Source organism: Mytilus edulis, chromosome 4 (assembly GCF_963676685.1).
Source record: "Mytilus edulis chromosome 4, xbMytEdul2.2, whole genome shotgun sequence".
Classification (NCBI taxonomy): domain Eukaryota; kingdom Metazoa; phylum Mollusca; class Bivalvia; order Mytilida; family Mytilidae; genus Mytilus; species Mytilus edulis.
In genome coordinates this window covers 25,740,988-25,861,949 of record NC_092347.1, presented here as the reverse complement: position 1 = coordinate 25,861,949, position 120,962 = coordinate 25,740,988, and the positions used below count along the sequence as shown (strand labels likewise).

Genomic DNA, 120,962 nt, shown 5'->3' with positions numbered 1-120,962 from the left:
GTAGAGCCAAATTGACAAAGTCATACAATTTATGATAGTTGTATCTATGTTGGATTTTTTATGAAACTCAGCAGGACCAACTCCTTCAATTTGCCTTTTAGTTGGGAATATGTAATACTTGTGTAAGTGTAAAAATGTCAACTTTTAATCCTGTCTTTGATGGCTAATGATGTAAATAAGACCCTGTTCACACTAGGACATTTTTATCGATTTAAACTAGACCGGTTCACTATAGATCTGTTTAAGGGCTAATGTGAACGCATTGAATCGATCTTCAATCGGTCTAAACTAAAACACCAAAAGAGGTATTCTAATGCAACAACGTTTATAACGTTCATTTTGATTGGATAACGTCACTTTCTTACATGGCATCAATTGACAATTGATGCTATGGGACGTACGCGCAAGCGCAGACGACATATGACAGATTTTAAATACATGTTTTAACGTTGTTTTCTGTTAGTTTCATTAGAATGGAGATAACAATATTGTATTTTAAGCTCCGACGGCATCAATTTGGGATTTGATGGTCGCAAATACCCGTTTACTGTCTCCGCTAACGCGTCGCCAGTAAACTTAATTTGCGACCATCAAATCCCCAATTGATGCCGTCGGAGCTTAAAATACAATACAGTTATCTCCTAAGTTTAGTTTTAATCGATCTAAAGTAAACCGATCTTACTTTAGATGTGAACGCAGAGATCGGTTTAAACTAGTACGATTGAATCGAAAATAACGTATGCGCATGTATAGCGGCAAAACTATCTCAGAGGTTCGTTGTTTAATCCATATTTCTCTGTTAAAAGACCTTTAAAACAAACTGTAAACATGTTGTCTTCGCCATAGCATAGATTTGCGAAATCTGTGTCTTCTTTTCTTATGTTGATTTTTTTCTTTGCAGGAACCGCAGTATTTCCGGCGTCGTGTTGTAACTTCGTTGCTACAGTTATTTTTTTAAAAATTAAAGAAAACTGCAATAACACCAGTATCAAAATTTTAAATTGTGATTCAAGAGAAACAATAACTTATCCATTTTTTTTTCCAAGTGTGTGTATCAGTGTATCAGCAAATCAATTTGATAAATCAGTTCTATTTATACACAGTGTTTACAGTTTTACGGGCAAAAAGGTTAGATCGATTTCGTTTTTAATTGTAGTGTGAACGCAGTGGTTCATATTAGACTGATTGAGATCGATATGATTAAAGATGATGTGAACGCTAACTGGTTTTATTTAGATCGATTCAAATTAGATCGATAAAAAAAAAAATGCTAGTGTGAACAGGGTCTAATTTTGAAATCGGTTTCCTGACAAACTTGGAAGATCAAGCAATATAACCCGTTTGTATTAAGTACAACCTATGTATTTTAGATATCCATTATAGTGACTGAAGAACCATACAATTTACTGTAAACATATATATAAAAGAAATCGTTATATATATAGCTACGAGGGTAAAGACATAAATACGAAACATACAAAAGATTCAATAATTGGGGTTCGGCAACAAGAGCTGTGCTCTTATATAAATCCGTCTACCTTAAATTTAATTCTTCATCTTTGTTCGAAATTCCAAAGGAACATGGAACAGAGTTTCCAAGTAAATTGTCAATACCTAATTCCATTAGCAAGCAGTTTATGTAATGCGATTTAAACACATAACGATGTTGTTTGTGGCTTTATCTACTGGAACATTAACATAATTGTCATGGAGATAGCACATTTGTTTTGCAACATTTGGGACTTATAAAGATCGATGTACATGTAGCATGTTTATGCATAAACCAATTAAGTTTTTCATTCCAATTTTTATCAAAAACAACGACCTCACAGCCTTGTCACATATGGAAAGATTATGATCTACGTCTTCTTTTTTAGTGAACAAATTTAAGAATAAACCATAGTAAGTAAGTAAGTAAGTAAATTTTATTTAGAGTCGGCATATATACACAATAACAGAGAAAACATGAGCTCTGGTGAGCTCTTTAACCCACTATCACATAAAAAACATGCAGCATCATGCGAATACTACCAAATAAAACAAAAAAACATGCAATATAATGAAAGCAACTCTATTTGATTTGTGAGCCTCCAGAGTCAAAGTTCATGTGGCAAGTGCCTCTATGTGCATTGAAACGGGGAGAATCAGCAAATCACTTGGGATCATAAAATATAACAGACTAAAAGCATAAAAACAATAAATAAATAAATATAAGCACTAGCATTTAATGGCAGATATACTAAAAAAAAATGCATAAAAAATGCATAAAAATCAGAGCAAAAGGCCATTATAAAAACATTCAACATCTGCCATCAACGTAGTTTCCAAGAAAAAAATTTAAGATATGACATAAAACAACTATACTGACGAAGTTCTGGGACTTATCAAACTAACATTAGTATACTAACTTAGTATAATAGTCCCAGCGAAATTCCCGATTAGGAACAGAACACGAATATGTATGTATACAACGGCATAAAACTATGACAGCTTATTATAGTTGTTCCAGACTGTATGAGTATTCGGACCGTATGCGTACTTTTTCAAAATACTCATACGGTCTGGGCTAATATTAAAAAGTTGGTCAAGTTTATTAGATACAAATGCATATAGCAGATCAACATAACTTAACTCTTAAATGAATATATAAAAGTTCAATGGTAATTAAAATTAACACTTTATATTTTAACTATTTAAAAAACTCACGCTTATTAAATATGTTAATCTCTTAGTATTTAGCATGTCGATCAATAATACATTTATTGAATAATGATCACTGAATTTGAAGTTATCGGAAGTAAATATAATGTGGGAGGCCAATTTAGCAACTTTACAAAGAAAATCCAAATGCAAAGGAACAAGCATGAACTGCAAACATGTAAATGTAAAAAATATTACGCTACTTGTGGTAGCAAGTGTCACCATTGGCGAGAGTACCAAAATAGGATTCAGATATACAATTAAACAGAGACATATAATACAATTATTTCAAGTGTTCGTTTGTTCATTTTATCCATCTAATTGTAATAATAACAATTTGTAAAACTAAAAATAAATATATAATGGTTTTTTTTTTAAATTTAACCCATATGATCTAATAACATGTATGGTCAGATCGTACTGGACCATACGCGTATACTCATACGGTCCGACCGTACGCGTATGGTCGGACCGTACGAGTATACGTATACGGTCCGGACCGTACGCGTACGGTCCAAATACTCAGCAGTGCATATGGTCTGGAACATAGTCACAATGATCGAGTTGATCAGTTCTCAATTCAACTTGTTGACAAAAAAAAGTGATACTAAAGTTGCATTATGACAAACCATTTGAACTTAATTTTGTGTACTTGTTCATTTATTTTCTAAACTTTCCGACTTCTGAAAGTGCACTTGTTAACTTCTCCTGAACGAGTTTACTTTGACAGAGTGATCAAAAGTATATAGACTCGCCTTGTGTACATGGTCTTTGTTCACTTTTAACATACAAGTCAACTTATTTAGCTAATTAATACCAGAGACATATATACACGTATATATGTCTCTGTTAATACGACTTACCTATAATTGATAAGTAGAGGCAGATATATATGCCACCATAGAATACCATCTGTCATCCTAATATTAAAACTTATAACAAGCATACTATAATGAGAATCCAATTGAGCAGATTCAGACTATTAATAAAACAACTTGAGATACCACGAGTGAAAATAGAGAATTTAGAATGAAAATGGAGAAAATGTCAAGAGACGTCACAACAACCCGACAAAAGGCAGAAAAACAGACGAAGGACACAAATGGGTCTTCAACATAACGAGAAAATTCCGCACCCGGAGGCAAGCTCAAGCTGGTCCCGTTACAAAACGTGTACTCCGCTAGTTTAGTGAAAATGGACGTTATACTAAAATTATAATAAACATACAAGACTAACAAAAGACATGCAGAGGCGAGGTCTCACTGTCTCACAATATTTAAATATTACTTCCATGGTCTCACTGAACCCTCCCCCTATACCTCTATATAGAATATAGCCAACGTAGAATAAACAAACACATAGCCAACACGCACAGTAAAACTCTGTTCAAACGTAGTCCCCATTCATGATATTCTATTTTTTTTTAATTATCAAAATGCAGTATCCAAAGCAAAATTTTTTAAAATACTTTTCCGTATTTTACTGATAATTATTTACAATTATAGTATTTTACAGTAAACATTTATATTACAGCCAGTCTGATATTACGTTTTTGTGACATGATAATTTTGTTAACCTTCGTGGATTGTTATAAAACTTGAAGAGAAGCTTCCAAGACCAAGAAATATAGCATCTAAAGAACAAGTTTGAGGTTGTTTTTTTTTTAATTCTCAAGGTATTGTAATGATGTATGGGCTCACTAAACAGCTTTTAAAAGTTTTTGAGACCGCATTACAATTTTGTTCACGGACAGATCGTAGGCGAGACACCTGCCTTACGATAATAAGTCGGCACGATGTTGATTAAAGGACACTAGCTACGAGATACGCAAAATAATAAATTATAGATGATTTTTTTTTTGGTTCATCATTAATGAAAGTGAATTGTGAAATATACAATGTAAATTCGATTTTAGCAGCCAGTATAGTTCAATTTGTCAAAATAAGCTAAGAAACATCGATGATACTAGTAATTTAATCACTTGCAAGTGAATAAATCGGCCTCATTGAATCCGTATTCATGAGAATTTCCATGTAACCCCTTAACTGGAAATGGATTATGCATGATTGATGCCTGTTATGTTATTAAAAGAAAAAAATGTTAACATTGAAAGTGAAACAGAGGTAAATCATTTGATTGACTAATTCCATCCACAAAAAAAATCTTTCTTAGACAGGTAAAAATCTCTCGAAAATTATCTTATTTTTATACGAGCTATAATGAAATTAATTAGGAATTAAGGGGTAAAAACAAGCATTTTTCTAGTTTCAAGACAATAACTTATGTGTAATTGTATGGATCTCTCTGAAATTGTACCATAATGTACCATATAACAAAGGGGAGACTGGGATTAAGTTTTGGGTTAATTGCCCAAAATATGTAGGAATTAGGAGCCAAAAGAAGCATGTTTCTAGTTTCCAAACAATCATGACAATAACTTGTGTTTAAGTGTATGGATCTCTCTGAAATTGTACTACAAGGTTTAATACTGCAATGGAAAGCAAAGGCGGATCCCGGGGGTGGGGGGCCTGGGTTTCGTGGGAAAAATTTGGTTGATTATATAGGGAATCACTGAAGCATGACTGGAGCCCCCCCCCCCTTTTGAGGAAAAGTTCTGGATCCGCCACTGATAGCCGGATTGAGTTTAAGGGTTATTGCTCCAAGGGGGTTTCAAAAAGTTAGGGTTGTTAACCATTTTTTGAAGGGCTTCCTTTTTTTCAAATTTCGAATTTTGAAAGTTTCATGAAGAAATATTCAATTGCACAGTATTGTGCAATAGCTTTGTTAGATCTTTGACCACATTAATTTTGTGACAAAAACCTATATTATGTATAAAAAAAAATTGATAACAATCCAAATTTAGACAGAATCGAGCTTGAATATTGTGACCAAATTTGCCCTAACTGTTCAGACTGGGTCGTATAAAGCTGCGCCCTGCGGAGCACCTGGTTTTAACCTGCAACTTGAAATTAATCGGATTAACAACAAATCCATTTACACGAGGTCCATATCTATTTATATTTATGTTTATATCGTGTTAAGTGGTCGTCGGTTGTTTTCGGGGCCACCTGATATATGGAAGTTTTTAACGACCTTGACTGGCTATACAGCCCTTACACTGAGTGTCCTTGATAGTTCATTTATAGATGGCGTCTAGAATAAAATACACAAAGCTACATTGAACATTATCAGAGACATTGTTTTATTATTATAAATTTATATGTCTCTGATCGAGGCAGTGTCCTGTAACGTTATAGATTGTTTATTTTATATTTTTATTATTTGGACACATGTCAGATGAAATTGTTATACTCGAACATGAGAATTCGAGTCAAATCGGTGAAAGATGAATTTGACAGCTAGTGCCCCTTTGAATTTGAATATTAACGATATGTTTGTAAATATTGTCATGTGACATGTGTAGTCGTCTTGATAACAATCCAATATTTTGATTTCACACCAATAACATGATTTAATAAAACAATTTGTCTCTGTTCTTACGGAAATATATTTCTTTTCGTTTCTAATATTAGCAGCATGATCATATATCTGCATTGCATATAGTTTTTTTCAATAATTAGTTGTTTTTGTTGTTTAACCCTTAACTGAACCCCTAACAGTTTTCGTCTTGGGAACGTACGACTGGTGAAATCCGGTACAAACCAGATGAAACTTTCATCCCTAAACTTGATTGAAAGCACCATTTTCATTGGATTGTCATTTTAAGTAGACCAATTGAAACACCCGTTACTTCTGACATCGTTAAATCGAGAAAAATTCCATACCGAAAATTGCGCAGAATCGTGAAAACATTGTAACAAGACGGACGTAATTGATAAAGTCGGTAAAACTTTTTGCCTTCACCAACCCAAAAATTCTATTAGGATGAGGGATTTAGTGAATAGTGGACTAAACAATGAGAGTAATCAAAGATTTATTTGTGGTGCTGTGGAAGGTGCGTTTTCTTCACTAATTTAGGTTATGTAGAGAAACTGACATTCCGCCATCTTGAATTTGAGAAATATTTGGTCTGGAAATATATCTATGAAAATTTGGAGCTTACTCCTGAGTATCTACGAAATAATTTATGATTCTCAGAAAATGTGTATACAATTTGATGTATTCTTTATAAGATGAAAGCTATGATTAACGATGCATTACTCATTGCGGAGTTTCCGGGGCTCCCCAAAGGGAAATTTCTAAACCGACGGTTTTAATCAGGGTAATAGGATAAAAACCTCAAATAGAATTTGGTGTAACCAGGCTTATCTCATTTCTGTCCCCTCTATTGATTCTTGTTAAATAAAAAAAAATGAGATTATATATTGGCATTTTGCCATAGATGTCACTTGAGCGTCACGATTTATGTTGGGTACCTGCCAATTAATCTGATCGTTATACAATACCAGATCTGATTTATCCTTTAAATATACCATCATTGAAGGATTATTTTATCAACTAGTCCTAGATTACTCTGACGTCCATCGCCTGTTTTGCCAGACAAGCTGGGGCTGTGGGAGGTCAGAACTCGTACGGTCTCGTATCAAAAAGTTGATATTTCCCCACCCAACATAGATGCGCTGCTTTGTCGCTTCTGGTGTCGATTGAGGGCCTCGGAATTATATAAATCGGGCATCTATCTGTTCATTTTTCATTTATCTTTTCATTTATGCAAGTTTCACCTACCTGCCAACCTTTACTTTTACATATTTTAACAGTTTTCACCGAGCTCTCACGGCCCAAGCTTGTCTGGCAAAACAGCCGATGGACGTCAGAGTAATCTCAGACTATTTATCAACCTGACAATCTTGATACATGTATATATATAAAAAAAAATTAATTCAATAAAATGTGTTATAGTCAACTTAGATTGGAAGCAAGACTTGCCCCACTTTTCCACCAACTGAACTTTTCCCTCTTTGAAATAAGTGTTAATTCCTTTTGTATTTACATTTTTTAGTACTTTGCCAACTCTCCCCATTTATGAAATAAGTAATACTTATAACCTTATAAATATCTACCAACTTGCCCCACTTATGAAATTTATTCAGTACAATTAATTCTTTTTTATTCATAAGTTGGTTGGGTTGGAAGGCATTTTTTCGTATAAAGTGGGTGAAATTGCAGAATTATAGTTATCCCGTACCATTGTTAACTGGTACCAACGTCACCTCGTACCAACTTATTTGAATGGTGTTGAATGATGAATATACACATGATATACGTTACTTTTACTCAATACTTAGGTCTGTAAAATGTATATAATTTGAAAGTACAATGACCAACTTGTACATGTAGCTAATGTTCCTTGTCTATTGGATAGAAAATACTGTGGCAGGTGTAGATTATTAGAGTATTATCAGTTTCACCCCAAGAAAATATTAATTTTTCATGAATAAATCTTGGCAGTTAATCAAAATGATTTCCAAAATTGAATTCTTACTGTCTATAGATAACAATGACATGTAACTGTTTCCTCTTAAGGGGTTCCCGAATTTTCCCGTCGAAAAGCACATGGCCTTCAAAAATTGTAAACATACATTTGTAGCATTTAATTTGTGATCATGGATAACAGCTTTAATTAATTTAATTTGGATGTATATATTCAACTTAAGTTAAAGCAATGTTTTAAAGTTCTAGTTTGAAAGATCAGTTTAAATAATAAAGCTTAAAAAACATTCTCTATTTTTGTCTAAGTTTTCATTAAAATCCAGTACATGTATAAAATTTAAGTAATTCAGCTTTATTTTTTTTTAGTTTGCAAGCAAAAACCCACAAAACATCGTATTTTTTAACATATTTTTAACGGTACAAGTTGACAGTGGTACAAGTTCTGATGGTACGGCTTCCCAGTTGTACAAGTTGACTTTTTTGGTACGAGTTAACGTGGTACATGTTTTCAGTGTTAACTTGCATTAAAATTGCCGACCTTTTTAGCGGGATTTTAACCCATTTCATTAGGAGAGCGATTAATGCTACAACTTCTTACCAGATCCTGAAGCCGAATGTTTTTTTTAACCATGCATGTTGAAACTTATAGTCCTAATTCTGTTATCAAACAGCAGTTAGATTGTTTTGCATATATACATGATATACAATGTATTCATTTCTTAACCTATTTTTATGGTTGTAAATTTTTCTTTAGTAAGGTTATGACTTGAAACTTATTATTTTTCCACTATAGGTTTTTATGGTAGACCATGGAGTTCAGATCAGAGGAAGCTTTTATTCAAGTGGTAAGTTCTATTTGATCTAACAATATATTTAAAAAATTGTAAAAGAATATTGAGGTCAACAGTAATTAAGAAAAGTTTAACAAAGGAATACATGTACTTGTCAGCTTTTTAGTCACTGCATAACACATTCCAGCGAACATGGAAATACCAGGTGTCCGTTCAGTTATGTTAGCATTCTCCCAAGTACAATTCTTGCAAGATTTTTATAAAACTTGCACAACATACAGGTATTAATAACATCAGCAATATCCAGGACAAGTTTTATGAAAGTGACCAGGGTTTCCGCTGGCGGTCGCCATTTTCGCAATTTGCGAAAAAATAATAACCGTGGTGATAAAAATTCGTCATTTGCGAAAGAATTTGGCGAAAGAAATATATATAACAATTTATTTTCCTCCATCTTGTTTATTTACTTTTTTCAAGTTTCTCGGACTTTACCTGATCAGACAATACTCGGAATTCACCTTGACCTCATTAAGATTTGGGCAGAAAATCAATAATCAGCTGATTGCATTTTATGACTATCGACAACAAAGGACTAATTAATAAAGGTGTTGATTGAATTGTTTGACAAAATGATAAAGTCAAATGGCTTCCGCTAAATGTCGCATACAGAATTTATTTACCACTTTGCGACGCACGTGTTTGAAGCAAACTTTTGACGTCTCCTCTCCTTTTAAAGATAGTTTAGAAAAAAAAGCTGTTGTTGTGACGAAAAATGTTCAAAAGCAAGAAAAATCTCCGATTTAAAACTTTAATTATCCTATGACTTAAATATAGGTAATTGATTAGGAAGACTACTTTAAAGTTGTTGAGTGACACACGTGTTTCAAGCATAGTTGTACGTCTCAACTTTTTCATTTACCGATGATCAAGAGAAGAAAACTGTTGTTATGAAGAAATATATAATACAAAAGGTTGGGAACAACCCCTCGAAGGAGAGTAACACTTCAATGTAATGACTACACATGAAATGAGGAATCAATTTCATGTGTTAAAAGCTTTTGTTTTGTTGTAAAAAACACTTCTTAGTACAAAAGGGCACATCAGTATTTTTCTTTTAAGGAAACTTTCCCCACGAACTATACTGGTTGTTTATAATAAAGAAGATATAAGTCCTGGAATATAACAAAATTAATGGACATGTTTTGATCATATACTAATACTGGTAGTATATGATCAAAACATGTCCATTAATTTTGTTATATTCCAGGACTTATATCTTCTTTATTATAAAAAGTATAGTGGCACCCTCATTTAGAAAAGTTGTTTAAAATACAATGAATATTTTTCCCTTTTAAATTAAAAAAAAATCTGTTGTTTTAATGTAAACGTTTTGTGTTTATTCATTAAAATGTAGACTCTAAAATAAGTTTGAGAGAATAATCATCGACACAATGGGGCGAAATCATCTCATTTAAGGGAGGGGGGGGGGGGGAGAAAAAAAGGTAAATTTTAAACGAAAAATATATGTTGCTTGGCGAAGAAAAAAAACAAAGTGGCGAAAAATTTATTGTTTTGGCGAAAGAGGTGGCGAAAAAAATAATTGACCCAGGGGAAACCCTGAAAGTGACTGATTGCATAAGAGGTAGTAAGCCTCTTAACCCTTTCTTCGATGAGTCCCGGTTTACTGGGATCAGAATACCTCTTTTATGTTTCCTGCTCAAAACAGTGCAAACACAAGTTATCTTTCTTTGTTGAATACCCTGATGAAAGGGTAAACATGGCGCATCTGTTTCTTGAAACCCGTGTAAAAATCAGAGGAAATTTATGAGAATTTGAAATTAGGGAACATTTTTTGGATAGAATATGGAAGAATTGAAGCCAAACTAGTATACTTTTTTGACATAAAATGTTGTTTTATGTACAAAACACTTGAAATGGACATCGTTCAGTGTAAGGAATTTGTACAGCCTCATTAAATTTTTCAATATTTTGCCGTTTTGGGTTAAAAAATTTAGATTTTGGGTCAAAGAGCAGAATTTTGAGAATTTCACCTACATGTGAAAATTTGAATATTTTATGAAGAAAAAGTTATCAAAACATGAACAAAACTGTGAACATGGTGTAAGTGAAAGAAATAAAGACACAAATAACTACAGATAAGTTTTCGTTGACATTTATTATGAAGATCTCCCATTTGAGTAATGAAAGCTATGGAACTATTATCTCGGAGTAGCTTCTTTCTGGGCAGCTATCGGTGAAAGGGTAAAAAATATTGAAATTATGGAAAATGGCCTCATCACTTGTCGTTATCCGAGGGCTACAATTTTTGTCTTATTTCATATTATATGTTAATATTAGCAATAACTAGAAAAATTCTACAACATGGGAAATAAAAAATCTTATTTTTTTGTTTTCACAAGCTCATGCTTAAAACATGTATAAGGTGAACCACTTATTTGAACTATACAAGTTTTTGTTGCAGACTGCTGAAAGTTTAGACATTTAATCAATGTAGAAATTCGCTTTCAATATTAAAATATTCAGCATTATGATAGGAGGGTATATATTTGCCCTATTGCTCAAAGCAGAAGTACATGTACATGTACCTGTTTTTTACTACAAGTTCCATGGACCACCAAGCTCGTGATATACATATATATGCAACTGATGGTTGGTGAAATGACTGACTTTATTTGGACTAATGAAGAAATAACAATAAATGATTGAAATTGTATAATTTAACAGAGCTTTAAGGCAACACAATTGAGGGTTTAATCTGTTTGGAAACAATCCCCTGAAAGTAACAACTTTCCCTTTATGAGGGTTTAAATTTCTAGTGATTCCTTTCAACATGTTCTTATTTTCAAATGATATATATATTTTTGATTTGTCAGGTTGAAGAAGATGGGTTTAAACACCTACATGTATGCTCCTAAAGATGATTGTAAGCACAGAGCTTTCTGGAGAGAACTTTATTCAGTAGAAGAAGCTGGTAAGTCAGATGTTGCTTAATAAGAACAAACTCTAATTTAGATACTACCTAGGGTCATTTTAGCAGCGTTACAAAGCGAAAAATTAACTGAACCTATGTCAACAACTAAGTAAGAGATTCCCTATGATATAATCTTCCTTATTTTTATGCCAAATTAGAGTTGTTCTTTTGGACACATTCGTGTTATATTAAGTATAATTTTGAATACTTTAGTTAGACTTTACTATTAAAACTTCTAGACAAAAATGAGTATATTTTCAATATTGTAATGTCAATTGTGACCTGTATCAGTGCAGTGACTTGCATGCACTATGGACTGATTAAATCCTTGACAAGTGTTGAATTATAGATTTCATGACTGGCGTTAGATAACTGAAAGGAATAAAAAAACTGTTTATATAAAAATATGATTTGTATATATTTTAGATAATCTAACCAGCTTGATTCAGTCTGCCACAGAAAACAATATAGAATTTGTGTATGCAGTGTCCCCTGGACTTGACATTTCTTTTTCTAGTGCTAAAGATTTGCAGTGCTTAAAAAGAAAATTGGAACAGGTAAAAGCAGTGTAATTCTATTTCAAATACGTTATTTAGTCATGTTGTGTAATAATCAACAAAAATTTTAGTTTTAACCTGGCTTCCACATAAATATTCCAGTCTTTTTTTTTTTTAACTTTTGATTTTTTTATTTCCAACAATTTCAACATATACATTACATACATACAATATAATACATATAAGGCTTAAATTAAAATATTGTTTGTTTGCAGTTTACCGACCGACCCTCGAAAATCCTCCCGACTGTGGAAATTTTATTGCTTTAAATTTGAAGAAATTTTTTTTAATACTTCTATTGACGCGATCCGGAACTTTGGGTCCTTTCCGGAAATGATTTAAAGTCTGGGTCAATTACGCATTTCAAGTTTGGTTTGTCTTAGCTTCCCGTCAAGCGTTCATGTGACCATTTAATGATAAAGCACATGGAAATTGTTTACAGGTATCCATGAAGTCACGGAGGAGTACTTTACGCTGTCGTCTCGTGTCAATTTTAAGACAAATAACAAACAAAAAAGTTTATTAGTAAACTGTTTATACAGATTCAGGCACATGCAATGATGTGTGATGATATCATTGACGATGATGCAGCGGATATTCATAACTGACACGATAACCATTCTGTCTCAAACAAATCTGGTGCAGAATTTGTGGAGCCTGACTTTATGGAACCAATTTCAGTGGTTAAATAATTTGACAGCAGCTTGAAGTATGGCATATTTTCTCCAAATCGTTGTGAAGACGACAAAGATGAAACCACTCCTCCGTGACTTACATCTTCATGGATATCTGTAAACACGCCTGTACGGAGGAAGGGCTCATTTGAAATGTTAATGGATATAGATCATGCCAAATCTATAAGAAGCAACCCTAACTACACAAAGATGTAGAGAAAATGAATGGTTAGCTTGAAAAATAAATATACTCTCTCTATATTAAATCTATCTTCGATTGCAATGAGTATGCTCCTTTAGAATAAGGGGGGGCTGCCCCACTCATTGCAATTATTCTCTTTCTTACAATATTAAATATACCCAAACTGTGTGGCCTGTGTGAATTCAATTAAAACATGTCCTTAGGAGCTATGCTCCCAATTTTTTTTATGCATTAAAAACATTTCAGTACAGACCATTTACTTTTAATGGGGTGCTATGGATTTCACCCCAAACTTTAGATTTCTTTGGTTTTCATTAAAGCCTGGCAAAAATATAACCTTATCACATATAATTAAATATTGTTAGAAATATGAAAACAGTCGAATGTCTTAATACTTTTTTTTCAAGTTGGCAATTTTTCAATTGAGGAAGATTCAATGGTTATTTTTTTTATTAAAAATACACTCTTTAATACATTGTCTTATAAATCTTTAATATCTACATTTTTCTGATGAAAATACCCTTCTTATGAAAACATTCTAGTCAAGAAGCATACATGTCTGAATATATTTCTTTAAAACAGTTCTAGTCATAATGACATTCCTTGTTTATAAGTGTTCCAGTATTTAATAATTATACCATATTTTATGTCATAAATTGGATAATGACACTATGTTAAAGTTTCAGTTTTGGTTAAAAAGTTTTTTATCTGAAAATGCCTGTTCATTTGATGTTGGTATTCAGCATGTCCAGTGTTTGTTGTTTTAAAATGTTTTTTTTTTCTTCACAAGAAACTTGGTTTAGTGTAACTGCTTGTTTAAACTGTATTTTGGCTGATAAAATAAAATATTTTTCCTACCTACCGACCCTTCAGTCTGAAGGTACAGTCGGAAAACTGCAAACAAACATATTTTTAAGGTTGGCCTAAGATAAATACAATGTCATTTTTATAAATAAGTCTTAATTGGAAATATTTTACATTTTCTATTGAAAAGATAAAAAAAATAAAAAAAAGAAAGAAGGAAAACAAAAAACAAAAATAAAATACATAAGGATTATCCAGTTACATCCCTATTTATATTTTCAAAATTAACGAGACATATTTATTTTATAACAGCCATCAACACAGATCAAGTACATAACATGACAATAATATTTTCTTTAAAATAGATTATAGTTAAGTAGTCATAAGTAATTGTAACAACAACAAAAAAGACATTAGCTGGTATTCAATAAAAGTTTTTCAAAAACATTCCATACATTGTCAAATTAAGTTGTCTTTTGATTTTTTACAGCTATCATACTCTCTAATTTATACATTTCTTTCAGCTTTATTATAATTGCTTGCAATGAGAGATTTTTTTTAAAGCATCTAGAATTATACACACATTGTTTAATATAAAGAAAAATCATGTTATATGGGTTGTTGGGATATATCTTGGATAAGTCTACAAAAATAAAGTTTAATTTATTTATTGGGAGACTTATTCCACCGGAAAGGAACCAGTTATTAATATCCTTTAGAAAATTTTGTACAGTATTGCAATTCCAAAATAGGTGTTCTATAGACTCATCTGATTTACAAAATGTACAAAAAGGATCATCGCTCTATTTTATTTGAACTAAATACTGATTTGTGGCAATAATGCAATGGTTAATCCTATATTGCAACCACTGTAATTTACTATTTTTAGTAACAGCAAAAGGCAGTCTAAAAATCTTTTTCCAGTTCAGATTCTGTTCACCTAAAATTTTAACCCACTTAAGCTTTCCAGTAGGAATAATATTATTATTATTCCAGTCTTTCAATTGTTGAACATGGTGTGATGCTTTGGTGGTCAAGAAATTGAAGTGATCATATAGGAAGACAACTTCTTTGCTCACATTAACACAAGGCAAATGATATGTCCTGAAAAATTACTTTTATCTCCAATATAACATATTTTATAAAGTCTGGTAGCAATCTATTGTATAATTTTCAAAAGAGAACAAAAAGTATAAGAAGGAATCAATCTAATTAAAAACCGATCTCTCATCGCTCCTGTGTCTGATATGTCGCATGGGAGATCTAACGAAACCGGCTTTGAGTTCACATGTGAGTGAACTAAAAGTCATGAATTTATAAAGATATGCAAATGAGTTGACGACCTATTAATAAGCCAATCAAAAAAGTTTATGAATTATTTTGACTGACGATTTCGTCGTAAATAAAATGAGTTACATCCCTTTGCCTTACGTTAAACTTCCAAGATCGTGGAAGACTCAATTTCATTGGTCGAAAAAGACACACCTACGAGGTCACTCACATGTGACCTCAAAGCGGGTTTCGTTAGATCTCCCATGCGACATATCAGAAACAGGAGCGATGAGAGATCGGTTTTTAATTAGATTGAAGAAGGAATATTACATTTTCCTGACATTCAATAACTAATAAATCATTGTTTACAGGTTTCCACTTTTGGCTGTAATGCATTTGCTCTATTGTTTGACGACATTGACCCAGAACTGAGTGAATCCGACAAAAGTATGTTTACTTCATCAGCTGCAGCCCAAGTGTCAATCACAAATGAAGTTTTTCAGCATTTAGAACAACCTCACTTCTATTTTTGTCCAACAGGTAAATATAAAATCACAATTATGTAATAAATACAAAGGAATAAGAAATATCTTCTTGAACTCAACTTCTGGAAATTTTTCAATTGATGATCGATATTTAAGAAAAACTCTTTGATGTTTTTACGGGCATGTGCTGTTAATTTGGATTGTACATAGTAAAAAATTGCCTCAGATTTTACTGAAATTAACAATTTTTTGCTGAAATTCTGTTGATTGCATGTTTTTTTTTGAGGAAGATGTTATTGTATTTACAATGCTACTTGACAGTGGCAGGGTAAATGTCCTAGTTTTAACAAACCTGTATCTCAGCCTTTTAAAATAATTTATATTTTATTTCCAGAGTATTGTTCATCAAGAGCTTTGCCAACCCTATCATCCTCAGAGTACCTGAATACTGTTGGATCAAAGTTGTTGTCAGCCATAGAGATCCTCTGGACAGGTAAATATTTAACGTTCTAGTGCAGGTTCATTATTTTTTCCTTTTTCCTATTTCACCTGCTGAGTGACCCTATGATTTCATATCATAGTTGAATGTCTTAATGGTTGTAAATCTTTTCATGAAATACATTTCAACTGTAAAGAAAGTTGCAGTTTTAATTAAATAATAAATGTATAACACTTCAATGAAAAAGGATTTTAATATTTGAATGGCTTTGTTTGTTTTAGGCGTAAAAGTTGTCAGTAAGAAAATGACCATCAAACATCTAGAAGAAGTGACTGCAGTATTTCGCAGACCACCATTGATCTGGGACAATATTCATGCTAATGATTATGATCCTAGAAGAATTTATCTTGGTGCTTATGATGGCAGATCACCAGAGATTATTCCATACCTTAGAGGAGTACTGACAAATCCAAACACCGAGTTTGAATCTAATTATGTTGCTTTACATTCTCTTGGTCAGTGGTGTAAATCAAATCCCTCTGGTCTCAAGAAAGATGTTATTTTTGGTATGTTTATGACTCATATTTAATAATAGTTCATACTCTTTATTAACATAAAATAGAATTTTGTAGTTTAAATTTCTCATCTCAAAAGCACCAATCATACTGATGGTCAATTACTTCAAATAGCATATCCAACATCATTGTATACAGGTATTTTTATTTCTATCAATAGTTTTCCTCTGTGATATTAACTCAATTGACAAGATATCCTGTTTAAGAATAAACTTCGGAGTTTAGTATGACGTCCATTATCACTGTACTATTATGCATATTTTAGGGGCCAGCTGAAGGACACCTACGGGTGCGGGAATTCTCGCTACATTGAAGACCCATTGGTTGCCTTCGTCTGTTGTTTGCTCTATGGTCGGGTGGTTGTCGCTTTGACATATTCACCATTTCCTTTCTCAATTTTAGTATTGTTGTGAATAATCAATATGTGATAAATATAATCATCTCGTTGGGTTTCATGCTATTAAAAATGCTTTGTGACATCTCAATATCAAGAAGCATGCATAGTACAAAAACATGAACTGAACAAATATTTGATGAGTTGTTTTTTTTTTACAGAGGGAGATCTGTTAAGTCCTGTAATATCAGATATCAAACTTGAAACTGACAGTGATTTTGGTTCAGTTGAGGACATTCCATCATTGTTAGATACAAGGTACCAACCAAGGGTTGCATTGAGGTTGGCATTGTCAGATTGGATGATAGAATTAAAGACTCCTCGTACACAACAGCCTATGCCAGCTCCTTTAACGGCAGTGTTACCAACAAATGTTGCAGTTATCTCTGAATTGCAGAATGGAAGTATGGTGAATGTAGGTGGTGGAGACTCTTTCATGCAGCCAGTAATGCTGCCTATCAATAATAGTTTGTTATCTACAGGTCCAGAACTTGTATCAGACTCGGAGTCCGACACATCAGTTGAACTCGAACCAATGGACTGTGTACCCTCTGCCAATGTGTCAACCACCTCAGAAGAATGGTCGAATGATGGTAAAATGACTGTAGAACCAGAGGTCAGAATGGAGGATTTCACATGTGATGATATTCAGATGATTGTTGACTTCTTTTTCTTGCCTTTTGAACATGGAATTAAGAGTTCACAGTTGCTGGATGATCTGCATTGGTTGAAGTCTAATTCTCATTTGGTAATGGAAAAGAAGGAACAAACACCAGAGGTAATTGTATTTGTTTTTTATTTGACAATTTTCTTTCATTTATGGGTGTATTACTGTTAGATAAGTTGCAAAATGTCTGGCAGAACCATTATGCAAAGTTCTTTCCCTTAAAATTGAAATTAATGCACAGCTTTTGTCTGATTAGTCTGATGCTGGTATCTTGAGATAACTTTCACAGGATTTGACCAGACTGAAATTGTTTCATTAAATACTAAATGATATTTTTGTTATTCTTGAAGATGGGAGAATGGATGACTAAAGCTAACAGTTTTACAGACTCTGTGAAGATGTTGCGTGCAGTATCTAAAAGACTTGTAGAGTTGCCAAACATATCTGCCGTTCAAGAGCTATTTCCATATGCTTGGGATTTGCTTGGAATATTGGAGACTTGTAGTGGATATGTTTCTTGGTTAGGTAGGTTCAATTTATATATGTAGATGTTATGGTACTAGCTTTATTGTTAATAAATTAATGGAGTTGTATATATAAAATAAGTTGAATATTTCTATTTGTCATTGAACATGTTGTATGATTTAAACTAAAAGTTAACTTTTTGATTTTACACCAATATTTTTTAACACATCAATATTTTTTAACTATCAGTCAATTTGAGTACCCAGGCAAAAATTAAAAAAAAAGTGGATTTTTAACAGTAAGGGCTTGTGTCCACACACATTTCTTTTTAATTTCTATACTGTATTTAAAAGCCTATAAATACAATCAGAAACACAACCTTAAAAATTTGAGCAAAATTCAGTTGACTGATGAACAATGAATCTTTCTTTTTTGCAGGCAAAGGCTGTGCTAATGCAAATGGGCTTCAGCAACAGGCATTATTGGCGGGTCAGACATGTAAGAATTGAATTACATTTGATATTAATTAACAGCTGTGCCATGGCTTCATATGTTGTGCAACTTTATGTTTCTGAACTTATGTTTTCAGGGTTCATACCATTTCTTAAAATCTTATTATCTCTTTTTATCACTAGACTTAATATTTAAGCAAAATCTCAAAATAAAAGCTTTAAATTTATGCCTATTAAGCCCTGGTAGAGTATTGTACATCATGACCAGCATACTTTGGAGCTTTACTGTATCCTGCTTTATCTGAAGTGGATGGAAAATTTGTTGCTTATTTATCACTAGGACCCCTGGTATCTAGTGGTGAAATAATGTGTATGAATCCTGTTATTTGTAGTATTATTTTCAGAACATGTATAGTCACAAAGAGCAGTATTCAATTGTCCAAGAGCATCTAATCAAGGGAAAATGTTTATATATATGTGAATATTGACCAATCAAGTTGTATCAGGATTCCCCTGCTTTATGAAGCTTTGTCTACTCTTTGAAAACATCAAAATATATGAATGAATCAACACCATATAAAAGGTGTAAAACTACTTGATTAAATGCTCTTGATTATTTGGATATTTCTTTTTGAATAAAATTGTCATATATATAATCATAATCTATAAGTTCAGAAAATTGTTGTGCAAACATTTTGAGATAGGATTCAAACTTTCCAATTGCATATTTGGGATCATAAAGTATATGTTTCATTAAATTTTTTTTAATAATTATAAAAGATTTACATATTAATGGCATAGCTGTTTTTTTTAGTTGTTTTGTTTTACTTGTAACACCTTTGTTCTTTTAGGCTTAAATGAAGTAAAGATAAGTTTGATTTAAATGAAAGATATTTTTCCTTTGGAAAAGTGATAATTGAAGTATTTCTTTTTAAACACAACTATCTAAACATTATAACAACTACATTATCTTCAGAGCTTGCAGCAGCATGGTCTGCTTAGTCTACCAAAGTACTAATCTATCTCCCTTATTATCTTTTTTTGCGAATAATAGGGAGCTCACATGGTTATAAAGAGGCCTTTATGAGTGGTGACCAAGAACCATGGGTTTTTCGAGGTGGTGTTCAAGGAGAACTTCAAGTATGTATAACAGGCAATCCACAATCCACTTATGCAAGCCTGTGGTTCATTTGTTTGTAAATGGGTATAGAAATGATATATAATCATTGAAAATATGTAGCCAGCCAATTTGACAGCGCATGCTTAGCCATCTCAAGTCTTTTTTCCAGGTTGCGCAGCGTTGGTGCAGATAGAACTGATTTTTAAGTACTCCATCTGTGCTTTAAGTTGATGGGTAGATCTACATTTACAGAAATGTAGGTTTGCTCAGAAAGAGCAGGACCTTCAACTTAAATCACATTGAGAAAATTCTCCTCAAAATTTTATCAATGGGTTATCAAAATCAGGTGTAGGCATATTTAACCTTGTTAGAAAACTGAAATTTTAGTGTCAAGTTTTTCAGCAATTTGAAATTAAAGCAATATGTTTTAATAACTTCCAAATTAGTAAATGTTTCCAGCAAACTGGGATAAATGTTTTGCTTATAGTTAATGAACAATACTCTCAAGTGGTTGTACACAGTAAAGTCAGTTCTGTCTGCCATTAATAATATTCTTTATTTCAGGTGAGCGCCAAATAATGTGCCTTTGATTTGAAGGCCAAGAATGTGCATGTGTTTCGTCTGTCTTGTTTGTTATACTTTCAAAAACTTAAAATATATACATTGGTCCAAGGAACAAAGATTGGTTCAACAAAAAATTAAGTTTATTCATTTCATATGAGAAAACTCCTCATAGAACCAATCTTTGTTAGAATGATCATTTATTTTAAACAAGGTCTTAGAAGCATATGCACATTCTGTCGATTAAAACTAGAAACTTGAGATGGCAACATGTGCAGTCATTTTGACAGCTTTAGCAATTTGTTGTATTGAGAAAAAAAATTCATACATATAATTTTAAAAATCTTGAAAGAGCAAATATCTTGAAAGAAAAAAAAAGTAAAGTATCTTTGGACAATAAGAATTTGTAAAAAAAATATTATTGCTGTCAGCTTGTCTGCGCCTGCGTCTAAAAGGATTGACTTAGCAAGGTTTTTGTTCAGTCTGAAATTAGAAAGAAATTTTTTTCTTAAACAAGAAAAAAAATTCTGGCATTCTTGTGGCAATTTTCTACTGAACAAATGTACAGAGAAATCTAGGGGGGAAATTGGATGTTTAGTATGAAAACCTTGCTTCTGCTTGTCTTTCCTTGCGCTTTTGGTTTAATATTTTGAAGCTTACTTAACAAAAATTGTGTGCTTTTTTCAGAAATTAATGCCAATTGACTTTGCACATGATCTGTTCCTTATTCGTGCTCCAGAAGTGGTGTTAAACAAATTCTATCACTACAGACCTTACTCAGCAGCAGATGAGGTAGGTTCATCTATAAGAAATGTAGTGTTAGTATTGACTCTGAATGATCAACTCTTTGGTCATGTGTCTCCTAGATTAAAATATTAGACATATTAAGACCAATATAAGTCTTTGTCAACTTGAAAGGTTCTCTATTAAGATATGGTAAAAATATTGTTGCCATTCAAAGTAATGAATTGTGATTTGTCTAGTAGTTCCCAATAACTTTATATTCCCTTGCCAGAACTTAAAATAATTTTAAGGTGGGATTTCTTAACCCTTTCGCCGACGAGTCCCGGTTTACCGGGATTCACGCTTCAGACAGCTGACGATGAGTCCCGTTTTACCGGGATCGGAATACCTCTTTTATGTTTCCCGCTCAAACAGTGCAAACGTGGGTTATCTTTCTTTGATGGATAACCCGGATGAAAGTGTAAACATTGCGGTTCCGTTTGTTGAAAACCGTGTCAAAATCAGAGGAAATTTACGGAATTTACGAGAATTTGAAATGAGGGAACATTTTTTTTGAAAGAATATGGAAGAATTGAAGCCAAACTAGTATACTTTTTTGACATAAAATGTTGTTTTATGTACAAAACAGTTGGAATGGACATCGATCAGTGTGAGGAATTTGTACAGCCTCATAAAATTTTTCAAAATTTTGCCGTTTTGGGTTAAAAAATTACGATTTGGGGTGAAAGAGTCGAATTTTGAGAATTTCACCTTGATAATGACGAAAATTTGAAAATTTTGATATTTTATGAAGAAAAAATTGTGAAAACATGAACAAAACTGTGAACATGGTCTTAGTGAATAAAATAAATACACAAATAACTACAAACAAGTTTTTATTGACATTTATTATGAATATTTCCAACTTGAGTAATAGTAGCCAGGGACGCCATCGTCTCAGAGTAGCTTCTGTCCTGGCAGCAATCGGTGAAAGGGTTAAAGACCTGCTCAGTTTAAATTGCAAAGTAATGTACATCTGCTTTGTGCTTGGTTAAAATATCTGCAATCCGATTATAATAAAATGGGATCAACAGAATCTCCAGGAATACTAGACATTTCAACCAGCCACTCTGGCCACCAACAAGTTGTCCAGTCTTAATTTGGATGTAATGCAAGTTTTTATTTGGTTTCTTGTGATGTTTTATAATGGGAAATAATTACATTAGATGTATGTTTCTTTATAATACGATATTCTGATTTGCTAACTGCACATCACGTGTCGTTCCTTTAGCAATTGCATTACACAATAAAAATTATCATTTGTGACAGCGTGAGTTTTCATGATCCTAGCTAAAAATGTAATTATAAGTATTGAATGCTTCTTTTTGTAACTTCATAGGGTTGTAAAAGTGTTGACCGTGTGTACATTTCCGCACTTCATACAAAATGTACTTTGGTCAACACTTTTACACCCCAATGAAGTTACAAAAAGAAGCATTTAATACTTAATAGATTTTATTTCAATTGACAAGAGCATGGGTTATAAGTGAGTCCATATTTTTACATCATTTTCCCTTTGAGACTTTTTTTACATTATATCATTCTATGTTGCAGGCAGCAGTATACAATATTTGTTTAAAGACGTGTGATGATGGGTTGGATGGGACTGAAGTTTTCCCAGGATATCCAGATCTTATAGGAGACAGGTACATTGTCAACAATTACACCATTTTATAATTGAATAAATTACATTTCTGCATTAATGGACTTTTCTATATTTACCTTCATCAGGAACCTTGTATTGCTAAACCTTTATAGTATAATAATCCACATGACCACTCATTACTCTTAAACCTGTGTTTACACCTTAATTGGAAATATATTGTTCCGACAAAATTTAACATTTGATAATGTAGCAGTAAACACTTTACAACTACCTAGGAACAAGCTCAAGTCTAAACATACTATAAGTTATGCATGGACATATGCGGTTGTGCTTTGAAAATGGTTAATGGTTAACCACATGTCTTTGAACAATAAAGTAAGTCAAATAATAAGACCAGGCCAAACACTTGTATATATACTTCCTTATTGATGTATGGTGCTTATAAAGTGTTATTTGTCTTTATAGGATTGTAGGAAGCACAGTTTCACAGAGTTCAGAATATTGCTTTGTTGTGGAGGATGACGAGGGAATTTGTGGTTATGCTTGTGCTGCCCTTGACACAAAAGTGCTCCAACAAAAAAGTGCTCTCTCTTGGATGCCAGCAATGCGTGAAAAATATCCCAGAACCATCAAAGGGGAACAGTCTCCTGCAGATGTAAGTAGTATCATTTAAAAAAAATTTAGTATATAATGTTTTATTTTATATATTAAAGTAATTGTAATAAGGTGGTTATTTTTCTTAAGCACAATTTATCATAGGTTTATTATACAGGTGAGTTATATAAAGGTATATTTACAAAATGAATATTTGCAACAATTTTCAATTATTAAAAATAAAGACTTTCTAATGCAAAATTTTTTTTTTAAATGTTTTTAAATTATAAATTAAACTTGTGGGGTGATTCTATATTTTTAAGTGAATTTTGAAATTAACAAAAAAAAATGTAAAAATAAATTTTATTATATTACAGGAAGTCATATCCAGTTTTCATGGAGAACAGCATTTCGTTCCAGAATCAGTCCATAATTTGTATCCAGCATGTATACGCATTGACTTTATTCCCCCACGTGTTGTTGACCATTCTGTTCCCAAAAGGCTGTTGGCATGTGCTATGGCTGCCTTGAAAACAAATGGTGCTACTGGTATACATGTGGAAATGAACATTGGTGACAAATCTATGATTGATCATTACCAACGATTAGGATTTACGCAACTCACTGTGCCAGATATCAAATCTGAAGATGTTGTTTATTTAGGGCGTATGATTTCTTTCAATAGAATTTTATAGTATCAAGCAATAAAGGTTGGCTGGCAACTGTGATAATTTAACTTATTGACAAACGTGCAATGATGAACTTCAGATTTAGAAGAGTTTGAACCATAATAAGACTCTGAAGAACTGAAAAATAAAAAGGAAAACAAAAGAAAAAGATCAGGTTGAATATTTGATTGTAATTTTTTGTATGTCAGTGTAATTTTATTAATGTCCATTAAATGTCATTGTTCAATGTTCATTAAATATGATATGTATTATCATGACAGTCTTGTATTGACCATTCAGGGTTTTGTAAGAAACAAAATATTTCATTGTAATGTCTTTCATTTCATGTGATCACTAAATCTGTTAATTGTTATTACAATTAAAACTATGAAAATTATATTCTTTTGTGTTATTTTCTTGGATTTCCAAATATTTGTAGCAAAGTCGTGAAAATGCTCAATAGACAATTTTAGAGACTTGTTCTGTAGTCGGAGGAAAAGGTGAATACTTATGGAGAGAAATATAATAATAAAGATGTATGGTGTAATTGCTTGATGATAGTCTTATCTTAAGATTTTGAATCTTAATTAAAATTTCCATCTAATACTTGGTTTATAGCAAATTCCATGTTTCTGTATGTATTGCTCTTTTCCTAAAGACCCAAACAATCCCACAAATATTTAAGATTGGTCTCAGTTGTAGGAGGAATCTCGCATTGCTATATTGGAGAATATTTAGACCTATTTTTAGTTGGGATTTTGAAAATCTATTAAAAAATAACATAATGTCAGTACAGAGGATCTGAGGTAATGACTTAAGATTTCCAACTTGTTTATTGAAAACTTGAACATGTTTCATTCAATTTATTGTTCTCGGAAAAACAGTCACAGTATACATGGTACCAATGTATATAACCAAGAGTGCACACACTGAAACATCTTACTTTCATTACTTACCATTGAATTTTTTGTTGATAGTCTTAAATATAAATCTTGACTACAAGTACAGGGCTTTCCATTGAAGCCGGTAGCCGGCGGAAATCCGCCGCTTACGGTGGCTTCAAGTGCCGGCTACTTCACTGACAAAAATATAAATTCAAAAAGAAAAAAATATCTTTTTTCAAATGTTTATAGGCAGACGAGAGACGTATTGTCGCAAAGTCGCGGATGAAAAGTCAGTGTTTACCTTGGGCTAAATATAGTTCACATGAATTCAGGTCACTGATTGGTTGTCTATTTAAAGTCAGAATGCATCGTTTCTTTTCAAAGATAACAAGAGAGACGTTCCGGTGGTCATTAACTCGTTGGCTTTTTTTGGCTTTTGAAACGTGAAGTCAATCAGATAGAATGACAATCTTATGTTATGGAATATTATTAGTCAAATTAAAGAAAGTGCAGTAGATCATATTGTTCAGAATCTGGAAAACGGTATCTTTTGAAGTTCATTTTTAAAGCAATTGCTTTTATGCCGTCGCGTATGGCCATCTTTGTGACCCAGATCAGAGACTCCGCCCAGATCAAGCCATAGTATTTTGTTAAACAGGCTCCTGGTCAGTCATTCTTTAACACCTATGTATGTTTTCTAATGCAATACATAGCTTGAAACTTTAAAAAAAGGTTAGTGAATTTAAGAAGTTTCAGAATATGTTCTTGAAGATGTATTTTTGTATTTAAAGGGTCAACCGTTTGACTATCAAATAACATAGAAGTACGAGTGAAAAAAAGTACATTTTTATAAATGCGATTCCGTTTTCCGCCGTTCGTACGATGTTTCAACAAAATATGGATTCATTTCAGTTGTTGATTTAGCATTGAAAATTTAACTGAATTATCTCCTAATAAATACGGTTTTTTATGTTTAATTTGTGTTTCTTTAAGAGGTCAGGTGCTCTTGTTCATTCATAAAATTATCGTTCATTCATACATTTATCGTAAAATCAAAATCACTACACAGGTTAATGCGTAGTGTCAAATTATTACCTGTAATCTAAAAATAGACAAACTTTATTTGCGCAAATAATTTAGCGGAACGAAACCCTTGTTGAAAACACATAACAATAAGTTCGTTTTCCTTTTCTGTCAAAACTCCGTAATATTTATCGATCACCTTACTAATGAAATGGACCCGTCCAAACGTAGTAGATGCCAAGTCGGTCCACATAAAGAGATATTTACAATTTGGAATTTTCTAGTTTATTAATACATAGATTGAAAAAAAGTACGTCTTTTTAAATATCATGATCAAAACTGGGTTTGCATAACAAATGTCAGATGAAACCATTATCCTCGTCTTTTCAGTGAACAAGTCTACTACGTTTGTTGACACTCGACGGTCCACCGTGTTAGCAATTTTATTTCACATGTTTTCGAAATATTGAAGATCATTTTTCGCAATGTTTCCTGAAAATTGATAAATATCAAAGCAACGTAGAGCTGTTTGTTCTTGTTCGTATAATAAAATTGAGAATGGAAATGGGGAATTTGTCAAAGAGACAACAACCCGACCATAGAAAAACATACAACAGCAGAATTAAGGTCACCAACAGGTCTTCAATGCAACGAAAAATTCCCGCACCCGGAGGCGTCCTTCAGCTGGCCCCTATACAATATATATACTAGTTCAGTGATAACGATTTAATGTCATGTTTGTCTATGATGACCCCCCTTTTCAGGATTGCATGAGAATTGTAGTTATCTCGTACCCACATGCACTTGTTTCTATCCATAGGAAGGTCGACTATCCATATAAAACTATTTATATGGATAGTCGACCTTCCTATGGATAGAAACAAGTGCCTGTGCTCGTACCGCATCAGAAGGACACATATTAACTGAGCAATAATGTTTGGAACTTAGTTTTAGAAATGATGACAAAGTAACATTATGAAAATATTTTTATTAAGCTGAAATATACATTTATTCTTTACATGTTTATGTCTTGTAAGATATTTTATTTCTTTCCCGTTTTTTAACATTTGCGTCTGGAAAGTTGAAATGTTTTAACTTAATCATTTGTGTTAATGGTTAAATATTAATTAATAATGAAAACTGTTAAAATTAAATCAATAAAGGAAATTATTGCCAAGGAAGTTACAAACACTACCAGGGGATAATCCATGATGATTTCTTTTTGAGTTATATGTTTCAGCACATGTATATTTGACCCCAACTTTAGCCTGGTAAACGTGTTGTCTCCTTGTGAAATATAAAACATATTAAAAATGACTTTCTGCTAAAGTCTTTTATTTATATAAAGTTAAAACCTTCTTACTTTTAACTAGACAACACTCATGTCAGGTTTAATTCTTGTATATATGTGGATGAAAAATAAAAGTCCCCAAACATTAACATGGCAGCAATTGCTTTTACAGCCTTTAAGGCTTTGATTCAAAGCCCACGTGGTGTTCAGAGAATCAAGGTCAAAAACGAAAGTAGAATATTGTCGACTCGACCTCAAATGAATAACATTTCCTAATGAATTATGTATCCTACTTATTGAACAGTTTACAAAAAAAAGAGAAAATCAGAGGATATATCAATTTTCTGTCAATGCTTGAGAAATAATTATGAATTAAATATGCGTAACAGTCTTTAGAGAGAAAAGGGGGGTCATTTGTTTACAAATGCACGTAGTTATGCAAAATAAATCGATCAAGATTTCTAACAAACCGGATGATTATTTAAATAAAACTCCTTTAAAAGTAAATGAATTTTAAGCATAAGGTAATGAAAATTAAAAACTAGCATAAAAAAAAATGAAGTTTCTTTGAGTTTTTTTTTTCTTTCTTTAATTTCATACATAATGGTCATTTGAAAGATGAAATTAGGTGCCAGGAGATTGCGAGAATGCAGGATTTTGTTCTATTTATGCCAGAGCTTCTGGAGGCCTTGAGCGGCCCCCATACCCCCTGCTGTAAGGCACCAAGCTTAATTACAGCTTGGTGGGCGTCTGGCTTCGCCGAACGCATGTTACAGCCGCCTATCATTTTAATTGAGCCTTCTACTTCAATTTCAATGGAAAGCCCTGCAAGTATCACATTGACATGTTGAAAGAAAATAAGATTGACGTCAGAATTATAAGAAAAAAAGGTATACACCAAATATACTTGACCTATTACTTGTAGTTTCTAAGAAACAGACTTAACCAAGAAAACTCAACACTGTCAAATGAACCATGAAATGAGGTCAAGGTCAGATGAAATATGCCAGACAAAAGTTCATGTAACAATCAATCTGCATTCAATATAGTTGACCTATTGCTTATAGTAGTATCTGGAAACAAACTTTACCATGAAAACATAAATTTGACCAATGATGAGAATGAGGTCAAGGTCAAATAAAAGCAGTTAGACTGGCGTGTACATCATAAAATATTTCCATAAAACAAATATATACACATGGAAAAAAGTATTGCAACACCAAATTGAAATTGAAATTAAAAAAACACTTTTCATTTTTTTGGGATATAATTTGGTAAAATAGAACTAGTTAAACATTATTTAAGTATCACCTGAGTTTAATAAAAAAAAATATCGACTCGATAATTTGTTATCTGCACATGCAGCTACTGTACCCGTAAACAGCAAAACAGTTGTTTTTATCCTCATTGTTTTCAACCCTTTAAATAACCAAATTTTTAAAGTTATGTGATTGACATCTTATAATGGGTCCTGGACAACTCTTAACTGCAGCAAGATGGCAGATTATCAGCATAAGGGAAGCAGGGATGTCGCTATAAAAACTGCACGTATTTTTGGTCATCACCATTTCTCTATAAGTCGTTTTGAGAATAAATCAGGCAATAAATGCTGTTAAAGACATTCCGAGATAATGAAGACCCCCTGTACCATTTGCTAAGGAAAATCAAGCATAATGACGGTTGGTCAGAAGGAAACCCATTGCATACAAGACAATCCTAAAAAGAGAGTGGTGGCCATACAGGAGCCTTTTAACAAGAACTGTTCGAGATCGACTCATCGCTACTGGTTATCGTGCGATAAGACCATTTCGGAGACCTTTGCTAACGAACAGACACACAGTTTTCCGTATCCAATGTAGTGCAGAGCTCGCCAAAGTTGGAAATTAGCATCGTGGAGGAAGATCCAATGTTCAAATGGAATTCGGTCATCTTCCTTGGCACGATCGTAGCCCGGATTTCAACCATATCGAGCATATTTTGGACACTATTGGGCGGAAAGTGCGCAAAAGGACACCCCAGTTCAAACACATCATGAAATAAACAATGCCCGTCATCAGAAATGGTTGCTGCTACCTTAGCAACAAATTAGTCGATTTATGGCAGGAATCAGAAGACGTTTAGATGCGGTTATCCGTTTGAATGGTGGCTGCGCACAAAGTACTAATTCTTCGGTGTATAACGATCAACCATGATATGAACAGTCATCTAAGGATTAATTTTGAAATGTCTGACATTGTAAAGTTCGACTACAGTAAAAGTTGTAAAATGCATTTTTTTGCACAAAAAACACTCCATTTTGGTATTAAAATTGTGGTTATATAAATCATTTTTTGTTCGTTTCAATGCCAATGTTATCATAAACTATGTTTCAATAATATTATACACATATTTTATTATATTTCATCCAAAAAAAGAGGCTGATTTTTCAAGTTTTAAAAAATCAAGGTGTTGCAATACTTTTTTCCATGTGTATAGTTAAAAAAAAGAAAAAACAAAAAAAACAAAAAACAAAAAACAAAATTCAAAAACTTAATTTTACCACTAAACCATGAAAATGAGATCATGGTTGGATGACACCTGCCAGTTGGACATGTACACCTTTACATGTATTACATGCATCAAATATAGTAGATCTAATGCTTATAGTATCTAATGTAAAGACTTGACCATGAAACTTAACCTTGTTCACTGATCCATGAAATAAGTTCTAGGTCAAATGAAAACTCTTGACAGGCAAGAGGACCTTGCAAGGTACGCACATACTAAATATAGTTAACCTATTACTCAACCTCATTTCATTGATCAGTGAACAAGGTAAAGTTTAGTGGCCAAGTCCATATATCAGATACTAGAAGCAATAGGTTTACTATATTTGATGTATGTAATGATTGTAGGATGAACATTTCCATAGATACCAGGATTGGAATTCTGTATTTTGTTTATAAATGACTCATCATAATTGACGGTTGACAATAAAAATGTTATAAAGGCCAAATAAAGTAAGAAGTTGAAGAGCATTGAGGACCAAAATTTCCTAACAGTTGTGCCAAAAACTTCAAGGTAATCTATTCCTAAGGTTGAAAAGCCTTAGTATTTCAAAAATACAAAATTTTGTAAACAGTTAATTTATAATTAGGACCATATTATCGCATACTTACCTGACAATATAGGGATATTGGTATTTAGTTCGATCTTAACATGTACTTGTGATTTGTAACAAACCAGTATTTTTTTAAATAAACAAAAAAATGTCGAAATGTTCAGGACTTAATTAAATCTGTATTTGGGTAAGATGATGCAAGCATACGATTTTTATTGCGTCTTACACTTTGAGAAGCAAATAATCTTTTACTACTTTATTAAAATATTGTGTAAAAACGTTAATTATGAGCTATGAAAGTCAAGTGGCTCGAGCATTTTTCTGAGGAAGTTTTAAAAAATATTCTTACATTGGGTTTGCTTTCATTAGTCTTCATAACAACTTTTTGTTATATTTATATTTTAGAATCTTCATTGAAGGTGGAGCACGAATGCACAGTTAATTAATTATATTGATGTGCCACTTGTATGCAAGAGTGACATTCCTTTGTGTTATGTACAGTGGCGATTCGAAAAAAAGTTATGCGAGTATTGTCTCCCTTTACAGGTTCATTATTTTATAATTAAGTATAGGTTTCTGATATAATTTTGAATAATTAGAAAATGTATCAATTCAATATATTTCAGTTTTTGTTATTGGTGTATCAAAAACAATGATGTACGAATATAATTTCATAATAAATTTGAAATGTTTAAAATGATTTCATACCAATATGAAGAACCGTTCATCATTTTTGAAAAAGACTATAATTAAATTTGGTATTTGTCTCCCCTTCATGATAGATTGAAATTAACCAGAGTTATCTAATCTTAATTGCAGAGAGGGACTAGCAAGCAATTTTTAATTGTAGCTTATTTAACTTTAAAACAATTTCCACTATAAACGAATGTTACTTTATGCAAATATAAGGACATTGTTAGCTAAATCTACAAATTTTATTAGATATTATGAATTTTTATACGACCGCAAAAATTGATTTTTTTTTTGTCGTATATTGGTTTCACGTTGGCTTCGTCGTTGTCCGAACACTTTTAGTTTTCGCACTCTAACTTTAGTGAAAGTGAATAGAAATCTATGAAATTTTAAGACAAGGTTTATGACCACAAAAGGAAGATTGGGATTGATTTTGGGAGTTTTGGTCCCAACATTTTAGGAATTAGGGGCCAAAAAGGGCCCAAATAAGCATTTTCTTGGTTTTCGCACTATAACTTTAGTATAAGTAAATAGAAATCAGTGAAATTTAAACACAAGGTTTATGACCACAAAAGGAAGGTTGGGATTGATTTTGGGAGTTGAAGTCCCAACAGTTTAGGAATTAGGGGCCAAAAAGGGGCTCAAATAAGCATTATTCTTGATTTTCGTACCATAACTTAAGTATAAGTAAATAGAAATCTATGAAATTTAAACACAAGGTTTATGACCATAAAAGGAAGGTTGGGTTTGATTTTGGGAGTTTTGGTCCCAACCGTTTATGAATAAAGGGCCCAAAGGGTCCAAAATTGAACTTTGTTTGATTTCATCGAAAATTAAATAATTGGGGTTCTTTGATATGCCGAATCTAACTGTGTATGTAGATTCTTAATTTTTGGTCCCGTTTTCAAATTGGTCTACAAAGGGTCAAAAATTTAACATGGTTTGATTTTTACAAACATTTAATTCTTGGGGTTCTTTGATATGCTGAATCTTAACATGTACTTAGTTTTTTTTATTATGGGCCCAGTTTTCAAGTTGGTCCAAATCGGGGTCCAAAATTAAACTTTGTTTGATTTCAACAAAATTTCAATATATTGGGTTCTTCAATATGCTGAATCTAACCATGTAATTAGATTTTTAATATTTAGGACCAGTTATCAAATTGGTCCACATTGAGGTCTAAAGGGTCCAAAATTAAACTTGGTTTGATTTCATCAAAAATTGAATTCTTGGGGTTCTTTGATATGATGAATCTAACCATGTATTTAGATTTTGGATATTGGAATACCACAAAGGGATGGTAAGAATTGTCTTTGGGAGTTATGGCTTAAAACCGTTAAGGATAAAGGTGCAACCAGATGCTCCGCAGGGCAAAGCTTTATACGACCACAGAGGTTAAACCCTGAACGGTTGGGGCAAGTATGGACACAACATTCAAGCTGGATTCAGCTCTAAATTTGGATTGTGATTAAATAGTTGACACATCATAGGTTTCGGACACAGAATGAATGTGGTCTAATGAACTTAAAATATTTTTTTTGTCTTTGAGCAATTCACTATGCTGTTGAATATTAATCCTCTCAAAAAAATGTTTGAAGAAATTTTCTTTTTATTATGAAATCTGAAATTAAAAAATTTACCCCCCCCCCCCCCCATTTTTTTTCCACATCCCCCTTTCCCTTTCTCCAAAACTGATCGCAATTCAAATTTCTAATGGAGTTTGTAACAATAACTACTCATTTAAATACATCATAAAATATTAAAATGTAACAAAAGGTGCTTGTTATCACTGAATGGTAAAGATTGTTTTAATTTATCAGTTGGTAGTAAAAGTGAATATACATTGTATATTGTATAAAACAATGATTTAAGTTGATTCAACTACTATTCTGGACAAAGAAAGATAACTCCAATCAATTGAAAATGTCTTGCTATTGCACAATATTGTGCAATTAGATATTTCTTGCTATTGCACAATATTGTGCAATTAGATATTTCTTGCTATTGCGCAATACTGTGCAATTGAAAATATTTGCTATTGCACAATACTGTGCAATTGAAGATTTCTTGCTATTGCGCAATACTGTGCAATTGAAAATTTCTTGCTATTGCATAATACTGTGCAATTGAAGATTTCTTGCTATTGCTGAATACTGTGCAATTGAAAATTTCTTGCTATTGAACAATACATGTACTTAATATAATAATTTTTGACCCCGATTTGGGCCAACTTGAAAACTGGGCCAATAATCAAAAATCTAAGTACATTTTTAGATTCAGCATATCAAAGAACCCCAAGGATTCAATTTTTGTTAAAATCAAACTAAGTTTAATTTTGGACCCTTTGGACCTTAATGTAGACCAATTTGAAAACGGGACCAAAAATTAAGAATCTACATACACAGTTAGATTCGGCATATCAAAGAACCCCAATTATTCAATTTTTGATGAAATCAAACAAAAGTTAAATTTTGGACCCTTTGGGCCCCTTATTCCTAAACTGTTGAGACCAAAACTCCCAAAATCAAACCCAACCTTCCTTTAGTGGTCATAAACCTTGTGCTAAAATTTCATAGATTTCTATTAACTTATACTAAAGTTATGGTGCAAAAACCAAGAATAATGCTTACTTGGGCCCCTTTTTGGCCCCTATTTCCTAAACTGTTCTGACCTCAACTCCCAAAATCAATCCCAACCTTCCTTTTGTGGTCAGAAACCTTGTGTTTAAATTTAATTGATTTCTATTTACTTATACTAAAGTTATTGTGCGAAAACCAAGAATAATGGTTATTTGGGCCCTTTTTTGGCCCCTTATTCCTAAACTGTTTGAACTAAAACTCCCAAAATCAATCCCAACCTTCCTTTTGTGGTCATAAACCTTGTGTCAAAATTTCATAGATTTCTATTTACTTATACTAAAGTTATAGTGAGAAAACCAAGAAAATGCTTATTTGGGCCCTTTTTGGCCCCTAATTCCTAAAATGTTGGGACCAAAACTCCAAGAATCAATCCCAATCTTCCTTTTGTGGTCATAAACCTTGTCTTAAAATTTCATAGATTTCTATTCACTTTTACTTAAGTTAGAGTGCGAAAACTAAAAGTATTCGGACGACGACGACGCCAACGTGATACCAATAAACGACCAAAAAAATTTCAATTTTTGTGGTCGTATAAGAGGGGGGGGCAAGGGGTTTAACTGTTATGCTGTTATGGGGCATTTTAATTCTTTGTTATCTGCTATTCTGAAAATATATTTACTGTTAACTGTTATTGTCTTATTCTTTGTTAGCTGTTATAGGACTATTATCTATTTTGTTATCTGTTATTGTGAGAATGTATTTGCTGTTAACTGTTATTGAAAACTGGAATGTTAGCATTTTTACAGCTAATCTTCCGTAGAATTTGAAAATAATTGAAAATTGTGATTTGAATGGATAATAGTCTCATTGCCACGCTTACCACATCTTCTTACAATGTATATCTATTGGGTCTTTCTACTGGTAATATCGGGTGGCCCTGTATTTGCAGAAGAATTTCAGTAACATACATCACATAAACATATTAAAATCAATTGGACCAAGGACCATTCCAGTATATATTATTATTATACTTTGTAATAAATTTCATTGTCTGTGAACATGTAGCATTTTATACAAATTATAATTCATTTTTTACTTGTACAATAACTTATAGTATGGATTTTGTTATAAAAAGCATTGTTTGTTTATTCAATGACCACATAATAATCTTTATGTTGTACTATTACACCACTGTCCCTGATTAGGGGAGGATTGGACACCAACTAGCATGCTAACGTTGACGCAATCACATTCTTATACTACATAGCTACTGTTTTGTTGAGTGTATTTTCTGTGGTATATTATTTTATTTTATTATTTTTATAACACTTGATACATATCTTTTATTGTTTGTGTATTGCATATGTTATTGTTTATAATAATATTGTCTCTATGCTATATGCCCTCCTGGGGCACTAATTTGGTAAATAAAAATATTCTATTCTATTCATTCTGTATGTGCCTACTTCCAAGTCAGGGGCCTGGATTCAGTGGTTGTAGTTTGTTACTGTGTTACTAAGTTTCTCGTTCACTATTTTGTGGATAAAGGCAGTTAGTTTTCTCCTTTGAATTGTTTTACATTACTAAATGGTATGGGTTTGAATTATGGCTTTTGGAATTATACAACATCTTTTTCTTTTAGCATTTATATTATAAGTGCTACTCCCTCTCTTTTCATTTACATGAAAGAGCCACCCTGACCACCATATTTTTAAAAGCTTTTTAACTGCTTCACATGGCGAAAATTGAAGCTCTGAAACCATTGATGAAAATAAAGATGTGTCTTCAGTTTAATTTTTCGAAAAATATCCTTTTTGAAATCCTACAGTTTCTCCAATGCTGTACCCAAATTTTCCATATTCTATAATTTCACACAAGATGCATGATTGGTGTTTCACTTGGTGTCATCCAAATTTTCACTAGGTCCAAATTCTAATATACTATCAGAATTGTCACTTGAGTCAATTTCTATAATCAGAAGAACCATAACTGGCATGCGTGTTTCAGTTACATGTTCTGTCTCCACTGATCTGGGTATTTTTGTATTTTATAAGTAAGTTTTATCATGAGGTCATTAAATAAAAAAGATATATTGTGCATCAATGTTGTAAAGTATATATATTGCTTTTCAGAAGAAAAATATCTAAAAATCAAATTGATAATAAAGTGTCACTGACTGCACTATTTTCAAAAATTAAATAGAAAAACCTAAATCATTAAAAATTGATTCCTCAAATGCCCTAGATTAAAAATATCCCTATATCAAAAACAGAAACTAGTCATTTCGTTCAGAAAAATTCAACAATCATACTATAACTTATTGTAAAGTTAATACGGAAAAAAATCAACCAAGGCAGAAACGTTTTGTTTACACAAATTACAATTTTCTAGGTCCATACCACAAGTTATATACTAAGATCTAGGGGTCATCTACTGGATTGGTCCTGGACAGATTTATTTTCATATTGCATTTACTGTTATCTGTTATAATCCCTTTTCAATTCCTTGTTATCTGTTTTTCACCAAATCAATTCACTGTTTTGCTGTTATGGGGACCCCCCTTGCCCCCCCTCGTATAAAAAACGAGTACAAAACATAATTTAAAGCAGTGTAAGATTGGTAATTGAAACTCATTTTAATAGCTCACCTAAACTGCTCTTAAATTATGTATATTAGAATTTGCCAAAAACTTTAGTTTAATGAACTTCATTGGAAATTTGTCAACATAAAATGTTGCATTGGAGCTATCTTTCTTCGTCCAGAATAGTAGTCAAATCAACTTAAATCATGACTGTATGACATTTTATATTTTATGATGTATTTAAATGAGTAGTTATTGTTGAAAACTCCATTCGAAATTGGAATTGAGATCATTTTTGGAATAAGGGAAAGGGGGAGGTGAAAAAAAAATTGGTGGGGTTCAATTTTTCTTATTTCAGATTTCAGAAATGAAAAAGAAAAGGAAGAGGTCCGGTAAGGACCGATTTTGGCCTCAAATTTCATGTTCATCTGACGAAAGATTTTGACCACTTTTTAAACACTTAAGTGTCTATTTTATTTGAATCAATCAGTTTATGTGAAAGATTTTAACTGATTAAGTCATAAAAAACGCACCGATTCAAGCTGAAATACGAAAAATCTACCAAATATGCCGAAAAATGTAATTTTTCAGATAGTTTTTGTCAAAAAAGAAAGTGGCCGCATCCGTGTTCATCCTCAACCTTTATATATGTTATGTATTATCATAAAATACAACTTACATTTCAATATTAAGGATGAACACGAATGCGGCCACTTTCGTTTTACACGAAAACCGTCTAAAATTTAACAAAAATGCTAGAATTGTGAAGATTTCAGTAATTTAGCATGACTTAATGGTTCAAGTACCCGATATATGTGCACTGTATTGTCAAAATCAGCCCAAATTTATGTAGCAGAAGCATTTTACTGTCCAATGAATAACTTAAGGTTTACATTTTAACAATTTTGTAAAACTACTATATTTTGGGGCCAAAAAGGGGTCTTACTGGACCTACTCCTTTCTTCAAATATCAAAGGATTAATATTCAACAGCATAGTGAATTGCTCAAAAGCAAAAAAAAACCATTTTAAGTTCTTTGACCACATTCATTCTGTGTCAGAAACCTATGCTGTGTCAACTTTTTAATCACAATCCAAATTTAGAGCTGTATCCAGTTTGAATGTTGTGTCTCCATACTAGCCCCAACCGTTCAGGGTTCAACCTCTGCGGTTGTATAAAGCTGCGCCCTGCGGAGCATCTGGTTTACCATGTTTACCTCTGACACGAAGGGCCTAGTGAGCTTTTCTCATTACTTAGACTGTCTTCGTTAAATTTTACAAAAATCTGCTCCTCTAAATACTGGCCAAATATAACTGAACTTAGCCACAATCATCATTAAGGTATGTTCTTTAAAAAATGATCCCACCCACCAACAAAGATGGCTGACATGGCTAAAAATAGAATATAGGTGTAAAATGCAGTTGTTGGTTTATATATCTGATACTAAAACATTTAAAGCAAATCTAAAACGAGGTTAAAATGTTCTTCAGGTTTACCGGTAGATTTATTTGCCCTGAAATTTTCAGACAAATCAGACAACCCATTGTTAGGTTGCTGCTACTAAATTGGTAGTTTTAAGGAAATTTTGCAGTTTTTATACGACAGCCCAATTTTTTTTTACGATCGAATATTGGTATTGCGTCGTTGTCATCGTCCAAAGACAATTGGTTTTCGCATAACAACTTTAGTATAAGTAAAAAGAAATCTATGAAATTTAAACACAAGGTTTATGACCACAAAAGGAAGGTTGGGATTGATTTTGGGAATTTTGGTTCCAACAGTTAAGGAATTAGTGGCCAAAAAGGGCCCAAATAAGCATTTTTCTTGGGTTTTCGCACTAAAACTTTAGTATAAGTAAATAGAAATCTATGAAATTAATACACAAGGTTAATGACCATAAAAGAATGGTTGGGATTGATTTTAAGAGTTTTGGTCCCAACAGTTTAGGAATAAGGGACAAAAGGGTTCAAAATTAAACTTTGTTTGATTTCATCAAAAATTGAATTATTGGTTTTCTTTCATATGCCGAATCTAATCGTGTATTTAGATTCTTAATTTTTGGTGCTGTTTTCAAAGGGTCCAAAATTAAACTTAGTTTGATTTTAACAAAAATTTAATTCTTGGGGTTCTTTGATATGCTGAGTCCAAACATGTACTTAGATTTTTGATTATGGGTCCAGTTTTCAAGTTGATCCAAATCGGTGTCCAAAATTAAACTTTGTTTGATTCAACAAAAGTTGAATTTATGGGGTTCTTTGATATGCTGAATCTAACCATGTAGTTGGATTTTTTATATTTGGGCCCCATTATCAAATTTGTCCACATTGAGGTCTAAAGGGTCCAAAATTGAACTTTATTTGATTTATCAAAAATTGAATTCTTGGGGTTCTTTGGTATGCTGAATCTAACCATGTATTTAGATTTTGGATATTGGACCATAAAAGGTAAATGTCCAATTGAATTTTTTTAAGTTCTGATTTAAGGTAACACGATACCGAATGACGTTACGCCACGAGTTACCGTTCCTGACGTTATCGAATAACGTTCACACATGTATGCAAGCCAATGCAGCAGGTTTTGCAATCACAAATTGATTAAATAATAAAAAAGAAATATTTTTTATTACTATGTGACATTTTTAACGGTAACTTTTTCAAGATGCAGAGTGCCGAGAGTTTTGATACAATATATAACGGTTAACTTATTTGCTTTATCGTTTTCCGGCAATTCTACTACTCATTGTTAATCTTTGAAAATGTATAACTTTACTTTAAAATATTCTGTTTCTTTAATATTTAAGCATCTGCACGATTCATCTATATATGTTCTTATGCATAATTGACTGAGTTTTATCACTTTATTTTATTCTCGGTTTATTTTTGTATTAATAAATACTTATTCATGATGCACGCCGTATCCCCATCAAAATTTTGTTTTGAAAATAGAAATCTAATCTATAGAAACTTAGTATGATGCGTAATAGACACTGGCAATTGTACATCTATTAATTCGTGTAAAATGGTCGTTTAAAACATCGCTCGATCAAAATGGAAAAAGGAAATTTATTCGGATAAGAATACGGATAGAATTAGGCGAAAAAGCACAATACAAGCAGTCAGACTTTGAAACTCATACAGAAAATAGTTTGTTAGTATGGAATGTAAAGAAATGGTTTAACTTGGTAATTTTGCCGAATAACTTTCTCTGTGTTCCAGTATAAACAGTCTCTGAAATTCATTGGTTGTACAGAGTAAATCCGATGTAGTTTCGGAAACATTTTAAAAATGAAGTGCTAGATTTGTAATCCCATAGACAGTTGATAGTCGGGACTGGCTCTAAGGTATCCGGTCGTTCCGGCCCCAAACCGATCCGGCCCCAAGTCAATCCGGCCCAAAGTCGATCCGGCCCAAGTCGATCCGGCCCCATAATAAAATAAGAAATAACTATATTGATCTTGGAAGAATTTGTGACACGGTATAAATGGAATTTGCAAAAAGTGTCCGATGATGGATGACAACAGGTAAGTGAAGTATTAGAGTACCAGTTAAAGAACTATTTTAAATCGATACGAAAATGATTGTTATTGTGTCGTTGGTTTTATATGTTAATTTACGCTTGCATGGGTATTCGGTGGTAGTGCAGTGGCGGATCCAGGGGGGGGGGGGTGTTCCGGGGTATGGAATCCCCCCTTTTTTTGGCCGATCAATGCATTTGAATGGGAGCATATAGTTGGAACCCCCCCTTTTTACTCTGGGTTGGGAACCCCACCTTTATAAAATGGCTGGATCCGCGTCTGTAGTGTGTTTTTCAGTTTGTGTGATTAGAGATGGAAATAATTATATATATATAATGTACATGTACAAGTTCGGAGACAAAACGACTGGAAGAGAATTAACATAGTAGCCAGGGATCTCCATGGATGAAAATTGAACGATGGAGGAACTTTCACCATTACAAACCGTGTCTACGCTGTACAGTGTAGCGCGATCGGAAGTATTTTATCCCTCCATACAAGGAATGGTGAACATGCTAATTCATTGCTTATTTAAATTATATTTATTTGAATTTTCATTATAGAATTAAAAGTAGCAATATTTTTATTTATTGCCGTTTTTAACCATTCAAATGCCAAGTCTTCATGGTCCCCCCTTAGTTGAGAATGACCAAAAGCTGTCATGAAGGTCCCCATGTAGATTTCTTGTATTTTTGGTAATTGTTATGGGGGTTAAAAATCATATGACTGCACTATTTTCAAAAATTAAATAGAAAAACCTAAATCATTAAAAATTGATTCCTCAAATGCCCTAGATTAAAAATATCCCTATATCAAAAACAGAAACTAGTCATTTCGTTCAGAAAAATTCAACAATCATACTATAACTTATTGTAAAGTTAATACGGAAAAAAATCAACCAAGGCAGAAACGTTTTGTTTACACAAATTACAATTTTCTAGGTCCATACCACAAGTTATATACTAAGATCTAGGGGTCATCTACTGGATTGGTCCTGGACAGATTTATTTTCATATTGCATTTACTGTTATCTGTTATAATCCCTTTTCAATTCCTTGTTATCTGTTTTTCACCAAATCAATTCACTGTTTTGCTGTTATGGGGACCCCCCTTGCCCCCCCTCGTATAAAAAACGAGTACAAAACATAATTTAAAGCAAGGTAAGATTGGTAATTGAAACTCATTTTAATAGCTCACCTAAACTGCTCTTAAATTATGTATATTAGAATTTGCCAAAAACTTTAGTTTAATGAACTTCATTGGAAATTTGTCAACATAAAATGTTGCATTGGAGCTATCTTTCTTCGTCCAGAATAGTAGTCAAATCAACTTAAATCATGACTGTATGACATTTTATATTTTATGATGTATTTAAATGAGTAGTTATTGTTGAAAACTCCATTCGAAATTGGAATTGAGATCATTTTGTGGAGCTTATTTTTCATGGCCACTGTCAAATTCAGTACCCATTTAATACCGGTATGGCTGATTTGCAGCAACAACAAAATAATTCGTACGGGTTATGTAAAAGGTTAAAGAGATTTGTAAAGCAAACGTTGACAAATGAAAAGGTTTTTAATGACTTTATCTGGCAGATTGATGCTGTGCAACATGCATCTTTCGAGTCTGAATAGAAACCGGAAACGCGGATGCATCAATTTGCTTGTAACATATGAAATGAATTCGGAATTACGATACGATATTTCTTTACAGGAAATATTAAAGTTTTTACTTTTAAACTTTTAAAGTAATTCTAAATTATCGTTACAGCAGTACTCGGGTTATTTGCGATGAAATAATATTTACTGTTTTGCGTCTTATTTTGTACTTCTTAAAAAAGGGGGATGCTGATTGCGTAAGTCAAAATAAAGCATGTGTTCGACTTGTTAAACTTTGTAACTGGATTATTAATCAATTTATTTAATCTAAATTATCATAATCATTTGCTGAAACTTAGTTGATTAATTCGACAAATGGATTGTCTATCCTCAGATAGTATTCTCCTGTCTGGTTTGTTGATCTACCTGTACAAGCTCAGGTACAGGTGATTAGCGATCTTAATCCGGATATCCCTCAGGCGTTAGAACTGTATTGGATTATAACATAAAAAGCCTAAGGGTCATGCAATTACATGCATTTGATTATAAATGATAAAAAAATGGCGCCGGGCTACAAAAAACGACGAAGTTTTGATTGATAGCGGAATTTAACAATGGCGCAAGACAATTTAACAATGGCGCAAGACAATTTAATGATGGCACAAGTCATTTAACGATGGCGCAAGACATTTGAACGATGGCGGGGCGCCATCGTTAAACAGGCCATGGAGATCCCTGAGTAGCCCTTATATTGCTCACATACTAGGCGTCGGGAAAAGCCCGAGGAGTTTTTAGAACAAGCATGGAGCTTTCATGTAGATCTATATACATGTATAAAAGAACTGCATGTATTTCGTTGTGTGAATAAATATACTATATACATATATATGTACATTGTGATATAAAATGTATTTGTACTAGCTTTAGAAACACGATGAAAAGCAAGACTCGCCGAGTTTTCCACTTGTTTCGTAGTGAGACAGTGAGTACAAACACGTTTTATATTTCTGACAATGTACATAATTTTTATATATTTTGTTTATATCCTACAATTTACACCCCAAGGGTGAATAGAGATAGAAATATGGTCACTTGGTATTATTTCGACCGGCAGTAAAATGCTTTCAAAGTGGGGCGTCCATTTGGCTGTGCGGGTTGTATTATTTATTGTTAACTTGTTCTCGTCCTGAACATGCATAAAATATTTGCCACTGGACGTTAATCAACCAGCAATCAATCCTACAATTTACAACCATCACTTGAAACTAGTTGTTAAAATTTAGATTCAAAGAAATCAACAAAGTTTACGAACATTTACGCACAAAGAATTATCTACGTTACCGCTTGCTCATTATGGAAACGGGGTAACATGAGACTTTATTTGTAACCGTACAAATACAAAGAAAAAATATATGGAATATGTTATATGTACAACAGTTGGCTTTTAGTATGATAAATGGAGATATAGGATATGCAATTATAATTTAATATTTATTGGGAAACAAGTTTTGCAGCTTATATTAATCCCTTTCCACTTTGCGGGTGCGAGTGCTGCCTTGAAATGTCAGCTTGCTCATTTTAGATCTCCAAATTACCTTTTCGTTATATGAACTGCATATTCAAATATATGTTTTATCACCAAAATCCTAATAGAGCACGTATCATCATATAGTTTCACCCATGTCCGTTCGATCGTCAATCCCGCACTTCGTAGTCTTTTTGTTTCAGGTTTAAATTATGTACCTGCTGTTACTACTCATATTAAAGGTGCGCATATCGTCTGGGTTTTCTTTATTTTTTTTTCATGACAGGTTGCTGGATTATGCATTTTAATAAAATATAAAAGGCACGCACAGTACAGACTCCACCTTACATCTCCAACATGTGGAATTTCAAGCTGGAACTTTTATATTTCGCAGTTTTTTTTACTTTAAAGAATGCATATATGATCTCAAGATTTGTTTTGTAAATAATTTTCCACAAATGACAGACTGTTGAACTTTGTGAAATTTTGCATACAGTTTGCAATGTTTGTCCGACTTGCTGAGCAACCAACTCACACATTTACACCACGCAGAGTAGACTATACTAATGTACGTAGCAAGTCCAGAATATAAGTTTTGAATTTTTCTTTGAGTTTGTAGACTTTTTAGAATGTGTATTTTTTCAGGATCATTATTTTCCCTCATAAGTTTCACAACTAACAGAATGTTAAACCTTTTTTGACTGGTGCATCAAATGTGTCTTTTATAAACAGCTGTTTTCAAAATTGTATAAATGTATCGTCCCGAACATGCATGAACTATTTGCCACTGAACGTTAAACGACAATCAAAAACCGAGCAACTGTTAACTGAATCAAATTTTTAAAGTATACTCTATTTCTGCGTGGATGAAGCAATGATACCACCGTTGTCTTAAATGATGGAGTTAAAAACTCAGTAATTCAAACTAATTTAAAAAATTTAGAATAAAGATATTATTTGAATAATCTTATTGTAAAAATTTACCTGAATTTAACGTATACCAAATTCTGGTGATTTATTATCACAGGATTCAAGTGGAACCAACCAGTTCAAGCAAGTTTCAAGTATATGCTCGTTTGGTGTGAAAATCAGACGAGATTAATGGTAATTCATGTGAGTGAAATTTCCATGTGCAGAACGAAATAAATTATATCAGTAGAATTTTATATTGCATTACTCGGAGGAAATTAACAAAACCTGACACGAGAAATGAAAATAAAGTAAACATCATTCAGATCCCGACACATATTTTGTTTTCCCATATCTCTGAGTAGTAGGAATAACGTTACATTCTGTATTCAATAATGTCACACGTTTTCGGTCAAATTCTAAGGGTATCTATCAACTTTGAAGCCATTTATCTCAAAAACTAGGATGGTGACATATGATTTTCTATACGTGTATGGATTCAGCTTGCAATACTGATTATAACGTTAGTTTTTTGTTGTTCTCCGTATATAAGAACATAGGCATTCATTGGAAATCTATAAAGGTAAGCCGAAAAATAGGCATTTCCCCTATATACCTATGTAAATTTGTTGTCAAAATTGACGTTTTCTTATGAAAATACCAAGAAAACAAAAATGGTGACCCCCATTTTTTATTACATATTCCGATGTAACTCGATTCAAAGAACATGTGTGCCAAAAAGTTTGGAAATCGGGAGATATGCCATTCGGTATCGTGTTACCTTAAGACCACATCATTCTGTGTCAGAAACCTATGCTGTTTCAACTATTTAATCACAATCCAAATTCAGAGATGTATCAAGCTTGAATGTTGTGTCCATACTTGCCCCAACTGTTCAGGGTTTGACCTCTGCAGTCGTATCAAGCTGCACCTGCATTTAATGGGTTATGAACTTAAATATTATTATAGGTCCAGATAAACTATAAACAGCAATAATGTTTAGCAAAGATCTACAAATATGTCAATATGACCAAAATTGTCAATTGACCTTCTAAGGAGTTTTTGTCCTGTATAGTAAATTTTTCGTATAAATCTTTACAAAATTCTTTTCCACTTAATCTACTTGGCCAAATAGAAATACTTAGCCACAATTTTCAATAGGTTGTGTTGATTGAAAAATGTTCTATCTAAAGACTTGTAATTTAGATTTTAAATAATAATATGAAAAAGACTTCAAGACTAGAGACCTCTTTCTGTAGATACAAACAAAATGTGTCTATAAGGCCAAAGAAATGTTAGTCAAACATATGGCTAGACATGATAACACAAGTATCATCATAAGACAGAAATATTCTAGGTGTAAGGCATAAAAGTTTGAATATTAAAACAGGACTTGTGTCATAAATCTGGTATAAATTTATAAACAGCATATGTAACAACCTAAATATGGACACTACCTTTAATAAAGACATAAAAATTATATACAAATGAAAACATTTAGACAGCAAGTTTATGTTCCTGACAAAGAATTGAGTATATTTGCGGCACCATTAGCAGAAACTTGTATGTTGGATGAATTCAGCTGAATCGATTGTCCAGCTACATTTGAGAATGCTGCTTGTAACTGATTGTTTATTGCTGTAGCATAGGAAGCCATATTTGTTTCTGAGGATGCTGACATGCCTGTAGATGGAGCAATGGCAATAGGTACTGGCTGTGGAAAAGATGGTGTAGCTGGGCGAGAGCCTCCTCTGGCATTTCCATTCTTTTGTTTAAGTTCATCTTCTTCTGAATTGGCATGTTTACCACCTTTAATAAATACACCACCAGACCCTCGCTGTCTGTTCAGAGCATGTCGATGTCGTGACTCATACAGGTATTTCTGTAAAGTAAGCAAACTCATGTTCAGTTCGTAAAGATAATTTCAACTCAAAATTCAAATTTTGTTCCAGTCAGAACCTGATCTGTAACTTGTTATGATAAGTCAATACACTGTCAATGAGGTTTTATATAAATGCAAATTACTGAACACTGAAAAATTATGGTAAATGAGTTTAAGAATAGACTATGACAGAAAATGGTATATTCATGAATAATCATTTTCTTAAAACATTATCTAAATATAAAATTGAGAATGGAAATGGGAAATGTGTCAATGAGACAAAACAGGACCAAAGAGCAGAACACAGGATAAGGCCACCAATAGGTCTTCAAAACAAATCCTAAACCCTGAGCTTCAGCTGGCCCTTAAACAAAATGTGTACTAGATCAGTGAAAAAGGACATCACACTAAGCTCTTAACAGATATAAATGAACTAAAATAAAAAAAAAACATACAAGACTAACAAAGTCTAGAGGCTCCTGACTTTGGACAGTTGCAAAAATGCGGTGTGATTATGAATGGAGATCATCTTGGTTTTAAATTTGTTTCTGAATGAATGGTTCTGCTGATTGTCAAATAAATGGTTATTGTGACCAACCTTCTGTATAGGTCAGTGTGTGAAATATTTACTGTAGAGACCTTATGGTCAACTTTTTCATTTATTGACAACAACAATTCTTGCAAATATTGTAAGTTCTTAAAAGTTTATAACAAGCAAAAGGTGGAATATAAATTTAGCTATCACATACGAAATATAGAACTTCAATAATTCATTTTAAAAATTAAATGAACTCAAATGGCTGTATATGTAACTGCTGTTTAGAGCAAAACTTGAAAGACTGCTGCCACAGTGGTATAATATACTGAGGTAACTTTGTACGCAGAGAGTTAAACCTCCCTGATCATTGATGATGCTGATAGATATCATGTTTACTCAACATGAAATACAAATATGTGCATGATTACTCTTTCAAGACTTATACACTACAAACTACAGCTATAAAATATCTATTTCATATAGCTTTAATTTTGATATTGTTGATCATTCACTTCTGCTGGAATATTATAGGGACGAAGTCCCCTATTACAGTAGAAAATTCAATAAAAAAAAAAATTAAAAATAAATCGGGAAAATTTCCCTAATTTTTTCATTGTACTAATGAACTCAAAATCATTCAATTTTTTTTTGTCGCGTTTTTGAATTTTCCGGTCTTGTTTACATGAGACTTAGAATAAAATGTATATTTATCAGTCTAAGAAAGGAACTAATACTAATTCATTTTAAAAAAAACGTTTGTTATTAAAAAAACGTTACCTGAAGACAGCGTTTCTTTGTTTACATTGAATATGACGTCATAACTTAAATAACGTCACAACTAAAATCCCTAACAACAGAACCAAAATTGGAAACGTTACGGTAGTTCTGTTTCTCTTTTTAACATTGTTGATTTTTTTTTAAATCATAGACTTTGTCCCCATTCACAGGTAATTCCTGCCTCATATTAATATATAATTTTAATATGATGCTATAGTCTGCTTTGTAAACAGTTTCATATTTAACAAATCCTGAGTACAATTAGGGAATGACTGTAATATTTTTTCTGTCTATGAAGAAATAACATAAAAAATGTGGTGCAGACTGAATAACCCGCATAGTTGGTTATTTTAAAGTGTGCACCAAATTTTTATGTTATTTCGAATAGGCAGAAAAAATATTACAGTTATTTCTTATAATTTAATTCTAAATTCCATGAAAAAACGCTGATGACGTCACGGTCACATGACCAAATTATGTTTAAGAGCTGATAAACAAAACGACGTCAGCCAATCAGAAGACGTGTTGCATCCAAAATTAAATTATATGTGTGATTGAAAAAAAAAAATCTGCAATTTATTATGGGACTTTGGTCAACTGATTAAATAATTTGATTATATGACCTACTTGTCTTTCTTTAGGTATTCGTCCTAATGCTTCTAACTTGGCCCTAGCTTGTCTTCTCTTTAATATTCTGTGATACTGTTTAGCATTAACATACAATGGCTCTTCACCAGAATCATTGGACTACAAAGAATATCACATGTTATACATAATCAAAAATAATTACATGTAGTAGTAATTAAGTTTGAATGGTTGAAAGTTGCAATAGTTTTAAAATATATTTTTTACACAAAAGAGGAAAGATGTTAAAAACAGGATACCAACTCTCCTTATTACAAAATAGTTGATATTTCTGATGTTTGGATCTACAAGGTGTGATAGATAGGAGACAGACAAGTGAACTTATAAAATAAATGAGAACATAAGGTTGTATTTAATGTACAAATATATTGCATTTTTAATTGATTACTGAATCTTCTAATTAATGCTTCTTAAAATAATATAGATTCAGGTTAACACTTCATTTTGCCCTGTTTTACCTATCTGTACCATATAAAACCCATTATCTCACAATGGGCTGTCAAATATTTATAACAGCCAGGTTTTTTGCCAACCCTGATGTAAAGGGGCATTTCTTGGACAACCTCAGTCATAGCAATAAAAATAACTGTATACATGGACTAATTTGTCATAAAATGTATGTCCTTACCACAGGCAGCTGTTGGTTCATTTGATTTGTTGGTAAGTTAATCACTTGTATACCTGAAAACATAAATAGTACATGTAAAAAGTAAAACCACTAAAATACTGAACTCCAAGGAAAATTTAAAACGGAAAGTCCCTAATTAATGGCAAAATCAAAAGCTCAGACACATCAACTGTCATATTCCTGACTTGGTACAGGCATTTTCTTATGTAGAAAATGGTGGATTGAACCTGGTTTTATAGCTAGCTAAACCTCTCATTTGTATGAGTTACATCAAATTCCATTATATTGACAAGAATGAAGATAAACATTAATCATCAATGGTACAATGTAATAAATCATTTAGCTACAAAGTAATAAATTGCCATCATAAAAGAGGGACGAAAGATACCAAAGGGACACTCAAACTCATAAACAGGGTTCATACACCTTTTTAGTTCCATTTTTCCATGACTTTTCCATGACTTTTCAAGGATGTTTTATGAAATTTCCATACCCCAAAACTATAGACCAAAAAGTCATCCCTAATGCTATAAACATGCTTTTGTGTCCTTTCCATGCAACTAAATACACAATCTTTTTAACATCCAATAATGACACAATTGCACTGAAACACAATGAGAAATACCAACATATTTATGAATGACAATACTGAGTTAAGTTTGCTAACAATGATGTAGACCTACTTGTTATCAAAGATTCTATGAAAGAGTATGACCTACACACTCATTTGAATGTCCCCTTTGGTATATGTTCTGCTTCTTTTTACAGTATAAAAGAATATATGGGTCATTTTCAAAAAATGTCGAATTTTGAAATTGAAAAAATTATTAAAAGTTACTTATTCAAACAACCCTCTACATAAGCAAATCATAACAAACAGTACTTTAAGAACAACATATTAAAAGATGCAACCTTAATGATGTCATACAAGAATATGTTGAAACATATTTTGATCGGTGGTACATTATTTTGTCTATCCTGTTACCATTTTCAAAAGAAATTTTGGGTTATTAAGAAAAGGTTTAGATAAAATGTTAAGCTTGTTTTACGTAGACAATTAGATGGTTTTCAAGAGAATAAACTTCTATATATATTCATTCTGTAATATAATAGATTATTTGCCAATTTTCCAGGTTGTACTGAAAAATGCCTCTAAAAATTGGTTTTCAAAGGTTGTAAAAATTACCACCAGTAATGCAAGTCTAAGATAGCAATTTATATTGTTCGGCATTTTTTCACCCTTTCAAATAAACCCAACATCAAGTAAATCCCTCATAAGTTAGTTTACTTTTCTCTATATTTCATTGGTAACAGGAACGTACGTTTCTGATATATTACTATATAAAAGTCTATCCTGTTACCTTTTTGTCTATCCTGTTACCGATATCAGTATTGCACCTGTGAATGCTTAATTGGGAAGATTAAGACGTTATAACCTTAAGATGACTTCAAACAACGAAATATTTCATTCGTTTTGCACCTATATGTTAAGATAAAAAAATTAACGACGTTTTTGTCTACAATTGTCTATGCTGTTACTGTAACCATAGCAACCATAGTAACAGGATAGACATAACAGGATAGACAAATTTCTTCGTTTTTGATTGCTGTTGTGAAATAACTACTCCCTTTGGTGAAGTGATTATGTTTTTCTATTGTGAATTTGGTTTCCAACACGTTATTGCACTTTTTACAAATATACTGTTGGTGTATTTAATCAAAATTGATGGTAACAGCATAGACATAAAAAAAAGTACGCTCTATTTTTTTCACTAAATGTCTTGAAATTTCTTTTCTCTACACTGTCGTTCAAGAAACGAGGCGTTTTAAATGTAAAGATTACTTTGCACTTTTGAAATCAACACTGACTGATTCAATATTCATAGGGAGAATAATTTCACGGCTGATTTAAGTAGCGGTAACAGGAAAGACATGAACCTCCTGTACGCAGATTCAATTTAGTTTGTAGATAATATGTTACATACAATGATATAGAAGCTACGAATTTTCGTTAGAGTAATATTTAACGTTCTTAAAAAGTCCCTTTTGTAGATATCAAGGCGATCAGAAAATCGCAAAAACTCATTTGAAATGTGTTTTTCTGACACTGTACGCAGACAAATACCCCCAAAATGGGTCTTAAATGCAGTTTAATCTTATCAAAATAGATGCAAGGTGTGTTTATTATTAATGTTCTGAATCACAAATCCGACAAGCTTTCATTTAAACCATTACAACTGAAATTTCCATTAGAAATAAAAAAGATAGCATGGGTGTACTGAAAATTCGACATTTTTTGAAAACGACCCATATACAAATTTTGAAATATTTTAATAAACAAAGTATTAGAAAAGGTTATTTGGCATAATCCTCTTGACTGGTTGGACTTTCATCAAACAGATAATACATTGTAGACAAAAAAAACTATCACCTTCCTACTTAGAGGCATCATTGCCATTTCAGAAGTGACATTTGTCTACTATCCAGAAATATATTCTTAAATACCGAGATGAAATCCTCACAACTTTTGTATGAAAAATTACTCTTTACTATATGTAGGACTCTTATCATTTCAGCTCCTCTATCCATACATTATCATTAAAAGTGTTTTTCAATGGCTGTTTGATAGCAATAACTTTCTTTTCGAATATTCCGATAGCTGGTTTCTTTTTTCAATACTGTTAAAGCAAATTGCACTATGAAGGGAACCAGATGCGGTTGCATATTTTTATAAACAATTTTGAAGAAACGAATTTTAAATTCTCATTTTACACTTACCACAACTGGGGCCTTGTTTCTAGCATTCGAAAAAGAAACAGTTTCGACAAAAACTACGGGGATCATTTAATTTTAGATGTTTGAAGACATGCAATAAAGATTACAGTGCAAATAATCATTTTCCATGACTATTCAAGGACTTGTCACTAAAATATAGCTTTCCATGACTTTTAAAGGCCTTTCCCCCCCTAAATAAAAATCATAGACTTTTCCAGGATTCCATGCCCCGTACGAACCCTGATAAATCTAAAACAAACTGACAATGCCATGGCTAAAAATGAAAAAAGACAAACAAACAACAGCACTCATGACACAACATAGAAAACTAAAGAATAAACAACACAAACCCAACCAAAAAACTAGGGGTGATCTCAGGTGCTCTCGAAGGGTCGTGTTGCTTATGTGGTAAATAGTCTAATTCGGTAGGTCACATTCATGAAAGGGAAGGGGATTGTAGTTACGACGTAAGGAACATATCTGATATCATTTGTGAACCGTTTATTCCATAACGGTCAACCAACTCGTGATGGCGTCCGTAAAATTTACGAAGGGATGATTTCAACTTCGCGGTTTAGAACTCTTGGTTTAATAGCTTCCTTGTGAGCAGCAACCCTCTATCAAGAAAATCATGATAGGAAATGCAAGCATGGGAATATCATATCAATTGGGAGATATATACCCTGTATGCAGATGCTGCTGGAATGTTGCTACTTAGAAATGGAAAGTTCATAATTGGAAAGCTGAAATCATCTCTTTTGTTGTAAAGTTTTGTTTTCAACCGACCCTCATTGTCAATTTCTAGATGTAAGTCAAGATATAAGGCCTTAACTGTATCATAAATCATACTATGTAATAAATAGTAATCATATATCTACAATGTAATAAACTGTAATCATTTATCTACAATGTAATAAACTGTAATCATTTATCTACAATGTTATAAGCATATTCCAAGATCTTGCAATCCAAAAGATTGGACAATACTTATTTCATTAATATCAATTTCATTCAACATACTGTAAAATCCACAGTATTAACAAACAGGAAGGAGGAATCTGACAAATCAAAATAAAACATTCACATTATCACTGTCAGCTCTTGACCAAATTTAAAGACATTCTTTTCAATAGTAACTGAGAAAGTTGAGAAGTTGATTGCATATAGCTCCTTCTATGAGTTGGGGTTATAATTTGTCAAAACACTTTCAATATGTGCATTTTACATCATAAATTATTATATTTTTATATTATCCAATATCTTTTTTTCAGGTTTCTTCACCACAGTTTTTAATATATTAAACTTTACTTTCCTTAAGGAGGCAATCTTTAAATAATTATCTTTTACCAGATGTAATGAAATTTGTATTTGAGTATCTAATGGATAACTGCACATGTTTACTTTGGTAAGCAAGCTAAAAAAATGTTTGATTAGGCAATGTGACTCTCATTGGGCTAACTATATACTGATCTTTACTAATATAAATAATGTCTGACCATTCTGTTTGACTAACACAGGGGAATCTATTACTATTGGTGGTGAGTCATAAAAATTTCCAATTATACATGGTAGCTTACATTTTGAGTGAATGTGTATGTGGTATAGAGTAGTAAATAAGATATCTAACATGAATGTGTACATAGCTTTTTTGCTGGTAAAGAGTAGTAAATTAGATATCTAACATGAATGTGTACATAGCTTTTTTGTTGGTATAGAGTAGTAAATTAGATATCTAACATGAATGTGTACATAGCTTTTTTGTTGGTATAGAGTAGTAAATTAGATATCCAACATAACTTACCTTGAGGTAACTGTACTGGTTTGTTATTAGCATCTACCAATACAAACGATGTTTGACCATTCAAGGTGACTTGATTTAAAAATAACATCTGTGGTACTCCAACGGTCTGTACTGAACTTTGACCTTGTGGAGTTTGGACAACCATTGTTTGATTCTGTGTAGTCTGTCCCATGTTTGTCATCACCTGTGAAGCTGGTGTAGTAAAGCCTGCTGTTGACATTGATGAGTATATAACATTCTGATTATCTGTGTTCTATAAAATAAACAAGACAAGTATTATTTTTAATACAGTAACAATATCCCCCATAGTTCTGTATAAGACTGATCTTCAAGAGGCTAATGGTAATTTGTTCTTTCTTAATCGTCTCAAAGATGTTGACAGATTTTCTCTATCAAAAAAGACAAAATTGTAATTTTTACCCAGGGATGATTCCAGGTGTTTTCAAATGGGTCCTTTTAACATCAAATAGGAAATTATTTTTCTCTAACAGAATTCATTTGAAATTAAATGCACCCGATTTCGTATTCTTCAAATTCAATTTGATGCTCCCAAAAATATGTTAATCAAACATACAACCCTCGAGATACAACCACTTTTACAGATTACTGGCCATTCCCGATAGTTTGATGAACGAACACATAGTTAAAATTTAACATAGACTAGTGATATTTATACTTTGTCCTTTACTTTCGGCGAACGAACATTTTACAGCATTCCTGACGCGATTGGAAGCAGTACCTCTGGCCAAGGGAAGCCAGTCGAAATGGTACGGAATTGCTGATAAAATGTCGTCTATTTTGGGGAAGAAAGTTAACAGAACATTCAGACCACACAACCTATACAGTACAACTTATTGTATTATTCTTTCCATGATGCAAGAGGACAAACACATGTTGGCAGAATAATTTTAACAAACATTTTCACAACAAAAACATTTTATTTTTAATTTCTTTTTATAGTTTATTTACATACTTACAATGAACTTTCACTTTCAGTACATTGAATAACGTTACTTACCATTGTAACATTGTGACGTTTAAATTTTAACTTTTATTACTTCAACATGATTTTATGTATTGCTTTTATCCTGATGACGGTGCCCCAGGCACCGAAACATGTCGATCAATAAATTTTCTGCAGCAGTCCCTAAAGTGTTGTTGTTATAAGACTCTCTACATTTTATGTTTTTATCATAACGCCCCTGCATACCCTCGGGTATCCACTTTATGGACTCTACCGTACTACAGACTCACCAGACATTGGTTCACTGCCGTTTGTACTTAATAATGATTGTAACCAAGATTGCTTGAATTTGGACGCTAGTCTCAGACAAAATGTTTTTGCAAAAGTTAACGGACTACAACAGTCAACAGAGGCCAAGTGATTGGATAACTACACATTGTCCCTTTCAGTCAGGCAAGCTATGTCCATTTCAGACAGGCAAGCTAAAAAAGGTGAACTGACACAGGATGCCAAATAATTACATTAAATTTTAACACAATTTTTCTTAATTGGTCTTCAGCATCAAAATATATATATGGGATCACCATAATGTAGCCTAGAGGTGGGCCATTCTTAAATTCTCAGTGTCACCCTCATGTTACCAGTGCCATGTTTATTTTTTTGTCAGGAACACTTTAATTTCTCTGTATCTTTACCTCAGCTTGAGAAAGTTGTGATAATTGAACTCCATCTTGTGTAATGTATTGAATTCCTGCTTGTTGTTGGTCATCAGGCATGGCTACTGTTACCGTCTGTTGGTTATCTGTATTAAATACTGTGTAAGTTTGGTCACCTTCTGTCATCTGAAAGAATGACAAGCAGAATCTGTAACTTCAACATGTTCAAGTTGTATGTAAACAGTATGGCATGAAAAATTCTGAAGTTCAAAAGTCTGAGTAAAATCTTTTAATATTTCATATTTGATAGCTTAACCATTTGGTCAATACACTTCTTACGGTAATCAGAGACCTATAAAGCTACATACATGTTTTAACATATCAGGAATTAGGCATTGCTTACAATGTCAGCTTATATTATCAGTTATGTTTTTTTCCAGAGAAAATAACTCTTATTATCAAAGATATTTTAACCAATCCATTTTGAAGAAAATCAATAATAATCTTAAATAAATAAATTATGCAGAATGTGCCCCTGCTTGCATATAATGTTATAAAGGGACATAACTCAAGAACTGTAAAAGTGATAATACCCAAATTTGTACTTGATTTGAGTTTTGTGATAATAAGCATTGTGTTTACATTTTATAACAATTAATTAAGGTAAACCTAAGTTAGAAAACAAAAACAAAAAATCCTGCAATTTTTCCATTTGCAAAAGAAGCAGAACAGGAGAACGATAAAAGTGACGCCTCCAAATTTCAAACTTGATCTGTGTTTTGTGGTAATTATCATTGTGCAAAGTATTATAATATTTGTTTGAGGCAAACTAAAGTTAGAGAATGGAAACGATAAATTTAGCAATTTTTCCATTTAGTATACATCATAATAAAACAATGAAAATAACAACAAATATAGTGATGCCCATATGTTGTTTATTTTTGGAGGCATAATGTATGCAACATTATTCAAAATAAAATATCTATAGCCCAAAATTCCATCTTTCATATTCAGATGAAATCCTTTCAGAAATACAATGAAATATGAAGCAACAAATTATCATCCTGTCCAGTAACTCAAGATAAATCCCCTTTAATATTTGGTCAAAAACTTTCCCTGGGGTAAGACTGGGGATAACACATCAACAACATTACTAGCAAAGCCAGCAGAAGCCATGATTTCCTCCACAAAACCTACAAATCGGCTATAACCATCAAAGAGCAAGCATTCAAAACTCTAGTAACGCCCCAACTAGAATACACCACAACCATATTGGACCCATATCATCAAAATCATATTGACCAAATTGAAAAAGTTCAAATGAGGGCTGCAAGATACGTCACCAAGCACCACAGAAACAGATCAAGTGTCCCAGACATGATGAACAAATTGGGTTGGAAAAGTCTGAGCCTCCAAGATTGACGCAGAGAGGTCAGGCTCGCAATGATGTACAAGATCGTCAACGACAAAGTAGCCATCAGCAAAGACATGTACCTCCAAAGACAAACTAGAATATCAAAACGTACACAACAGAAACTACATGGATACATGGTGCAACGAACCAACGACTGCAGGAAATGGTCCCTCTGTGTGAACACCACAAAAGACTGGAACAAGCTTCCCCCGGAGATCGACACAGCACAGTCATTTGAGACTTTCAAATCTGAAATGACCTACCTATCTTGTTTTTAACCATGCAGAACCAATTTGCCAGTATATTCTGAAAGTTGAATGCAGGCAGTATGTGGAAGAAGACAATATTGTGTAGGATTAGTGAAATACTGAATGTTTGGTTAAAACTACTGTTTTGAAAAATCGAAAAGTTCAAGTCCTGTTTTGGTCTCAATATGGAAAAGAACGGATATGGGTTTATAAATACCCTTAATGACACGAAGACATCACATATTGATCATTAAATGTTACACAAAATTAAATCTAGAGCTGACGACACCAACTTCAATAGAGCAGGAACTTCCCACTTACAGACAGCCATCTCTGGATGGTCTCAAACAAAACAAGAACAACTGAACCCAAAAGCATGTGGCAAAATGTTCAAATATCTTATTTAAAACTAAAAGGTTTAACCAAGAACATATATGTCCCTGGTTTAATAACACACCAATGACTTGAATGGATCCTTTAAATATAAAAACAACTTGCGTCCTCTATGTTGGAAAAATCGACCTGCGACCTGTACTTTTGTCTTAAAAACGACTGCGCGACCTAACGACGAATTTAAAAGTGACCTTGCGACCTGAGGGGGGTACCCTGTGGGAGCCTCCAGTACAGTCAAATCAGCACCTAGTCAATTTGGCACCTGGTTAAATCAGCACCTGATATAGTCATTTCGGCACCCATGAAAGATATGTTTAACATATGTTTTGTTCAGTATTTTAAGCAAAAAGTTGTATTCACAGTATTGACTCATTGACATTTTTGGAGGGTTTCTGTATGTATTTTTTTTGTTCAACTTAATTAGTATTCAAAGTTTTCAACATTTGAGCATTTTGCATGATATTTGGTAAAATGCATCGACAGTATACTGTTATTTAATAATCAATGTTTAAAAGTCACCAATATTTGCTAATATTAAATTTCAAGTGTTATTCAGTCATTATTAGTGTTATTCAGTCATTCGAGGTACCGGTGCTGATTCGACTTGTAGTGAAGTTGGAATCCGGGTCCGTTCGCGCCCACTCATGTTCACCCCCTTTCACTTTCGCACCCTACATGTTCGCGCCCAATTTTAATTGGTTTTGTGTAGCTTTGTAATCAAGTTTTGGCAAGTGTATTCTTATATTTGTTGTCATTGTCTCAAAATAAAGTGAGACAGCATTTTTTTTTTGTGTTGAATATATCTATCATGTTTTGGATAGTGTATTGTTAAAAATAATAAATAATCCTTTCTAAATAAAGTGGGATTCTGTCAACGTTTTATTTTGTGTTGAATAACTCTTAATCATGTTTTGGTTAGTGTATTGCCATAACTTTATTTCATTGACTTGTTTCAAAATAAAGTGAGATTCTGACTACGATTTTTTTTTGTGTGTTGAAATTTTTTTATCATGTTATGGTTATAAAAGTGTATTGCTATATTTTATTGTTTAAGATCGAAGGGACCAAGCTGTTAAAAACAATTATCTTTTGTGTTTTTCATTTAAAATCTTGAATGTTTTACTTACACCAAAGCAATTAATAACAACAATCATGATTTTCCAATTATTCTACTGGAATTTGAATTATAATTGGGCGCGAACGTGTAAAGTGCGAACGAACCTTGGGTGCGAACATGCGAGGTGCGAACGTGTAGGGTGCGAAAGTGTATTGGGCGCGAACGAACCTGATACCGTGAAGTTGTACCCTTTTTCATGGATTCTACCCACTGATATTTATTTGGCTTTTGGCATAGGATCAAAGGAAGCAGGACAAATCGCCCCCTGGCAAAACGCCCCACTTTTTCACCAACTCGCCCCACCATTAAAAAAATCAAAAAAATCGCCCCAACCTGGTTAACCAACTCGCCCCACTTTAAAAAAAAATCGCCTCACTTGTGAAAAGGGTTAAATCCAGTTAATTTTCCCCTGTCAACTCGCCCCACTTATTGAAAAAAGGGAAAAATCTACTTCTATATATGTAATTTTCAGGTCTACCAACTAGCCGCACTTAAATGAAGACTTATTTTGATTTTTGTAATCTACACAGAATACAAAAAAAAAAAACGAAATTTATTAAACTTTTTTAACATTTTTAAAATATAATTGCAATTACATTTTTGTATCATTATTGGAGAATAACTTTATACTTGTAAGCTTAGTTATTTGTATAACAATTGAAAAGAAACCTGTTAATTGTATCATAATCATACTATTGATGCGTGATTAACATTTATATATAACTTTATTGCAAAAACAGAGTTTTTAACAGCAATTTGATTTTATAGCACTTCACTTTGGTGTTTAAAGGTAATGACGTGGGCAGGGACAAAGATATACAACGGGATTGCATCTTTTTTATATGTGGTTTATCTATTTGTCATGAGTGGGGCTGAAAGTTGACAGACCGTATTTCAGCGGGATTTTAACCCTTTTCATAAGGGGAGCATGTTATCATAACTATTTGCAATGGGAGTTTACCCTTTTCATAAGTGGGGCGAGTTGGTAAACAAGAGTGGGGCGTTTTTTTAGAAAGTGGGGCGAGTTTGTGAAAAAGTGGGGCGATTAGGTGTGGGGCTATTTGCCAGTGGGGCGATTTGTCATGGATTCGGACCAAAAGAGCTAACTATGATCTGCTGGATATTTTTATAATGACGTCTACGACATAAAAAAGGATTTGTGCCCTTATACGACTGGAAACTGTTGATGCAAAAAATAAAAGAAACCACTATAACAAATAAAACAGCATCCAAAAACGTCATAAGTCATTGTAGTTGAAGTTATTGTGTATGGCAACTCATTTTCAAATTAATGTCTATGCAATCCGGTGCATAACACAATAAAGGAAACTTTTGTATTGCTCACTTTTTTTGCTTTGATGTAATTTTCTACGCAAAAATTGTATATTTTGGATTTTTCTTCAAAATTTCCTTGTCCAATGGCGCTGATTTATTGTGCATCAAATTTCATGACGTAGTCAATTAATGTGGATTGTGATAAAACATGTATTTTTTTCCGCAAAAAGACAAGTTTAAAAACAAAATCTAAATGTATTGAAAAGAATATTAGTCACAGAAAAGGGTACGCAATAAGGCATAAAGGTTGTTATATCTCCCTGATTCAGACTACTTTGTAGTAATTTTCAAATGGACTATAAATCCTTAATTTTCAGCATGTGAAAAGAGAGAATCCGGAAATTCTTAAATATAGTATTGCCGGTATCGACTCTGTGTTTTATCGTTCGACTGTCGTTTCCGGAACGCTTTTTCCGCCATTATCTATTTTTGTTGTTTGCCGGCTCTGCCGACAATAATCCTTGTTAATCACAATGAGTAAGGCTCATCCTCCAGAATTGAAAAAGTAAGTCACGACTGAAATTATTTGTATGTGTTTCCAGGACATTTAAAGACCCAAATTACAAGACATTTCGTGATTTGTGCCTCTATAATTTTCAAAAGAAATTATTTGCCTTCTTTCACTTCTTCTTCTTCTTCTTTCAGTACAGAGTCGGACTCTTCTTGAGTGTATAAATGACTCTTGCTCGTGAAATCATGAGGCCTTCCCTCCTCACTTAATAAAAACTATTTACAGGAAAATTATTTACAAATAAAACTATGTACATCTGGGGTCAAAGGAGATCTAGGTGTGTGAAGCTCCTGTCAAGGCCTCTGGCAGGATGGTAAGGCTGGCCTTGAACTCTTCTAGTGTAGCTGCTGTTGTGGCTTTTTCCGGTAGAGTGTTCCATTCCCTGGTTGATCTTGGGAAGAAGGAGTACCTGTATTGGTCTTTTAGAGTGCGCTGTTGGTGTATGCGGTGGCCTCCTCTGGTCCTTGAATCTCCGGGTTTGTAATAATTAGAGGGGTCAATATCCACCAATCTATTGCGGATCTTGTATGCCATGGTGAGTCGGTCTTTGCAGCGGCGATCTTTAAGGATCTTTTAGGATACTATACTCATAGGGTTATATACTAGTGCATTTATTCATGTCACTTACACAGCCTTATTTATAATAAGACCCTTAAACTTTACAGATTGGGTAAAAGTCGTGAAAAGGGAGGTTATATTTTTTTGTTTTTATGGCAGTTTTCTGGTGTTGATAAAAGTTTAAATTTTTAACCTAGTTTTATTATTGTTTCCAGGGACTTCCCTTTTCTATTTCAATTAAGACATTAAATTTACAAAAGAACACGTTTGAAATGCATCAGTAGTATCTAAATAAGTGAAGCCTCGTTTAAACTTTTTTCTAAAACTAAATAACACAAATCCGCACATATATAGTCCAATGTATATAAGTATGAGAGACTACATGTAAATTTTATCTATTACATGCCTACATGGCCAAAGTGGTACAACTACAAGACCGCACTGGCTTCATTGCAGAAACATCTTGTAAAAAAACCCAGACAAATCTTAACTTGAAAACATGACGTAATGATAAACAAGAAAAGATAACTCTAATAATATCCTCGATCTCCTATGTTGGAAGAGAGGACCGCCTACACAAAAAGGAAAACACATGTTGGTTTGGTTATCTTATTTCTAAAAGAGGGATGAAAGATACCAAAGGGACAGTCAAACTCATAAATCTAAAACAAACTGACAACGCCATGGCTAAAAATGGAAAAAAAACCCAGAAAAACAATAGTACACATGACAACATAGAAAACTAAAGAATAAACAATACAAACCCCACCAAAAACTAGGGGTGATCTCAGGTGTTCTGGAAGGGTAAGCAGATCCTGCTCCACATGTGGCACCCGTCGTGTTGCTTATGTGATTACAAATCCAGAAAATAGTCTAATTCGGTAGGTCACATTCATGAAAGGGAAGGGGATTGTAGTTACGACATAAGGAACATATCTGATATCATTTGTGAAATGGTTATTCCATACCGGTCAACCAACTTGTGATGGTGTCCGTAAAATTTATGAAGGGATGATTTCAACTTCACCATTTGGAACTCTTGGTTTAATAGCTTCCTTGTGAGCAGTAACCCTCTCAAGAAAATCATGATAGGAAATGCAAGCTTGGGAATATCGTATCAATTGGGAGGTATATACCCCGTATGCAGGTGCTGCTGGAATGTTGCTACTTAGAAATGGAAAGTTCACAATTGGAAAGCTGAAATCATCTCTTTTGTCGTAAAGTTTTGTTTTCAACCGACCCTCATTGTCAATTTCTAGATGTAAGTCAAGATATGAAGCCGACTTCATTCACTTATTTCTAAGTGAGAATCAAGTGTTACAACAATAATTCTAACAATATGGGAAGGATTATTATTATGTTGTACTAAATTTCAATTAAATGTCTTTCATTCTAAAAGTCATTAAAACAAAATAAAATACAAAAAAACAAACCAACGTGTTTAACTATAAGCAGTCAGAGCTCAGACATAAATAATCATATTAAAATGCATTTTTGACTCACTGTAAGTCGGGGGGGATAAAAATGACTTGTTTATGTCTGAGCTCTGAGTGATGAGAGTTATCTTTTCTTGTTTTGTGTGACATCACAAGAAGATTCAATCTGGGCAATGGCTGAACATTATACATGTAGGTGGAAAATGAATACAAATGGAAATAATCTATGCCAATATGGTATGCACTACCAAAATAGTTTAAAAAAACCATAAGGACCTAAGAGCTACGGTTCCACAGCTAGGGTTAACTGTGAATTAAACTATGCACCAAAATAAATTGGTTTTGAGCATTCTTGGTCTGTTTGTCACCCTCTGAGACTTGCTGATGAATTGGTATCCAAAATACAGATGGTCCAATTTTAAGCTGCTCGGTATGAAACAAGTCTTGAATGAAAACAGTTTATCAGTCATATTTTTGATGATGTTTGCAAATACCTTTGTACACAGAATTTAAACTTGTAAATGTATAATTATATGATGTTCCTTTATTTCAGGTTCATGGAAAAGAGAGTTTGCTGTAAGTAGCCAACAAGATTTATGACTTAAAAATTTGATGCTTGCATACAATTGTTTATAACTACCTCTAGCTATAAATCAAGGTTTATTGGCCATTGTAACATGTCTGTAATCTCCAGGGTTCTCAAAAACTCTGGTTTTATGAGTATTGCTAATCTCTGTATCATGCATTCCGTCAGAGACCAGATTTTTATTTCTGACTCCCAACTTTTACTGTGCATTTATATACCTAACCTACTGAATGTACATTGACATACATCAGTAGTTAACTGATCATGAAGGGATGAAATAGAAGAGCAAAACGGATTTTTCACCAAAAAAAAACATATTATATTAGATAAAATAAAAACTGCTGGCCGTGCCTTAACAATACTCATATGTACAGGTATGGGGAGACCAACAATCGATTTTTCACTAGGCTTAAAAATTTTAAATTGAAAAAAAATATTAAAATAACAATATAGTGTGAAAGTATGTACACAAATTTATTTTTCATGTATTAAGTTTTAATTAAACATTTAGGAAAAGATTCATTCAGGTGAACAAAAGCGGATGTTATTCAACAAATATTGTTTAATATATACATGTATAACTTTATAAAGACTTTAAACAATATTTTTAAGAGTTACATTTGTAATTGTGCTTTCGAAAAGAACAAATATTTTAAAGGATGGAGGTGACCTTTGGGGATTAACCTTTTATATCATTTTACATTCAAATCATGTTGGCATGCAGTGATATTGTTTGCCTCAAATTACAGCAGAAATTCGGCCTTTTCCCCTAGATAAAATTCCCAAATCCCAATTACTAAAAAAGGGCTTAAAATTCTTCCCAAAAAGTTTTACATTTTCACCAAACAGTCATGGCATTGGTAGTACATTTTGTAATGTTTGTAAATATCGTATTCATGTTATTATTTTGATATTAGAAAGCACTTTTGAGATCCGGTTTTCTGATCAGAATCATTATGGTGTTTGTAACACATGTAGTTTTCAATGCATAAAGTACCATCATTACTTCTGTTTCTTTCCCCTCTCCGAAAAGTACCTTTCAGGTTGAAAATGTCTGACAACCAAAATATACATGAAAAAAAACAGTGCAAAAAGACAGCAAAGAACAGCAAAAAATCAGAGATGAGTTTAGAATAAAATATACAAATTTCCCAATTTCAATGAAAAATATGCATTTCTCCCATTAAAAAACGGTAGAGGTAGTTTTGAAAAAAGACAACAATATCACTGGCATGACAAAATTTAATTGATATGGTTAAGGTTTGGGGATCTTGGCCAATAACAATATATTTTAACATTCTGTAGATTAAAATTTTATTTTTTTAGTGAAGTTGAATGGTGGTCGTCAAATATCAGGAACATTGAGAGGTTTTGACCCTTTTATGAACTTGGTAGTAGATGAGAGTGTAGAAGAAACTAAAGCTGGGGATAGAAATACTATTGGCATGGTGGTAAGTGTGAAAATATATCCTGAATGGATTATTTCTTTCAGTATAATATAATATTTGTAAGGAAATAAACAAAAAAAATGATATATACTTGTGAAATTATTTGCTTTAGTTATACTTTCTATGCTTTGACTGGCCATGGAGTCTGTCTGTAAACTTTCAACAAATTATCTCCTCTGTAAAAGAACTTTGCTTAAATGATTCATATGAAATGTTTAATTTAGTTTTTTTCTTCTTTCTGGCTTAATTGAAAAAAATACATTTTTATAGTACAGTGGTAAAATATAAGTATAAATTGACGCATATTTTCAAAGTTGGCAAAGTTGATGTTTAAACAATTTAACTATTCCCCCCCCCCCCCTCCTTTATTTAGTTTAAAAAATACTTTAAATAGGTTGACTGTAATATAATCCTTTCTCATCTTGTTGCAGGTTGTCAGAGGTAACAGTATCATACTGTTAGAGGCCTTGGAGAGGATATGATATCTGACTGATGTAAATATTGTGAGAAAGACCAGAGTGGAAACATTATACATACTGATCATCTTTATCATTCATTTTGACATTGTAATTCATTTATGAAGTCACAAGAATAGTTCTGTACCATTATTTTTATTTGCAATCATAGAAGTACATCTTCATTGAATACATGCATTTGGTTAACTTTAATCATGGACATGATGTTTCATTTTTTTAATGACATACAATAATAAAAGAATATTTGTTGTTAATTGTATATATATATATTTGTTCATAAACTGCTTGCAACATCAAATTTCCACGATTCAATAGAAAACTTATTATGAACATTGGATTTGTATCTCAATATGTGGCATACTTGTTACTTGTACTCTTTTTGGCAGTGTTGAACATATTGAAATATTAGATGTGTACATTTCAAGATAATTGGAATTGGGTAATATGTCAGAGACGACAACACAATCAGCTCAAGGCCACCAATTGATCTTTAACACAGCAAGAAAATCCTTGCCCTGAGGTTGGCTTCAGCTGACACGTAAAAAATATGTAATTGTTTAGTGAAAATTGGCATTTTACTTCAACTAAGCATGTGTTATGAGATCTCAACCTCCTAATACCTTAAGCCAATTTAGAATAAACAAATACACACCAAAACATATTGAATTGGGGATGTACAATGAGCTGGCTGGGGCCGAACAGTGTCCATTCATTTACGTAAAACCACTTTGAAGTCTTCAAATTTAGATCTGTTTTTTCCTGTGAATAAATGAAGGTTTAGTTCAATTTTCATAATTTTATCTGTTTTCGTTGAGTTTAAGGCCTTCCAGCAGCAAAATTGATTTTAATGCCCTTGCGGTAGCGACGGAGGCATTAAATTTTACCCTTGTACGTCGGTATGTCCTGAAGTTTGTTTCTGTTCTCTGACTTTAGTTCAACTCGACCAAATGTTATAAATCTTATTCACAAGATTTATTAACACAAAACACAGATCAAAAATAGAATTTTGGTGTCACTTCAACTGTTAGAGAGTTATGCCCTTTTAAAAATGGAAAATTGCTGAATTTTTCGTTTCTGTTCTCCCACTTTAGTTTGCTTCAACAAAATGCTATGAAGAGGGGGTCCGGTCCGTTAACTTCTTCTTCTCTAAGTAAATTCCTCCGCAACGGAGCACCCGTGTCACACGGTAACAGAAAAAAAACCCTTATTTTTATTTATTACTGTTTAAAAATATGGAGCAAACCAGATTAGAATATATACAATCCTTAAAAGATTATCGTTGTCCTAAAACCGTTTTTTAATGTAAAAACTAACATAAAAATATTTACACCTACTATTTTATGTACATTAAGCATATAATAATGTTAGTCAAAATATCTTAAAACGTACAGATTAAAAAGGAGTGAAATAGATTTACTGGTAAAAGGTAAAAGGACATAGTTTATTCATTTATTTCTTGACAGAAAAATAAAAGGATTATAAAAATATAGATTGCTATTTAATGGTCTGGGATTTATCATTACTATGTACACCACTAAAATTAAAATTAACTGTTATGTTACTGTACAGAACATGCAGAATTTATATCAGTTTATTTCTATTTAACCAGTTGTTCTACAGTTAAAATAGAGGTTGATAATATAGAATCATAATACTTTTATAAAATCTAAAATATTTGATCTGAGATATTACCAATTTAGGCCTTTTAAAAAAAACTAAAATATTGTATATACCTTTTTGTGTTATATTGCCCAATTAAGTTTACTCTTAAGCTTCCTTTTAACATATATGTCTGATAATTAACTAACTCAATTTTTATTTTTGGGGGTAAAAATTAATTAATAGTTATCTAGACATTGCACCCGGGGTCTTTTGCCTCAGACTGCTTTGATACTGCCATCCTTTTGTGTAATAATGTTCTGCCACAATGGAGGTCATAGCACAGTTTTCTGCTTATTCTTTCTATCTCTGTTGTAATTTCTTCGCTGAGAATTTGAATATTTTCCCGTACTTTGGTTGAGTCAATAATTATTTGCATTAATAGTTCTTTGTTTCCATTGAAGTGCTCTTGCCAATTATTTTGGCCTATATTGCATATTATAGCTTGTTTCAGTGCAGGAAACACTTTTTGACGTTGTTCATTTAATGCTGGGCATCTTAGTAAGAAATGCTTTAAGTCTTCCTGTTCTATTTGACAAAGCAGGCATTTTTGATCATCACTATTTCCATTAAACCTTTGAATATGTTCTTGTAATAGGTATGTTCCTGTCAGTAACCTAGCTTTAATATTTGCTTTTTTGACCTCGTATGTTACTGGAGGTAATGTACTCCATACGGGATGGACTCCATGTATCTTAAGCCTTTGGATGTTACAATGTTTCAGTGTAGATTTTTCTTCCATTTCTTTTTGTAACAGATTTGTCCATTTCTCAGCAATGCTCCTGTTAGTATCTTTTTTCCACTGAATTTTTGAGGGCAGATGTTCTTTGAATTCTGCTATTGATGGTAGATTGTATAAATTCAGGATTTCTTGTGCTCTTGAAAAGAAGCTGTCAGCATTCCCTGCATTTATGGTCATCTGTCGTTCCATTACATTTTTTAGTTTTGTATTTTCTGAAGCTAGTATGGAATACAAAAGACTCAGCTGTCTTTTGTGTAATTCTGCCTCAATTGGAAGGGCTCCAATTAGCATGTAAACTGCTGCACTAGATGTCCTAATTGGTAATGATTGGAAGCATCTGAGAGTTTTGAGGTGGAATTGCTTCAGCTCTGACATTTGGGTGACATTTAGTGACAATACTTCTAATCCATATAGTAGTCTTGGGAGTACATAGGCTTGATATATCTTGTATGCTGTAATAGGGTTTAGTCCTTCTTGTCCATTTAGTCCAACAGGAATTAGAGTATATAGTGTCCGTCTGGCTACACTGATATGTTCTTGAATATTTAGTTTTGTTTCGTTCTTACTTGCTCTGATGATGCCAAGATGGGTTGTCTGTTGGTCTTCTTTTATTGGTTTTTCTCCCAGAGTTATAGGATGTTGTTGTTTGGTTGTTTTTATCCTCTCTGTTTTGATAAGTGTACTCTTTTCTGGATGAATATTGTAGCGATGCTGACAGGAAAATTTTAACATGTTGACAACACCTCGATTTTGGCAAAAACAGGGTAAACAACAAATCATTAATGCAAAACTGATGGTAACATGATAACAAAACAGTTAACACAGTAGGTTGAAAACATACCAGTTTAAATCTATCTCAGATAACAGTTTAACAACACCTTGAAAAAAGCCAAAACAGGTTAAAATAAAAAAAAAAAGGTATTTTATGAATTTTATACACTACTTATTACCACAAAACTCAGATAAAGTACAAATTTTGGTAACGTCACCTTCACCGTTCTTTATTTATGTCCTTTCTACTTTATATGCTAGTGGGGGTATCACATATGTTCCATGGACACATTCCTAATCTTTCATCGAATGAATTTGAGTTCCTTCTATTTGAGCAGAAATTAACAAATTATTTCTTTCATTTTGTCTCTTGTTCATTTTAAGTTGTTTCCCTTTGAACAGAAATGCAATATATAAGAACTAAGTTTCTCACAAAAGAAATATTCTTGGAGTTCTTTGATAAGCTGATTCTAACAACGTACTTAGACTTTGGATTGGATATTTTCCCTTTATTATATATATATAAATCTTATTTCAAATTTTTCAGATTTTTACGACATTCATTTTATGTCACCAATCTATGCGTCAAATATTCAATCCAGTCCAAATTCAGACATGTTTTAAACATAAATTTGTCCAAACATTTTAGAGTTCGACCTCTGCAGAAAAATGCTGGTTGCTGTCACTCTGATAGTCTCTTGTTGCGTTTTGGTTTGTTTTTCAAGTACTATAAGTAATAGGTCAACTATATTTGGTGTATGGCACGACTGTAATTGGTACCTGTCAGTCGGACCTGGATCCAATTTTCATGGTTCATTAGTCAATGTAAAGTTTTTGTGGTTTGGTCTTTTTTCAAGTACTTTAACCTATATGTCACTGGTTTATTGAATGATTGTAAGGTGTATGTTTGTCTGGTAGATATCATCTGACTTTAACCTCAATTTTATGTGGAAAAGAAATTTTTGCTCGTTATAAACAACTTAATTGGTAATATAAATATATAAACCCCAGCCTGAGACTACTATAGCCACAGGCACTTGTGTCTTGAATGTTTTTCTATATATACTCTGGAACATATATATACTGTTCCCAGATATACCTTACTAATGTAATATTATAAGGTATACTATATATCTGGAAAAAAGGACAAGTGTGTCTGTGACTATAACACATAACTTACTACATGTTATGTATGACAAATCAAATTGTATTGGAGCCATTGACTTGTGTAGTCATGCGACGAAACTCCACTATTTGGTCACATATTACCAATCATAAAGTCACGGTACGCGAGTGCCAATCTCTTGTGTAATGGTAGTCTCAGCATATAGACCTTCCTTTACATATATGTTAGACTCAGATCGACGTCTAAAATTGACTCACATTTTTAGAAAGAAGCGCTTCTGCGCTTCATACAAAATGTACTTTGGTCAATGCTTTTACACCCCAATAAAGTTACATAAAGAAGCATTCAATTCTTAAATAATAAATTATTGGACTTAATTTACACTTGTACATGTTTTGTAGGATTCTTATGACAACTATACAGTTTCAAACATCTATACAAACTTTCCATATAGATTTTTTAACTCGAAATAGGTGACCTGCATATGTTTATCATGGGAAAGCAACCCAACGACAAAGAAAACCAAACGACATATAGGAGCATTATTCAGTCGTCAACAATAGACAAAATCGAAAAGTAACTGACAACGCCATGGCTAAAAATGAAAAGGACAGACAAACAATAGTACACATGACACAACATAGAAAACTAAAGAATACGCAACACGAACCCCACCAAAAACTAGGGGTGATCTCAGGTGATCCGGAAGGATAAGCAGATCCTGCTCCACATGTGGCACCCGTCGTGTTGCTTATGTGATAACAAATTCGGTAAATAGTCTTAATCGGGAGGTCACATTCATGAAAGGGAAGTGGATTGTAGTTACGACGTAAGGAACATATCCGATATCATAACGGTCAACCAACTCGTGATGGCGTCCGAAAAACTCACGAAGGGATGATTTCAACTTCACCATTTTGAACTCTTGGTTTAATAGCTTGCTTGTGAGCAGCAACCCAGAAAATCATGATAGGAAATGCAAGCACGGGAATATCGTATCAATTGGGAGATATATACCATGTATGCAGGTGCTGCTGGATTGTTGCTACTTAGAAATGGAAAGTTCACAATTGGAAAGTTGAAATTATCTCTTTTGTCGTAAAGTTTTGTTTTCAACCGACCCTCATTGTCAATTTCTAGATGTAAGTCAATATATGAGGCGGATTTAACTGTATCTATAGTATCCTTTATCTCTAGTTCGATAGGATAGATGCGTTCAACAAATTCACCAAATTTATTTAGTGAAAGAACATCATCTATATAGCAGAAAGTAGAGTTGAAGGATATTGCTAACTTCTTATCTTTCTCCCTCAGAAGTTCCTGTATGAAGTCAGCCTCATAATAATAAAGAAACAAGTCGACAAGAAGAGTGGCACAATTTGTTCCCATTGGAATGCCGACAGTCTGTTGAAAAACATTTCCTCCGAACGTAACAAATATGTTGTCAATCAAGACATCAAGCATCTTGATAATGTCAGTTTCAGAGAATTTTTTGTTTGAATCAGTGATCCTTTACAAAGTAGGATTTATCCCTCCCTAAGACAAGATACTTGTATCTACGCGTTGGCCATTCTTTTTTATGAAACAATGCAATACCAACTCTTTCAATTTGTCTTTTAGTTTGGAATTTGGAATACTTGTGTAAAGTGTAGAAAAGTCAAATGTTTTAATACTATTACAAGATGAAAGAGGGTTAGATTTTACGTACTCTAAAAGATCTTTGGAGTTTTGAAAGTATCCATATCTGATTCACGCCATCTCTAAAATCGGCAGTTTCACAATAACTTTGAAGCCCGTGTGAAACATATACGCCAAAAATTGGCATTATGTTTTTATGTTGTGCTGTTACACCACTGTTCTATGTTAAGTGCTCAGACATATGTTTTACCCTGACATATTCTTTATGGGCCTGTAGTGCAGTAGTTTCCGATGGTTTATGTGTGTCATATTTGTTTTTCGGAATTATAAATGAGACCGTTAATTTTGTTATTTTAATTATTTACATTATTTATAGCCTTTGCGGTATGGTTTTTTTTATCATTGTTGAAAGCCATACGGTTGCCTATAATTGCTCACATCCACTTTATTTTCACCCTGGTGGATAGATTGAAAATCATACCACAATTCTTTATTTTTATGTATGAATCTCTAAAATTTAAAAATTGATATCACAACCTTTTTACATACTTAAGTCTAGTATGTCGTTTCAGTTCAATTTGGTTTTCCTGTGTCAAAACGGACGTCGATTAGAGAAGAAAAATGGACTTCGATTAGACTGATAAGCAAAACATTTGCCGTTTTGAAATATTATTTTATTTTATTATACTTCACGTTAAAATGCCATATTTTGATTGGCTGATACGAGGGTGTTGATTTACTCTATCACATAGCTGAGAGGGTGACAAGTTTTTTTAATGTTACCCTCTCGTATAGACCAATCAAAACCGATAGTTTAAAGGACAATGCATTGAATTTACATCAAGTAATTAAATACATTGCTAAAAATCTACGATTTGGCTTAGATTTTATTATTGGACTGTCAAAATAAAAAAATAAAACATTTTGATTAACTTTTGTTATTTTTTTCTAACACCCGTAACGTTGTTATGTACGTGACTTCGCCGCGGTTGACAATGTTTTCTCGGAGTAACAATCTGCTCGATCACCCTAGTGTAGAAGGAATATATTATTTTTTCGGCATTGATTTCGACAACCATTCCCAAAAATGAACCATATAGTATCTTTGAATAGACTGGCAAGTGATGACTGTATAATTATTGCAATGCAGACATATAATGCAATTATTATTATATGTCTCTTCAATAACAATATACGGATGTTTGTGTAGGGATTGGAAATCGTCTTTTTATCGATTTGCAGGAATACATGACATATTGCACATCATGTGTGTTTACAACAGATCAGTATAAAAACTACTGTACCATAGAACACAATAAACGTAGTAGATATATAATTTGTGATTCTGTCACGTAAAATATAAAATAAATCTATTCATTATTTATGAATAAAGGTCCTTTATTTACTAATACGACTGATTTTCGCCGATTGATTATTGATCAACGACTATTCAGCATGTCAAAACAAAAATTCAGAACTGAGTGAACTAGACAGTTTTCAAGTGTTACTGTAAATGGTTTGCATATTTAAGGATTCTTTTCTGTAGTCTGTTTTTAAATGGTAAGTTTTATAGTCTATTTTTTATTATTTCGTTACAGCCATGTATAACGATCGAATATTGCAATTTACAATGTATGTAACAGCCGGATTATAATTCCGTATTTACAAATCAAAATACAGTTTACGTATTATAGTTGAGTTTTGAAATGTCCGGGTCGCTAAGAATGTATGAATCTGAGAACTATCTTAGGCTGACTAAACCAAGCAAGGATCATCTCATTGCTCGTCGGATTCGATTTTAAACGGAGAATTGGAAAATTCGAAGAAAGGTATCGATAAATAATTCCGAATCAAAGAAAGACGTGAAACATGTCCAAAAGAAACACCCTCACAATCAAAATGGTGAATTCTGACAGTCCGTCATCCTCGAGTTTCAATACAATTCATGTTGAGGTAGAATCGGATCCAAGTCGTATTTGGAGACCAATCACAAAACGTTTGACATAGAAAAGATCTTAGATGCAACAAATGGATCCATTGTCATCTGTCTTGAAGATATTATATATTAGTAGTTATGTACTTCAAATTGTGTGATGGCATCCTTAAAACTTTCAAATAAACGACCTTAACTGGCAAGTATATGTACTATAGAAACATTGGTTTAGTAACTTCCTTGTAGAAATCCTTAATCTAGTAAATCCCAATAGCAAACAGTTTTTTTTTAACATCAACTAGGAGATATACAATAACATGATTATAATACGCAATTGTTGCTAGAATGTTGATATACACATGCTAAAATGGACAGCAAAATATTTAGTATGAAGTAATTCCCTTCGTGATTAGAAACTTATTTTGTGTCAAAGCGATAACTTTACAGAACAAGAAAGAATGATGTAAGATTGCAAACTATACTTCAAAAGAGGGACGAAAGATACCAAAGGGACAGTCAAACTCATAAATCTAAAACAAACTGACAACGCCATGGCTAAAAATGAAAAAGACAAACAGAAAAACAATAGTACACATGACACAACATAGAAAACTAAAGAATAAACAACACGAACCCCACCAAAAACTAGGGGTGATCTCAGGTGCTCCGGAAGGGTAAGCAGATCCTGTTCCACATGTGGCACCCGTCGTGTTGCTTATGTGATTACAAATCCGGTAAATAGTCTAATTCGGTAGGTCACATTCATGAAAGGGAAGGGGATTGTAGTTACGACGTGAGGAACATATCTGATATCATTTGTGAAACGGTTATTCCATAACGGTCAACCAACTCGTGATGGCGTCCGTAAAATTTACGAAGGGATGATTTCAACTTCACCATTCGGAACTCTTGGTTTAATAGCTTCCTTGTGAGCAGTAACCCTCTATCAAGAAAATCATGATAGGAAATGCAAGCACGGGAATATCGTATCAATTGGGAGATATATACCCCGTATGCAGGTGCTGCTGGAATGTTGCTACTTAGAAATGGAAAGTTCACAATTGGAAAGCTGAAATCATCTCTTTTGTCGTAAAGTTTTGTTTTCAACCGACCCTCATTGTCAATTTCTAGATGTAAGTCAAGATATGAAGCCGACTTAACTGTATCACACTTTATACACTTTATACAAGAAGTCATGTAGGTGTCCAGTAGTGTGAGCAAGATTCATCATTTCTTCATTTATGGTAGAAATGTCAAAAGGAATACAAAGTGTCTGCATGGCGGATGGTTGTCTTAACTAGCAATCAATATGTCGTAAGTAGGATCATTCTCTTTCCAAACGACGTTTCCAAATGCTATTTGTGTTATTTAGTAACAATCCTGTTCAGAAGATTTCATATCAATAAAATATCTTTATTTAAAATTTATAAAAAGATAAAAAAAAAAAAAAAAATCTGTAATTTTTGGACAAATTTGTTTGTAATCTGACAATTTCTTCCGAAATATTTCCTTAGTCCAACAACGTATCTCCTCACACTCACTAAAACTTTGTCGACAGCGAAGTGGTCCATGATAGGTTCCTATAGAATAGAATAGATAGAATATTTTTATTCACCAAATTAGGGCCCCAGGAGGGCATATAGCATACAGACAATATTATTATAAACAATAACATATGCAATACACAAACAATAAAAGATATGTAACAAGTGTTATAAAAATAATAAAATAAAATAATATAATATACCACAGAAAATACACTCAACAAAATAGTAGCAATGTATTATTATTCAATGAATACAATGTTGACATTGACTCAAGTGCACCCGGTAAGATATATATAGGCAGTAGATGAACGGGTAAATTAGAACCAGAAATTAACTTTTTTTTTATTCCGGTTGGAACATTTATATATACTATAACGTCAATGCAATATGTCCCAGATTCTGACAAGTATATTGATTTATACGTGTTTTAAATAAGTATAGGTAGATAAAGACAGTGCATGTATATTAGGTTTTACAAAATTTATCTACACAATTCGGGATTCTCATGCATTATCCAGGCTACGAGTAGATATTGGAATGCTGAGGTTTTTTTTCTAGATTGAAGGTCAGTATATGAAACATTCAGAACACAGTCTCGGTTACATCAGAACTACTAGATATAATGCCGCTTTTCTTTTTAAAACTCCTATTATAGTCAAGAGAAGTAAGCGTAGAAAAAAAATATGATGAAATACATTGTACAGGCTTATCTAGGTGTCTATAAAGTATATCTAGAAAAATGTCTGCAGAATTTCGGAATGATAGCCTGAGAAAAAAAGTATTGTACCTAACAAATGAACTAAATAAATCATGATAAGAAAAACTACAGATAATTGAGACATACAATATGATACAACAAATCAGAAAATTTATTTTCTGAAGTTTGACATATATCGGATCATTAAAAAAGGAAATTTAAAAATCTAAGGAAAGTGGCTGGTTTGAAACACTTCTTAATAATCAAATCAAAACAAACTTTGCATTTGGAACAGCATATGTATGAACAATGCAATCTTGATAATTTCATACAAGCATATATTGAAATATTTTGAATACGTTGTGGGACTTTTAATTTGTCTCTCCTATTACATTGTCCGATGAAACTTGGTGGTCACCTAGACATAGCGTTTTCTGTGTTAGAATATTTGAATGGTATAATTTTATTGATAATTATAAGTTTCAATGTTTGTTTAGTTAAAATAATGAGATAAATGTGTGTCAGTTGTCAGTTTATTTTCAATCTATGAGTTTGACTTTCCCAGGCTCTGGTATCTTTCGTCCCTCTTTTGTAATATAACAGAAATTAAATGTACATTTTTAGAAGTTCTAATCCATCTGCCAGTCTGCTTTCAATTGTTGCAATCCGTGCAGGGATTTTTGAACACAGGCACTTGTCTCAGAAAATTTTTTCCTATATATATACATGTATATATATACCTTAATGGTTTTGAAGGAGGTTACCGTTTCTTTCAATTTTAGTAATATAAGTTGATGACAGAGAACACATTCGTCTGCAAAAAAAGTCTTAAATCTGATGATAACAAGTACTCTGGAGGTCATTGATAAAATTAGGAAACAGCAGCAAACCAAGTACGCTACCTTATGGGACTCGATACTGTACTGATTATGTTTCGGAAGTTTGCAGTTCAAGGAGTACACACTACTCTCCTTCTTTCAGCAAAGTTCTCAGCCATTTTGATTCTATCCATCTTGTGCCATAATGATGTTATCAATCCGGCTTGGCTGAGAAATCTAAGAGAGTAAGATCTTTGTGTTTTTTATTGTCGACTTTCTTTTGGAGGTCATGAAATGTGAGTAAAGTTTGGATTCACAAGACATTTCTTATTGTAAAACCATATATTGAGCATCAGTCCAATATGGAGTGGCTTTCTGTGTATCTTATAATATAATGATACAGATGTGATGTTCAAGTACTATGTATAATACATCAGAAAAGCAGTTGGCGAAACATGTCCCGCATAGTTTGGTGCTTGTCTAGATAAATCCTTCTCGAAATATTCAGAGGCTACATGCATTTGTGTTTGAGCAGTTACAGTACGCTGGTTGGTCAAAGTCTTTCCATATGCATTTTATCTAAAAAGTTACATGGGGCGAAAATGAAAGTTTTATGTTCACAAATAAGTTATTGTACCAGTACAAAAATGTATATGATACACAAGCAGCATAATATTATTACAATGCATAGTTACAACACGGCCGCATGTGCCGCATGTAACTGTTGAACTACACTCATCTACAGATTCAGTTAAAGATCGTTAAACATGCTAACAGTTCTGCCAACAAGTTTTCATGAAGCAAATGCGTGAGATTTGGCCAAACTTTGATTGAAAACTGAGATCGAAGAGGAAAAAATGGATAGATCAAAGGAAAATGCCACCAAAAAAAAGCACGAACATGCATGAGTCTCACGCATTTACTTGGCAGCCCTGTGCTAACACTGATTCATTTTGAAATTCATTTAAGAATTGAATGCTTCTTTTTGTAAATTTATTGGGGTGTAAAAGCGTTGACCGAAGTACATTTTGTATGAAGAGCGGAAGCGCTTCATTCTAAAAATGTATGCACGGTCAACGCATTTACAACCCTATAAAGTTACAAAAAGAAGCATTCAATACTTATAATTACATTTTTTTTAAGCTATGATCATGAAAACACGAATTTTATATATTTTATTATTTAATTCACCTGTGCACTTTATTGTTGGAGCACGTGTTATCATGAGTGAAAAGTTGTATTGAGCAATGCAACTGCTTACGGAATAACATGTGATGTGCAGACAGCCAATCAGAATAAAATATTATAATGTAACATACACCTAATGTAATTATTTATTTTTAAGTGAGTTGTTTTACTCAAACATTATACAGTACGGGTCATTTTCAAAAAATGTCGAATTTTCAGTGCACCCGTGCTATTTTTTTTAATTACTTATGGAAATTTCAGTTGTAATAGTTTAAATGAGAGCTTGTCGGATTTGTGATTCAGAACATTAATAATAAACACACCTAACATTTATTTTGATAAGATTAAACTGCATTTAAGGTCGATTTTGGGGGTATTTGTGTGCGTACAGAAAAACACAATTTAAACCCATACCACGCTGAACATGCATAATCAAAATGATGCTACGAGAGCCTGTGTATCATGCTAGTCTGTTTTCTGATAAATATCTTTGAAGACATGATTGCTATAATTTTTTTTATCATATGTAGACTGTAATGAGAATCGTGTTAATGAGACTCAGTCTGCATGAATTAAAGGTCGTTCAAGGTTTTTGGTCAGATCTTGTTCGGTGCCTAGTTGCAGAAGTCCATTGTTTACGTTTAGCCAATATTAGTGTTTCCCGCCCCAGGCACGTGTCTCTCTAAGGAAATCTAAGAAGAATTCAAGCAAAAATGTAAATAACGTTGTAAAAAATTGTTGACATGTCAAAACTTTCCAATGACAACGACCAGTCCCCAATCTTAAGATCTTTTAAAAAATACACGAGAGCTCAAAGTGTAACATGTTGTTGCCATAATCATCATGCATGTGAAAAGTCTATCCCTCATAATAATTTTATCAGCAGCTGCTAAAACACTCAGTAAGTGGGGGAAACCAATCTGAATTTTTAATAATGTGTTTCATTGTGACGATTTGAGTTATTGATCATTTATTCCAGTCTCCCCCAATGACACTTTTCTAAAAAGGAAATCAAGGATACCAAAGTGAAAAACCTGATCTACCTTTACTGCAATAGATATGTCAATCACAGGGGTTTGTTTTAAAAGCGGGTTAGATGAAATTTAACTGGTGACAGTAAAACTTTGTCTAAACCACCAAACTAGCCACTGTGTCTTAATACTAATAATAGGCCACTAAACGGTTAGTCGTGTCTAGATTACAAGTCACTCCTTTAGTAACTCAGCCCCTTTGCTTCCTGAGTGTCTCTTTTGAAAATATTTCATCTGCTATATTTATTTTAACTTTGAAGCAGACTGGACCGTAAGTCCAACCCCATGCCAGAGACTAGTATTAAATTAACTACATACTCATGCCAAATAAAACAGGGTCTGACACTAATGGTTGTCCTATTGCCCGGGGAAAGTAAATGCCCTATTCGGACAAGTAAAGAATCATCTTAGTTGTCCGATTGGGCAAGTGAAAAAAAACTGTTATATGATTAAAATTTCACAAAATCAATAGTGTCTGCTGTTTTGTCCTTAGATTATTCAGTGATAACACTGCACAGCTGAGTTAAGTGTTCTATACCCCCTTCAAATCATGAGTGCATAAATTTCGTCATTTGTTCGCACTGAATTCCCCATTTTACCACAAATAGATCAAGTTTAAAAGTATTGGCCAATCAAGCGGAAGCAGCTTTGCTTTGTCATTACCATTTTCAATCAGGACACCACTCAGGCGTTTCTGACACAAGTGTTATTCCCACCGACCAATGGAAAGCAGAGGTCCATTTTCGTTGTTCTAATTTTAGAATTTGACATTGGATGTTTATTTCCCTAAGATGGAAAAACGTAAAAGCTTTAAAGAGAAAATGAAATTAGACTAACAAATTTGTCAGTACTGTCAGTTTATCAAAAAAGGTTTTTTGAAATGGCATTTCTTAGATAAATTATTATGAAATAAGTATCTCTAAGTAAATTATCTAATTCCTGTATATATATCGATCTTTTTCTCCCACCTTGGCTCATATATGCCTCATAGTATATAAAAATTTGGGCATGTAGATTTTACTTTCGGACAAGTAAAAGTAATATGGCACTTGCCCATTTGGATAAGTTGGTATAAAAGTTAATGTCGAAGCCTGTATAAGGCCGGCCAGGAACAACTAGAAATAAAAAACAATATAATCGATCAAAAAGCTCTAGAAACCTGTGTCAGTGGAGGCCAAGTTCCCAATCCCGTCTCCAGGACAAGGTGCTCTGACCTACACCTTAAACATGTGTGTATTGGCAAATTAAAATGTAATGAAAATATCTACTTATATTCATGTACATCAAAAAAGTTGAGTGTTCACTTGTTGTACGACAGCTAGAAGTGACCCTATGCTTTATTACCAGAAAGTATACCCATTGTTCACTATGTGTGACCCTATGCTTTATTACCAGAAAGTATACCCATTGTTCACTATGTGTGACCCTATGCTTTATTAACAGAAAGTATACCCATTGTTTACTATGTGTGATGCTATTATATATTCATACCACCAGTACCCGTCAATACAATATTTTCCCGCTATACTTAAACGAAACGTGGGAAAACACAACTATTTTATTTGGACTAGTAATTAGAAGATTTTACAAAAATCTGTTTTATTAATAGTCAAATATAAAGAAAAATGTCTGAAAATTGGTCATGTGACTAGTAGTAACAGTACTTTAAAAAGACTTTGGTGCAGACTGTTGAAGAAACCATTTCCTTGTCTAAATAAATGGGAGACCATGCGATTTTAATAACAGTAGAGCCAAAATGAGAAAAAAGAAAATGTTTTTGTTTTGTTTAAAGTTTATGTATCTGTATTCATGTATGGAATAGTTTGACACAAGCTTTATGTATCTCAAGGTGTTTTTTTCCCTGATATACGAGAAAAATTTAAAAGATATTGTCTCTAAAATTAAATTGTTGGTAATATTAAAACCACTACATGTATATACATGTACTGCATAGACTTTAACCTCATTGATAAGGATGATGGTGTGTCTTATCTGCATTTTGGAATACTGAATGATGGTACTTTTTTTATGACAAAACAATTAACTATGCCATTTACATTCTTATCTATTTCACCAATTTTTATACGATATTTTTTGCGGTCGTATATTGGTATCATGTTGTCTGCGTCATCCAAAGACAGATGGTGTCTGGATAATAACTTTAGTATAAGTAAATAGAAATCAATAAAATTTTAACACAATGTTTATAACCACAAAAGGAAGGTTGGGATTGATTTTGGGGGTTATGGTCCCATCGGTTTAGGAATTAGGGGTCCAAAGGGGCCCAAAAAATACATTTATCTAGTTTCAGGACAATAAGTTGTTCAATTACTCTGAAATTGTACCACAATGTTCATACCATTAAGCAGAAGGTTGGGATTTATTTTAAGGGTTATGGGGTAAACAGTCTAGGAACTAGGGTCCAAAAACAAACATTTTTCTAGTTTACATACAATATTGAATAACTTGTGTTAAAGTGTATGAATCTCTCTGAAATTATACCACAAGTTTCAATACTACAAAGGGATGGTTATAGGGAGTAATGGATGAAATCATTAAGCAATTGGGGGGAAAACAAGGGCTTTTTCTTGTTAAAGGACAATTTTGACAATTTAAAAGCAGTGTAAGGGAGGTAATCCAATTCCAATTAAAATTTTAAGAATACTGTTATATATGTTTGAATACTTGATTACCTCCCTTACACTGCTTGAAAATTATGTTAAAGGAAGTGATAATTGTCTTGAGATGTGTAGCTGTAAATTTATTTTTCGAAATTACTGTTAATTAATATTAATTTTCACCATGACTGTAAGTTATTTTATATTTTAATACTCCATGATGTATTTAAATGAGTAGTTATTGTTGCCAACTTAATTAGAAATTTGAATTGGCATATACATTGTACTTAGATGTACTTGATATAAGCCTTATTTACTTTGATCCCAAAATAGTAACTTAAAAGGAATTTAAAACATTTTAAAGTCCAAATAAATTCTATTGAGCTCAAAATTAATCCTATTAAGATTTCAATGTTTTGATGTTTGAAAATATTTTTAGAAATAACAATTTCTAAACCCTACTCAAATTCATTTATTGTTTTTACTGGATCATGTTTTGGGGTCCAGATTTTCAAATCTCATTTTTTGGTCTCGTGTAGGAAAATCATGTTTGCCGTCAATCTTAAAGCTTCTTGTTATTATTTGAACAGAAAGTAATATGCCTAAGGTTCTTAGATAACAAACATACTGCTGATAAAACATCCTTGAAATTACATGATGTTCATTTGTCTAACTGAAGATAAGTGACAAAAAAATTCGGTTGACAGATCTGTTAACCTATGTACTGGTAAATTGAAAAATGGATATGCTTAAAATAACTTGTTGAAATTCCTTCCATGTATCCAGCTGTCTACAATTGTTTTAACTGTCATTCTGTTTAACAGAAGACTAAATTAGATGTACAAACAGTTTTAATAATGACATTTATTAAATTTATTTTGACATTTTATGACAAATGCAGCAGTTGGACATGTATTACATTTAAAATGTCATTAGCTGAGATTTGTAATTTAATATGGTTTTCCGGTTGTTTTATGATAAAGGCCATGCCAAATCGCGTCTTTGTTTACAGTTTTTATTCAAAACAAAAACAATGAAATACAGTGGCAGATTCAAAAGGGGGGGGGGGGGTTCCGGGGGTTGGACCCCTCCTTTTTTTTGGACAATCAATGCATTTGAATGGGAGCATATAGTTGGAAAAAAAAAACTTTACTCTGGGTTGGGAACCCCCCTTTTTGAAATGGCTGGATCCGCCCCAGAACTAGGTGAACCAAGAATTTTAATTTATTTTCTATCAACAAGTTATGTTGTGAAAGATTTCCCTTGTTTATTGTTTTGATGCTACTTTCTCATTAATCTTAAAGACATACAGATATGTATTGGGTTTTGTGTTACCTTGAAGAACCTATATATTAGTATGTCTTTCTAGTAACTTAGTGTAAGGTCAGTTTATAGTTTTCTACATATCCAACCATCCTTTATTATGATTTTTAATCCACATCTCTTTAAAAATACCTTGTGGATTTCACCAGTTTTTCTTTCATAACATTGTCTCTTTGTATTTAAGTTATAAATCTTTAGTTTCATTGTTTAGGGTTCTTATTTTGAGGTAAAAGAATTTCTAAATATAATGAAATGAACTTTGATCTTCTATATTGTTTAAGTCTTATACCAAGTCTTCTGCATGCCCAATTAAGTTTATGGCAGATAACTAATTTTGTGTGTATCAGTTTTCATCTGGTTATCTTTCAAGTAGCTTCAAAGTAAATAAGGGTGGTTTGGAGGCCTGCAGCTTTCAGCAGATTCTGTCAAATTACTATTGAACCATTCGACTAATACTTTGAAGTTTTCAAATTCGATTTCGAAAATCAAGTTACATTTTTTTTTGTACATTATGATTTTTTCTTTCAAGAGTTACAATGTATGGTCCTTGACAGATTTGAAAAAAGGCTCTTTATTTTGTTTCTGTTCATAAACTTTAAAATAAAATTTTCATCCAATTTATTACTAACTTTAATATGATGTTACTGATGATGATATGGAGGTCAAGTTTAATATTTTTGTTGTTCTGGAGTTATAGTCCTTGATAGATCAAAAATTTGCACTTTATATCCAGACAGGCACATACAGAATGTGTCAAGACAACATTGTCATTTCTTGTAATAAAATGTGCTATATGATTTTAATTATCAAAAAAATATAACTATTGAGACTACAGAATTAATATTGCCTGTCCTAATGCAGAATTCTGCGTTTAGCCTTTACTTTTATATGTAGTACAATTACTACTACATGTACAACACTTTTTACCTGGAAGAATAGGTGAGCTATTTTATCACAAGAAAATTAGTATTGAGAATTTTGACTATTTTAAAAATTCAGTTTTAATATTTTTCTGACATATTCGCTAGTTCAAATTCACTTTGTTAAAAACTACTTGAACTGTTATTTGTACCTCCAGATTTTTTACTATCTTCACAAAAAATTATTTACATGTGTTCTCTTTGTTATTTTTTTGTGAAAACCATTAAAAGTTTAAAACATATGAACTGAGAATGTAAAGCATTGTTGCTACCTGCCAAAACATCTTTTTTGATCATTTTGAATTGAAAAAGTGAAAAATTGCAGAAAACATTTTATTTTTCACATGTGTTTGATTTCATAAAATTGCATTAAATTGCCCTTGCATCTATCAGTTGAATTGTTCTTTGCATGATATTCACTTAAAGACTGTGATTACTGAAATAACAATAAAAAGGTAAAGAGTATGTTGAACAATTACCATCCAAGGTTAATATATTGATAAGTACTGTCTAGTACTACTGTTACTCTTAATTACCATGCAACACAGCAGGATGCATGGGTCATGAACTAAAGATGTACACATGACCTAGTTTTAGTTTATTTACAAACACCAAGGCTAGCCTTCAGTTATACTTGTGATAAATGGATTTATTTATGTAAGAACTGGAAAGATTAATTATTTTGTCTATGGTATGTCACATTTTATTCTCATATTTATTATTAATATTTTATTGCTACTTGTCTAATCCAGTTTATGGACATATTTTTTTACCTTTTTTTCAGTAAGGAAAGATGACTACTGTTACTGGTAATGACTATTACCCAAAAGAACCAAAGGGCACCAAGAACCAATACAACATTAACGGCAATGGGAAAATGGGTAAGTTTGTAATTACAAAATAAGATGAAAAATAAGAACATTTTATTGTTGTTTTTCTTTTGTAATGTATCTTTGTAAGGTAAAATATCAATATTTGTTGACTAAGATCAGAGTTTCCATCAATAGTCATGAAGACTATACACTGTAACAAATGAAGTTCTAAAAATCATTTTTATGGCCCCGCAACGAAGTTGTCAGTGCCATATAGTTTTACCCTTGTCCGTAATTCCGTCATTCCGCAACAAACCATTATACAGAGTTTTTTTTCTAAACGACTTCAGATATCAGGCTAATTTTTGGTATGTGAGTTAACCATGATGAGTTACAGACCAAGTTCAAGTTTCGTTCCACTTCGCAAATTTTAACCGAAATTACGGGCTTTGGACTTTGATAAATTGTTGAAAATCACAGTTATATGGACTTTTTTCTCAACTCTTTCAGATATTGGGCTGATTTTTGGTATATGAGTTAACCATGATGAGTTACAGTTCAAGTTTAAGTTTCCTTAATGACGGGCTTTGGACTTTGATAAATTGTTGAAAATCATACTTATACAGACTTTTTTTTCTAAAGTATTTCAGATATTGGGCTGATTTTTGATATATGAGTTAACCATGATGAGTTACATATCAAGTTTAAGTTTCCTTCTGCTCCGCTAATTTTTGCCGAAATTGCGGGCTTTGGACTTGGATAAATTGTTGAAATTACGGTTATACAGACTTTTTTCTAAACGCTTTCAGATATTGGGATGATTTTTGGCATGTGAGTTAACCAAGATAAGTTACAGATCAAGTATAAGTTTTGTTTGGCTCTGCTAATTTTTGCCGAAATTACGGGCTATGGACTTTGATAAATTGTTGAAAATCAGAGTTATACAGTCTTTTTTTCTAAACGCTGTTAGATATTTGGCTGATTTTTGGTATGTGAGTTACTCGTGATGAGTTACAGATCAAGTTTAAGTTTTGTTACGCTCCACTAATTTTTGCCAAAATTAAGGATTTATAACTTTGAAAATTGTTGAAAATCACAGTTATACAGACTTTCTTTCTATAGGCCTCCAGATTTTGAGCTGATTTTTGATATGTGAGACTACTATCAAGTTTGTGTCTACATGTGTTATTGAAATTGCAGATTTTTTTGAGACAGGGCCATTTGTGTCGCTTTGACACATCTAGTTTTTAATGAAATGTTTATTTTGGAATGTATTTCATCCCACTTAGAATAAAAACTCTTGAAAATTAACTTTAAATTTTTACCTGATTTAAAGTTGTCCAAATTTTCTTATATTAAAAAATTATCAAAAGGTAGAGAACGTTTCATGGGATGAATGTATTTGTGATTACTGCAAATTCTCAGGCACTGTGCCATTTATTTCAAAACTTTACATCTTGTTGTGAGTTCTTGTGTCCCAAAATATTTCGTCACAACTTTTCCAGGAACTATCAAATATTGCTTGAATGTTATCAGACTTGCTACTTCATTTTGATAGAATACTTACATATTCTTATTCATAAGGAGAGTGAATGCTACTCATATGGACAGTAAATGACATTTTGTTACATTGTTCTCAGGAGCACAAATCAGAGTTTACTGCAATTTGGTATAAAATAAACAAACTTTATTTTATAGATGTAAGATGATGTGGTAAGAGTGCCAATGAGACAACTCTCCATCCAAGTTACAATTTGTAAAATAAACCATTATAGGTCAAATTTCGATATTTAACATGGAGCCTTGCCTCACATTGAACAGCAAGCTATAAAGAGCCCTAAAAAAGACTAGTGTAACACAATTCAAACAGGAAAACCAACGGTCTAATCTGTATAACAATCGAGAAAGACTTATAAACCACATCAACAAACGACAACCACTGAACATCAGGTGCCCGACTCTGTAGCATGTTATACTCTGTAATGCATTACCTTCTTCATGTTAACCAAATAATTTAAGCTTATTACTAAGCTCACATTTATTTTGTTTTGAATATATACTGTCAGACATATTATAAAGCATTTATTCTATATGTTTAAATATTTCTAATTTTAGGGGATGATGATAAAGATGCTTTCTTGCCACCCGTAAAATTGGAACCAGGGTTAGATTCCCTGAACAGAAACCCAGAAGAATTTGATGAATTAGATCCTTCAGAAGAAAATGCTCCTCCAGACAGGTAATATGTATTTATGTGGTATCCCTTTACCCTAAAGAATTTCAGACACTGAGATAATAATTTGGTTTGACTCATCAGGTTGATTCTATCACAAAAAACAACTATCAAACAAAAAGACAAAAGACACATAGAGCTAATCTGAAATAGGGGTGAAAGATACAAGAGGGACATTTATACTCATAGATTGAAAATAAACTGACAACGCCATGGCTAAAAAAGAAAACAACAAACAGAAAAATAATAGTTCAGTGTCTTAAAGTACTCGCAGTTACTGAAGCTAGTTCAAAGCCAATTACAATTAATAAATTAATGATTTACAGACTAAAATTTGACTTGTACAAAAATGATGCTTTATGTGACCAAGTCTTGATTCCTTTTTTCTTTTTTTTTATATAATTTTTGTCGAGCCTGCAACTTTTGTCGCAGAAAGCTCGACATAGGGATAGTGATCCGACGGCGTTGGCTACGGCGGCTACGGCGGTGTTAGCTCACTTCTTAAAAGCTATATATTTTAGAAGGTGGAAGACCTGGATGGTTCATATTTTGTATATAGATGCCTCATGTTACGAAGTTTCCGTCAGTCACATGTCAAATGTCCTTGACCTCATTTTCATGGTTCAGTGACCACTTGAAAAAAAAGTTAAGAATTTTTGTAACGTTGAATTCTCTCTTATTATAAGTAATAGGATAACTATATTTGGTATGTGCGTACCTTGCAAGGTCCTCATGCCTGTCAGACGGTTTTCACTTGACTTCGACCTCATTTCATGGATCAGTGAACAAGGTTAAGTTTTGGTGGTCAAGTCCATATCTCAGATACTATAAGCAATAGGGCTAGTATATTTGGTGTATGGAAGGACTGGAAGGTGTACATGTCCAACTGGCAGGTGTCATCTGACCTTGACCTCATTTTCATGGTTCAGTGGTTATAGTCAAGTTTTTGTGTTTTGGTCTGTTTTTCTCATACTTTATGCAATAGGTCTTCTATATTTGTTGTATGGAATGATTGTAAGGTGTACATGTCTAGCGGACAGATGTCATCTGACCTTGACCTCATTTTCATGGTTCAGTGGTCAAAGTTAAGTTTTTAAGTTTTGATCTTTTTATCTAATATTATATGCCAAAGGTCAACTATATTTGGTGTATGGAAATATATTATGATCTATATGTCAGTCCCGCAGGTTTTATTTGACCATGACCTCAATTGCACGGTTCATTGGACAGTGTTAAGTTTTTGTGTTTTGGTCTATTTTTCTTAAACTATAAGTAATAGGTCAACTATATTTGTTGTATGGAAGCATTGTTAGCTGTACATGTCTGCCTGGCATGGTTCATCTGACCTTGACCTCATTTTCATGGTTCATTGGTCTTTGTTTAACTATCTTGTTTAATGTTAAGTTTATGTGACAGTTGTAATAACGCTTTATACTTAGGACTATCAACATAATATCAATGATTAGTAAAGAAGGCGAGACATTTCAGTGTGTGCACTCTTGTTTATTCAGTAGTTGGTATTTTGATACCATCAATATGATTGTGATGATCATAACATTTAAACTCTTGTGTTTCAGATATCGTATTGTGTTCTTCATCATGTTGGTTCATGGTATTGGTATTTTGATGCCATGGAATATGTTAATCAATGCTCAAGCGGTAAGTTTATAATAAGAATCTTAACTTTAACATAAAGACCCCAAAAAATAAACGCACAAGCATAGTTATTGCTACTAGTTTTGACATAATTGTATTTATTCAACTTAAAAGAAACTTTTTTATTATGTTTAACTTGCCATATGAAAGTTAGAAGATGTGGTTTGATTGCCAAAGAGACAACTCTCCATCAGGGACCAAATTAATGACATAGAAGTAAACAACTGATGGTCCCTACAGCTTTCACTCTAATACAAGATTCTACAAGCTGGATCTAGATGTTTTAATTCTACCACAAACAAAAATAAATTAACAACCTAATTTAAATATCGTTATATCCTACCAATAAATATGAAAAAAAATGTTTATCCAATTAAATCTCTATCAATATTTCAATAAACTCTCCATAACAGTGCCTTTATATTTAACTAAAGAGTGCCCTTTAAGTGTAGCCATTCACACTAAGAGTGCCCTCTGAGAAAAAAAATTACCCTGCCCTCTTCAAAAGGTGCAGGAAACACAATCATTGTATGAAGGTTTAATTGAAGATCTCTTTCTTATCATTCAAATATTTTCTTGTATAATATTTGATAAATCTAAATATGTCTTTTACAGTACTTTGAAAACTACAAATTGGCTGAGAACACAACAGAAGTAAATAACTTGCGATCAAATTTTATGTTCTCGATTGGCATAGCATCACAAGTTCCAAACTTCATCATGAGTGGAGTAAATGCATTTGTACAGTGTGGAGGGTATGAACATTTCTTTTCTTAACATATTATTAAATCTACAAACTCATTCAATGCCCTATTAAATGGACATACTCATTACACTAAAACAATCATCTACAAATATGTTATGACCAAAAAGGAAGATTTAGACAGCACTTCTTGAACCAAAGTACTTGTTAAGTCAAGTTCTAATTTGAAACTGTTCTACATTCATTAACATTTAGTTCAAGTTGGGGATCATATTTTTTCATGATTGTTTTTCATCTAAACAGAAAGACAGGTGATAATCCTTTTTCGTGTCACAAAATCTTTGTAACTTTAAGTGTGTTTAATGTTCATCAGATTATACAATTATTTATACATGATATGATTGGAAATACTTATATGTATTTTGCAGACAAGCCTCCCCAAGAAGGATAGCTATCTCCATAGTGATTATGACCATGATTTTTATTGGTACTGTTGTATTAGCCATGCTGGACAGTTCAACTTGTAAGTGATATTGTTAACACATGAGAATTTATATTAGTTGAAAAATGCTTGTTGGTCAATGCCTAAATAACTACACATCTACACTGCATTAGACCAATTAAAATTAATTGATAGATTTTCATCCCCGCCCGCCCCTCTGAAATTGTCCCGCCCCCAATTTTTTTATTTTATAAAATTTACGATTTCCGGAATTTCGTTCATTTCCGTTACCGGTAACCGTTAAAATTTCGTTTCATCCTCAAGCTTCCTGTTTCAAATTTCGGTTTTGTAACTCAAGTAAATCTAACAAAAATGATTAAGTCGACCTTTCCGCTGCTCTATGATGACAACATCATCTTCCGAGAGTAAAGATTGATAACGAGAATGACGTGAAATATTGGTGTTACGAGAAACACGCTGTTTCCAAGACTGCAAATCGCGGTATGTCACAAATTTCTGTGATTAGAAAACTGCGGACTTTTTTTATTGATGCAATGACTTTGTCTCAGGAAATTTAAACCGTAAATGATACCCAAAGCGCAAGATTCATGGAAACCATTGATACAGAAAACATGACTGGTTTAAAGATATTGAAACACAAGCACGAACTTGTCAGATTTATTGAATTTAAAAAGTCGACTAACATCATGAACATATGCATTTTATTTATGCAAGCCCTTTGATTTTACCCATGGCTGTCTTTTTATGTTGACAAACAGCAAATGTCCCAATACACCCAAAAAGAGTCATTAAACAACAACTTTTTTTTTATTATAAAGTTCATGTTTTACATGATAATTATATTTTCATTTTGCATATAAAGTACCAACCCTATTATTTTCAACACTCTCTGAGTTTTCATTTTATTCTGTACTCATAATAATTGTGTTGCATACCAATGCATTTGCTTCATTTTATGGGAATACAAACCATTGTTTAGAAACCCAAAAACATTTGGTGTAGGTAGTCTAACTGAAGAGAGTATTTCTCACACGTTTTTGTTGTTAAGTTTTTAAAGCCGCAATTAGATATATTCATTTAAGGATTGGAAAAATTATGTAAGATTCCTGATACTTGTGTATATAAAAAAGAAGATGTGGTAAGATTGCCAATGAGACAACTACATGTATCCACAAAAGACCAAAATGACACAGACTTTAACAACTATAAGTCACTGTACGGCCTTAACAATACATGATATAAGCTTATTATTACACTTGCATATATGAAGAACTCGTCACAAAACATGCAAAAGGGTTTCATATGAAATAAAATTTAAAAAATAAAATCCTCCCACCCGCCCCATTTTTTTCAAAAATTTGGATGAAAATCTACTAATTAATTTTAGTTGGCCTTAATTGAAATACACATAATTACAATTTAACCATGTATGATATAAATCCAAATCCAGGTCCAACACTAAATGAAACAAAATATGACTGTGGCTTCTGTAAAACAAAAGTATGCTGGTCGGATAAAGGAATTATGTGTGACAGTTGTGACCAATGGTATCACACATCTTGTCAAGGAGTAGGAAATGAGACATATAACATGTTATCAGATAGTAAACACCTTTAGTATTGTCTTCGCTGTGCACTACCCAACTACTCAGGCGGACTTTTTGAATCACTCGACACATTGTCGGACACAAACATTTTTGACTCTCTAAACCTAGATGCATCATCATGCTCTGAGATTTTAGACCCACCTCAAGCAACATCATCTCCAAAACCCATTCTCAAAACAACCAAAAAGCCTAAAACAACAGCAAAAAAGGCTAACAAACGTCTCACAATATTAAATATAAACTGTCAGTCGATAAAATCAAAAGTAGCTGACCTCCACCAAGTAATTGACCAAGTCCAAATAGATTTACTATACCCACTGCAGCATGGTTTTAGATCAAAAGTTAGCTGTGAAACACAACTTTTAACTTTTACACAGCAAATACTTGATTACATGGCAAACGTTAAACAAACTGACGTAGTTGTCATGGATTTTTCAAAAGCGTTTGATAAGGTGGACCACCAAAGACTTATCCTAAAACTGAAACGCATGGGAATAAATAACAAAACAACAAATTGGATAGAGGCATGGTTATCACATAGATCCCAAAAAGTGGTGGTTGACAGTCGCACATCAAATAGTTGTCCTGTATTGTCAGGCGTCCCCCAAGGCTCTGTTCTCGGGCCATGTCTGTTCTTAATTTACATCAATGACATGCCAGACAACCTCAAAAGTAATGTTCGCCTCTTTGCAGATGACACTATTGTGTATCTAACAATTTCATCATTAGATGACTGTCACACCCTTCAATCAGACCTACATAAACTGGAACAATGGGAGCAAGAATGGCTTATGTCCTTTAACCCAGACAAATGTGAAATCATCCACATAACAAGAAAACATAAACCAATCATCTATAAATACACATTACATAATCATATTCTAAAATCAACAAACAAAGCAAAATATCTTGGCGTTTCCATCACAAAAGACCTGACATGGAACTCTCATATAAATGACATCACAAACAAAGCAAACGCATCACTGAGATTTATTAAAAGAAATGTAAAAACAAACAGCATAAAAACAAAAGAACTGGCTTACAAAACATACGTAAGACCAAAAATAGAATACTGTAGTGTCGTCTGGGACCCGTGGCAGAAACAACAAATACATAAAATTGAAATGGTACAGAGAAGAGCTGCCAGGTATACAATCAACCAATACAGCTATCAAAGCAGTGTAACAGCCATACTTGAACATCTAAGATGGCCAACATTACAACAAAGAAGAAATCTTGCATCCGTCACCATGCTATATAAAATCCAACATCAATTAGTCTCCATCCCAGTAAATACATACCTAATACCATCTAAGGAACATAAATTTATACAGCCATTCTCTCCCACAAACTATCATTTATATTCATTTTTTCCTAGAACAATAAGATTGTGGAATTCCCTACCATACCAAGTAGCCTGTAGCCCAGACTTAGAAACTTTTAAGTCTGGTGCAAAACCACATATGTACTGCTAAACCAAACCATGTTTTTATCTATATACACAAAAAAATTAAAAAAAAAATGTTTTTTGAAATTATTGTAAATATGTTTAGTTAATTTGTTTCCCTAGTATGTGCCTTCTTGTAATCTTCAACATATTGAAGTTAAGAAGTATTATGTAGATGTAGATGTATAACAGGCACATTTTATAGTGAAAAAGGTAATCTGAATTGTTCAGAAATGTGAATTTAATTAGTGTTAATTGCTCTGATGACCTTCATCAGATACTCTTTAAGACCAACATTTGAGGAAACCAAATACACAGATTTGATGAGTTTACATGTAATTATTTACTAAAAAAAGGTAGCAGTTTTATCAATTTTGATATGTTGAAAAATGGTTTGATATATTATATAAAGAAGCAATGTTTTTTTTGCACTATTTAAAAATAAGTTAGCCATTATAGAAGGTCTCTTTTCCATATTCATTCTTTTAATTACATTTATATAATTGTTTTTCCAGGGTCAGTTGAATTCTTCTATATCACAATGATAATGGCTGCAGTTCTAAATAGTAAGTTATATGTGACAGGACTGAATGTTAAATATCTCTTAAACTAGTGACAATAATTAAGTTTAATTTGTTTTAGTATTCTTTTATAAAATTTTACATAACTGTTTGTGTTTTAATGGTGACAGCATCATCTGTTTTGTATCTCTGTGGAAGTCGAGAATTTTAGTGAAAATTTTAGAAGTAAATTTAAGAAACTATATGTATCTTTTTCTACATGTTTCTCACTTCGTTTGGATGCAAAGACATTAATACATCTTAACAACACATATTGTTGTAATACATCAAAGGACATAAGTTTTAGTATTTATAACTGTAATTACTATATATTTAGAAATTATAACATGCATTTATAATTGCCAGTTTGTTGGGATATTGAGAAATATCCTGTTTAATTCATATAAAAAATTTCAAAATGCGAGTTAAAATTATTGCGATCATAACCCTGTCGCATTTTTCACAATAATAAAAGTATTGCAATAATTTCTGAATTTACAGTATTTGACAGGATAATCACTGTTTTCCATAGTGTCCAATGAAGTAACTAGAAAACATAGCTGAGAAACCTATGTAGATCGAAATAAGAAGATGTGGTATGAGTGCCAATGAGATAATTCTCGATCCAAGTCACGATATGTAAAAAGTATACAATTATAGGTAAAAGTACTGCCTTCAACATGGAGCCTTGGCTCACACCAAACAGCTAGCTATAAAGGGCCCCTACATGACCAGTGTCAAAGAATTCAAACAGGAAAACCAAGTCTAATCTGTATATAAAAAAAGAAGGAGAAACAAGAAACACTTATGAGAATCTTATGAACCAAATCAACACATGACAACTACTGAACAACTGGTTCCTGTAGACACGTATGTAAAATGTTTACATTTACCTTAACTCCAGTTTCTTAGAGCAAAGGAAGAATTAAATGCATAATAACATTCTTTTAGATAATTTAAAAAGTACATGAATTTAGCTGACAGATAAAATGTTTTATTTATTGTAGTGGCGACTGGTGTTTATCAGAACAGTACTTTTGGTTTAGCAGCCATCTTACCAATGAAGTATACCAATGCCATAGTATTAGGAAATGTATGTATTAAATACAAACAATTACAGGAATTGAAGAAAAAAAACTTAAATTAAGTTTTAGGGATAGGTATTGAAAAGATTTAAAACAACAAACACAATACATTGTATTTTAGGGATTTAACATAAATGTACTTTACATTGACATTCACATATGTTGACAATGCAACAGGTTCACTAATAAACTGACCACCCAAAATTACTTTACATACAGCAGAATTTAAAAAGATTCAGCTCCATTTTACAAAAATACAAAAAAATATTTATAATCAGCTATTTTTAGGACTGTTCCAGAAAATACTATGTCTCCCCCCAAATTACTAATATTACTTCTTTTTCAGAACTTGTCTGGTGTATTCATTGCAGTTATTAACCTTGTTTGCTTGGCATGTAAGTTATATAATAAAATCTGTACAAACTCAGTTGTTGTTTTAAGATATATTAACCTTATTTCTGCATCTTACAATTATCATCTTTTATTCACATGTTGATGCAACCATATTAACAAATATGTCATAGCAAACAAAAGATTACATCTGATTGCGACACAATTCCATACGTATATATATTGTTTTCTTCTACCATATATAAACTTGCTTTAGATGAATAATTTTAGAAAATATAGTCAGCTTTTGAATGAACATATTCATTGGAAAGTCCCAAAACCAACATTTTTTTCATCGACATAGTTGAGGGACAATTTTTTGGGACCCTTCCGTGTCCATCCCAATTTTAAGTAAGAGCTTCTGAAATTGAAAAAAACAACATATACAAGTATCATTTAGAGGTAGCATTCAGTCGTGAGTAAGTCGCTCAATTTATATTGTGCTGAACGAGACAACTAAGCAATCAATGACCTTATGTGATTCTATATTTTTGCTAATTAAGGAAAACAAATTATTCAATTTAAACCTATTACTATCTGAACCACTATCATTAATGATAAAGTGAAATCTTTGCCAGAACTTTTGTAAGAGCAACTTTTGATTCAACTAGAACTTATAATTTAAGGCCTACACATACTATTTATTTCAGTGGCCCCTGATCCTAGAACCCAGGCTATCTACTATTTTGTTACGGCTATTGTTATCTTGTTGGTAGCTTTTGATGCATACTTCCTTCTTCCTGTAACTGTAAGTACTTCTGTAAACTAATAACAAGAAAATGCAATTTGTTACTGGTAACGAACCAATAGACCACAGATGATTAATCAAATTATGTTCAAATTCCTTTGTTTTGGTCATGTTGGTTGAAGTGTTGCAGTTAAAAATTGACAGAATTTCCAATTTTAAATCTTATTTCGGATTATGCTTTCATATTATTGTTAAATTCAGACCAGATGCCTTCCAGGAATTTTGTGATGTATGAACATGTAGCAATGATTATTATTATACTGAACTTCAAAGCCAGCCAGCCATCATTCTTCAAAAGTGTTATTTGTTATTATCACCTGATCATAATTTGAATGAAAGATACATGTATTGTTGTAGAGGTAGCTGTAATCATTTGTACTTACCTGTTAAGACAAGTAAGCCAACAAGGTTGATTGTATCTGTTTACATACTTAACATCTATTGATTTATTAATGTGTGTAAATTCTACAATAGATGCTTCTTCTTTTTTTCAAGTCTTTTTATTTACTTACTACTTACCCCAAACTAAATGTTGAAATTGTTTGCTTATGTTGTATATCAGAAAAGAAAAAAAGGTTGTAAAAGTATCTTCTCAATCGATTTGTTAATTTACAGTTTAATTGCAAGTTTTTTGGTAAAATATGAAATTATTTCTTCTATAATTAACTATGAGCTTCTTTTAAAAAATAATTCAGAAAAAATATAATAAAAGTAAATTATTATTTTATGTTCTCTATATTTAAATGAAGTAAAAGTTACTTTAAAGCTATGCAATTTTCTAATGCAGTTGTTTTTTCTTTATACATGCATAACATCTTTAGCAAATGCTTTCATTTCTACTAATTTAAACGATAGCTTTGCTCTTTTGATAAACACATTATCCCTATTTGCCATCATTACTGAATATCACACACAGACATTCGCTTGAATCTTGATATTGCGAGAAAAAGTGTAAGACAATTCACTGCATAGGAGGGGCGAAAGATACCAGGGGGACATTCAAACTCATAAATCGAAAATAAACTGACAACGCCTAGGCTAAAAAAGAAACAAACAAACAATAGTACACAAAACACAACATAGAAAACTAAAGATTAAGCAAAAAGAACCCCACCAAAACCTTGGTGATATGACTGGTAGGTTCAGGAGATCTTGCTCCACATGTGGCATCTGTTGTGTTGCTCATATTAGTACAAACTCGGTAAAAAGTCTTTAATTCAGTAGATCATATTAGTAAAAAGGGAACGGGATTGTGGTTACGGCATAAAAAACATATTTGATATCATCTGTGAGTTTTAAACATGATGTTTTAGGTCAAGTGTTGAGAATGAATGTCTATTGTGTATTGAATCAGTCGTTTTTTTACATCTATCTCCTTAATTGGCGAAATATTTGAAAGTTTTACAAACAGTGTTATTATCCTCCAAATATAAATTTATGATTGTCAAACTGAAGAATCTTGAATATTTATCTTCAGTGAACTCATCGGAATGCTTTGGTAAAAAGATATGTGAAAACTATTTCAATCCTTAATAGGAAAGAAAGAATAGATAGTTTGTTCAATTCAAGTACATATAAAAAGTAAAAAATCTTATCTTTTCAGAATTTTTACAAATATTACAAAGATATGGTTGCCAGGAAACAGAAACATCACCATAATACCAGTAGGACTTGTTCACAAACTTGTGGCATGTATTTAATGGTCTTCAAAAAGGTATGATGGTCATAGTTAGTTGTCAGTTAATTCAAAATTGTAAGAAATATTTGTGTTGCAAGATACATTTGGGACAAATCAGTGAGACAACAACCCACCTAAAGTAATAACCATAAGATGTCAAGATATTTTTTAAATAGCATACAATATTCAGCAATAGAAATGTATGGATACAATATGCAGAGCTTTTAGATATAAATGCCTAGAGTCTAACAGTCTTAGAAGTTCAGCAAAGCTTAATAAAAACTGAACTTATGTTATGGTTAATGCAGATTATTTAAAATAGGATTGAATTTAGATGTTTGTTTTGATGGAGAAAGTGTACAGAACAAATGTTTTGCTTATATTAATTTCTAATTTCTTCACTAGACTTCAGTAAAAATGATGCAATTTATTAGAATGTAATCAAAATATATAAATATATTGACAGATCTGGGTACAAGCTGTGAGTGTATGGTTTACTTTTTTCGTTACCTTGGCAATTTTTCCAGGAGTATGGGCAAATATAAAGAGAATAGATTTCCCTCTGGAAGGTAAAAAGAACTTCTTATTCCTTTTAATTACATGTCAATTGCTTCATATGAACAACATTTCACTTACTATGAGATATACTTATATACCAGTCGATCAGCTTGTAGGGATGAATTCAAACTGCAATTTGGTAAAAATATTAAAGCAATTTGTATTGTAAAAGGGCAAATTCTATTTGATAAGCACTGTAACAAAAATTGTGAAATAGTTGAACTTAGGACTTGTCCCTCAGAAGCAGACAAATGAATTGTGCAAAAATTTTCATTCTAAACATTTCAAGGTTTTTTTGCTCACTCCAAAAACTGATATCTTTTGTATGACATGTTCCTCTTCTTTTTTAATCCCAAGAAGTTAATTTAAGTTGAACGTAAAAAAAAATATAGCCTGATTTACCAGCAACTTTATGTTTTATTAAAATGTTCAATAAAATGGAATAGTATTGCTTTAAAATTATATTTTGTGTTTATCCAAAAGCTCTGTTTGGTTGTGAATAAGTGACAACAAATAGCATATGAACTTCAGATATTTGAATCTTTTGTACTTTCATTTTGTTAAATCATACAAATGACTGTGGGTTCTTCATCTTTGAGATGTCTTAATTCAGTTGTAAGGTGTAGAAATTTACTTTCATTTTAAAATTGTATTTCATTTTAATTAACATCACAATCAAATGATAAGCAAGTCTGTGGTTGCTGAAATCACTTCATCACTGTATGAAATTTAAATATTTTCATCTGTTCACAGATTGGATGTTTGCCCCTAGTATAATTACAAGCTACAATTTCATTGGATTACAATTTTTATACGACCGCAAAAATTTTAATTTTTCGTCGTATATTGCTATCACGTTGGCGTCGTCGTCCGAATACTTTTAGTTTTCGCACTCTAACTTTAGTAAAAGTGAATAGAAATCTATGAAATTTTAACACAAGGTTTATGACCACAAAAGAAAGGTTGGGATTGATTTTGGGAGTTTTGGTTCCAACAGTTTAGGATTTAGGGGCCAAAAAAGGGCCCAAATAAGCATTATTCTTGGTTTTCGCACCATAACTTAAGTATAAGTAAATAGAAATCTATGAAATTTAAACAAGGTTAATGACCATAAAAGGAAGGTTGGGTTTGATTTTGGGAGGTTTGGTCCCAACAGTTTAGGAATAAGGGGCCCAAAGGGTCCAAAATTGAACTTTGTTTGATTTCATCAAAAATTGAATAATTGGGGTTCTTTGATATGCCGAATCTAACTGTGTATGTAGATTCTTAATTTTTGGTCCCGTTTTCAAATTGGTCTACATTAAGGTCCAAAGGGTCCAAAATTAAACTTAGTTTGATTTTAACAAAAATTGAATCCTTGGGGTTCTTTGATATGCTGAATCTAAAAATGTACTTAGATTTTTGATTATGGGCCCAGTTTTCAAGTTGGTCCAAATCGGGGTCCAAAATTAAACTTTGTTTGATTTCATCAAAAATTGAATAATTGGGGTTCTTTGATATGCCAAATCTAACTGTGTATGTAGATTCTTAATTTTTTGTCCCGTTTTCAAATTGGTCTACATTAAAGTCCAAAGGGTCCAAAATTAAACTAAGTTTGATTTTAACAAAAATTGAATTCTTGGGCTTTTTTGATATGCTGAATCTAAACATATACTTAGATTTTTGATTATGGGCCCAGTTTTCAAGTTGGTTCAAATCAGGATCCAAAATTATTATATTAAGTATTCAGCAATAGCAAGAAATCTTCAAGTGCAATAGCAAGCAATTTTCAATTACACAGTATTGCGCAATAGCAAGAAATCTTCAATTGCACAATATTGTGCAATAGCAAATATTTTCAGTTGCACAGTATTGCGCAATAGCAAGAAATATCTAATTGCACAATATTGTGCAATAGCAAGAAATTTTCAATTGGAGTTATCTTTCTTTGTCCAGAATAGTAGTTGAATCAACTTAAATCATTGTTTTATACAATATACAATGTATATTCACTTTTACTACCAACTGATAAATTAAAACAATCTTTACCATTCAGTGAAAACAAGCACTTTATTTTACATTTTAATATTTTATGATGTATTTAAATGAGTAGTTATTGTTGCAAACTCCATTAGGAATTTGAATTGAGATCAGTTTTAGAAAAAGGGAAAGGGGGATGTGAAAAAAAATGGGGGGGGGGGGGGGGGTTAATATTCAACAGCATAGTGAATTGCTCAAAGACAAAAAAAATATTTTAAGTTCATTAGACCACATTCATTCTGTGTCAGAAACCTATGCTGTGTCATTTTAATCACAATCCAAATTTAGAGCTGAATCCAGCTTAAATGTTGTGTCCATACTTGCCCCAACTGTTCAGGGTTCAACCTCTGCGGTCGTATATAGCTGCGCCCTGCGGAGCATCTGGTTATAAAGTATAATCACCTTTACAAGTGAACTACATTTAAAAGTTGTAAATAGCTACATAGCTAGAATTTTTTTTTTTTAATAATTTTGTTTTGTATTTGTCACTATTTAGTCATTAACTTAAGTCCTGCATGCACCAGATTTCAGCCTACTATTGGATACTTTGGAAAGTCTTTTTATCCAAAATATTATTTGCTATTCCTTTAAAAAATCCAAATTAAATCTTTGGTCTAAAATTTAATTTTGCAAGTGTTTCCTGCTGTTTGGGAGTTCATAATAAAAAAGCTGAATAAATGATATTCATAAAAAGTATATGTAAAACACTGTTATGTCAGATCAGTTAAATATATAAGTTTAGGGGTTGCTTAGTATAATGAAAATAAATAATACATTGAAAGTATGTTTATTATTGCCCATTTCTTTTGTCTATTTTCAGACCAGTATTGGGCACCAATATTCTGCTTCCTGAGTTTCAATCTGTTTGCTTTCTTGGGAAATTTGACCTCAGAATTTATTCGTGTGGTAAGTAGATTTGTCAATTAACAATATAATGATTTTCAGTCCCTTTCCAAACTTATCTACATATGAATGAGTTACTGAAAATCAAAACTCAATGGCTCATGATACATAAAAAAATTTTTTTTCACCAAACCACTGTAGTTCATCGTTATGAAGATGTCTTTAGTGGAAATTTCCAGTTCTGAAACAGTGAATACGTCACCTTTCTGAAAATAATATGAAATTGCCTAGGGCCATGCTTTACCTATCACTTTGTGACTGCTGTCAAAATTTCTGTCTATACTTTGTCCTCATGTTTTGAAGTTATTGCACCTGAAATATGCCCTTTTATAATAGGCTACATATTATGGGATACCGTTGTTGTCGGTTTGTCTGACAGTAGTCAACATGTCGGACAATAACTCATTAGATTTGAACCTATATATATAGCTATTCACATCAAACTTTGATGAATTGTTTATATCTTTTATGTGAGTTCCTTTTCGTTTCTATAAATTTTAAGTTTTCTGAGTTTTATGTGGGTTTTTTTCAATAAAAAAAGGGAATTTTCCGGGTTTTTTTCAGACAGTAACTCAAATAGACTTTCACCAATTTGCAAGAAACTTTGGTTTATTGTTTATATCTATATATATATATACAACTGGTATAAACATCAACCCAAAAATGTTAGATCTGTAAATTTGCTTTGGCAAAGGAGTAGGTCCAGTAAGACCCCTTTTTGGCCCCAAAATATAGCAGTTTTACAAAATTGTTAAAATGTAAACTTTTAGTTATTTATTGGACAGTAGATTGCTTCTGCTACATAAATATGGGCTGTTTTTGACAATACAATGCACATATATCGGGTACTAGCACCATTAAGTCATGCTAAATTACTTAAATCTTCACAATTCTAGAATTTTAGTTAAATTTTAGACGGTTTTCGTGTGAAACGAAAGTGGCCGCATTCGTGTTCATCCTCTATATTGAAATGTAAGTTGTATTTTATGATAATACATAACATATATAAAGGTTGAGGATGAACACGGATGCGGCCACTTTCATTTTTGACAAAAACCATCTGAAAAGTGACATTTTTTGGCATATTTGGTAGATTTTTCATATTTGAGCTTGAATCAGGCCGTTTTTAATGACTAAATCAGTTAAGATCTTTCACATAAACTAATTTATTCAAATGAAATAGACACTTAAGTGTTTAAAAAGTGGTCAAAATCTTTTGTAAGATGAACCTGAAATTTGAGGCCAAAATCAGTCCTCACCGGACCTACTCCTTTTTAGCTCACCTGTCCCGAAGGGACAAGTGAGCTTATGCCATCACTTGGCGTCCGTCGTCTGTCGTCCGTCGTCTGTAGTCGTCTGTCGTCTGTCGTCTGTCGTTGTCTGTCGTCGTAAACTATTTCAAGAATCTTCTCCTCTGAAACTACTGGGCCAAATACTTTCAAACTTTAACTGAATGTTCCTTAGGGTATCTTATTTATAAATTGTATCCGAAGTTTTGATCTATCAACAAACATGGTCGCCATTGCTAAAAATAGAACATAGGGGTCAAATGCAGTTTTTGGCTTATAACTCAAAAACCAAAGCATTTAGAGCAAATCTGACATGGGGTAATATTGTTTATCAGGTCAAGATCTATCTGCCCTGAAATTTTCAGATGAATCAGACAACCCGTTGTTGGGTTGCTGCCCCTGAATTGGTAATTTTAAGGAAATTTTGCTGTTTTTGGTTATTATCTTGAATATTATTATAGATAGAGATAAACTGTAAACAGGAATAATGTTCAGCAAAGTAAGATTTACAAATAAGTCAACATGACGGAAATGGTCAGTTGACCCCTTTAGGAGTTATTGCCCTTTATAGTCAATTTTTAACCATTTTTCGTAAATCTTAGTAATCTTTTACAAAAATCTTCTCCTCTGAAACTACTGGGCCAAATACTTCCAAACTTTAATTGAATGTTCCTTAGGGTATCTGGTTTGTAAATTGTATCCGAAGTTATGATTTATCAACAAACATGGTCGCCATTGCTAAAAATAGAACATAGTGGTCAAATGCAGTTTTTGGCTTATAACTCAAAACAAAAGCATTTAGAGCTAATCTGACATGGGGTAATATTGTTTATCAGGTCAAGATCTATCTGCCCTGAAATTTTCAGATGAATCAGACAACCTGTTGTTGGGTTGCTGCCCCTGAATTGGTAATTTTAAGGAAATTTTGCTGTTTTTGGTTATTATCTTGAATATTATTATAGATAGAGATAAACTGTAAACAGGAATAATGTTCAGCAAAGTAAGATTTACAAATAAGTCAACATGACGGAAATGGTCAGTTGACCCCTTTAGGAGTTATTGCCCTTTATAGTCAATTTTTAACCATTTTTCGTAAATCTTAGTAATCTTTTACAAAAATCTTCTCCTCTGAAACTACTGGGCCAAATACTTCCAAACTTTAACTGAATGTTCCTTAGGGTATCTAGTTTGTAAATTGTATCCGAAGTTGTGATCTATCAACAAATATGGTCGCCATTGCTAAAAATAGAACATAGGGGTCAAATGCAGTTTTTGGCTTATAACTCAAAAACCAAAGCATTTAGAGCAAATCTGACATGGGATAATATTGTTTATCAGGTCAAGATCTATCTGCCCTGAAATTTTCAGATGAATCAGACAACCTGTTGTTGGGTTACTGCCCCTGAATTGGTAATTTTAAAGAAATTTTGCTGTTTTTGGTTATTATCTTGAATATTATTATAGATAGAGATAAACTGTAAACAGCAATAATGTTCAGCAAAGTCAGATTTACAAATAAGTCAACATGACGGAAATGGTCAGTTGACCCCTTTAGGAGTTATTGCCCTTTATAGTCAATTTTTAACCATTTTTCGTAAATCTTAGTAATCTTTTACAAAAATCTTCTCCTCTGAAACTACTGGGCCAAATACTTCCAAACTTTAACTGAATGTTCCTTAGGGTATCTAGTTTGTAAATTGTATCCGAAGTTATGATCTATCAACAAACATGGTCGCCATTGCTAAAATTAAATGCAGTTTTTGGCTTATAACTCAAAACCCAAAGCATTTAGAGCAAATCTGACGTTGGGTAATATTATTTATCAGGTCAAGATCTATCTGCCCTTAAATTTTTAGATGAATCAGACAACCTGTTGTTGGGTTGCTGCCCCTGAATTGATAATTTTAAGGAAATTTTGCTGTTTTTGTTTTTGTTTATTATCTTGAATATAATTATAGATAGAAATAAACTGTAAACAGCAATAATGTTCAGCAAAGTAAGATCTTCAATTAAGTCAAATTGACCAAAATTGTCAATTGACCACTTAAGGAGTTATTGCCCATTAAAGACTTTTTTCACAATTTGTTCATCATGTTGACTTACTTTAAAAAATCTTCTCCTTTGAAACTGCTGTATCAATTTCAGCCAAACTTAGGCTAAATGAGTTTCAGAGTATCTAGTATAAATTTCATATTTTATTTCCTTGTATGTCAAGAAACATAGCTCCTACGGCTAAAATAGAACATAGGAGAAAATGATTATTTTTTTTGGCTTTTGAAGAAAATAGGACGATCCAAAAAACATTAAATAAATTGAAAAGCCAAAATAATCATTGATGAGAGATTTAACCAAAAGAATTAAGGTGAGCGATTCAGGCTCTTGAGAGCCTCTTGTTTGTTCTTCCCTCGCCGGGATTCGAAACCCATGCTACTGAGATATCTTGACACCAAATCGCCTGCACTGTAATTGTGGGCTAGACCACACGACCACCTGGGCTTTATAAAATGAAGCTTTCGGTGGCCGGGTGTTTCCTTTCCAAGTCAGTTTTAATCTAGCTTCGTACTACAGTACATGATATATAAGACATGAAGATGTTATTTTTACAGATCAGCTAAATTATCTGTAGTAAAGGATCCTTCAAATTTATGTCAGATGCAGTCACAGTAATAATTATGTTTATAAGTATGTCTGAATCAGTGACAACTCTACAACAGATTTATCCATCGGATCACCAGCAGTGAAACCAAATCGCCTGCACTGTAAACGTTGCTCTAGACATATATATATATATATATATATATTGACATTAGCTCCCTTTTGATTTTTATAAATTTAAGATTTTACGCTTCCAAGTTATGTGATTTTATTCATTAAAAAAAAGGAGATTTTGCCGTTCGGACAATGCTTTGAGCAGTTATCATGAAACTATGGTGACTGGTTTATATCTATTGAGATAACTTCCCTTTAGTTTTAATGAATTTCTGATATGACATTGAGAAGTTATTGAACTTTATTCTTCAAAGAAGTGACAGCCGTATCATATGGATGCAGCTGTTTATTTTGGCATTTTATTGCCATTGTTTCAAAAAATTTAGGAGCTAGGTTAAAATTGTATAACTGCAAAAATTATCAGTATAACAAGGTTTATCTGAAAGTTTGACATTTACAACCTGCTATGAAGTGGTTACGGTACCCCTGAAATGTTGATTTTACTAAAAAGAAAAAAAATTAACAGAAAAGGTGGTATTTATTATCATTTTGATTTGAAGAACATATAATTTAATATCTATTTTATCTTCTCATCTTTTATGATTTTATTTCCAGCCAGGACATAGATGGGTGTGGATTCCTGTGGCCATAAGAGGATTACTTATACCGTTCTTCCTAATGTGTAATTTTAAACCAGAAGAGAGAATTTTTGATGTATTAATAGAGAATGACTACATCTACATTGTTGGGGGTGTAGTTCTAGGATTTACAAGTGGTTACTTCAGTAGTCTCTGTATGATGTATGGACCAAAGTAAGTCACTAGTCTAGAAAGTGGTTATCAAGGTTTTTATACCTGGGGGTTTTGTAAAAAAAAAACAATATTCACCACTTCAAAGTTCTTGACGAAGCATTTCTTAATTGGTTAGTTCTTCTATCAGTACTGTGTATGTTCATTTTCTATGACAGGGAAATGCAACGGTAAAGTAAGTAAAACCGAGGTTATGGGCTCTTTTGTTTAACCTAAGCAAAAATTTTACACTGTGTACACTTTCTCCATCAAAACAAATATCCAAATTCAGTCTTTCTTTAAAAATCTGCATCAGCCATAACATAATAACCAAGGTAATGGGCTTTAAATGAAGGATATGGTCAAAAGAAAAAACATGTAAGAAAAATATAAAGATTTAACAAATATCAAATGATATACTGTGGATTCATTTTTGTGGATATCAATTTTCATGGACCTAGGAATGCCTGTATTTTTAGTGGATCTTTGATTTCGTGGTTTTGCCAAATTCTTCATACAAACCTATAGAAATATTTGCAATTTGTTTAACATTTATATTAGTGATTAACCTGTTCCCACGATTTCCACAAAATTGGTATTTAATGAATAATAATGAATCCACAGTACATTAAATAAACAAAACAAATTAGATAATGAAGATTTTTTAAACAACTGCTCTTGAACTTATAGAATAATTTAATGTTGTAGGTTGGTAGATCAGCAGTATGCAGGAACAGCCGGAATGATTATGGCATTCTTCTTAGTCTTGGGTATAGGTACTGGTGTCAACTTCTCTCTGATTTTAGGCTTGCTAACAACCAGACCAGTGGTCTAATAGTTAGGCTTGATAACGACCAGAGCACAGACTTGATCTCAACACATATCTTACAGATCTGTAAAGTTGTAGAGAAGTGATGAATTTATTTGAGTGTCCGTTTTCATTGTTAATGCATTTTAAACTTCTTTTAATAATAGTAAGTTGACGAAGAGTGATAATGACACCTTCTTTTGAAAGTCACCAATATTTTTGTAAATTTTTCAGTCTTCCTACAATATAGGAAAATGAAGCTGTGTACCCAGCCAAAAGCTTGATTGAACTACTGTATTCTTTTCTTGGCAACTTTCTTTTATCCCCTCTTAAACGTCTAGTCAAATTAAATCAGAAGGTTATGCACAGTTTGAGATTTCAAGTCTTAAAATTTTGTCAGATTTTCTTGTCAACCAAATAATATAGTGATTGTTACTTAAATATGAATTAATGGGGTAAAATATTTTGTTACACCTTTTGTTTGGTTAATTATTATTATTGGTGAAATGCTTCCAACTACTGTGAAAGTACTTTTATTTCGTAGGGAACTAATTTTTGTGGTTTTCGTGGACGACTTTATCCACGAAATTAAGTGTCCCAACGAAATATAACAATTGTTGTCCAAATCAAGACATCTAATGGAAAGATCCCTATGTAGGTTTGAATACCTATATGATATAGAATATACATTGAATATCGGCAAATCTAAATAGTAGTCTCAGGGCAAATAAACTATGAACTACAGCTTTTACAACTTTTGATCTTTAAATTCTCATAAAAAAAATTGTTTAATCGATGGAAGTCAGATTTTCGGTGATGATCTGCTATGATAGAGTGTTCATTTTATGTCCTCATAATTCTTGTACGGGAAATAATATTTCATGCTGGGCATGCTTTTGATAGAATTATTTTTCAATTCAAAGTACATTTATAGCATTTGTTGATGTTACTGTTTTCTGTGATATGTTTATGGCCTAATTAACACCTTTGATGGTCTTTAATCTGTTGATCACTCGATCTCAGGTTAAAAAGTTTCATCACAATGATTTACACACTGCAACAATTTAAATGTTTATTTTACAATTTCCTTCAATCAAGCAATCAAGATAATTTGTAATCTTGGTTTATAATGGCTTCAATTCTTTACTTCATTTTTTTTTTTTTTTTTTTTAGAAAATTAAAATCCACAAATTTAAAAACCCACGAACATGTAACTTTTGCTCAAACCACGAAAATTGGTACCCATGAATTAAAGAACTTTCACAGTAATTGGTGTTTATAGATAATATAATGCTCAGATTTTTGTTATCAAGTTCCCAAATGGTTTTGCTTTATTTATTTTATTTAATATTTATTTTTTAATCGAGATCAAGCTCCATAGTGTGTATGCCTCTAGTTCAGCCTTGTGAGCATCAGTTTGGGTTACCCATGCTAACTTTTCTTTGAATGGGATACTTAAAGGTATTCACTGCATGTTGAGGCTGAAATGGTAGCATACATTATTTACAAGTTTGTTCCCTAGCAGTTTCATTGGAAGAATAGCTTAAACCAATTGGGAAATTAGAGTGCAAAGAATTGTTTCTTCAATTTTATTTTACAAGTTGAGATGAGTTTATTTAGATCATTGATGATATATATTTCCTTGGGTGAATAATTTAGTTTGGATATTTTTCTAGTTTTATATTGTGTTCAAGTATAATATTTGTTACTGGTTTCTCTTCCTGTTGTTGGAGTACCCACTTTAAGTTATTATTCAATAAACTTTGGTGCTTATTTACTTAGTTTTATCTACGGGTTACCCATGCTTTACATGAATTGATATAAATTTCAATAGTTGAAGTAACCTATTTTCAAGTCATTATTTGATAAACTTTCTTCTGGTGCTTTTTCATAGTAGTTACTATTACCAACGGTCCTTCCCACTGTTTTAATGGATTCATAAATAAAAAATGTCACTGCCTAATTGATTTTTTTTAAATCATTGATTCACAGATGTATTAAGAAATTGAAATATCCATGCTCTTTCTGTAGAGTAAATCTTTATAGATGTTTTGTTTACCATGGCGGCATTTCAGCATAATGTTTAGTTCATAAAGAATTTCATCCATATGTTTAACAATAACTTAACATATGTTAAATATCACACGTCCAGAATGGGCATTAATGAAATCATGGTACTATTGAAAATTAATCACTATCTGAAAAATCCACATGAAACACAATCAAATTTGTTAGAAGTTTAGTTAATAGAGCATTTTGTAAAACCATGACATTAGTCTGACCATTTCCATTTACTGAAATCCATTAATTATAAAGTCAATCATTTTCGTTTATAGTTGTATTCATTATTTTTTAAACCTATTCTATCATTTTGTATCAGTTCTTGTTCTATGGTTACTTTCTTAGATTTATCCCTGGATTGGTAAAAAAGTATTGAGAAATGTGTAAAACAGTTGTTTAATTGAACCATACTGTATGATGGAACATGTCAGATTAAGATTTAGTCTCTTCTGTTCTTCTAAGTAATGCTATATAAAGTGATTGTTTTGTGACATAAGTTGAAGTGTTGGGTTGTAGATAATTTTTGTGAATGTCTTTTAACACAATTTATGAATACTGTAAATTCAGAAATTATTGCGTGCATTTATTATTTCGATTTTGTAATTTTAGACTAAAATGTTATTTTAATTTTAGGGATATTGAGAAAATCCTATTTAAGTCATATAAAAATTTTCAAAATGCAAGTTTAAATTATTACGATTATAACCCTGACGCAATTTTTGCAATAATAAAAAACATCGCAATAATTTCTGAATTTTCAGTACTAATAAAATGATTATTGGTAAGGAATCTTGTTAACAGTGATATTAGATTTCATTGTTCACCTGTTAACAGTGACATTAGATTTGCTTGTTCATCTGTTAATAGTGACATTAGATTTCATTGTTCACCTGTTAACAGTGACATTAGATTTGCTTGTTCATCTGTTAATAGTGACATTAGATTTCATTGTTCACCTGTTAACAGTGACATTAGATTTCATTGTTCATCTATTAACAGTTTTTTTTTGTTACACCTGTTATTGAATACTTGTTACCATGAATACATGTATGTTTGTTACTACTGAATCTTGTCATGTTACAATGAGCATATTAATGTTAAGTTTTATCCAATGATTACTTCTTTTCCAATACACAATAACAACTGTTGAATATTCTCTGCATTTTAATTGTAATTTAACCTTTTTATGGTAGCACCACTAGTCAACTATGCCAGCAAAAGTTATTATTCTCTAAGACTGTGCTAATTAACATTATTAAAAGAAAAAACTTGTTGTTTCTCATGTAATGTAAGATTTTTTTAATGTAAACCTGGTTTTGAATTTCATTATTATTATGATGATATTTGATAAACCAAAAAACTAATTACTAGTATACCATTGTTTAAGTTAAAAATAGACACACAATTAGACTGCCATGTTGTAACAGATACATAGATCAGCAGACTCAGGGATTATAATAGCTGATTATGTAACTCTGTAGAGGCATTTATTTAACAATGTTTAATGTGCAACACAAACTTTTTATCAAATATTGGTGTTTTTTAATAGTAATGTTTGGTTTTAAGGAAATACTATGTAAAAATTGAGAATTTTCCAATATTGAATGCTACAAAATTTTGTGAGTTAGTTGAAATGGACATGTAAGTCAATGGGAAATATAAATTATATACTGCATGGATAGATCCCTCAAATTAACATTTCTTGTTCTATTATAAATTTATATCAAAGTTCTATATTGGCAATGTTTTAACAAGTTCTAAGATTGATACTGGTTTAATGGGAGTTATGCCCCTTGGAAATTTAAATTATTTAAAAAAAATTGCTTTGTTAGCACTCTCCATCCTACTATATGTTTTGTTGGAATTTCATGGAAAAGTTTTACTAGGAACATTAATTGGAGTTGTTGCCCTTGGACAGTTTTAATATATGTGGAATTGAAATGCTGGTTTTTTTTTGTTTTTTTTCCCTCCTTAATCATAGTTTGGAGAAAGTGATAATATTTAATTATGATGCCACAATTTAGGATGGCATGAAGTGATGCTTTATTGATCAAGTTTTCCAATCTTTAACTTTATTGAAATTATACTTTGCTTTAACTTTTAGAGAAAACTATGTGGTTGATGTTGCACATATTCCAGCATTTGTATCATTTTGTCTAGACCATCCACTTTGGTTTGATGTGTTTGAGCTTTCGATTTTGCCATTTAATTAGGGAATTTCCGTTTTGTTTTTTCCTCAAAGTTCAGTATTTTTGTGATTTTACTTTTTTTTCCATCAATTAAAATTAATAAAATCAATAAACTGGGTTTGTTTCATGTACAAAATTGTTCTTTTGTGCATGAAATGTTTGTTCAATTATATTAAATGATTATGATTGATGATGATTTTGTTTTTGTAAAATGATAAGATATTAGTTAGAATTTTAAAAGTCTACTTCTTTGAGAATATAAAGGAGTGTTTTAAGTAATCTGTATTGTTGTGGTTTTTTTTTATTCCATTTGTTACTATCATGTTTGTGAGTGAGTGTATGTGTGAGTTTGTTTGTTTTAGTATTTTGTTTTGTAAGTTATTGAAAAACAGTAACTTTTTTTTGTTTATTATTGATTTTTTTAATAATTTCCAGTCTGATTCTTTGATGACTTGTGTTTTTATTTATATACCTTATTAAATCTTGAAAAATGATAGATTAAAAATATATTTAGAAAAATATTTTCCTTTGGACAGTCTTTTTGTATGTATAATACCTACTTTGGGAGAAATTTTCTGGAATATGCAGCATTTCTATTATGGCACTACAGTAAACAGAAATTTATTTTTCTCCAGTGAGAGTTGTTCCTAAAATTGCCTATGTAAACAAAACATTGAAACATTTGCAAACAAGGCAATTTTCAGGTACCATACAAGTTCTTCATTAGAATATTTGAATATTGTCTATGGTTCAAGTAACATCATTTGGCGGGATGAGTAACTCGCATGTTATACTAAAATTAACAAGTCTTTTTTAAATGTATTTAGGGAATTTACTCCCACTGCAGAAAGATTACCAACTAAAATTACTGTTAACCTAAGCTCAAATTTTTACAGGCAGCAAAATTTCTTAAAAATTATGCCAAAGAAAAGTTTTAAGAATTCAAAATTTTAGTACAAATAAGTGAATAAGGACTATAAAATCACACATAATAAATCTTTTGTATTCATTTTGCTTGATTGCAGATTTTGTTATTTTTTCTTGCCTCAACATTCTGTTTATTTTTCCTGCCTTGACATTCCATACAATTATATTTTTTCATTCTAGTCCTAAAATTTATTTTTTTCATTTATAAAACCTTTACTAACCAAAGGTTTGTCAAGATTCAAATCAGTTCTGACATATATTTAACAAATAAGTTGAAATATTAGTACCAATGGAGTCAAACAAAATGATTGAATGTATATTTGCCTCAGTATAAATACCAAAAATGGTAAATAGAATTATTTATGAGAATTGTAAATAAAATTTCGAAAGCCTCGAGGCCGATATGGGAGTCTCGGGATGATACCAGGGCCAATATGGAAAAGGGCATGTTATAATCTATACTTATGAGAATTGTAAATAGGGGATTTGAGTGCTTCTACAGGGCAATAAAAAAAGACCTTGTTCTGTTGGTTTGTTTTTTTGTAATAATGTTTGTTTCCAGTCCTTGTACAAACTTACCTGTATGTCTGAACTGTCTTACATTATGTACATACTTTCATGTTAACTTTCACTTTAGCTGCAGTATTAAAAGTTATTGTCTCATTTAATAGCAGTAAACCAAGCTTGTATGTTTTTTTCAATGTTATGTTTTTGCAGTTGAGTGCTTGTGTTTTGTTGTGCTTGTTTATATTTGTTTTGCTAGTTTTAATTATTTTTTTGCTATGTACTCACCTTTTAGTTGCACGTACTTATTTATTTTCATTGATATCATAGGTTCTGTTAATGTTAATATATAAATATTCCTCACATCCATGTGCTGATTATTCACGATATTTAAACAATAGTTGTGGGTCTCATTTGTACAGAAAATGACTAATGTTAAAAATTAACATAAAAATTATGATGAAATTGATGATAAATCCAGTGTTAAATTTTAAGACTCATAACAAGTTGGTTATAGCTTTATATCAACATATTATATTTTGTGCAAGATTTTTATCTATTATTAACGAGAAATTGAGTTCTTATGAGATCATAGATTTATTTCTCTTTAGGTTAAATTTTTCTCTTTTTGTGACCTATTATGTATTTAAACATCATCAGCTTAGATGTTGACTTTATTTGGTAGTATATAAAAATCAAATATTAGTTCTCTCCGAGTTACAATGTACTTTAGACATAAGTAGACTAAGTAACCATTGTTAGTATGTTTTGTGTTCATAATTGGCCAGTTATCAGAAACTTATTGAAATAATACAATTGTAATTTAACAAGTAAGCCTAGTTTTGCTGATACTCAAGATTAAAAGTTGCCTATTTGTATACATATATTTTTTTTATACCAAGGAGGTTTTAAAAAAAAATTATTCCAGTAGAATGATATATAACAAAAGGATAATATAAGATCTTTGTATAAAACTTCAAAACCAGTACAGTTATCAATTGGAATTGTGTTCAAATCTTTTAGGGCATTACCATCATAAAATTCTTGTAATAAACTATTAGATGTGCACTTCTGTCAGGGTATTACCATCAATGCATTCTTGTAAAAGACCATTATATGTTGACTTTTTATGCCCCACCTACCATAGTAGAGGGGCATTATGTTTTGTGGTCTGTGCGTCCGTTCGTTCGTCCTTTCGTTCGTTCGTCCGGCTGTCCCGCTTCAGGTTAAAGTTTTTGGTCAAGGTAGTTTTTGATGAAGCTGAAGTCCAATCAACTTGAAACTTAGTACATATGTTCCTTATGATATGATCTTTCTAATTTTAAAGACAAATTAAACTTTTGACCCCAATTTCACGGCCCACTGAACATAGAAAATGAAAGTGCGAGTTTCAGGTTAAAGTTTTTGGTCAAGGTAGTTTTTGATGAAGTTGAAGTCCAATCAACTTGAAACTTAGTACAAATGTTCCCTATGATATGATCTTTCTAATTTTAATGCCTAATTATATTTTTAACCTATTTTCACGGTCCATTGAACATGGAAAATGATAGTGCGAGTGGGGCATTCGTGTACTTTGGACACATTCTTGTTTCATGTTAATTTTAAAGCTTAGGTATGACATATACTTTTACTCTTTCATTTATTTTAAACATATTTTATTTGTTCAAGTACAAATTAGAAAAGACATAACTCAAACAGACTTGTGAAGTCTTCTCATTCATTTCTCTCAGAAACAACAAAAAAGTGTTAAAATATATTTTAAACTCCTCTTGAACTATTGCAGCAGCTGACTTGATGAGTGGTTGAATAATTAGTACTACTTATTCAATTTGACTAGATGTCACAAACTGCAAGTGACTATTTATATGACAACAAATTCGGTCAAGTTCTGTTTTTCTTGGACATACAAAATATATATAGTGGTATAATTTTCATTTCCAATACTGTGGATTCATATCTTTTCATGGATACCAATTTTCGTGGTTTTGACAAAGTTACATACACGCCAATGGAAAATATGCATTTCATTGAACCTTTAAATTTGTGGTTAAACAAAATCCATGAAAATTGATATTCAATGAATAATATTGAATTCACAGTAATACATATATCATATCAAGAAAAGTGTTGTGATAGTACAATTTTGTCCGAAAGATATCAAGAAGCTTTCTATACAAATATTTAGATTTACTTTTAAATCTCTTCCTTCCTTTTATGTCTTCTCATTAGCACTTTGTTTTTCAAAATAACACTGAATTTTTTATGTATATACACAAATGTATTTATGTAAATACACATGTATTGTTTTGTGTGTCCTAAACATAGATAATATGCTTGTTCCTTACCTTAGAAATCCTTGTAAAAATCCATTTATATAGATATGTTGAAAATAACCTGCATAGGTCAGTACAATATCATATTGTTTGTATGACTTCACTACACTGCATTCCTTGAGACATACTCAAGAAATTCTTATTAAACTCGATCAACTATTATAATTATGAAATATGGTAAATGAAAAAAAAAAGCTTAATAATAGAAAGAATAGCAAAAGATGTTTGTATAAATGGATTAGGACAATCATAAGAATTATTATTAGGGGAAAAGATCAATGAAATAAAAATAAAACAATTACTCTTGCTGTTAAAGTGATTATATGAAAAACCAATAGATATATCGACTGCTTCCATTATTTCATTATGCAGGGTATAAGATAACATCTTTGTTTAAAACTATATATGTGTAATGTCTGTTTATATTGCTTGTGATTGCTGTTGATACTATATTCAAGTAATAAAAACATTTAACTCAAAACTTTGAGTTATAGTATTCTTTCAGAAATATATTTTTATAGAAAGTGACATCTGCAGTTTGGGCATACTTGTGTATTCTATTATATCTAAAAAAAAAAAAAAAAGACTGATTCAAATAAAAAATTCTCTGGAACATTATTTTTTTCACAAACAATATTAGCTTAATTTGGAGGACAATCTAACTGAAGCATCACAAGTCGGGCAATTATGTTGGGCGCATCTATCCTACCAACTTGAAATAAAGGACACCACAGATACAGTAAAGCCTCATATTTTGTTTCATATAAAGAAATTGACAATGATAATTGAGAACAAAACTTTACATCAAAAAGGATGATTTCAGTCACTCATTTGTGACCTTGTCATTTCTATGTAGCAAAATTACAGCTTCACTGGTAAATATCTCCCATTTGATTCGATATTCCAAAGCTTACAGTTCTTATTACGATTTCCTTGATATAGGATCACAATTTACAATGAGGCCTGTTGAACCAATGGATGCCATCACAAGTTGGTTGACTATTATGGAATATATGTAACAGGTGACCATGGATATGTTTCAATTGTCATAACCCCAATCTTTTCCTTTATCCTGGATTTAGACATCAGTTTATGAGATTTATGGCCGAATTTGTACTTGCATGAGCAACACAGTGGGTGCCTCGTGTGGAGCAGGAACTGTGTATTCTTCCAGAGCACCTGAGTTCAATGCTTTTTAATCCCCCTTCCTAAGAACTTTTGGTTTTTGTCAGTGGGTCTGTTTGTTTGTTTGTCTGTCTATTCATCTTCAGATTAAAGTTTTTGATGAAGCTGAAGTCCAATTAAATTGAAATTGGATTTGTGGTACTCAATCTTTGTTATGCCACATTTATGGGCATTGTGTTTTCTGGTCTGTGTGTCTGTCCGTCCGTTCGTCTGTCCTGCTTCAGGTTAAAGTTTTCGGTCAAGGAAGTTTTTGATGAAGTTGAAATGTTCCCTGTGATATGATCTTTCTAGTTTTAATGCCATATTAGGGTTTTGACTCCAATTTTACGATCCACTGAACATAGCCAATGATAGTGCGAGTGGGACATCCGTGTACTATGAACACATTCTTGTTCCATGTAGTATTTTGTAGATTTGTATGGGTGTCATCTTTCTTCGTTTTGTGAGTTTTGAAAATCCTCTTAGAATCTTCCGCCTATTTTTAGCTCACTTGTGCTACAACTTTGTGTCTGTTGTCCATAACAGAAAAAGAATTCTATATAGGGTCAATAACTCCAAAGCAAGTAAATAGTTTTTTCTCGAATTTTCACGGTTGACTTGGAACGAAAACGAGGCCCGGCTGACATCTTGTGTTTTCTCGAGCAGAGGAAAAATTTGGAAGAAATTTGTGAATAAGTGTAGCAAACCATAGCAAAACCCACCAAAAACCATACAATAACACTCCTATAGTCATCAGAAAACAAATACATACTAACTTTTCGACGTTCAAATCAGGAAAATCATATAAAAATAGCTGAACATTTCTGACCGTTGAACCCACGTGGGTTTCGACCCGAACCGAAAGTTTTTGGTACTCTTGACTGAATTCTATCATATATTTGGTATATTGTTAAATTAACATTGTTAAATATAGGCTAGTCGCGAACCGACATTATCTGTGAACTGCATATTTCACCGTTTTGTTAAATCTTGGCTGTCCTGCCCCCACCCCCTCCCCCCATTTTCTATCGACAACACTAAATAGGGTCCAACTGGTATGTCCATAAAGAAACTAAATGACTATCTGAAAAAACCTGATCTGACAATAAAGGGAAATAAAGCTCTGACACCTGTTTTATTCAGCGACAGTAAAGGAAACTACCTAGAGAGACAGATAAGACCAGGAATCAGTAGGGTAATCAAATTCTGGAGTGAGAAAGACAGGACAACAAAGAGAGGAGTCCAGTGGCTAAGAGACAACATATCCACTAAGATAGGCCAACTTGATAACATCTCCATATATGTATGGCTAGGTACATGTGACCTGACACACTACAACTACAAGACTAAATACATAAAACTACATCCGGATCCATCTGAAGCCATAAAAGACACAGTGGATAACCTAAATGAAATTGTAAAAATAGTACAAAACTACCCTGGATGCAAAGTGACGCTTCTAGAAGTACCCCCAATTTCAATCTACCATTGGAACAAAAGCAGAGACCACCCAGACCCTAACCAGTTTATCAACCAGGATTGCTTATTGGTAAAACACATTCTGGAATTAAACAGCAAAATACGAGAAATAAACCAACAGATACAGGTCTTTCCACCAACACTCTCAGTCGACATCAGCCACAACCAGCAAAAGAGCTCAAAAAACAGGCACAAAAGAGTTACTGACAGATATAACTTCAACCTATACATAGACGGAATTCATCCTTCAGTACTACTGGCCAGAGTGTGGCTGAAGAAGATTGGAAGGTTAGCACAGGGGCACTGTTACCAACAGTAGGGTGAAGTTTGCTGTGGATTGGTGATTAGCAGTCGACAGTGGGATTATCCACGACGTACCTACTCACTGATTGGCAGCAAGCTTAGAACCTACAACTAACAGGCAAAACTATATCCACACCGATTGTGAAATACGTCCACCAAGATAAGAGCAATACGTCCAAGAAGGCAGCTAAATAGCTGTATGTTCACAACGTTTCTACCATCAGGTCTGATTTATGCCTAACATTAATAAATATATTATCTTATTAAGCTTAACTATAAAGCTTTTTATATAGCTACTATATATATAGATTTGTATTATTAATTACATAACAGTACTATAAACAAAAAAACCAAATAAATTAAAAGCAGGAACATCGCCAGGAAAACATACTTGCAGCATAAACAAAATATAGCCCGTTAACGTCAAAGCCTGTACACAGTCAGTGGAAAGCAGTCGACCGTGGGATTATCCACTACGTACCTCTCCGCTGATTGTATACAGCCGACAATATGGCGGACATTCAGCAGGTCAGCAGAGTTTGGAGCAGCATACCAAACAAGAGACAGATCACCAAGGACTACAGCCTTAACATCCAGAGAGCACTAATGAGTAAGCTTGAGGCAACCAAAAGAGAGGCCCACCTTGAATTTAAAAATACAGGAGGTGGATTGGTCATAACTGCTGACGCGGCTACGTTCGAGCTCATAAGACAAGCAACTGCAATTTACTACAGTAGAATGACAGAAGAAAATATCCTAATCCAAGAAGAAAAGGATAAATCAAACAACATAATTGTACAACACAGCTATAAGTACAACAACAATGATTATTGCTACACTGTTAACTTCTACAATACCAAGAGCAAGATATTGGTAAACGGAAAAGACCAAAACCGTTTTGTCGATGTGGACCTTGTAGAAATAAGACAGATAGCACAAAATGCTAAATGTGGAAAGTCCAAAGTCAACTTAACCCACCTAAACAACCTCATGAGAGAAAAACTGGAACAGTCAGTTGGAGCCAAAATCACACCAGCCACATGCGATAAAAATGTAAACGCTGGCATTCTATGCATAAAATGCAATAGGAGTTGTAGAACACGTAGCGCTTATTGTACAACAGGAAAGCACTGGGTCCATTATAAATGCCAGAAGATGACGCCCCAAGAAATAGAGGAGATAGAATAAGAGGAGGAGAATGATGACAACTATATATGCAAGATATGCAATGGAAACATAGCTATTGAGGGAGAGGCAAAAAACACCCAAACCGCCCAAACATCACGACCAATTGACAGCCATTATGAGCAGCTCGCCCTACAAACCTGTAGTAACAACGCTTCAAGTATACTAGCAGACGCAGGTGCTGTAAGAGATGAAGAGGTATATGAAGCTGAAATATGTGGAATATGTGAAAACACAATAGAAGATAATGCTGACTCCTGTGAGATCTGCCAAAACATAGCCCATACATCTTGTCTAGTATGTAGTGACGGTCAAACAATTTGCTTCCCATGTATAGACACCATTAAACGAACTAGCAAAATCCAGGTTAACAGTAATATAGATGAACATAAAACTTACGTCAAATTGGGAGAAACACCTAAGGAACAGCAGACGAATATAAATGGAAAGCCCCAATCCGAGCCTTCAAATCACCAGCAGGCTAACTCAAAGGCAATATCGTGTCCAGCAGATGTACGTATCGATGTGCCCGCTACAAAAGCTTCAAAAAGTAAACAAGACCAAACAGATACTAAAACAAAAGATATGAGAGAAAGAGAGCTGAAACTAAGAAAAGTTGAAGAACAACTCAAAATCAAGGAAAAAATTCTAAAAGAAGATCAGGCAAAAGCGATACAGCTTGAAACAAGAGTACAATACTTGGAAGCCCGCAACTTTGAATTAGAATCCTTGGTAACAACAATGAGACGTCGCCTAGAGGAATTACAGAGAAACTGTAGCACAGCAGACAATAAGAAGCAAACTAGAGAAGAACAGCCTGGAGTCTTTGAACAAATGCAGAAGAACCTGAATAACAGAATGATGACTATACACGAAAAACTAGCATCAATGGTGATGGACCAGGTTGAAAAGCAGATTGATGCCGTAGCCACAAGCCTGTTGAGCACTGATAACACCACTACAAATGCAAAACAGTATGAGAAAGCAAGCCAAGGTGACCCTAGTCTTTACCACAATCGCAACAACGATCATGAGAATTCTAAAGGTGATACGGCATCCAACTCATACGCAGCGAACCTCAACATGGCAAACCATATCGTGGATGAAAACATACATTTACCGGTACAGCATAGGCAACAATCCGAATCCAGACAAGACTACCATCAACCACAAATGGCAGCATTTATCAACCAACATATCCAACAACCAAAAATGGCAACATTTATCAACCAAAATATCCAACCACAACCTATGTTAACCGGAATGCCACTAATGCGCAACACTGTACAGCCGAGTGTTCCATTTGTAAACACCATCCCACTGAGAGTCTCGCAGCCAAACAACAGAAGACAAGCTGACACTCTACAACCAAGAGCAACACACACATCTGATAGGAGACACGTAACAGTCAAAGATCGAAGATATGCTGAACACAGCAACCCAAACAACAACCAGGGCATACATGATAGACACAATAGTACCAGACTGACTTCAACGAGCTATAATCAAGAGCCCATCAACAAAATTAGAACCCACAACGAGGATTTTTTATGCCAGCCAAGCCTCCAAAAAAACAGAAGTTAGCAAAAACAGCAGCAGAAGAAGGCGTAACAGTTCTGAAAATTATATCATTGAACTGTAAAAATGCAAAATCCAACATATACGCCTTGTACGATCTAATGGAAAATAACGATATACTGTTGCTTCAAGAACACTGGCTGTTTCATGCACAATTACATTATCTACAAGAAATTGGCAAATGTACCAACTATGCTGCAAAAGGTAGTGAGGAATATGACCCAATACAACCAACATTTCTACCAAGGGGACATGGAGGGGTTGCTGTAATATGGAAAAACGAAATAGATAGTAAAGTTAGACCATTGAACGACGGTAAAGAGAGGATCCAATGTGTGGAAATAACAGGAAAAGATCAAAAACTACTCTTAGTATCAGTGTATTTACCTTCAACAGGAGGGCGAAGCAGTACAGATGAATATATGGACACCATTGACCAACTAAATAAAATAATTACTAAATACCAAGATACGCATGAAATTATAATTGGTGGAGACCTCAATGAAGATCTGGGAAATGAAGAAAGGCAAAACAAGCGGAAAAAGTATTTACAACAACTAATCGCAGACTATAGGCTAGGCTACGAGAATACTGGGAGGACCTTTATTAAGACAAATGGCCAAGAATGTTCCGAACTTGACTACTTCCTGCATAAGTCCAGACATATACAGGTGACAGAGAAAGAGGCCCTGAAGGATGTCATTAGTAATCACTCCGACCATTATCCTGTTAGATGTGAAGTTAAAATAGGGATACCAAAAAGAGATATAAATCAAAACCACAAATTTCAGCAAATTCAACCAACTATAAAATGGGACAAGGTAGACCAAGATCTATATTTGGCAATTATAAACGGGCAGGTGGATATGATAGCAGAAAGCCCAGCTGAGACAGCAGAGGATGCCGATCTCCTAATCAGCAAGATGCACCAAATGCTAACAAAAGCAGCAACTGTGAGCTCATCCAAGAAATCTAAGTTTAAGGCAAAGCCAAAACTGAAAGTATGGACACCAATCATCAAAAGTAGCTTGAAGGAGATGAGAAAATGCTATGAGGTATGGAGTAGAAATGGGAAACCCACCAACCCAGCTGACAAGTCTTATCAAGACAGAGTTAACACTAGAAAGGGATTTAAAAAGCAGGTGAAAGTTGAGCAGGCTAGAGAGCGAGACAGAGAAAAACAAGAGATATTGGAGGCAAGAACAAGAGACAGTAAGCTGTACCACAAACTAGTAAAAGGAAACAGGAATAGAAACAGGGCTGGTACAATGGATCTACATGTAAATGACAATTCTTACTCTGGTGACCAAGTAATCGAAGGCTTTACTGAACACTTTGGAAATCTAGCATCAGCAGAAAAATCATCCCAGCTGAAGGACCATCACTATCACGAACTGGTAGAATATGAAATCAAACTAATCAACGACATGGTAAAAAGTAAGGAAACACCCCCGGCAAACCAGAAAGAGCTTAAGAAGGCCATAAAGTCACTAAACAGAGGTAAATCTGCAGACATATATGGCATCACAGTTGAGCACCTCATCTATGCGGGAGAAAAACTAGAACAACTACTTTTACGGCTCATCAATCTAGTATTTAAACATGGCTGTGTCCCAGATATACTTAAGAAAGGACTTCTTACACCTGTCTTCAAAAACAAGGGAGATCGATGTCATGCTGCCAACTACAGAGGTATTACAGTACTGCCAGTCGTTAATAAGATAATAGAGGCAATAATCAGAGACAGAATACAACCAAGAGTCCTTCAAGATCAAAATCCCACCCAACGAGGCTTCACAGCAAAATCATCGCCACTGAACGCAGCTCTGGTCGTGGAAGAAGTCTATCGAGAGAGTGTAGACAGCAACCAAGAATTTGAACTGGTTCTACTAGATGCAAAGTCTGCATTTGATGTAGTGGTACACAGTCACCTCATGCGACGACTCTTTCATTGTGGTATCGACGACACTCTCTGGAGGATAATACAGAGTATGCACTGGCAATCAACTAGTGCCATCAAATGGGAAGGAATGATTGCTGACGAGTTTCCTGTGAGCCAAGGTGTGCGCCAAGGAGGAATCCTCAGCACTGACTTATACAAGGTCTATGTTAACCCTCTACTGAATAGATTACAGCAATCAGGCCTTGGATGCAAAATTGGGAATGTCCTTTGCAATACTACAGCATGTGCGGACGACATAGCGTTATTGGGAAAAAGACCACCTGATATGCAGGTACAAATAAATATATCTGCCGACTACGCAGGAATGGAAGGATATAAGCTCCAACCCCAGAAGAGTGTGGCAATACACATCCAACCTAAACCAGCCAAGAACAGGTGTGAACCAGAACAATACCAGCTAGGAAAAGATCCAATGTCAAACGTCACAAAATCAACACATCTTGGTATAATAAGAACACCATCAATGAGACAAAATATTGAGTCCAATGTTGAAGAAAATGTCAAGAAAGCAAGAAGAAGCGCCTATGCCTTGTTCGGAAGTGGATTCCATGGAGAAAACGGACTAGATCCTGAAAGCTTAATTCATCTATATAAGACTTACATATCACCAGTACTACTCTACGGGATGGAGCTTTTGACACCAAAGTCAGCACACTTGGAAACCTTAGAAAAGTTCCAGAAAAAGATGCTCAAACAAATTCTCTCAGTCCCCATGAGTACTCCTGATCCAGCA

General features: G+C 32.7%; 4 protein-coding genes across 8 annotated transcripts; 3 read left to right on the top strand and 1 right to left on the bottom strand.

Moving 5' to 3' along the window:
* Window positions 1-6,408: 6,408 nt before the first annotated feature.
* LOC139521781 (protein O-GlcNAcase-like) lies at window positions 6,409-24,589 on the top strand. The gene is made up of 15 exons (XM_071315401.1): window positions 6,409-6,655; window positions 8,885-8,936; window positions 11,777-11,874; window positions 12,301-12,431; window positions 15,755-15,923; window positions 16,263-16,361; window positions 16,589-16,873; window positions 17,438-18,054; window positions 18,294-18,468; window positions 18,847-18,906; window positions 19,915-20,000; window positions 21,229-21,333; window positions 22,879-22,970; window positions 23,396-23,585; window positions 23,902-24,589. The coding sequence occupies exons 1-15, from the start codon at window positions 6,586-6,588 to the stop codon at window positions 24,217-24,219; spliced, it is 2,547 nt and encodes an 848-aa protein (XP_071171502.1). The 5' UTR covers window positions 6,409-6,585; the 3' UTR covers window positions 24,220-24,589.
* Window positions 24,590-45,334: 20,745 nt separating this feature from the next.
* On the bottom strand, window positions 45,335-59,176 carry LOC139519301 (nuclear transcription factor Y subunit alpha-like). Its single transcript, XM_071311279.1, has 6 exons — window positions 59,074-59,176; window positions 54,595-54,741; window positions 52,936-53,188; window positions 48,360-48,412; window positions 47,714-47,833; window positions 45,335-45,771 (listed from the first exon to the last, which is right to left on the bottom strand). Exons 2-6 carry the CDS (start codon window positions 54,739-54,741, stop codon window positions 45,400-45,402), a joined length of 945 nt encoding a protein of 314 aa, XP_071167380.1. The 5' UTR covers window positions 59,074-59,176; the 3' UTR covers window positions 45,335-45,399.
* Window positions 59,177-59,417: 241 nt separating this feature from the next.
* LOC139519302 (small nuclear ribonucleoprotein G-like) lies at window positions 59,418-64,331 on the top strand. The gene is made up of 4 exons (XM_071311280.1): window positions 59,418-59,567; window positions 62,121-62,143; window positions 63,480-63,604; window positions 64,033-64,331. The coding sequence occupies exons 1-4, from the start codon at window positions 59,536-59,538 to the stop codon at window positions 64,081-64,083; spliced, it is 231 nt and encodes a 76-aa protein (XP_071167381.1). The 5' UTR covers window positions 59,418-59,535; the 3' UTR covers window positions 64,084-64,331.
* A 7,002-nt stretch (window positions 64,332-71,333) lies between these two features.
* LOC139519299 (equilibrative nucleoside transporter 1-like) lies at window positions 71,334-106,316 on the top strand. Of its 5 annotated transcripts, none has more exons than XM_071311274.1 (15): window positions 71,334-71,573; window positions 82,873-82,969; window positions 85,016-85,139; window positions 86,711-86,792; window positions 87,405-87,544; window positions 87,921-88,015; window positions 91,524-91,574; window positions 92,576-92,661; window positions 93,000-93,048; window positions 93,694-93,791; window positions 95,395-95,505; window positions 95,936-96,038; window positions 98,867-98,952; window positions 103,563-103,759; window positions 104,444-105,327. In XM_071311274.1, exons 2-15 carry the CDS (start codon window positions 82,882-82,884, stop codon window positions 104,568-104,570), a joined length of 1,437 nt encoding a protein of 478 aa, XP_071167375.1. In that variant the 5' UTR covers window positions 71,334-71,573; window positions 82,873-82,881; the 3' UTR covers window positions 104,571-105,327. The 5 variants fall into 5 exon arrangements, with proteins under 5 accessions (XP_071167375.1, XP_071167374.1, XP_071167377.1 ...); XM_071311273.1 differs by lacking the exon at window positions 71,334-71,573 and adding an exon at window positions 76,795-76,911 and having other exon boundaries at window positions 104,444-105,746; XM_071311276.1 differs by lacking the exon at window positions 71,334-71,573 and adding an exon at window positions 79,933-80,035 and having other exon boundaries at window positions 104,444-106,316.
* The last annotated feature ends 14,646 nt before the right edge of the window (window positions 106,317-120,962 follow it).

Excerpts from the sequence above, each read along its gene's own strand:
- LOC139521781 (XM_071315401.1), top strand. The coding sequence starts at position 6,586 with ATGAGGGATTTAGTGAATAGTGGACTAAACAATGAGAGTAATCAAAGA. Across the intron at positions 11,875-12,300 it reads TTATTCAGTAGAAGAAGCTG|ATAATCTAACCAGCTTGATT; the intron begins GTAAGTCAGATG and ends TATATATTTTAG. Across the intron at positions 18,907-19,914 it reads ATTATTGGCGGGTCAGACAT|GGAGCTCACATGGTTATAAA; the intron begins GTAAGAATTGAA and ends TGCGAATAATAG.
- LOC139519301 (XM_071311279.1), bottom strand. The coding sequence starts at position 54,741 with ATGACAGAAGGTGACCAAACTTACACAGTATTTAATACAGATAACCAA. Across the intron at positions 48,413-52,935 it reads ACCAGTACAGTTACCTCAAG|GTATACAAGTGATTAACTTA; the intron begins GTAAGTTATGTT and ends TTATGTTTTCAG. Across the intron at positions 47,834-48,359 it reads TGAACCAACAGCTGCCTGTG|TCCAATGATTCTGGTGAAGA; the intron begins GTAAGGACATAC and ends TATTCTTTGTAG.
- LOC139519302 (XM_071311280.1), top strand. The coding sequence starts at position 59,536 with ATGAGTAAGGCTCATCCTCCAGAATTGAAAAA. Across the intron at positions 62,144-63,479 it reads CATGGAAAAGAGAGTTTGCT|TGAAGTTGAATGGTGGTCGT; the intron begins GTAAGTAGCCAA and ends TTATTTTTTTAG. Across the intron at positions 63,605-64,032 it reads GAAATACTATTGGCATGGTG|GTTGTCAGAGGTAACAGTAT; the intron begins GTAAGTGTGAAA and ends ATCTTGTTGCAG.
- LOC139519299 (XM_071311276.1), top strand. The coding sequence starts at position 82,882 with ATGACTACTGTTACTGGTAATGACTATTACCCAAAAGAACCAAAGGGC. Across the intron at positions 88,016-91,523 it reads CATGCTGGACAGTTCAACTT|GGTCAGTTGAATTCTTCTAT; the intron begins GTAAGTGATATT and ends TTGTTTTTCCAG. Across the intron at positions 93,049-93,693 it reads TAACCTTGTTTGCTTGGCAT|TGGCCCCTGATCCTAGAACC; the intron begins GTAAGTTATATA and ends TATTTATTTCAG.